We start from the raw sequence: 144,179 nt of genomic DNA on the forward strand, positions 1-144,179 counted from the left end.
AACTCGAGTGGAGACCCGAAGGGTCCTTTACCCGCCACCTGGCGGAGAAACAAAAGAAAGTAATAAAAAAGGCCTGGGTTCTAATTCTTCGAACCCAACTAAAATTACCAGCGAAAGTAAATCAATCATGTATTAATCTATCATCATGTATTAATTTAAAAAAAAATCTTAGTGATGTATGGATCCAAAAAAAAATAGAGCCGGCCAAACAATAAGCTTTGTTGAATGAAGAGAGACTTTTGTGAATGTCTGGCTTTGAGTGAGAGTGCTTGTGTACTTTTTTTTTGACTGCGGAATGAATTTTTCATGTGTCTGAAAGCATGTTTGGAAAAGTGGTGGAACTGTCTGTTTGTTTTAACTCCACCCACTCTTTCAGTTTTTTTAACCCTTTGTAGTGTTGTCCTGTATGTAGAAAGTTTTAAGTTAAAAACGCAGGTGTGGATTTATTCGGATGATAAGTTACGGAGCTAGGGAATGCCCAAAGGATATAGGTTTGTTGAGCAAAAGATTTTTAAAAAATGGTCCCGGTGGTTTTAAAAAAAATTTATTTGACACGCTCACTTACTTGTCGAAAGAAAACCCGCAATCATCGATTACATTGGGTTGAAAGACATAAATTTATTCTGGGAATTAGATAAAGAATACCTTTAAAAAAAAAGGCCTGCGTGGCTCTCTCGAGGTTGTGGGCTGGGGGAAGTACGCTCCCATTTTCCTTTGTGTAAAACCTTGACGCGAAAGCTTCTAGCTCAGTAAAAAGAGTTTTAAATAAAAGATTGGCATTACAAAATTTGAATTAAGAGAAAGCACAGCAAAATACTGAGATAGATTCAAACTAAAAAAAATATTAAATTAAATCTGATGTTAAAATGGCAAGCTTTAGCAGTCTAGAAAAAAGGACATTGTAACGGCCTTGAAACTGGAACATTTGAAATAACAAAAAGCAGCTCTCAAAGCTTATGTGCTAGACTCCGTTCTAGTTATGGAAAAGATGAAAAAAAAATAAAGACGCAGCCTTGAAAGAAAACAAATTGAACGAATTTGAAAGAAAAAGTGTCTTCGATTGACTGATGATTTTAAATTAACAAATTTACCGAGACACGAGCCCTCTGCGCAAAATACAAAACCTAATTTGAAGAAAGGAGATCTAAAAAAAAGACGTAACGTACTAAATAGGTGCTGAAAGAAAAAAAAGAGTGTTTGTGATGGAAAAAGACATAACTTACTAAATACTAGTTGATATTGACTGTGAAAAAAAAATATTGGTTTAATTGAAAATTTTTTTGGAAGAGGTAAAAGACACTTTCCATTGATAATGATTTTAAATTATGAGAAAATTTCACTGCAGTTTGAAAAGATTTCCAAAATAGACATTGTTTATTAGGCAAAGTCCCGAACAGTCTAAACAAGCAGGAGGGTTTTGAAAATAGCGAGGAGAAAAGATCTAAGCTATGCGAACTCAGCACAGAAAGAAAAAAACTGGGAATTAGAGAATCTTACCGAATTTTTAAATTCTTATGGAAAATGGAACTGGCACGGAAGTTTAGATTTTGTGCAGAGAGAGAAATAAAACACACGATTTGCCCAGTGAACTGGACAGTAAAAAAACCCCGAAATGTTGGAATGTATACAGCTTGTGTGAAAATTGGATTTCAGTAAACAAAATAGCTATTAAAATGTGTGGTCCCGTTTTAAATCAATAAAAAAAAAATCTTTGGCAAGTACTTGAATTTGAAGTTAAGAAAAAATTGGAGTTCAATCTAAAAATTTTCGGATGATTACGCGAAGTCACGTAATGACATCAGGCCTTCTTACAAACCTGTAAAGGAGTTAACCCTTTCCATCGACAGCTGTTTTATTTTGTGCATTATTAATTTGGATTTCTTAATAGAATAAAGAAGACTCACCTGACAGATAAAGGAAATGGTAGGATAGTCAGGATAGAAAAATAAAATAGAACTGGCCTATGTAATAATACTTGCCTGATACAATAAAGAAATAGATACTCAAACAAAACAAATCCAAGAGTTAAAAGCTAAGATAAATAAGCTGGAAGAGATTTTTAAAAATGGGACCAGACGGATAGTGCAGTGCGCAGCCATAGTACCATCACCTATGGCAACAGAGCCAATGTACCCCACGGTGGGGGGTCCACAAACCCAACCTAACCCTTACCTCCAATTTCACAGAGTGACCTCGACATGCATGGATAAAAGATGAGTAGACCAGAACCTAACACCTGGTGACGACCAGGATCGGTTTAAAATTTGCAGATAAAACACCCACCGAGATGGAGCTCTGCAGCATGATACTAGGGATCTCGACACTCATACAAGCATCAGATAACCCGGATGGACTACGGGGGATACAGCAAATGCAGGAAAGACACACTCACCCGAACTATGGGATCTTGTTTAATTTAACTGATGGAATATTATCCCAGCAGCCAAGGACTGGAGCAAGGACAGAACTTATTTTAACACATAATGTTAAGCATGGAATTGTGCCTGTTCTGATCAATATTTCAGGCATACGAATGCCAGAATGTGGTACTGAACAGGCAAGGAAGATGTAATGTGTATTAAGTAAGGTTGTAATGCAGCAGGCTGCCAATGCCATGGGTGCCAGTAGATTCCGAAAACAAGAGCAGGTGCATAGGCATAAGAGGGGAATAATCAATCACGCTGCTACCGGCTTTAATACCGGGACCTCCATAGTAAACTCACTGGATATACAAGGGCTGAATGAAAAGGTGGAACAACTTAAAGAGGTGATGAAGGAACTGTTAGAGCAGGCAGAGCAGAATCAGAAAGACCAAGCCGACTTAGGAAGGGAAGGCATGGAGATACAGTTAGATGGAATTTCAATAATCGAGACACATGCCAAAACAATTAATCGACAGCGAAAAGGAAGATGCTGGAAAGCTTCGACAAGGGCAACTCTGTCACGCTTATGGTTTGTGGATGGTGGGACAGGTACGACACAACCTCGATCAGATCCAAAGTGGGAGAGGTACCAGACTGGATAGACAGCTCACATCTGGCTCAACTAGCCAAGCTGAAGGGGACACTGGATAACTGCACTCTGAAGGGACTAACCAAAGTATACCCAGCGATCCCGAACTGCCAGATGGGCACAGCCCTGGGGTTAGTCTTGATGATCCCTATAGTCACATGAGACTCAGGTCTATTTCCCCTTTATCAACTGGAGAATATTGGGGTTGTACGGGACAATGTCTCCCTCCGTTACTACTTAACCGCAGACTCCGCTATGGATGTGTTTTGGAAATAGTACCTGCTACCACACATTTTGCTCGGGCCGGGTACGGCGTCAAAGGGAGATACTGTGTCTCCACCACGGAACACTCATATCAGTATAACGGCTTGCAATGCCAGATCCCGCAACCAAACTTCTGCTTTACAGCCTTACGACCCGTTACTATAGGGCAAGCCCGCATTATCCAAGTTAGACGGCGAGGTACCGAAATTATTGACGCCACCGATCAGCTCCACGATCACCTGCAGGACTATGACGAGCCAGAACAGGCCCCTATTCCCCATGTGGCAGAAGTACTAAGGGAACTAAGACTCAGAGTCGGACAGTCTGTTAAACTCTACCACCAATTACGGACAAAGATTGAGATACTGGAGAAAGACACCGATACAGAGCTGCAGGACGAGAGTTGGTGGAGAAGGGTTTGGAACTGGGGAATGAATGTAAACATCCACCCTTGGATTCAAATTATATCACATATACTGGTCGGAATACAGCTAGTCCTAGCATTAGATGGGGAGTCATGGCTTGCCGGTCCTGCAGATATTATGCACAACAACGGAGCTCAGTGTCATGTATTCAACCAGCATTGTAACCCATGTATAATCTTGAGAATGTGTGCAGAAGGATTGTGAATGTGGCAGAGGGATGGAGCTCGGGAATCATGGGAAAATAGCTAAAGAAATGTCAAGATGCAGACAGTTGCAGAATCAACAGAAAAAAAAGGGGTTACTGAGAGTTGAGGTTAAACACGGGTCACGGGAAAGAAAAGGCAATCACGGATAGGAGAGGGTAACGTAATGCTTTTTACTGATAAGAGGGAAATAGATTTTACTGATAAGGTAGAAGAATTTAATGAGGCTATAAACAAGCTGACCTCGGGGCCAGCTCTAATTAGGAGACCTCCTCGCCTGCGATTGGACATACTCGGGGGGGAGGAAGAAAGGGAATGGATAGACCAAGTGCTAATCAAATGTGTTATGTTTTGAAAATGTATAACTACTGTGCTTTTCGCGCTGTAAAGGGGCTTGTCCAGAGGAAGGTAAACAGGCTCTGATTGAGAGTGTTCCTTTGTCTTGACAAGTCCCGGCCGGAGAATCTTCAATAAAGGTCTTTTACAGAAAAGGCAAGAAGGTGTTCGCGTCAGTGTATTCGCTGAAACAGATTGAGGGAAAAAGAATCTGTATTAACATTTGGTGTCAGAAGTGGGATCTCAACGGATGACTGCTGAAAGCTTGCGAATTAAGAGCCGAACTAGCCTCGGACGAGACGGGAGGAAAATGGCCACAGGAGTGAGTACTTTTTAAATACCACTTCGGTTCCCTCCAGTCCCAAAAGTCTGAAGAAAGTTTTGCCACTCGCCGGTTCTCAGGTAGCGTCCGAACGAGATCCAGGTCAATCTGGCGAATACCTTTTAACTTAGACTATCGCGGGGCGATGCGAATAGGAACACTGCGGGACGATGCGGAGGGAATGGGAAATAGACTATCGCGGGGCGACGCGAATAGGAACACCGCGGGGCGACGCGGAGGGAAAGGGAAATTGTGTAAAACCAAATTGTGTAAAACTAAATTGTGGGGCGACGCGAGGAATTGTGTAAAACTAAATTGCGGGGCAACGCGAGGAATTGTGTAAAACTAAATCACGGGGCGACGCGAGGAATTGTGTAAAACTAAATCGCGGGGCGACGCGAGGAATTGTGTAAGGATAAAAGGAATTGTGTAAGGATAAAATATTTCTTTACCACGGGGCGACGCGGGAATGGGCAATCATGGATCAAAAAATAGAGCCGGTCAAAGAAAAAAAATTAATTAATAAGCTTTGTTGAATGAAGAGGGACTTTTGTGAATGTTTGTCGTTGAGTGAGAGTCCTTGTGTGATTTTTTGACTGCAGAATGAATTTTTATGTTTTCATGTTTTTAAAAGCCTGTTTGGAAGAGTGGTGCAGCTGTCTGTTAATTTTTAGCTCCACCCACTTCTCCAAACAGAGTGAAAGTTTTTTCAACCCTTTGTAGTGTTGTCCTGTATGTGGGAAGTTTTAAGACATTTTAAGTTAGAAACGCAAGTGTGAATTTATTCGGATGATAAGTTACGGAGCTAGGAAATGCACAAAGGTTTGATTACATTGGGTTAAAAGACATAAATTTAGTCTCGGAATGAGATAAAGAATGCCTTTTAAAAAAGTTTGTAGCTCAAAAAAAAGAGTTTTAAATAAAGATTGAAATTACAAAATTTGAATTTTAACGATCTTGAAACATTTATTTTGAGATAACGAAAAGCAGCCCTCAAAGCCTACGTGCCAGACTCCGTTCTAGTTATGGAGAAAAGAAAAAAGATAAAGACGCAACTTTGAAAGAAAATAAATTGAACAATTTGAAAGGAAAAGTGTCTTCGATTGTCTGATGATTTTAAATTAACAAATTTACAGAGACACGAGCCCTCCGTCTAAAATACAAAACCTAATCTGAAGAAAGGTGATCTGGAAAAAAGACGTAACGCACTAATTTGGTGCTGTAAAAAAAAAGGGGGTGTTTGCGATGGAAAAAGACATAACTTATTAAATACTAGTTGATATCGGCTGTGAAAAAGATATTGGTTTAATTGGAAAAAAAAAGAATTTGAAGTAGTAAAAGACACTCTCCATTGATAATGATTTTAAATTACGAGAAAGTTTCACTGCAGTTTGAAAGATTTCCAAAATGGACATTGTTTATCAAGAAAAGTCCCGAACAGTCTAAACAAGCAGGAGGGTTTTGAAAATAATGAGGAGAAAAGATCTAAGCTATGTGAACTTAGCACAGAAAGAACTGGGAATTAGAGAATCTTACTGAATTTTAAAATTGTTATAGAAAATGGAACTGGCACGGATGTTTCGATTTTGTGCTGAGAGAGAAATAAAACACAAGATTTGCCCAGTGAACGGGACTGTAAAATAAAACGAAATGTTAGAATGTACACAGCATGTGTGAAAATTGGATTTCAGTAAACAAAATAGCTATTAAAAATGTGTGGTCTCATTTTAAATCAATCAAAAAAAAAATCTTTGGCAATTAGAAGTTAAGAAAACATTGGAGTTTACTCTAAAATGCCATCTTTTCTGATGAGAATACTTTCATTATGACGGCTTTACTAATGATTTCTGCTGTTTTAACGGATTCCTAATTTCTAAGCAAGTTTTGAAGGCACAAAGACTTAAAAAAAAAAGAATTTTTCGGATGATTACGTGAAGTCACGTAATGACATCAGGCTTTCTTACAAACCTGTAAAGGAGTTAACCCTTTCCATTGACAGCTGTTTTATACTGGACATTATTAATTTGGATTTCTTAATACAATAAAAAAGACTCACCTAACAGAGGAAATGGTGCGATAGTCAGAATAAAAATTAAAACAGAACTAGCCTATGTAATAATACTCGCCTGATACAAATAAAAGAAAGATACTCAAACAAAACAAATTCAAGAGTTAAAAGCTGAGATAAATAAGCTGGAAGAGATTTTTTTTTAAAACGGGGCCAGACAGATAGTGCAGTGTGCAGCCATAGCACCATCACCTATGGCAATAGAGCCAATGTACCCCACGGTGGGTAAGTGTAGTCTACAAACCCAACCTAACCTTACCTCCGATTTCACAGAGTGACCGCGACATGCATGGATAAAAGATGAGTAGACCAGAACCTAACACCTGGTGACGACCAGGCTATCTGTTTAAAATTTGCAGATAAAACACTCACCGAGATGGGACCGCAGCGGCTACTTCGACTCTGGAAACTCAGGATACTGGGAACCTTGAGGCCCACGCAAGCACTGGATAATACAGATGGACTACGAGAGATATAGCACACGCAGGAAAGACACTACTACATGAACTAGCTTTGTTTAATTTGACTGCCGAAATATGCAACCCAGCAGCCAAGGACTGGAGCAAGGACAGAACTTATTTTAACGCATGGCTATGTATAGTGTATTAAGTAAGGTTGTAATGCAGCAGGCTGCCGATGCCATGGGCGCCAGCAGATTCCGAGGACAGGAGCAAGTTCATAGGACCAAAAGGGGAAGGGCGCAGAAATCCAACTGGATGGAATTTCAGTTCTAGAAGCTCATGCCTGGGCAGACGAAGCTGCAAACAAGCAGTCAAATCCACCCGCAAGAAACAGAAGGGTGGGAAGAGAACGGAGCAAAAAGGGGGTGGGACCCCAGGATATTTAGGAAAACTGGCCAGTGGGATAAAATTAAGACCAAGGGAGGTCTCTGGAATATAAGGTGCACGCCTGTCTTTGCCCAGGGAGACCTCAACCAGGGGATACCAGTTGGAGAACATGCCCGGCCTCCCCGTATGTGGGTACAGATCAGTGCTGTTGGGACATTCGAGTCCAGAATAGATCCACCACCGTTGCTCCAACAATCACTCTGGGAACTACAACTCTTTATAGTACCACCACACATTCTCCTCCCACATGCCCGTCCATAAAGACTGGAGCTAAAGGGGGGGCTAGTAATAAAAGAATCTAAAGAAAGGATATAATTTGGGGTGCGTCAGCGACTACTTATCCTAAACCGAATGGATATCATTTTTCCTAGCTTCTGTGGGAATGAAACTATAAGTCTATACCAGAACCTGACACAATGGATCCTTGAAAGCCCAGAACCCACTACCCTGAGATTTAATGTCAGAAATGGAACATGGCAAGGTCGAACAAAAAGGGGAATACTGGAAACACTAGGCACGGGTTATGCGGCAGGGGTTACGACGATGAATTCCATAGGCCTGTAGGCAATATACGACCGGGTTAACAACTTAATGGCGTAGTCTTGAGTGGTTTACTGGGGAGGGACTTGGATAACCAAGCCCTACATGCGCGGTGGGGAGATGGTGCGGAAGGGGAACTGTTACAAGTGGTCCATACATTGCCGAAATGCCAAGACAATAAAATTGATCCACGCAATGGGGAAAGATATAAGTAAACGATTACAGGCTGAGATAGTTTGCTCCGGGTATGGGGCCTGGATATTAAGTGAGGTACAACATAATTTGGAGCAACTTCAGAATGGAGACATACCAGATTGGATTCCGAACAGCATACTTAACAATTGGACTCTAGATAAAAAAATGAATAACACATGCGAGGTACGAAGGAATAGTCATGCATGGGTGCCAAAATTCAGATGTATTACTGGGCGGGTGAATATGATCGGATTTATGTTGTCCATACCACAGTATGATGTAACAAAGGGAGACCCCTTATATCAGATCGATAATATTGGTGAAGTGAGAAACCAAACTCGGTTACGTTACCATCAGCCTGCCAGACGGGTGGTTAAAATTAACAATAGTACCAAAGGCATTGATATAACTGACTGCTATAAAATTAACCAAGTGGTTTTATGTCGAGGTACGCCACGAATGACGAATGATGATTGCAGATTCCACCAAACAAACGGATGCATGCTGAGTATCACTCCTCTCAAACACGATTCCGAAACAATCGCTGCTCCACAAGGGAATGGAGAATGGTGCGTGAGCACAGGAGCAGCCAACCCGACGATTAAGACCAGGGGAGGAGTCATCCCCTGTGTCATCACCAACCCTAACTTGTGTTTCAGGCCCATGGGAAAAATAGATGTAAATGGATACCACATATATCCCGAGACAACGGAAATCATCCACGGAACAATCATGGATACCCACCGAGAAGAGGCGGTATGGGAACCGCAAGGCAAACAGATACCGGAACTAAATGAGGAACAATTACGTTTGGTGCAAGGAATCCAGAATCAAGGACGACAGTATGTCCGGCTGATGGAAGAAATAGACAACTTACAGAGAGACACTAATGCAATGCTGGCTGATCAGCCCTGGTACTCAAAGCTGTGGGACATTGGACTTAATATTCAAATTCACCCATGGATAAGAATAATATCACATGTACTTATAGTAATACAGGGTCTGGTTCTGATGGTCATGATGGGATTAACATGTGCACGAATTAAACAGGCCAAACGATAAGTCAGGGCACACACTATGATTAAGGCCATAAGGGATGAAAATTTAAGCAGTCCTACAGGAAGGACTTACCTTATATAGCTCTGTGGGAAGGTTTCAGGAGGTCCCGAAGCTTGGGAGATGGCCACCCAGGTGAACGAACCTATCTGGAACTTGCCTACAGGGAGATAGTTATTGGGAAATATGGCCAGCTTGGCGTATAGCCAAGGGCCAAAAGGGGGGAATTGTAAGAGAAATTTGGCATTCGGGGTACCAGCGGGACAAGGGTTAAAGTGCTGGTTCCTGCACTGGCACATAAGGAGGTAAAAGGCCTCTCTTCGGCCTTGTACCAAGGCTCCAGAAGTTATCAATTTAATAATATTTCGACAGGATACGATGTGAGAACCTAAACAGACATTGATAAGACCTTGCAAAGAGGCTCGAGGCGGACTCACAGACAACAAGGAGGATCAGGAAAGAGAGTGCGAACGGCTGAATGCGATACTCCTCGAATAGTCACCAGGATTATCATGGAATGATAAAAGGGGGGAATGAGAATGTGTGCAGAAGGATTGTGAATGTGGCAGAGGGATGGAGCTCGGGAATCATGGGAAAATAGCTAAAGAAATGTCAAGATGCAGACAGTTGCAGAATCAACAGAAAAAAAAGGGGTTACTGAGAGTTGAGGTTAAACACGGGTCACGGGAAAGAAAAGGCAATCACGGATAGGAGAGGGTAACGTAATGCTTTTTACTGATAAGGGGAAAATAGGTTTTACTGATAAGGAAGAAGAATTTAATGAGGCTATAAACAAGCTGACCTTGGGGCCAGCTCTAATTAGGAGACCTCCTCGCCTGCGATTGGACATACTCGGGGGGGGGAGGAAGAAAGGGAATGGATAGACCAAGTGCTAATCAAATGTGTTATGTTTTGAAAATGTATAACTACTGTGCTTTTCGTGCTGTAAAGGGGCTTGTCCAGAGGAAGGTAAACAGGCTCTGATTGAGAGTGTTCCTTTGTCTTGACAAGTCCCGGCCGAAGAATCTTCAATAAAGGTCTTTTACAGAAAAGGCAAGAAGGTGTTCGCGTCAGTGTATTCGCTGAAACAGATTGAGGGAAAAAGAATCCGTATTAACAATCTGACCTAAGTTGTACACTGTGAGAACAATGACCACTAGGTGGTGAACTTGTGGGAGACACTCCTAACCTGGACCTTCAGATATAAAAGGGGAAGCTCCACCCACTTCCATCACTTGAGTGCTAAGGAATAAAGGACAGGTCACAGACTGACCTTCTCTCAAGCATGGGCTTCGTGTGCATTTATACTGTATAGTAAGGACGTATTACTCAGATAAGCAAGGAAGTTCGTGTGACAGGCGAAAGGGGCAATTTGAACTATATTCATTTGATCTGAAACAACTGGGACTCCCGAAATCGTGTGACTGGCCAGCGCGTTGAAGCAGGGAGTACCGGGTGGTACACAAACATAATATAATATAAATTAGTGTCGGTTTCAGGGGGCTAGGACTAGCCCCTTTATCAAAAGGGGGGAGCGTTAGAGAGAGGGATGTTCCCTTGGGCAGCGGCACCTGTAGCATAGATGTTAGAACGAAATATGTAATTGTAGTATTAAATGTGTGTGTGTAAAATGTATAAAGATGGCTACTTGTGGTTTAGCAAAGCCCCAAGGGATTTCAGTCAGCAGAAAAAGACTGCATTCTTAGTTATTGATAACGGCTGTGTTCTCACGCAGAAATACACTTCAACTCTGCAGATGTTCGTAATCGGGCTACTCGGCCCCAGACGAGACGTTCTGGTCCATGTTAGAACAATATGACTCTGTAACAGGACTAAGAAAAGGAGACTACCCAAAGACAGCACCCAAGGACAGTAAGATAAGGGAGGCCTGGACCATGTCACAAGATCATCATGAGTAACTCTTAGCAACACATCTCTTAGCAACACATGAGGCAATCACGCAGTCACCTAATGTTTAGAGACCACTTCTATTGGTCTATTTGAATCTATATGTAATCTATAATTAATATGATTGGATAGTGTCAGCCGAAATGGGCTGATGTAACTGTAGTAAACTGTTGTAAAACATATAAAAATCCATGAAACCTTTGTTCGGTGGAGAGAGGTGCCTGGACCCACCAGTTGCTTTATCTCCCCGCCGGCCTAATAAACCGTTTTGATGTATGGACCGACCCTGAGTGACGAGTGATTCTTGGAGGGTACAATTGCGCTAACATGGGCCATGATCGCACCCATGGCTTGCCCGACGTCCTTGTCAGCAACAATGGACCTTGTTTCACCAGCTCGGAATTCAACGAGTTTATGACCCGCAATGGCTCAAGCATGTCAGGTCTGCTCCGTTTAAGCCTGCGTCTAACGGTCAAACGGAACGGGCAGTCCAAACAATCAAGCAGAGCATGAAACGTGTGACTGACAGCTCCCTGCAGACCTGCTTATCTCGCATTCTGCTCAGTTACTGGACGTGACCCCACTCACTCACCGTGGTTCCTCCGGCAGAATTGTTAATGAAGAGCGTCTTCAAAACCAGGCTCTCCCTAGTCCACACGGATCTCAATGATCACATGGAAACCCGGCGACACCGGCAGAACATGTATCACGATCGCGCGGCTGTTTCATGTGACATTGATATTAACGACCCTGTGTTTGTACTGAATTCCGGTCATGGCCAAATGTGCAGAAAGCATTTAGATCAGACCAAATTGTGATTTACTGACAACCAGGAACGACTTGAAGAGAACATCACCATCGACGATCCACCAACACACACCCAACCAGCAATCGACCTCGCTGTCAATCACGAGGATGAACCCACCGTTCCTGACAGTCCGGTAAGACCAGCCGTGGTGCAGTACAGCAATGCTCCGACCAACTCACACACACCAGGGTTTGAACTTAGACGATCAACCAGGGAGCAAAGGGCTCCGGATCGCCTCAACTTGTAAATAACTTGTACCGAAGACTTTGGCGGGAGGGTGTGATTTTATGTATGTAACTATGTAATACTTGCCACCAGAGGGCACGACTGTTGCAGTCCTAATGGCCACCTGCACACATGTGCAGGGCCAGTATAAAAGATTGACTGCCATGTTGTTTAGGCACTCGAGTTGTAATAAGGAAGACTAAGGTCACACTAAGTTTAACTCACAGTACTCAGCCTCGTGGAGTTCTTCTATACATAACAGTCAGAGAGATAAATACTGTTCTCTGCAGCCATGACCAAGAGTTGTGTTGCCTGCCCAGTGCTAGGGCTAAAGACATCTCCTCGCAACTGGAGACGAACTTGGAGTGGGAAGGGGATGATCCAGTTGTTGTGGTCCACAAAGGAACCACAGGTAGAACGAGGAATGAGATTCTGCTGAGAGAGTTTGAGGAGTTGGGGTTCAAATTAAAAAGCAGACCCTCAAAGGTAATAATCTCTGGATTGTTACCTGAGCCACGTGCCAATTGGTATAGGGATAAGCAGATTAGAAAGTTAAATGCGTGGCTCAAACAGTGGTGTGGGATGCAGGAGTTTTGCTTCATGGGGCACTGGCACCATTACTAGGCAAAGAGCGAGCTGTTCCGTTGAGACGGGCTTCACTTGAACCGGACTGGAACCAGTGTCCTGCTGAATCAAATAACTGGGGCAGTAGATATGGCTTTAAACTAATGAAGGGGGGTGGGAGGATTCAGGAAAGAGTCAATTTAAAAGCAGCATGAGAAATGTCAGTGCTCTAGAGGAGAGCAGAGTGTTGGGTAAAAATAAGCAGAGTGGGTCAGGAAGGGACAGAGAGAGTAACAAACGTAATAGGGCATTACTGACTAAGGTGACATCAGAGAAAAATAGAAAAAAGTTAAAGGCAGTATATCTGAGTGTGTGAAGCATTCACAACAAAATAGATGAATTAATAGTGCAGATAGAAATTAATAGGTCTGATCTAATAGCCATTACGGAGACATGGTTGCAAAGTGACCAGGGTTCAGAACTAAATGTTCCAGGATATTTAACTTTTAGAAGAGATAGGCAAAATGGAAAAGGAGGAGGGGTAGCCCTGATAATAAAGGATGGGATAAAGACAGTAGAGAGAAAGGATCTTAGCTTTGAAAATCAAGAAGTAGAATCAGTTTGGGTAGAGCTAAGAAACAGCAAGGGGCAGAAAACATTGGTGGGGGTTGTTTATAGGCCCCCAAACAGTAATGGTAATGTAGGGCACAGTATAAGTCAGGAAATTAGAGGTGCATGTAACAAAGCTAATACAATAATCATGAGGGACTTTAACTTACATATATATAGACTGGGCAAACCAAATTTTCAGTAATAGTGTGGAGAACGAATTCATGGAATGTATACAAGATGGTTTTCTAGACCAGCATGTTGAGGAACCAACTAGCGAACAGGCTATTTTAGATCTAGTATTGTGCAATGAGAAAAGGTTAATTAATAAACTTGTAGTAAAGGGGCCCTTAGGGAAGAGTGACCATAATATGATAGAATTTTACATTAAGTTTGAAAGTGATTTAGTTAAATCCAAAACTAGGGTCTTAAATCTAAACAAAGGAAACTAGATAGGTGTGAGGGGAGAGTTGGCTAAGGTAGATTGGGAAACTATGTTAAAAGGATGACGGTAGACAAGCAATGGCTAGCATTTAAAGAATTAATACATAATTTACAACAAACATACATTCCTTTAAGGCTCAAAACCCCACAGGAAAAGTCATCCAACTGTGGCTAACAAGGTAACATTAGATCAAAGGAAGAGGCTTATAATGTTGCCATAAAGAGCAGTAAGCATGAGGATTGGGAGGATTTTAGAATTCAGCAAAAGAGGACCAAGAAATTGATAAAGAAAGGGAAAATAGAATGAGAGTAAACTACCAGGAGACATAAAAACAGACTGTAAAAGCTTCTATAGGTATGTAAAAAGGAAAAGACAGGCTGAGACAGGAGAAATTATAATGGGGAATAAGGAAATGGCAGAGAAATTAAACAAATACTTTGGGGCCGAAATTGGAGAACTTACTACCCACTGCCGCTGACATTATTCTGGTTGAACCACCCAGTGCCACTTTCGTCGTGGCCTGGAGTGGGCGGGAAGGGAGAGCCGCCGGGAAGCGCCTGCCGATGTCAGTGGATGGCTGATGCATGCGAGTACACTCCCGCCTGTCGAGATGCCAGATTGGTGCGGGCGGGAGTCGGCTGGAGTCGGCAGCAGGACGGCGGTGGACTGCTGCATGAGGGCAGCTCTGTCCTCAACGGTAAGTGTCAAGATGCTGTAAAAAAGGTTAGTGAAGTTTATTTAAATTATTTCTTTACAGGTACTTACCTGGATGGGGTCCCCTGAAGGTCGTCAGATGTTTTTTTTGTTTTTGATGCTTTTTATTTTTAGTTCTTCGACCCTCCGTGGGCCCAACTCCATCCCCGGCGGCACTTGGGCGGCAAGCACCTTTGCCAGCGAAAATGAGAGCTCCTGCTGGCTGCCGCCCAGATTGGCGACATACGTCGCAGATTTGCCACCCGCCGACCTTCGAGGAACCTGGGTGATGAAAATCCCGCCCAAAGAACCGTCAGGGACCTCGGCAGCAATCGGCGGTCCTTTGAGCGGAACTTGGGCGGGCGGAGGCCTTCACCAAGTTTGGTCCCTTTGTGTCTGTCTTCACGGAAGAGGACATAAAAAACCTCCCGGAAATAGTGGAGTACCATGGGTCTAGCAAGAATGAAGAACTGAAAGAAATTAGATTTAGTAAAAAAATAGTACTGGAGAAATTAATGATAATGAAAGCCGATAAATCCCCTGGATCTGATGACCTGCATCCTAGGGTTTTGAAAGAGGTGGCTATAGAGATAGTGGATGCATTGGTTGTCATTTTCAAAAATTCCATAGATTCTAGAATGGTTTCCGCAAATTGGAAGATAGCTAATGTAACCCCACTATTTAAGAAAGGAAGGAGAGAAAAAGCGGGGTACTACAGACGAGCTAGCCTGACATAAGTAGTAAGGAAAATGCTAGAATCTACTTTAAGGACGTGGTAACATTTCACTTGAAAAATAATAATAGGATTGGATGTCCTCCAAGGATCCATCCTTGGTCCCATCCTATTTCTCATCTACATGTTGCTCCTTGGCAACATAATCTGACAACACAGCATCAGTTTCCACATGTATGCTGGTGACACCCAGCTCTACCTCAATACCACTTTTCTCCATTGTGTAGGCATGCCTGTTCACGGTGTGATGTCTGTAACACTGTCATGCAACATTGAATGTACTCTTGTACTGTACACACCTTACCAGTACACTAGAGGGTACTGTTGCTGGAGACCCAGGGGTTGCCTGCACATGGCAGGTAACCCAGTATAAAACAGCTTGTTGTTTAGAGCACTCAGGAGCTGCTAATAAAGGACTGCAGGTCTGCACAGTTAAAGCACCATACCCTGCCTCGTGGAGTCATTACTAAAGGTGCCTACATACTCCACAACTGGCGACGGGAATACGGGATCACGAACTACATGCTCAACATGTCTAACCTCAGCAACTTTCAGCAATTTACAGAGGGGGAAGATTGGGATGCTTTTGTGGAAAGATTGGAACACTTCTTTATAGCCAACGACCTGGACGGGGACACACCGGCCACACTACTGAACAAACGCAGGGCCATCCTGCTTAGGAGTTGTGGGCCCACCATCTACGGTCTTACTAGCCCTGGAGAAGACAACCACCAAGAGCTATGAGAAACTTGTAACAATCATACAGGAACAACTAAAACTGAAAGAAAGCATCCTCACAGCCAAGCACTGGTTCTACACTTACCGGCGACCTGAGAGCCAAAAATTGCCAAGTATGCTGCACACTTAAGAAGACTAGCTGCACCGTGTGAGTTTGGTGACCACTTTAATGAAGCACTAAGGGACATATTTGTCATCGGAATCGGCCACGAAGGCCTCCTACACAAATTGCTCTCGGCTGACATCACGGTCATCCTGCAGAAAGCAATTCAAGTGAGCCAGGCCTACATGGTTTCGGTCAGCGACTCCAGGCGAATACTGACCCAGGACTCTAAACTGGCGAGACACTTCTAAAGGCAGAAATGCTGCCCCAAGTCCCGCAACCCTGAGTCCGCCACATGGGGCAAACCGGATGGCCCCGTGCTGGCGCTGTGGAGGAAACCACAGGGCCCACCAGTGCCGCTACAAACACTATGCATGCAAAGGCTGTAAAGAAAAGGGGCACCTTCAGAGAATGTGCAGAAAAGGCTGTACTCACTGTGTCTCTGATGAGTTGGCTAATCACCGGGGCTCCGACACAGATGAAGGTGAAGCTGCTCTAACCCTGGGAGAAGAGTATGGAATCTTTACCTGCTCCAACGGAGGTTCTCTGTGGATGATGGAAGTGGACATCGACAAGGACCCAGTCTCCATGGAGATCGACACAGGGGCGAGCCAGTCGGTGATGAGCCAAAAGACCTTTGAAAAAAATTTGGCGGAATCCTGCCACTCGACCAAAACTGTCTCCTGTCCAGGCAAAGCTGCTCACCTATACCAAAGGTAAAATCCAAATCGTTGGCAGTGTAGACGTCCAGGTCTCCCAGGGCGGCGTGTTGCACAAACTCCCCCTATGGATTGTAGTCGGCGACGGCCCCACGCAGCTGGGCAGGAATTGGACGAACCAGGTCATCAGACGAAGCGGTACTGTGGAAGAAAAGAGCACCACAGCCTGCCTGCAGCAAGACCAGAAAATGGCTGCAGCACCACAAGAACATGGAAGAAAAGAGCACCACAAAATGGCTGCAGCACACCAAGCAGCAGACCTGCATTCAAAATGTGAGTCAACATGGAGGAGCATCATGTGACTTCGAGCGGCCAATCAGATTTGAAAGCTTCCTTAAAGGAGACTGGTAACCAAAAAAATTTAAAGGGGAAGTTCCAACTATTTGAGTACACTGACTTTAAAGCTAAAGATGCAATTAAAGGATGAAAGTATGAAAATGTATGCAATGTAACCATGGATTGTGATGCTGGTTTAACTAATGTGACTAATGAGATGAATGCCGGTGTCAGTAAGGTTAAGAACAAGTTTATTATGCTTAACAATAATGATAGAGATTGTGAAATGCCTAATGTAACCATGTCTGTTGAAACCAGGACACCCAAAAGTGATGCAAGTGCTAGAATGTATAATGCAGGCTCGACTATGTGTGATCAGAGCCAAGGTGTCATGTATACCGGTAGGACACTGCCAAAGGACATTGGGTCCTACAGGGACCATGCTAATGCCAATGGAATCCCCCTGTGGGAGACCCCCAGATCCAGCAGGCTACCTGACCATGTAGCCTGGACCTTTGGAATGAATGTGATGCCCCTTGCAGGACACACACACAGGCAGTGGGAGCAAATCCACTACAGGGACAGTTGTCAATGGACAGCCCAGCCACCACCAATGGCAACCTGCACCAGACCAGCCCTACAGCCCCTGGCCACCAGGACCAACACCAGAAGCATGAGGCCAATACCCTCCAGCTTCCCTGGCAAACTCTGCGATAACCTGACCCTCATCCCCATTGGTGGACAAGGAGCCCACCCAGTCTTGTGGCCCTGCCCACCACCCCACAACTACCCACATCATAGTGTATACACACCACACACTGCTGCCGTGGCTACCTCCCAGAGGGATCCCACAACAGTGACACCCACTTGGTCTGTGTGTGAGGGAGGGGAAATGTACGAGGCCAACCTCAAGCACAGGGGTCACACCTGGCAACCACACAACACTCACCACAACCTCCCATAGCCCACAACTGGTCACCTTCCCTGGTCATGACAACTAAGATATGAAAAATGCTCAGGGGGGAGTATTGTTGTGTAGGCAAGACTGTTCACGGTATGATGTCTGTAACACTGTCATGCAACATTGAATGTACCCTTGTACTGTACACGCATTACCGGTACACTAGAGGGTGCTGTTGCTGGAGACTTAGGGGTTGCCTGCACATGGCAGGTAACCCAGTATAAAAAGGAACACACAGCTTGTTGTTTAGAGCACTCAGGAGCTGCTAATAAAGGACTGCAGGTCTGCACAGTTAAAGCACCATACCCTGCCTCGTGGAGTCATTATTAAAGGTGCCTACATACACCACACTCTTGACCACTCCACGGTCTCTAAATTGTCAGACTGCATGTCCGACATCCAGTTCTGGATAAGCAGAAATTTTCTCCAACTGAATATTGGGAAGACCGAAGCCATTGTTTTTGGTCCCCGCCACAAACTCTGTTCCTAGCCACTGACTCCATCCCTCTCCCAAACTTCTGTCTGAGGCTGAACCAGACTGTTCGCAACTTTGGTGTCATATTTGACCACATATCCACAGCATAACTAAGACCGCCTATTTCCACCTCCATAATCTTGCCTGTCTCTGCCCTTGCCTCAGCTCATCCGCTGCTGAAGCCCTCATCCATTCCTTTGTTACCTCTAGACTTGACAATTCCAATGCACTCCTGGCTGACCTCCCACATTCTACCCTACGTAAACTAGAGGTGATCCAAAACTCGGCTGCCCGTGTCCTAACTCGCACCAAGTCCCGCTCACCCATCACCCGTGTGCTTGCTGACCTACATTGGCTCCCGGTTAAGCAATGCCTCGATTTCAAAATTCTCATGCTTATTTTCAAATCTCTCCGTGGCCTCGCCCCTCCCTATCTCTGTAATATCTTCCATCCCCACAACCCCCTGAGATGTATGCACACCTCTAATTCTGCCCTCTTGAGCATCCCTGATTGTAATCGCTCAACCATTGGTGGCCGTGCCTTCTGTTGCTTAGGCACCAAGCTCTGGAACTCCCTGCCTAAACCTCCCTACCTCTCTACTGCTCTTTCCTCCTTCAAGATGCTCCTTAAAACGTACCTTTTTGACCAAGCTTTTGGTTACCTGCCCTGATTTCTACTTATGTGGCTTAGTGTCCAATTGTTATATCTCAGAATACTCCTGTGAAATGCCTTGGGAAGCTTCACTACGTTAAAGGCGCTATATAAATACAAGTTGTTGTTGTTGTTGGACAGAGTCAACATGGAGTTATGAAAGGGAAATTATGTTTGACAAATCTGTTAGAGTTTTTTGAGGTTGTAACTAGCAGAATAGATAAGCGGGGACCAGTGGATGTGGTGTATTTGGATTTTCAGAGCGCATTCGATAAGGTGCCACACACGAGGTTTTTGAACAAAATTAGGGCTCATGGGATTGAGGGCAATATACTAGCATGAATTGAGGATTGGTTAACAGACAGAAAACAGAGGGCAGGAATAAACGGGTCATTTTCGGGTTGGTAGGATGTATCTACTGGGGTGCCGCAAGGATCGGTGTTTGGGCCCTAGCTAGTCACAATCTATGTCCATGATTTGAATGAGGGGACCAAATGTAATATATCCAAGTTTGCTAATGATACAAAGCTAGGTGGGAATGTAAGTTGTGAGGATGATGCAAAGAGACTTCAAGGAGATATAGACAGGCTAAGTGAGTGGGCAAGAACATGACAAATGGAATATAATGTGGAGAAATGTGAAGTTATCCACTTTGGTAGGAAAAATAGAAAAGCAGAGTATTTTTTAAATGGTGAGAGATTGGGAAATGTTGGTGTTCAGAGGGACCTGGGTGTCCTCATACATGAATCACTGAAAGTTAACATGCAGGTACAGCAAGCAATTAAGAAAGCAAATTGTTATGCTCATAATAAAGTGATGCAACTGAGTACTGTAGACAATGAGTAAGTGTGACCTTAGCTCCTTTATTTAAACAGAGTGTTGGTACAGCATGGGAGGCCTGCTTATATACAGTGCTCCCAAGGGATGCTGGGATCCCTTGGGACTCCAACAGGCAGGCCCTCTGGTGGTATGATAGAGGTTGCCTAGGGTTACATACATAACACAAATGGTATGTTGGCCTTTATTACAAGAGGATTTGAGTATAAGAGTAAAGATGTCTTACTGCAATTATATAGGGTCCTGGTGACACTTGGAGTATTGTTTACAGTTTTGGTCTCCTTACCTAAAGAAGGATATACTTGCCACTATGGGAGTGCAACAAAGGTTCACCAGACTGATTCCTGTGATGGGGGGATTGTCCTATGAGGAGGGATTGAGTTGACTTGGCCTATATTCTCTAGAGTTTAGAAGAATGAGAGGTGATCTCATTGAAACATACAAAATTCTTACAGGGCTTGACAGGATAGATGCAGTGAGTCTAGAACCAGGGGTCACAGTCTCAGAATAAGGGGTCAGCCATTTAGGACTGAGATGAGGAGAAACATCTTCACTGAGAGGGTGATGAATCTTTGGAATTCTCTATCCCAGAGTGCTGTGGAGGTTCAGTCTTTGAGTATATTTAAGACAGAGGTCGATAGATTTTTGGATATTAAGGGAATCAAGGGATATGGGGATAGTGCAGGAAAGTGGAGTTGAGGTAGAAGATCAGCCATGATCTCATTGAATGGCGGAGCTGGCTCGAGGGGCCAAATGGCCTACTCCTGCTCCTTATTTTTATGTTCTTATATTCTTGTCAGTCTTTAGTGCCATTATCTTTTCTAATAATATTTTCCAGCTTACATTAACTGTAGTGAATCCCAGTCCTTGATTCATTATTAATTTCCTTGTAATGTCAGATCTATTTTCCTCTTACTCTACTGTATTACATAGGCCCCGATATTGGTGGTCTTACCACCCACTGCCGCCAACTGCTGCCAAGTATTGCTGCTGGTCTCCCCTCCGTGCCAGTTTCCACTCGGGCTACAGCGGGCGGGAGGGGAATACCGCTGGGAATCGCCCGCTGACGGTTGCTGGCGGCCAAGTAGCGCAAGTGTCCTCCTGCCCACCGAGCTGCCATATTGGTGTGGGTGGGAGTCGGCACCAGCAGGGGGTAGGACAGCTGCGTGGAGGCAGGTCTAACTCTGACAGTAAGTACGAAGACCCAAAAAAAAAGTTTAGTGAACTTCTTTAAAAAAGTTTTTACAGCATCTTACCTGGATGGGGTCCCCTCAAGGTGTTCCGGTGTTTTTTTTGTTAATGGTTTTTATTTTCAGCTCCTCCATCCTCCCTGGGCCCGACTCCATCCTTGGCGACACTTGGGCGGCAAGCTCATTTGTCGCTGAGGTTGAGAGCTCCCGCTCGCTGCCGCGCAGATTGACGGCATAAGCCGTTATTTTGCCGCCGGTCGGTACTGACATCTCTTTTAGAAGAATCTTCCTGGCAAAGTACCACCTGGTCTCGTGGTGGCCATCGGTGGTCCTTTGGGCAGCACTTGGGCGGGCCTTGGCTTTGACTAAGTTCGAGCTCATAGAATCTACAGCACAGAAACAGCCCATTTGGCCCAACTGATCAGTACCAGTGTTTATTCTCAACACCAGCCTCCTCCCCCTAATTATCTCATTCTACCCTGCCCCATATCCCTCTAATCCTCTCTCCATCATGTATGCATCAAGCTTCCCCCTAATTGTTTCAATGCTATCTGCTTAACCATTCCATGTGGCAGTGAGTTTCAGATTCTCACCACTCTCTGTAAATAAATTCTTCCTAAGTTTTTTATTTGATCTGTTAGTGGCTGTCTTATATTTATGCTCCCTTATTCTAGAGTGACCCACAAATGGAAACAGCTTCTCCACATCCACCTAATCAAACCGCTTCATAACTTTAAAGGCTTCTATCATCTTAGTCTTCTCTTTTTCAAAGAATAACGCCCCAGTCTGCTCAATCTTTCTTGATGCTTGCATCCTTGCAATTCTGGTAACAGCCTTGTAAATCGTTTCTGCATTTTCTCCACTGCTTCAATATCCTCTATATAGTATGGAGACCAGAACTGCCCTCAGTACTCTAAGTGTTGTCTAACCAAGGTTCTATATAAATGTAATATTACTTCCCTACTTTTGTATTCTATTGCCCTCAGAATTAACCTTTATTTTGTTTGCACTCTTTATGGCCTTATTAATGTGTGTAGCCAAAGTCACTAAAATTTTAAATGCAGAGTGTTGCTATACATAAGAACATAAGAAAGAGGAGCAGGAGTAGGCCATTCGGCTCCTCGAGCCTGCTCCGCCATTCAATAAGATCGTGGCTGATCTTCTCCCTCAACTCCACTTTCCTACATATCCTTGGATTCCCTTAATATCAAAAAATCTATCGATCTGTCTTGAATACTAATTTATATACAGTGTAGTGCAGCTGTGGCTTCACATACTAAACTAGCAGAGCTCTAGCAATCTGAGCAGTGCTGCTATTGCTGCACTGCTTCCACCCCATAGAGGCCTCACACAGTGCACACGCATACAAATGGAATTCAGAAACATTCGCTCTGAACGTGTTTGTTTGATTTCCTCTAGGTGGAGCTGACACAGTATAATAATATAAGTGTACTTTTAGGACTTTGTTACACAAAATCTTTGATTATTCAGCACATGATTAGTAATAAAGATATAGGCCCCGATATTGGTGACCTTACCGCCCACTGCTGCTGCCGACTCTTGCTGCTGTTTTCCTCTTTTTGCCATTTTCCACTTGGGCTGGAGTGGGCGGGAGGAGAGTACTGCCGGGAACCGCCCGCTAACGTCCTCTGCCGGCCAAGTAGCGTAAATGGCCTCCCGCCCGCTGAACTGCCAGATTGGTGCGGGCGGAAGTCGGCGCCAGCAGGGGGAAGGATCACTGCGTGGAAGCTGTTCTCACCCCGACGGTAGGTACGAAGAACGGAAAAAAAGGTTCGTGAAAATATTTTTAACATTTTTTTACAGCGACTTACCTGGATGGGGTCCCCTGAAGGTGTTCCAGTGTATTTTTTTTGTTTGCTATGACTGTTATTTGCAGGTCTGCCACCCTCCCTGGGCCCGACTCCATCCTCAGCGGCACTTGGGCGACAAGACACTTTGCCGCCAAGATTGAGAGCTCCCGCCTGCTGCTGCCCAGATTGATGGCGTAAGCCGTTGTTTGGCCGCCGAGCGGTACCGCCACCTCTTTTAGCGGAATCTTCCAGGCAAAATACCGCCCGGTCTCTCGTCGGCCATCGGCAGTCCTTTGGGCGGCACTTGGGCGAGTCTTGGCTTCAACCGAGTTCGGGCCCATATTCTACAGAATTTTCTTAACTTCTGTAACATTTGACTTACCAAAACTGCCTTAAGTATTGAATAGGCAACATATATGTCAATCAGAAACTGAAACTTTCTTCTCTCAAATTGTTTATGAAGACCATAAAGGTCCCAATATGCTGATGTTATAGGCTCCTCGAACACAAGCTGAGCTTCTATGTGGCAGTGCACTGCTCCAGAATAATGTGCCACTACACTACATGTCGTATTCTTATGAGTCTACTAGCTAAACTTTGAGACTTATTTCCAAAGACACCTTCCCTCAGATATTTTTATCCGTCATGGCATGGAAAACTAGGTGAGTGGGATGACATGGAATTTCAGTATAAAGATCTTTTTTTAAGATGAAAACGTTACATGTGTAAATAGATGTTTCAAAAATAATCCTTGTACGGGCAAGAAGGGGCCTGCAGGAGCATTCACTGTCCTCAAAAGGGTGCTTGTGGGGATATAACAGCTGAATTTAACAAGATGTGTCATGTAGAATTAGATTTTGGTAGAGTTGTGGTAGGATGAGCAAAATTCACTGCTCTAAGTAAACTAGGTTCATCTGTTTTACTACTGTTACATATCATTTACTTGCTAAACAACAGATTGGCCCTGAAATTGCAGGGTGTGTACAATGTGTGCACCCGCTCAAAGAGGCCTCACAAGTTCCGGGTTTAGGCGTGCGAAGTGCATGCGCCTAAACTCGGTGCTTGCGATCTGACAGATCGCACGCATCCCCGGCAGAAGGACCTTCGCAAGCCGAGATTTGGGTTATTTGTCAAACTCTTGCCCAGCGAATGTCCTTCAAACTCTTATGCCTAGTAAATGCAGGCGTAAGGCCTGTTTTTACCAGCCTAAGAGTTTTAATAGATAGAAAAAATAAATGTTATTACTTATTTTTATATTAAAACCCTGTCTATGAAGGTAAGTTTATTTTTAACACTATTAAAACATTTCTTAATTCAAAAAAATATTTTTTTCTCTGAAACATTTAATTTAATACAATTTCTATTAATTTTTTAAAAATTAAGTGTTTTTTTAAATTTATGTTTGTGTTTTATTTGATTTTAGGGGTATTCTCATTGATAGTAACAGGAACTCGGAGCTCCCATTACTATGAATGAGAATAAGACATTATGATTGGTGATCCAGGCCCATGTGAACCCAGGATGCTCATACGCTCCAGGAATACGTGGGCCTCTGCGCTGGGCTGCACATCTAGGCCTCGGAACGCAATATTTCATATATTTTCTAAATCATTTATGCTGCTTTGATTGATAATAAAGACAGGGTTATGCATACATTATTTTTATTATAGTACCTCAGCTATCCCCGGTGTAACACACATAAACACTTAAATGTTGCCTTGTGAAAAATCTTACACCTGTAGACAAAATAACAAGTAAATTATCATCTGTATAACCATTACCTTTGAGGTAATTCTTTCATGATTTGTTAACCAATCCTCTATCCATGTTAATACATTACCTCCAATCCCATGAGGTTTTATCTTGTGTAATAACCTTTTATGTGTAACCTTTTGGAAATCCAAATATACTACATCTACTGGTTCTCCTTTATCTACTCTGTTAGTTACATCCTCAAAAAACTCTGATACATATGTCAATCTCCTTCAGAATCTTGTATGTTTCAATGAGATCATATCTCATTCTTCTAAACTCCAGAGAGTATAGGCCCAATCTACATAATCTCTCATCATAAGACAGCCCTCTCATCCCAGGACTCAATCTAGTAAACCTTCGTTGTCCCGCCTCCAAGGCAAATATATCCTTCCTTAGATAAGGAGACCAAAACTGTGCATAGTACTCCAGGTGTGGTCTCACCAAGGCCCTAAACAATTGTAGTAAGACTCCTTACTCTTATACTCCAACCCCCTTGCAATAAAGGCAACATGCCATTTGCCTTCCTTATTGCTTGCTGTACCTGCATGCTAGCTTTCCGTGTTTCTTGCACAAGGACACCCAAATCTCTCTGAACAACATTTAAAAGTTTCTCACCATTTAAAACATGTTCTGCTTTTCTATTCTTCCTACCAAAGTGAATACCCTCACATTTCACTACATTGTATGTCATCTGCCACCTTACTGCCCACTCACTTAGTCTATCTATATCCCTTTGCAGATGCTTTGTGTTCTTCTCACAGCTTACTGTCCCACCTACCTTTGTATCTTTAGCAAACTTGGATACATTGCACTCGGTCCTTTCATCTAGATCATTAATATAGATTGTAAATAGCTGAGGCCCTAGCACTGATCCTTGCGGCACCCCACTAGTTACAGCCTGCCAACCTGAAGAAGACCCATTTATCCCTTCTCTCTGTTTTCTGTCCGTTAACCAATCCTCTATCCATGCTAATATATTACCTCCAATCCCTTGAGCCCTTATCTTGTGTAATAACCTTTAATGTGGCACCTTTTGGAAATCCAAATATACTACATCCACTGGTTCCCCTTTATCTACCCTGTTAGTTACATCCTCCAAAAACTCTAATACATTTGTCAAACGCCATTTCCTTTTCATAAAATCATGTTGACTCTGCCTGATCATGTTATGATTTTCTAAGTGCCCTGATACCACTTCCTTAACAATGGATCCCATCTTTTCCCGATGACTGATGTCAGGCTAACTAGTCTGTAGTTCTCTGTTTTCTCTCTCCCTCCTTTTTTGAATATCTGTATTACATTTGCTACATTCCAATCCACTGGAACCCTTCTAGAATCTAGGGAATTTTGAAAGATCAAAATCAAAGCATCCACTATCTCTGCAGCCACCTCTTTTAGAACCCGAGGATGTAGGCCATCAGGTCCAGGGGATTTGTTGGCTTTTATTCCCATTAGTTTCTCTAGTACTTTTTCTCTACTTATTTAAGTCTAGGGGAATCAAGGAATATGGAGATCAGGCGCGAAAGTGGAGTTGAAATCGATGAATAGCCATAATCTTATTGAATGGCGGTGCAGGCTCGAGGGGCCATATGGCCTACTCCTGCTCTTATTTCTTATGAATTCATATCGAATCAGGTACAGAAAGAGAAATAAACAGAGGGAAAGAAAAATTGTAATAAACAAAATAAAAGAGACAGAAAGGAAAAGAAAATAATTTTAAATGCATTTTCTTAATTTTAATCTCTAACAACAATATCAATGAGACTCCACAGTTTGATGCAGGAAGAATGTTCCCAATGTTGGGGAAGTCCAGAACCAAGGGTCACAGTCTAAGGATAAGGGGTAAGCCATTTAGGACCAAGATGAGGAGAAACTTCTTCACCCAGAGAGTGGTGAACCTGTGGAATTCTCTACCACAGAAAGTTGTTGAGGCTAATTCACTAAATATATTCAAAAAGGAGTTAGATGAAGTCCTTACTACGAGGGAGATCAAGGGGTATGGCGAGAAAGCAGGAATGGGGTACTGAAGTTGCATGTTCAGCCATGAACTCATTGAATGGCGGTGCAGGCTAGAAGGGCCGAATGGCCTACTCCTGCACCTATTTTCTATGTTTCTATGTTTTCATTGTTCCCTTTCTGGGCCGGAGAGGTTGATTGGCATTGCAGGAACTTGCGTAAATGCAATAATGTCATGAAACTTTCGGGGAGGTTGAGGTTAAGCTGCTATTTTTGCTAGCCTATCGGCAGAGCGGCACAAATCGTCCAACCACTTGTGGCAATTCGAAATGAACAGAAGTTGCTGGACGATTTACGCATTAAAAATCGCAAGCACCATTAAGCAAATTCTGGTCATTAAATGTCACACATGGGGCAACTGCAAGTACTCAGGGTGAATCTGAAACGGGATCAGGCAATGTCCATGGGTTTGCTTCATGCCTTTTGTACTGGTGGGCACCGCACGATACATGTCGATTTATTGATGATAGGAATACTATTATATTCTAACTTGAAGCACACGTTTTTAGTTTATTAGAACCAGTTGTTTTAGTGGTGCTCCTGAGTGGGCATTTGTTGTGGGATTGGTTGTTTTCCTGGCTTTTGGAGCACCAGCCACCTCACTGGTTCAAACAAAATAGGCATGGTGCAACTACCGTCTTTCAGACCGACCCACATTCCAATCTAAAGTCACTTGTATAAGGGAAGGGGTGGAGGGTGAACAGAGACAGAATGGGAGGGGCTGGCGCATATCGCACCTGCCAATCAAACTACCGGTAAAACCATAGCAACCGGATTTACAGGCTGTCAATCAGAGGGCAGCGCTTCCTGCCGCGGCGGCTGCGATTGTGGTCCGTTCCCGTAATTTGCAGATCTGGAATCTCACCCTCCCCGTGTGCCACCGTCTGTTCTTTGTGCCTGCCGTTTAATGTATTGTTTGATGCAGGTTAGTGAATGAGTGAAGCTGCAGGAATGTTATTTTTGTAACATTTTAGCCGTAGTTAGATTCGGCTAGGAACGAGTTAGCGAACCTAAAATGGCGGCCGTTAACGTTTGGCTAAGATTCAACTTTGTGCAGCAGTCCCGTCAAAGAGTGCACGGCTTCCTTAATTCGCAGAGGTTCGCACTGCCGCTTGTTTAGGAAAGTCTTTTGATCCAGCATTTTCTGCCGGTAAATTGGAACGCTGGTCGGTGCTGCCGAAGCCTGCTCGCGTAGGCCCAGAGTCACGTAGTTTCTTCAGGAACCATTGGTGACGTCACAAGTGTCAAGGGGCGGGAATCGACTTCAGACTCTTAAAGCGGCAGCAGCCGGTGCTGGAGGGCAGCCCCAGGCTTCATGGACTGTTTCTTTGGTACCATGGAAGCGCACATAAAGTTTCCCAGATCTATTTGTTTTACAGACTGAATAAAGCTAGCTACTCCCCACCATTGGTGACCAAGTCTTCAGCCATCTGGGCCTGAAATTCTCTCACTTATCCTCCTTTAAGGCAGTCCTTTTATAAAAACTACCTCTTTGACCAAGGTTTTGGTCACTTGTCCTAATGTCTCTATCTTTGGGTCTGTCAATATGTTAATTATGCTCCTGTGAAGTGCCTTAGTTTTACTATGTTAAATGCAAGTTGTTTTCTCTTTACAGGTGCTGATTTGCTGTGTATTTCCAGCACTTGTTTTTTCAGATTTTCAGCATTTGTAATTTTTTCACAAAATAAATCAGTGCATTATGTACAGTTTGTTCTAGAGGATTGTAAGAATAATCTAATTTTATCTTAATTCTGTATACATGCAAATTAGCTACAGCCCCAGAAAAGCTGATGACACAAAAACAGATAATCACACTGTTTTATAATTTACCCATCACTTGTATTAAAAGAACAAATACAAATTTGGAGAGCCTGAATGGGGTTAGAATGGTGAAAGGCCATTATTAATTTTCTAGGGAGGTCATGAGGCATGGATTTTTTTTAAAAACCTTTTTATTTTGTGCATTTCAAAATTGAATATAGATATTGCAATTTATATCTGAAAGCAATGGGTATTTGTTTTTTTTGTAAAAACTACTCTATTTACCATTTCTTTATTTCAGTCACAGCAAATAATTATCATAGACTCAGAAGTTTACAGCACGGAAGGAGGCCGTTTCGGCCCGTGCTGGCCAACAAGAGGCTATCCAGCCTAATCCCACTTTCCAGCTCTAGGTCTGTAATCCTGCAGGTTATGGCACTTCAGGTGCGCATCCAGATACTTTTTAAATGTGGTGAGGGTTTCTGCCTCTACCACCCTTTCAGGCAGTGAGTTCCAGACACCCAAAGCCCTCTGTGTGAAGAAATTTCCCCTCAAATCCCCTCTAAACCTTCTACCAATTACTTTAAATTTATGCCCCCTGGTTGTTGTTGCTTCTGCTAAGGGAAATATGCCCTTCCTATCCACTATATCTAGGCCCCTCATAATTTTATACACCTCAATGAGATCTCCCCATAGCCTCCTCTGTTCCAATGAAAACAAATCCAGCCTATCTAATCTGTCCTCGAAGCTTAGATTCTCCACTCCTGGCAACATCCTTTTAAATTTCCTCTGTATCCTCTCCAGTGCAATCATGTCCTCCCAGTAATGCGGTGACCAGAACTGCACGCAGTACTCCAGCTGTGGCCCAACCAGTGTTTTATACAGTTCAAGCATAACTCCCCCTGCTCTTGTATTCTATGCCTCGGCTAATAAAGGCAAGCATTCTGTATGGCTTCTTAACCGCCTTATCTACCTGGCCTACTTTCAGGGATCTGTAGACATGTAGCCCAAGATCCCTTTGTTCCTCTACACGTCTCTGTATCCTACCATTTAATGTGTATTCCCTTTCTTTGTTAGCCCTCCCAAAATGCATTACCTCACACTAATCTGGATTAAATTCCATTTGCCACTGTTCTGCCCACCTGACCAGTTGATTGATATCTTCCTGCAGCTTTCTTCTTCATTATCAACCACACAGCTAATTTTAGTATCGTCTGCAAACTTCTTAATCATACCCCCTATTCAAGTCTAGATCATTGATGTATATCACAAAAAGCAAGGGACCTAGTACTGAGCTCTGTGGAACCCCACTGGAAATTATTAGTGAGATTTATTATAAAAGTGCAAATAGAAGATTCAAACCTGATGTCTGGACCATTCCACTCAAGCTGAAGGCAGCAAATTTGGAATTGTGCATACTTAATGCTATTCCCCCTTGTCTCCACCCTCACCCCATAGTAAGTGTTGATTAACATCTAAGGATGTGGAGGGTAATGCACCTGGAAAATGTTCAAATTTCCCATTTTGGATTTCAATGAACAACCAGATCATTATATATTCAAAAGATATTCCACCTCCTCCCAATGCCATCCTACACACACCCAGTGGTGAGATCCACCCTTCCTCTGATCACTCTAATTCATGCTAATACTTTTCTCTTTTCCACTCCATCAGTCAATCTTGGAACTCTGATTCCTCTCTCACCCAGCACTGCTTCTGGATTATTGTATTCTCTTTCTTCTCCCTCCGCGCCCCCCCAGGGACTCCTACCTGATTGCGGTTCACCAAAGCGATTGAACATGGCTGTTCCCTCCCACAGTATTCTGCCACGTTAGATGACTTTTTAGAATCAAGAGCTGCACTTGGGGGAGGGGCCTGGGTCGTATTGTTTTTCGCCTGTGGACCAGTCCCAAAACCGTTAACTTTCTGCACAATGTACTGCATGTGTAATTCTGAGAGTAATTGGATAAGATGTTCCCATATTTCGGTTAACGCTTTTAGGATTTGTGCAGTTGGTAGCCAAGATGAGTCACAACCCACTGATTTTCCTTGGTTAAGGGGGAAGAAATCTTTGTTTTTCCTTGGTACTTGACCAAGATTTGTTTTAATTTGTGAGGAAGCTGGGTTCGTGCATTTCCAATGTATGCTATCCTGCTTTACCATTGGGAATGCTGCTCTTGAATTACTTCAACTTATTTTTATTTAAAAAAAAAAATTGTTACATGCAGTGAACCAAAGGCAACCTGGCTAGATGACTCTTCTCAATATATCCTTACAACAGTTTGTGTCTATACATAGAAATTACAACATTTCTATTGGCATTTACCCTCCATACAAGCAGATAGTTGTAATCACATTTTCCTTGTTCCCATATCCCTCTTTAACCGCTTTTCTTTCTTCCACCTATCCAATCTAATCTTGAATGTTAACATAGTTTCTGCCTCAACCACTAACCCTGGAAGTGAATTCAACAGCCTCACAACTCTTGTAAAAAGAAAGATTTGCATTTACAGGCAATGATGTGTAGTCACTGTTGTAATGTAGGAAACACGGCAGCCAATTTGCACTAAGCAAGCTCCCACAAATAGCAAAGTGATAATGACCCAGATATTCTGTTTTAGTGATGTTGATTGAGGGATAATCATCATAGGCAGTCCCTCGAAATCGAGGAAGACTTGCTTCTACTCTAAAAGTGAGTTCTCAGGTGACTGTAAAGTCCAATATGGGAATTACAATCTCTGTCACAGGTGGGACAGACAGTCGTTGAAGAAAAGGGTGGGTGGGGAGTTTGGTTCATTGAGGGATAGACACCATGGCTAACTCCCCTGCTCTTTTTCGAAAGAATGTCATGGGATCTTTTACATCCACCTGATCGAGCAAATGGGGCCCTGGTTTAATGTCCCATGTGGATCACAGCACCTCCAACAGTGCAGCACTCCCTCAGTACTGCACTGGGCATAGATTTTTTTTTTGTGCTGGAGTCTCTGGAGTGGGACTTGAACCCATAACCTCTTGATTCAGGTGAGAGTTCTACCAACTGAGCCATGGCTGACACTTGTGTGGAAAAGGTTCTGCTCCCCTCTCTCCTAAATCTTGTATCTAGCTCTTTGTTGCAAACTGTCAACCACTGGAAATGGTCTGTTTCTATTCTTCCTGTTCCATCCTTTCATAATTTTAAAGATTTGTATTATTATATTGCCTTGTAATCTGTGTTCTAATGAAAACAGACACAACTTTTCAAGTCTCTTTGTATTTCCTCATAACAGGCAGTATCCGAGTGAAACTGTGTTGTACCCTCTGTTTCCTATATTGTTCAGCCCCACTATACAGTACTGAGTTCTTAATTAGGTTTTATATAGGCTCAATCATTACAGTTTAGCTTTTATATTCTGTACCTCAGAGATTCTTTTACAGCTTTATCAACCTGAGGTGCTGCCTTTTAATGTTCTGCGAACCTGTACCACCAAGTCCCGCTGCTCTTCCACTACCCTGAGCCTAATTCCATTCAGAGTATTAATACTGCTATTTTTTTCCCAAAATGCAAAACCTTACACTTACAGACATTAAATTGCATCTGTCACTTATTAGCTTATTCTTCAACTTATCTATATCCCTTTGTAGTTTCCTTTGACATTCTAAAGAATTAACTATGACCTTGGAACTGAACCATCAGGGACATCATTACCCACTTCCAACCACTTTGGAAAAACTGCCCTTAATTTCTACATTCTGTTTTCTCCTGTCTAACCAATTTTTAATGCAGTTTGCTATTCTATTTCCCTCTGTCCCCCCCCCCCCCCGGTAATTCCATACTCCTTAATCTTCTGGTTATCTCCCATGTGGTACCTTGTCAAAGACTTTCCTAAACTCCATGTACACGACATCCATTACATTTCCCTCGTCTGCCATGTCAGATCCTCAAAGAGCTTTAAATCCGTTTTAGCTACTTCTAACTATTTTTCTTTAGTTATGTTGTAATTCCATGTTTAATTGGAGACTCCTGCCGCACATGTTAAGCTAACTGGCCTGTAATTATCATTGGCTCTGTCTCGCTTTTTTAAAAAATGCATAAATTGGCTATCCTCCATCACACACCCACATTCAATAGAGCCCTAAAATACAATTTCTAGTGCCTCTAAAATTTCCTCCCTCATCTTTTTCAGGATCAGTTTAACTAATTTATCTAAAAAAAAATTCCTCTTATCCATCATATTGCTCACTCTCAATCAATTCAGGATTCATTTCTTCTCTTTGTAAAAACTGATACAAAGTACTTATTAAACAGCTGCTCTTTTTGATCATCCTCTACAAGTTGACTCTTCAGGGGTTCTACCTTACTTAACAATTCTCTTTTTACTGTATCAATGTATTAATATTTCATTTTAAGTAGTCTGGAAGTCGTAATTAAATAGATGGGTTAAAATTAATTGGTGGAGTAAGGGTATTTATGCTCCAAACAAATTCTACATTAAAAGTATTTAAATGGAGCACAAATATTGATTTATATTTAAAGCCTTTGAGATGATTTGGCATTAATGATAAAAAATGCAATATAGCTGAGAATGAATACAACAGCAAAATCTAGACTATTGTATTGAACAAAATACACGGTAGTGTAGTTAGATTTTCTATAAGTTGTAGTTGGTTCCAAAATATTTTACATATTAATTTTGCAGAATGAGTCTTTAATTGTGATTACTTTGTTTTGTAGGTCAACATGTTGGCAAAAGGTACAAAGCGTAAATTTCCTGAAGAACAAGTTGTGGATGCCTGCCTTGATCCTATTGGTAGCAATCTTAGTTTGCCATATAACTTGCAACGTCAGTCACTTCTAAACATCTCATTGTTCAAACTTCAGCTCTGCAAGATGCTGGTGGAACCAAACCTTTGTCGCTCAGTGCTTATAGCCAACACTGTGCGACAGATCCAGGAGGAAATGATACAAGACTGCAGCTGGCAGGGACCAACGGCTTTCACAGGAAGCGATCTGTACATAGGTCATACTTCCTCAGATAGTCTAATTGCCACAGATTTCTTATGTACTCCAACAAAAGAGTTACATGTAGAAAGTTCCACTGCCTCCACCAGTAATACCAGCACTCTTACTAAAAGCAAGGTAAACTGCTCATCTTGTGAGAATATTACTTGTTCTTCAGCTGCTACTTCTGTTAAAGACACCAGTACTGTAAAAGATCTGGTCCAAGCACATTTTGAAAATGATCTGAATATGTTGGAATCTGAGGAGCAGCAAGTGGATCTGAAGGAGTGTCCAAAGCCCTTGGATCAAGTATTCGGGAGTTTTGAGATTGCAAATTACTCCAGTTCTCTCACAGATATGACAATAGATGATCTGTTTGCTGATATTGACACTTCTTGGCATGAGCTTGACTCAGTGATGTCTGGGTTGATGACTAGTCCAAAAACGACACCAGTCATATTTGAATTACTAAATGGTTTACCATCACACACATCATCACCCATAAATTCTACCCAAAACTGCAAAACAGACTTAAATGAGCTCGATCACATCATGGAGATTATTGTTGGGTCCTAAACTTAAGAGTCTTCTCCATTCTCTTGAAGATATTTGTATACTACATATCCACCTGGTTTTATTTTCAGTTATATCTCTCTTGTAAAGTTTTCTGTCCAGTTTTCCTTTTAAAATATTGTCATCATCGATGTTCAGATAATGCCTTTTGCACGCAACGCTTTCATTGCGTCCATTCCTCTACTTCTGGACAAAACTGTTCAAACTAAAATGGTACATATTTTCATACATTTAAATATATATTTTAATACAGATTAGATTTTTTACAGTTTCAAAAGTATCCTGTTTGGAATTTTTACTTCAACAGGTAAAGTAGCTTTGAAATAATATTTTGTTATGTATCTAAACAATGTGATTCAAAGAGGATTTATAAAATGTCTTCCTTAGCTGTGCCAAGTAAAGATCAACTCTTTTTGTCTAAATGGACCTCTTGCATTTTCAGAATTGCCACATAAATGGAACCCTTTTATCTCTCCATGGCAATTCAGGAAAATATCACAAAAAGGGAATTGTCACTATAAAAATGTAGGGAAAATATACTTGCATTATTGTCTTACAAGCACAAAGTTCTTGATTATAATCTTTTAAGTTCATTGGATAAAAAGTTTATACGTGCTATAATGGTATTGAATTGTTTCCTTGCTAGATTCTCTGTGGACTTGACATGAAAATGTTCCACTTTGTTCTGTGTAATCGCAACAGTACTGTGAATCTGGGCACAGAAGACAACGCTGGCTAAGGATTGAAAATTGTGAAAATTTAAAGGTTTATTCCCAATTTTTAAAAAAAAATTCAGCGCTTATGATTTACGCTTTGTGGTGCATATTTTATTTCAAATTAAGCCACTTTTTACGTTTATAAAAGCCATAATTTCTGATGGTTGGATAGTTAGCACAAGCTGAATTCTAATTGGGACAGTTGATCTAAGTTATTACAAGCGTTATTTATTTATTTAAGTGAATATCATACATTTGTGAAATTTTGGGTTGCAGCCCACAACTGATTTATAATTATGAATCCTGATTTGGATGGCATATGTCTAGTCCAGTTTGTAAACGTCTTAAGAGCTATTTTAAGAGGTCAGAATTCTTTTACAGCAGTATTATATATAATTGCTCTCTTTAGTTAAAAGCATTAGAAAACATTGCAGTATATTAATAGCAGTAACAATAGAGTTGTAAGTCCCAGAAAAAACTTTTGAGGTTAGGTTATGTTAAACGTGTTAAAACTAATCTATTTTGTATTATTCATTAATAAAGCACATTTTATTAGTCTTTTTTTAAGCAATAACATAAAGCCTGAAATATTAACATGTACTTTAGACATTTGTAATTGTATGCTAATTTTTTTTACTGAGAAATTGTATATCTGTTAAATAAAAATATACACATGCATTTTGTATAATTATTGACTGTTGCTAATTATATTAGCATGAAGAATTACATAATACAAATGTAAGATTATTTTAAAAGTTTTTTCCTCTTCCTTACCCATGTGAACAAAACTATTTGTCTATTTTTTTTAATTAAAAAAACATTGTGGTCATTTTAAATTCTCATTTAAAAAAAAAACTTAGCCCCAGGTTTATACTGTAAAATTAGCACATTGTTTTGCTGAGACCAAACTTATTGTTGTACAAGTGTATCTATGGAGCATAAATGGTATCTTATGTATGCTGCCTGTAATGTAGATATTGAAGCCATTGAATAAGGACTTCAAAGCTGGTTTGGAATTATCTTCACACTGCATCCGTTGCACGTGGAGAAGTGAGGAATTTTAATATGTATATTGGGGAGAGGAGGTGGAAAAAGTTCAGTGTTGGGTTGATGTAAGAGAATAGTTAAGAATGGCCTTGTGATCTTTACAAAATTGAAGGTAACTCTCCACAAACAAAGCTGGTTTTAAATAATGGAACTTTTAGAATAAATGTATGCTTTAACCTGGAATTTCTGAAGGTGCAAATTCTGTGCTATAATAACATGCCAACTGCTTAGTTTCACCAATTATTTATTATAACACTTTCAAAATTCCTAGATAAGCTTTCTTTTCAGTTTTTTAAAAAACTTGTTAGAAAGATGATTAAGAAAAACAAAGTATATATTTGTTGTAATACACTTAACATTTCTGAAATCTGCTTTTGATCTTTTGCATAAAAAATTTGCAGACACAGTTTGCACATAATATTGGAAAGAAAGGCAAATATGCTGATCGCCTGAGTCAAGGCAATACTTGCTTTTCCTGAAGTTCCACTGTCACTTCCACTGATCTGAGGGAGAGCAGACTGTAGGAGATGACTGACACCTTGAAAGCCCTGTTCCATGTGGTTCACCAGCTTATCCATCTGTTTACACCAGTCTCTCCAAACTGGAGCAGAAACTGGAGCCCAGAGTCTGATGGCAGCCGTCTGATCTTCCGTCAAAGCTGCAAAGGCTGATGGCGTGACTTTTGCTATGAGGGCTCAGCTGCAGTATCCCTGGAGATGGCCATACAGTCCAGGGTAAATTACAGAGTGGAAATGCCATGAGAGAGAATTCAGCATATGCTAGAATTGCACACCTCTGTACTTTCAGACAAGGTGCTCAGTGGTTGGCAGACTGGTTAATACCTCATATAATCGCTGGTGTGCCTCAACTACTTTTCTTTTTATGGTCAAACCTGGGAGGTCCGCATCTCTGTCCCAATCAGCAGAGTTAGAAGACCTGTGAGGAGCCATCTCCTGGACTGCGCTTGCCACCAGTACCTGCTCCTACTGTGTGTTTCACGGGGTGCTGTGTCCTCTAGCTCGCTATCTATCCCATCAGGGGTCCCAATTTCTGTGCTGGTGCTTGAGAGGGTTGTAACGCTTGATTGTAAGGAATGTCCTCCTTTGGAGGTGTCTTCTTTTAGGAGCTAGTTGCGACTGCTTTTGCTGCTGAGAAGGACCAAGAGCAAAGAAGAAAGAGACATGAGATAGTATAGCAAGGAGACCGGATATTTGCATATGAAAGGCTTGGCCATGCTCGTAGAAGTCTTGATGTTGGCTGAAGGTGCAATTGCTGGAGGTTCATGAAGTAGTACAAGTGATAACTAGTCACCTTGCTCATCTCTAGTGCTCTGGATGCTACACTTATTTCCAGTGCCCCTGCCTCTGGGTTAGGGTCAAGATGTTGGCTGGACCTTCACCAGTCTTGGTTCTCTTGTGTCTGCAGAAGGAGGAGGAGGAAAGAGTTATGAGTGGCTACTGAGAAGTCAAATGCATGTGTGGGGCTTCTGCATGTATAGATCAGCTAAGGGAAAAGCAAAATGTTAGGCGAATGGGGATATCTTGAGTGAAGTGAATGTAACTAGAGAAAGAGAGAAAAGAGGTGCAGGTTCAATAATTGACAACATGAGATGAACATGCCATAACTGGAAGCAGCGAAGGCAGCAAGTTGGAGGCATGTGTTAATAGTGTGCCCTTGTGATTGGGGGTGAGGGAAGTGATGCAGGGATGATGATGGGTCTGAATGCTGAAGGAAGGAGAGCAACTGTGAGCAGATGCAATGCGAGAGATGGGGAAAGAAGGAGCTGTACTTGTGTTTACTAATCTAGTGAGGTAATTGAATCTCTTGTGGCACTGGATCCAGGTTCTTGGGCTGATGCTCCTGCCACTCACTTCCTCTGCCACCCCCAACCAGGCTTTCTTTGTGATGTTGCTGGGATTCCTATTGTGTGGGAACTTCTCCCCCACCCCACCCTGACTGCCTGTAACACTTTCAGGAAGGTGTCTGAAAACTTGGGGGGGCAACCTTCTCCCCCTCCCTCACCCCTCAACTTCAAGCCAAGTCCAAAATGCAGTACAGTAGCAAACAGAATGAACCAGTATCCTAATTGATTGAATGCCACCTCTCTTGAGCTGCATTCGCCCTTTAAATAGCTGAGGACTGCTGCCAGAAATTGCTTGGTCAAGGTGGGCAGCCACCCTGCTGCCGATAGGATCAGCAACCCACCCTGACAATCTTATTATAATGAAGCCTGGTTGTTCAAATTGTCTGGGCCTCACTTTGTTCCAAATTTCCAGTTGCTTGGCCCCCCAGCACCAAATCAACCACTCTGAGTTAGTATTTTTCATCTCTTATGGAAATAGAGCTATTGGCAAAGGATGCACTTTACAGAAATGTTTGAGGTCATAAGAATCACTTCAGAAATTGTAACTTTTCATACAAATCAAATTCAGTTAATAGTCGATCAAACTTTAATTTTAAAAATGTCCAATTTTTGTATGCCAAATCTGAACTTATCTGCCACTGCTGGCAAGAGTGGGAATTAAGAGAGATAACGGTGATAGATTGGAAAAATATTTCCTTGGGATCTTAAAGGTGCCTGCAGTGATGTAGGTGAATCTGAATACAGTGTTTTTTTTTCAGAACATTGTGGAGTTTTACTTGGGAGCTGGTGTACTTGGTCACCGTTTTTGTCCCTTATGACATGGAAGCTTAGCCAGCATCCCATGCAGCAGCATGGCGGTCAGGATCTTCCTGGAGCTGACGGTCGAACGTTTGTTGTAATGGGTCAGGCGGGAAGCTTTACCTGCATTGCACTCAAATATTGTTCATAAAGGAATTTATGACACAGACTTGGAGGAGATGCCAGATTTGGGGTGAACCTGCTTCATTACTTTGTAGATGTAAATCGAGTAACACTCCTTACTCGACCTTCTCCGCTTCTTGCCACCCTTTGCTGCAAGTTTACTCATGGTTTTCTTGGGTGGTTTTGTTCTCCGGTGTCATTTTTTTAGACACAGACAAAAAAGATGCTGAGCCAATATTAGGCGATATTAGCTGGGGTGACCACAAGCTTTAACAAACTGGTGGGTTTTAATGAGGATCTTGAAAGGAGGTGGAGCGGTTTTGGGGAGGAAATTCCAGAGCACGTTGTCTACCCGCCTGAAGAATAGCAATGGTGGATGAAGGCACATTTGGAAAGCACAGAATATGTGTTGCAAAGATCTGATGTTGCACCAAATTTGGTCTCCCCAAAACTCCAGCTGTGTCATTCATCCCTCAGAACTGATGGTGGTTGGGGGAGGTGGGGGAAAACATTTGATTGAAGTAGCTGTGATTCTGTGGGTGTGGAATAAAGATGATCATTAAGCACTAGCAGAAAAAGTATTTGGTATTTGTTTACCAAAAGGATTTGAGACTTTGCTCTTCCTCGGATTTCAGACCTCCAGGCATCCATTTAAGGAGGAGCTCCAACTATCATCTCGCTTGTCATAGTCTACTAAATGTACCCATAACGTGGTTCGGGTCTGATCTGAGATGTATTTGTGGGGGCTCTGATTTTGATGGTACATAAGTGAATGTTAGAAATTCAGAACTGCCGTTGATACCTTCTGAGGTTCTGCAGCATCAGTCACTCCAGTAAGGGGTTTGGAGTGTCTTACTTTTATGGGAGTTGATTCACATTGCTTTTTATCTACTTGTATGATGGCGTAACCCAGAAGTGTAACATTGTAACCTGCACCAGTTATCTGTGTTTCTTGCATATGCATTCCATCAATCTCTTCAAAGGCAAACAAAGTAAACACTAAGTGAGATGTAGATTGGTTCAAATCGTCAAGATGCTTTATTTCCCAGTAAAGTGAATGTACAGAGATCAGATTCACTTAGTTTAATCAACACTGTCTGGGTAATAACATAAATATGCTATGCTATCCCTCTTCAGTGGGTTGACTTTTTTGGACTAACTACTCTGCATTCTAACTTGTTGATCCCATCTCTTCTGGGGCCTTTTTTGCCTAAGCTGTAGTTTCTGTTGCACAAGCTAGTCTGCTTTTCGGGAGTCTGACATTCTGCTTTATTCCTGATTGTTTTAAGCTGTTTTGATAACACAAATGTCTGTCTCCCAAAAAAGCATGACAGTTTGAATTGGAATGTAAATACTGTAATTTGGAACATATCGCAAAGATAAATGTCAGAATTAAAATACTAATTAACCCCCATCCCCCATATTTAGCATGTACCTTATTTGGTATTTGAGTCAGCAGTAAATGAATCACCTATCCCTCCAGCCAGTCACCTACCCACTGTTGCCTACAGTACACTCACCACCGTAGCACTGAAATGTCACTCACTTATTTATATCCCAAATCACTCAGCAACTTCATCCATCTTGTACACTGCTGGTAGCTACTTAGACTAGTTTAAAGGGCAGAACTATGTTTAAAAATAGCTATAGAAATCAAATGTAAATGTTGAAAAACAGCAGAGGAATTTTCAGAATATAAGCTCCACCTATAAAAATCCACATTTGTAGACAGTAATAGAAAAGTATTTTTTTAAGGAAACTAGAGGAAAGAGTGTGACAAAACTGAAGCATTTTTGCATGTGATTATTGACTTTTGTTTTTATTACCACCAACCGCACAAGAGGTTAAAAATCTAGGTTCATTCAGAAAATGGCCCTTTTGAAAACACATTGACCTGGATTTTGCGGTCATTGGTGAACAAATGACACTCGCTGTTCATTATGCTGACAGCTGTCCGCAGACTTTTTGTGGGCTTTTGAGCAGCAACTTACGGTCATCAACAATCAGATACAGCGCGGCGACTTCTACGGGGGATCTGGGACCTGTGATAACAGGACAAGCAACAGCATATCTCTTCAACCAATCAGATTGAAGAATCCTTACTGAGGCACGCAGAGTCTTAACCAGAAAGTGTAAGTTAGAATATTTAATTCTTTGTAAAATCATGTACAGGAAGCAAAATAAAGAGTAGGAAAGAAAGATGGGATTAAGAGAAACATGAGACAGAAAATGGAGTTTTAAAAAAAAATTTAATTTAAAATAAAATCTCCATACTTAAATTTTCAGTGCAAGAGAGGTTGTTAGGTAGTAATTAAGACTTATCACACCATTAAAAATTCACTTACACGGACAAGCCCTAACTTTTTCTGGTGTGTTTAAAAAGACTTGGAATTATCTTGCACCTTTCACGACCGCCAGATGTCTCAAAGCGCATTACAGCCAATTAAATACTTTTGGAGTGTCATCACTGTTGTAATGTAGGAAACACAGCAGCCAATTTGCGCCCAAGCAAGCTCCCACAAACAGCAACTTGATAATGAATAGATAATCTGTTTTTGTTATGTTGATTGAGGGCTAAATATTGGCCAGAACACCAGGGATAGATAAATCCCCTAGTGCCATGGGATCTTTTACGTCCACCTGAGAGAGCAGACAGGGCCTCGGTTTAACGTCTCATCCGAAAAATGGCACCTTCGATAGTGCGCTGCACTGGAGTGTCAGACCAGATTTTTTTGTGCTCCAGTCCCTGAAGTGGGACTTGAACCAACAACCTTCTGATTCAGAGGTGAGTGTGCTACCCACTGAACCACAGCTGACACTCATGGGTAAGTACCACAACTTCATATGTTTGAATGCCGAATCTCTCGTGAGATACTGGTATAGCGAAGCTGGTGAAGCAGTAGGGCAAATTGGACAGCAGCTTCCTGCGTTCCACATTTAACTGCACATGGGTGGACTGCTGTCCTGTTTATTCCTTAATAATGGTAAGCACTGATAGCTTCACCGTTATTCCTAATGCAAAATCTGGGCCATAGTTCAAAACCCAGATGGTCATCTGAAGCATATTGATGGGTTTACCAGTCATTCTATAAATGGCTCCTCCTGGATAATATAGGTTATATGTTAATTGTTTAAATGGCCAAGCTTTTTACGAAAAAGCTTCGGAACCACAGAGCATTCCAGGCTTGTTCCACTGTGAAATATTAGCCAATCTATGCAATTAAGTGTTTTGGTTGTTAATGGTTTTTGTTTTGAAATGCATTCAGAACATGTTGAAACAGGCAAGTGAAGTTATCTGGCTCAGATAATTCAAACCAACTTGGGTGGTATTCTGATTGACAGTGTGTCTGAGACATGTGGGAATGAGCAGGGTTATAGATTGGCTATAATCTTTGATGTCAACAATTTCAAGAAGCTTTTCATGTGGGTATATCTTTAGATGTGAGTGCTCAGATCACCATCGGAGGCACTGGGTTCCATAGTAGAGACCTATCATAAAAGTGAGCATTTTCAGGGATCTAGTTTTGTTGAATGACAGCTCAGGAGAAACATCTTTTGCTATTTTGATACATTAAGAAGGTTAGCAAAGTTTGTAAATTACTGCAATGATTACTGTTCGTTTACCTCTTCTATGTGAAATAAATTGTCAGTTGGTTTATAGTCTGAGCCTTGGTCTGATGCAATGTGTATTCAATTCACTTACCAATCCACTTACCTGAGGTGAAGTCCCAGGACACTGAGTAAATTATACTGTCAAGGGTTCTCTGCTCAATCTCTGGGTCTCACTATCATTTATCTACATTATGAAGATGGTTTGTTCATTGTTGATGATGACAGGCTATGATTCATCTCCAGTTGAATACATAGAAACATAGAAAATAGGTGCAGGAGTAGGCCATTTGGCCCTTCGAGCCTGCACCACCATTCAAAAAGATCATGGCTGATCATCGCCTCAGTACCCCTTCTCTGCTTTCTCTCCATACCCCTTGATTCCTTTAGCCGTAAGGGCCATATCTAACTCCCTCTTGAATATATCCAACGAACTGGCATCAACAACTCTCTGTGGCAGAGAATTCCACAGGTTAACAACTCTGAATGAAGAAGTTTCTCCTCATCTCGGTCCTAAATGGCTTACCTCTTATCCTTAGACTGTGTCACCTGGTTCTGGACTTCCCCAACATCGGGAACATTCTTCCTGCATCTAATCTGTCCAGTCCCGTCAGGACTTTATATGTTTCTATGAGATCCCCTCTCATTCTTCTAAACTCCAGTGAATACAGGCCCAGTCGATCCAGTCTCTCCTCATGTTAGTCCTGCCATCCCGAGAATCAGTCTGGTGAACCTTCGCTGCACTCCCTCAATAGCAAGAATGTCCTTCCTCAGATTAGGAGACCAAAACTGAACACATGGATTTGTGAAAGGGAAATCATGCTTGACAAATCTGGAATTTTTTGAGGATGTTTCCAGTAGAGTGGACAAGGGAGAACCAGTTGATGTGGTATATTTGGACTTTCAGAAGGCTTTCGACAAGGTCCCACACAAGAGATTAATGTGCAAAGTTAAAGCACATGTGATTGGCGGTAGTGTGCTGACATGGATTGAGAACTGGTTGTCAGACAGGAAGCAAAGAGTAGGAGTAAATGGGGACTTTTCAGAATGGCAGGCAGTGACTAGTGGGGTACCGCAAGGTTCTATGCTGGGGCCCCAGCTGTTAACACTACGTTAATGATTTAGACGAGGGGATTAGATGTAGTATTTCCAAATTTGCGGATGACACTAAGTTGGGTGGCAGTGTGAGCTGCGAGGAGGATGCTATGAGGCTGCAGAGCGACTTGGATAGGTTAGGTGAGTGGGCAAATGCATGGCAGATGAAGTATAATGTGGATAAATGTGAGGTTATCCACTTTGGTAAAAACAGAGAGACAGACTATTATCTGAATGGTGACAGATTAGGAAAAGGGGAGGTGCAAAGAGACCTGGGTGTCATGGTACATCAGTCATTGAAGGTTGGCATGCAGGTACAGCAGGCGGTTAAGAAAGCAAATGGCATGTTGGCCTTCATAGCGAGGGGATTTGAGTCCAGGGGCAGGGAGGTGTTGCTACAATTGTACAGGGCCTTGGTGAGGCCACACCTGGAGTATTGTGTACAGTTTTGGTCTCCTCACCTGAGGAAGGACATTCTTGCTATTGAGGGAGTGCAGCGAAGGTTCACCAGACTGATTCCCGGGATGGCGGGACTGACCTATCAAAAAAGACTGGATCAACTGGGCTTGTATTCACGAGTTCAGAAGAATGAGAGGGGATCTCATAGAAACATTTAAAATTCTGACGGGGTTAGACAGGTTAGATGCAGGAAGAATGTTCCCAATGTTGGGGAAGTCCAGAACCAGGGGACACAGTCTAAGGATAAGGGGGAAGCCATTTAGGACCGAGATGAGGAGGAATTTCTTCACCCAGAGAGTGGTGAACCTGTGGAATTCTCTACCACAGAAAGTTGTTGAGGCCAATTCACTAAATATATTCAAAAAGGAGTTAGATGAAGTCCTTACTACTAGGGGAATCAAGGGGTATGGTGAGAAAGCAGGAATGGGGTACTGAAGTTGCATGTTCAGCCATGAACTCATTGAATGGCGGTGCAGGCTAGAAGGGCCGAATGGCCTATTCCTGCACCTATTTTCTATGTTTCTATGTTTCTACACTATTCCAGGTGAGGCCTCACCGAGGCCCTTTACAACTGCAGTAAGACCTCTCTGCTCCTATACTCAAATCCTCTAGCTATGAAGGCCAACATGCCATTTGTCTTCTTCACCGCCTGCTGTACCTGCATGCCAACTTTCAACGACTGATGTACCATGACATTCAGGTCTCGTTGCACCTCCCCTTTTCCTAATCTGCCGCCATTCAGATAATCTGCCTTTGTGTTTTTGCCACCAAAGTGGATAACCTCACATTTATCCACATTATACTGCATCTTCCTTGCATTTTCCCATTCATATAACCTGTCCAAGTCACCCTGCAGTCTCTTAGCATCCTCCTCGCAGCTCACACCTCCACCCAGCTTAGTGTCATCTGCAATCTTGGAGATATTACACTTCCTTCATCTAAATCATTGATGTATATATAAATAGCAGGGGTCCCAGCACTGAGCCCTGCGGCACCCCACAAGTCACTGCCTGCAATTCTGAAAAGGACCCGTTTATCCCGACTCTCTGCTTCCTGTCTGCCAACCAGTTCTTTCTCCACGTCAATACATTACCCTCAATACCACGTGCTTTAATTTTGCACACCAATCTCTTGTGTGGGACCTTGTCAAAAGCCTTTTGAAAGTCCAAATACACCACATCTATTGGTTCTCCCCTGTCCACTCCACTAGTTATATCCTCACAAAATTCTAGAAGATTTGTCGAGCATGATTTCTCTACCATAAATCCATGCTGACTTGGACCGATCCTGTCACTGCTTTCCAAATGCGCTGTTTCATCTTTAATTGATTCCAACATTTTCCCCAACACTGATGTCAGACTAACCAGTCTATAATTCCCCGTTTTCTCTCTCCCTCCTTTCTTTAAAAAGTGGTGTTACACTAGCTACCCTCCAGTCCATAGGAACTTATCCAGAGTCGATAGACTGCTGGAAAATGATCACCAACGCATCCACTATTTCTAGGGCCACTTCCTTAAGTACTCCTGGGATGCAGACTATCGGGCCCTTGGGAATTATTGGCCTTCAATCCTATCAATTTCCCTAACACAATTTCCTGACTAATAAGGATTTCCTTCAGTTCCTCCTTCTCCCTCGACCCTCTGTCCCCTAGTATTTCCGGAAGGTTATTTGTGTCTTCCTTCGTGAAGACAGAACCAAAGTATTTGTTCAATTGGTCTGCCATTTCTTTGTTCTCCATTATAAATTCACCTGATTCTGACTGCAAAGGACCTACGTTTATCTGCACTAATCTTTTTCTCTTCACATATCTATAGAAGCTTTTGCAGTCAGTCTTTATGTTCCCAGCAAGCTTCCTCTCATACTCTATTTTCCCCCTCCTAATTAAACCCTTTGTCCTCCTCTGTTGAATTCTAAATTTCTCCCAGTCCTCAGGTTTGCTGCTTTTCTGCCCAACTTATATGCCTCTTCCTTGGATTTAACACTATCCTTAATTTCCCTTGTTAGCCACCTTCCCCGTTTTACTTTTACTCCAGACAGGGATGTACAATTGTTGAAGTTCATCCATGTGATCCTTAAATGTTTGCCATTACTTATCCACCGTCAGCCCTTCAAGTAGTATTCGCCAGTCTATCCTAGCTATTTCACGTCTCATACCATCGAAGTTACCTTTCCTTAAGTTCAGGACCCTAGTCTCTGAATTAACTGTGTCACTCTCCATCTTAATAAAGAATTCTACCATATTATGGTCACTCTTACCCAAGGGGCCTCGCACAACAAGATTGCTAATTAGTCCTTTCTCATTACACATCACCCAGTCTAGGATGGCCAGCCCTCTAGTTGGTTCCTCGACATATTGGTCTAGAAAACCATCACTAATACACTCCAGGAAATCCTCCTCCACCGTATTGCTACCAGTTTGGTGAGCCCAATTTATATGTAGATTAAAGTCGCCCATGATAACTGCCATACCTTTATTGCATACATCCCTAATTTCTTCTTTGATGCTGTCCGCAACCTCACTGCTACTGTTTGGTGGTCTGTACACAACTGCCACTAGCGTTTTCTGCCCTTTGGTGTTTCACAGCTCCACCCATACAGATTCCACATCATCCAAGTTGTGAGTTCTCGTCTGACTGTAAAGACCAATTTTTGCAATGGATGTTTTGTCACACACACGACATCAGATTGAGAGCTGATCTTTCCTTTATTTCCTTTGTGCTCTCCTTTCTTCAGTTAGCTGGATACGACTTGCTTATTGGACTTATTTATCTACACATTGGAGAGGTAAAGATGCACTCTGGTTTATAGAGGATTTGAGATTTGTTTACAGGTATGATCGGTGATGCTAAACCCAAGGAAAACATCAGGAGTAATACCTAAAAATGTAATGAATATTTTGTCCAATCCTATTCACAAAGAGATGCAAATAAGTTCCACATATATAGTATCTTTAAAGTTACAAAATGTCCCAAGGCATTTACAAGCGGATTAGAGACACTGAACAAGAAGTGACAGAAGAGTTGGGGGTGGCAATAAAAAGCGAAGGCAAAGAATTCACTTTTGAAGATGGGGGAGAGGTAGCAAGATGGAGAGATTTACAAAGTGAATTTTGGCATGCAAGTGCATTTTGGCTGAAAACTATGTCAAACGTGGTGGTACGGGGGAGGGGGTTGCACAATAGACCATAATCAGATGAGCAGAGCATCCTGGAACAACATGGCAGCGGATGGTAGAATGTTCGAGGTCACTGAGGGATGATAAAGCCAATGACTTTCAAAACAATGTGAATGGGTAGCCAATGGAGGTTGATGAGGACAGGTGAACAGGATTTAGTGTGGGTAGGATGAGTGTCATGAAGTAAAAATTTATATAATGTAGAGTTTGATGTAGAATCGGAAAATGATGCAGAAATCAAGCCTTAACAAGCATTTACATTTATATAGTTTGTTGCAAAGGGGATGGAGTATAAAAGCAGGGAAGTCTTGCTACAGCTGTATAAGGTATTGGTGAGGCCACACCTGGAATACTGCGTGCAGTTTTGGTTTCCATATTTACGAAAGGATATACTTGCTTTGGAGGTAGTTCAGATAAGGTTCACTTGGTTGATTCTGGAAATGAGGGGGTTGAATTATGAGGAAAGGTTGAGTAGGTTAGGCCTCTACTCATTGGAATTCAGAAGAATGAGAGGTGATCTTATTGAAACGTATAAGATTATGAGGAGGCTTGACAAGGTGGATGCAGAGGATGTGTCCACTGATGGGGGAGACTAGGAAACGGAGTTTGTGGCTGGAGCTGAAGACAATTGCTTTAGCTTTCCCAATGTTTAATTGGAGAAAATTGTGGCTCATCTCAGACTGGATGTTGGACTTGCAGTCTGACAACACAGAGGCAACGAAGGATCGAGATAGGTGATGGTGCAGTAGTGCTGAGGTAGTCAGTGTTCACGTGGAACCTGACATGATGTCTTCAGATGGTGTCTTCAGATGGTGTCACCGAGGGGCAGCATGTCGATTCAAACATGGAGTTGTGAGTACGATGGGCACAGATTTGGCAGAGAGGAGCAGGGCCCAATAGTGCTTGACGTGGTCCGGCAAATGGTGCAAACAGTTGTGCACTCTATACATTCAAGTCTTCACCCCTCCAATCAGGTTTCCGACTCTACCACAACCCTGAAACAATTCTAACAAAAGTCACAACCGACATTTTCTTTGACGTGTAAGCATCCTCTCTGCTCCCTCTGACACAGTTGATTGCACTATCCTTCTTCAATACTTCTCCAACACTGTTCAGCTCTGTGGGACTACCTTAGCTTGCTTTCACTCTTATCTATACAATTGTAACCAGAGTAATTCCAGTAATAGCTTTTGTTCCCACCTCCACACTCACTTTAGGAGTACCCCAAGGATGTATCCTTGGCTACCTGCTTTACATGTTCACCCTGCTGACACCATCCACAGACACTCAGCTCAACCTCTTGAACCATGCCTCTGCTATCGGAGTACTTATCTGACATCCAGTCTTGGATGAACTGTAATTTCCTCTAGCTAAACATTGGGAAGACTAAAACCATCATCTTCCACCCTTAGCAAAATCTCCATACCCTCACCATCAACTTCATGCCTCTCCCCAGTCACTATCTCAGGCTGTACTCGAGTATTCACAATCTTGGTGTCCTGCATGATCCTGAACCGAGCTTCCCAATTTGTCACACATCCAGAACATTGACTGCTTCTGTCCTTACCTCAGCTCATCTGCCACTGAAATCTTTATTCATGCCTTTGCCACCTCCAAAATCAACTATTCCAATGCTCTCCTGGCCTGTCTCCCATCTTCCCCTCTCTGTGAACTGCAACGTCTGAAACTCTGCTGCCTGATTCCTATCCTTCCACTTGACGATCACTCCCATCCTCACTGACCTACATTGGCTCCTGGTCCCTCAATACCTCAAATTATACATTCTCAAATTCCTATCTTTGTAACCTCCTCCAACCCCAGAAGCATGGTCTCCACCCTTAAGCTTTCCGTTCCTTTGGCCCCACTCTCTGGAGTGCCTTCCCTCAAACCCCTCCTCTTTTAAGGCCATCCTTGATGGTTTTGGTCCTAAGTTTTCACTTTTGGGCTCAGCGTCCATTTTCTCTCACTCTTCTATGAAGCACCTTGAGTCGTTTATGTTAAAAGTGCTATATAACTGCAAATTGTTGATCAGAAACGAATACAACTACATCGTGTCCCAAAGAGCAGTCCTTCAGCTTGTGGTAACTTAACGATAAAAAATAATTTAAACCTAGTTGTGGGCTAACTACACTTGTAAAACTTAAAAGTTTTTTTTTTTTACATGCTCCCTTTTCTTACCTCGTCTGTAACCAACTTTTATTTTCCTATAGTTTGACAAGAATAATTCTTCCTGTCTATAAAATCGTCCTCCAAAGAAGAGGTTGCCAAGACCTGGTTACAATGGTTACTCTCTTAATAGTGCCGGTTATGTAATATAGAGAGAGCATAAAAACGCGGGCCTTTACCGACTGCATAATAAATGTTTGTAAATAAATTAGCTGTATTGACGAATTCCAGCAAAGCGCACGTCAACTTAGCTATAGTGATATATTCAAAAGCAGTAACTAATTTGCAAGGAACACTGACATTTTTGGAAATGTTCACGTAGCAACGATGGCTGGTCTGTCAAAGATTAGCCAGTGATTGCTCAATAGAAATACGGTACCTCAGCCGACGCCAGGCAGCTATAGTAAAAGCTCCTTCCAGTGCACTTTACCTTCGTCACTACTGAGTGCTGGGGATTTAACTATTTCAGGTCTTGTATGTATTTGACCACTTTTATAACTGGACCTAGGCCACCACAACTGCATCATTGACACTACATGAAACTAAATGAGATACTATATGTACATATAACCCCGTGCCTCTTCAAACAGACATATAACTGACCAACACTGCCCAGCTCCAGCTCTCTTTCACGGGTTAATAGACATCCCACGCTTCCGCTCGCTGGGCGGGCACCCGCTGGCTTGCGACAGACGCTACATCATTTTGATTGGTCTAAATGGGAGGCGGGCGAAGCACTGATACAAGTTACAGACCAATCACAAATCGCCCCTTGTTGCCCGGACGACGTCTCCTCCAATGAAGGAGCGCGCACCTGACGAGCTGTCAATCACCGAATATTTTTCCCGTAGTTTCGACGCTCTTGAGCCCTGGAGCCACTTTTGAGCCAGCGATCAGACTGAAAGCCGAAAGCTTCTCGGAGCGCAGCTTGTGCGGAAATGTAGCGGAGGGTTTGCAAGCCAACCTGCAATGTAGATCTAAAATGTACCAGTATGAATGTCTCCGAGAGACGACTTTCCCATGAAAATCAAGAAAATCTCTCAAGAATCTATTTTCCTGCTCAGTCCTCCGCTGGTCGAGAGAAGGAAGTTGCAAAAGTCTCCTCTGTATTAAGGTGGGTGCTGGAACTATAGACAGGCATTGGGTTTATTTTCTGCTGTGTATTCATTTTACAGGGTTAGAGAAGAGCAAAATCCGAAGCTTCTCATAAACACCATATTTATAACATTACACAAGTCATAAAATCATCGTGACAGTCTCTCGTGCCTCCAGTACCCTAATGGCTGATGTGAAGACTTTATTCAGACAGCTAATTTGTCCAACCTTTTATACTATGGGTGTTTAAAAAGTGTCCGAGGTGTTTTAAATATGTATGATCTGTGGGGAAAGGAACTGTTGTAAACCTTTACTTAACTGGAGTTCGCCATCGGTACTGCGAAGCGTGAAAAACACTCCATTTACAATTTCTAGTGACGAATATTTCATTACACACTCCTATTCTATTCTTTTTCAAATTACGAAGCTTCTGTAGTTAAATTCTGGCATCTTCTAACATTGTGTTCCTTTTCCAGCTCACCCTACTCCGCAGTGGTTTGGGAGAACTGGTTGTTCCGCTTGATTTGATATACAGTTTTGCCACTCTGACAGTTTGGCGGATGAATGAGTTCATGTTTACTATCCCAGAAAAGATAGCCACTTTCCCCTCAATTCAGAAAGCAAAAAGGGGCAGAATATGGACCGGGAAGAGGCGAGATTATATCTGGTATTTTCCTGGCTGTTTAGGAAAATTAATTGAAAAGGTTAATAACTAATATCTTTACAACTGTAAGATACAGAAATAGAAAACAGTGGACATATAATCCAGGAAGGTTCCTGCTTGATCCTGGCCTGTCTTGAATAAGTTGATCTCAACCAGAGTAATGATGAAACTCTTTTTAAAAAAAAAAAATCACTTGATGTCTATGGTCATGCTTTGGGATGCAGACTTTGTCACGGGGAATGAGGGGAATACAAGTTGTTGTTGCTGAAGGAAACCTTGGTATAAAATATATTAAAATGCAACTGTCGAGCTCAGATGGGGACCTGTAAGCATAAATTAGTTTTCAGATGGAGTGTCTGGACCTGTGTCCTGGAGACAATGAAAGATCGTTTGAAGTTCCAGTGATTGTTCCCATGATCTTCACCGCGCGACAACTACAACAGAAATGCAGGGAACAGCACCAACCCTTGTACATGGCCGCCTTTGACCTCACAAAGGCCTTTGACACGGTCAACCGTGAGGGATTATGGAGCGTCCTCCTCCATTTCGGCTGCCCCCAAAAGTTTGTCACCATCCTCCGCCTGCTCCACGATGTCATACAAGCTGTGATCCTGACCAATGGATCCACCACAGACCCAATCCACGTCCGGACCGGGGTCAAACAGGGCTGTGTTATCGCGCCAGTGCTCTTCTCGATCTTATTGTAGAACCAATGGGAACCTATTCAACATTTGTCGTCTCCAGGCTAGATCCAAGGTCGTCTCATCCTCTGTCATCGAATTACAGTACGCGGACAATGCTTGCATCTGCTCACATTCAGAGGCCGAACTCAAAACCATAATCAACATCTTTACTGAGGCGTATGAAAGCATGCGCCTTACACTAAACATCCTTAAGACAAAGGTCCTCTACCAACCTGACCTCGCATCACAGCACTGCCCCCCCCAGTCATCAAAATACACGGCCCAGCCTTGGACAACATGGACCATTTTCCATACCTCGGGAGCCTACTATTAGCAAGGGCAGACATCGACGACGAGGTCCAACACCGCCTCCAGTGTGCCAGTGCAGCCTTCTGTCACCTGAGGAGGAGAGTGTTTGAAGACCAGGACCTCAAATCTGGCAGCAAACTTATGATCTACAGGGCAGTAGTGATACCCGCCCTCCTATATGGCTGAGACGTGGACCATATACAGTAGACACCTCAAAGCGCTGCAGAAGTACCACCAGTGCTGCCTCCGCAAGATCCTACAAATCCACTGGGAGGATAGACGCACCAACATCCGTGTTCTCGATCAGGCCAACATCCCCAAAATCGAAGCACTGACCACACTCGACCAGCTCCATTGGGCGGGCCACATCATCCGCATGCCTGACATGAGACTCCAGAAGCAAGCGCTTTACTCAGCAAGCGAGCCCCAGGTGGGCAGAAGAAACATTTCAAGGATGCCCTCCAAGCCTCCTTGATAAAGTGCAACATCCTCACCGGCACCTGGGAATCCCTGGCCCAAGACCGCCCTAAGTAGAGGAAGAGCATCCGGGAGGGCGCTGAGCACCTCAAGTCTCATCACCGAGAGCATGCAGAAACAAAACGCAGATAGTGGAATGAGCGTGTGGCAAACCAGGCTCCCCACCCACCCTTCCCTTCAACCATTGTCTGTCCCACCTGTGACCAAGACTGTAATTCCCATATTACACTGTACAGTCACCTGAGAACTCACTTTTAGAGTGGAAGCAAGTCTTCCTCGATTTCGAGGGATTATGGTGGTGGTGATGATGATTGTTCCCACTCATTGATGTTGGGATGACTCTTTTATTGGAATTTAATAATTAGGCTGGTGGATTCCTCTTCGCGGGACGAGGCGGGGGAAGACTGACTCACTGAGTCGGGCTTTTAAAAAAAAAAGGGCCATTGGGACAACAATAGGTTGTAAGGAGGATTGAACAGAGGAGGGGGAAGTTAGGAAATTAGCTTTAATTAAAGGAAGAGATCCCACTGAACAGCGTGTTTTTTTTATTATGCAGCGATAAGTTGTATTAATGGCAATAAGTGAAAGCGATTCTAACAGTTCTGTATCTTCACCTGACTGTGGAATAACGCAACCTAATATATATAATATAAAAACAGAAAATATTGGAAATACTCAGCAGGTCAGGCAGCATCTGTGGAGAGAGAAACAGAGTTAACATTTGTCAGAACCTAAGCAACCTAATGATTGGTATCAATCTTGGCTCACTTAATGGAAACTTGGCCCACCAGCAGGGAGGTTGAAAAAACCCTTAAGTGTCTGGTCCAGATCAAAAGGGGATTCTATTGTTATATTCCCAGATTATACTATCGTACAAGTGGATATAGGGTAGTGTGAGTCAACTTCCATAAAATATGTCAGACTTATTAAAGAACAACAGATGCCACTGAACCTGAGGCGGTATCTACAGCAGACCTGAAGTTTTACAGTGTTCTTGGATTAGGAAGGGTAAAAATGAACTTAGGTGATCAGCAGCAGGAACCCAACTGTGACTTCTGCTAGAAAGTGTGTATATGTGTCAATGTACATGAAAACATAAGAAATAGGAGCAGGAGTAGGCCATACGGCCCCTCGAGCCTGCTCTGCCATTTAATACGATCATGGCTGATCCGATCATGGACTCGGGTCCACTTCCCTGCCCGCTCCCCATTGGTTAAGAAACTGTCTATCTCTGTCTTAAATTTATTCAATGACCCAGCTTTCACAGCTCTTGAGGCAGGAAATTCCACAGATTTACAGCCCTCTAATAGAAGAAACCCCTCCTCATCTCAGTTTTAAATGGGCGACCCCTTATTCTAAGGTCATGCTTTCTAGTTCTAGTCTTCCCCATCAGTGTAAACATCCTCTCTGCATCCACCTTGTCAAGCCCCCTCATAATCTTATACATTTTGATAAGATCACCTCTCATTCTTCTGAATTCCAATGAGTAGAGGCCCAACCTACTCAACCATTCCTCATGAGTCATCTCCGGAATCAACCTAGTGAACCTTCTCTGAACTGCCTCCAAAGCAAGTCCTTTCTTAAATATGGAAACCAAAACTGCACACAGTATTCTTGGTGTGACCTCAACAATACACTGTATAACTGTAGCAAGACTTCCCTGCTATTATACTCCATCCCCTTTTGCAATAAAGGCCAAGATTCCATTGGCATTCCTGATCACTTGCTGTATCTGCATACTAACCTTTTGTGTTTCTTGCACCAGGTCCTGCTGTACTGCAACACTTTGCAATTTTTCTCCATTTAAATAATAATTTGCTCTTCAATTTTTTTTTCTGCCAAAGTGCATGACCTCACACTTTCCAACATTATACTCCATCTGCCAAATTTTTGCCCACTCACTTAGCCTGTCTATGTTCTTTTGCAGGTTTTTTTGGGTCCTCTCACACATTGCTTTTCCTCCCATCTTTGTATCGTCAGCTAACTTGGCTACGCTACACTCAGTCCCTTCTTTCAAGTCGTTAATATAGATTGTAAATAGTTGGGGTCCCAGCACTGATCCCTGCGGCACCCCACTAGTTACTGATTGCCAACCCAAGAATGAGCCATTTATCTCGACTCTCTGTTTTCTGTTAGTTAGCCAATCCTCTATCCATGCTAATATATTACCCCCAACCCCGTGAACTTTTATCTTGTGCAGTAACCTTTTATGTGGCACCTTGTCAAATGCCTTCTGGAAGTCCAAATACACCACATCCACTGGTTCCCTTTTATCCACCCCGTTTGTAACATCCTCAAAGAATTCCAGCAAATTTTTCAAACATGATTTCCCCTTCATAAATCCATGCTGACTCTGCCTAACTGAATTTTGCTTTTCCAAATGTCCTGCTACTGCTTCCTTAATAATGGGCTCCAACATCTTCCCAACCACAGATGTTAGGCTAACTGGTCTATAGTTTCCTGCTTTTTGTCTGCCTCTTTTTTTAAATAGGGGTGTTACATTTGCAGTTTTCTAATCTGCTGGGACCTCCCCAGAATGCAAGGAATTTTGGTAAATTACAACCAATGCATCCACAATCCCTGCCGCTACTTCTCTTAAGACCCTAGGATGCAAGCCATCAGATCCAGGGGATTTATCCACCTTTAGTCCCATTATCTTACGCAGTGCAACCTCCTTCGTGATTGTGATTGTAATTGTGTTAAGTTCCTCCTCCCCCCCCCCCCCCCCTCCCCTATAGCCCCTTGACTATCCACTGTTGGGATATATTTTGTGTCCTCTACCGTAAATAGTGAGGATAAAATGGACCTGGCCAATTATTTTTCCTGTGGTTGAATAGCCTTTTGATGCTTGATGTCTAGGCTCTGGCATAATCAATAACCTCTTGGGAAAGATGTTAAAGGACTGCTGCTGCCCATCCAGCATCAGTCAGTGGGAGAGAATTGGGTGGGTGGGTGGGGGGGGGGGGTGGTGAATGATTTCTGACTGAACAGTTTCAGATGGTGGCAATCTGACTCTATACAGTCTGCACTAAGACTGCCAAAATAAAATTTGCGCACATTTTAGACATACAGTATGGCTTCCACTTGATATGAGCTGGCCTCATGAAGTGGCATCATACTTCATGATTTATGCTGCCATTTTTGTGTTGGTGTGCACCTAAAACTGTTGCACATTGATACGAAAGTGGCAGTCTAACCGCAGCCTTTAATAAAATGTGCATGTTTTAGAAATCAAGAATTTACCTGCTGATGGGGGGATTTAGTGTGGCAGGCATTGTCTTGATGATGACTGCTAAAATTACTTGTATAAGAAAACATGTTACATTATTGTTAAATGAAATGTTTTCCTTACAATGGATGTTGCGTCAAGGACAATGTGATAAATCAGGAGTTCTACAACCTTTTCATTGGGCTTTTTGCTTGATGCAGTTGTATTTTGTGACCAAGTGCCACATTGCTGCTTTTCTTTTCTATTCAAACTTCTTGAGAAGACAGCCTTAAAATGACAAACCCACTGACAAAATACACTAAAGCGACATTGTGGAGGTGGACCCCTCATGAAAAGTGTAAAAAAAATCCCTTATGAAACTCACTACTGATAATTTCCTAAAGCTACATATCTGCATAAAACTTTTTTTTAAGAATACTGTTGTTTAAGACTACTGGTGCCATTACCAACTTTAATGTTGAGATATTTTAAATGCAACCCTAGGCTTTAGGCCTATACTCTTCCACTACCTTTCCACAAGAGTCATTTAAATGGCATGTACAGGTAATGCCATTTATGTGCATCAATTCAAGATTGGTTCTCCATTAAAGCTTTTGGCTTCAACATTAATTTAGTGTTACAATTTATCATTAGATTCATGAATAGAATATCAATGGGTGCTAATATGATATTCCATTTAAACATCTCAACTGGACACAACCACTTTTGTGAATTAGTTGCTTGTCAGTTTATCTTATTTAAATCTGTTAACACACTGCGATCTGTTTGGTATTATCTTTGTGTGCAAACATAAAAACATATGTAAAATGTGCTGTAGCACTTAGGATTCTGGATGGATGAACTAAGATGGGCCGTACTCTTCAAGTGTTTTGTGATCAAGTAGCATATAAACAAAGCTAGATAACAACAACGACTGACTTTAATGTGGTAAAACGTTCCAAGACGCTTCAAACATGTGTAATCAGAGAGAAATTGACACCGAGCCAAAGAAGGAGACATTAGGACAGGTGACAGGTTTTAAGGAGTGTCTTAAGGGAGGATTGCGAGTCGGAGAGGTTTAAGGAGGGAACTCCAGAGCCCAGACAGCTGAAGGTACGACCACCAATGGTATAGCACTATAATTTAGCTATGTAATAACAATGACTAAACTTCTAAATTATTGCGTGTAACATGAAGCACTTTAAGATGATCTGGGACATTTTCTTTTTTTTTTCCACATTAGTTGATCTGGTCCTTCTCTTGGGAAATGGATCAGAACAACAACTTGCATTGCATATAGTGCCTTTAATGTAGTAAAACACCCCAAGGTGCTTCACAGGAGCATTAGCAAACAAAATTTGACACCGAGCCACATGAGGAGATATTGGACTGATGACCAGAAACTTGTTCAAAGAGTTAGTTTTTAAAGAGCAACTTAAAGGAGGAGAGAGATAGAGAGGTTTAGGGAGGGAATTCTAGAGCTTAAGGCCTAGACAGCTGGAGGCACGGCTGCCAGTGGTGGAGTGATTAAAATTGGGGATGTGCAAGAGGCCAGAATTGGAGGAGCGCAGAGATCTTGGAGGGGTTGGAGGAAGTTACAGAGATACGGAGGGGCAAGGCTATGGAGGAGTTTGAAAACCAGGATGAGAATTTTAAAATTGATGTGTTGCTGGAGCGTGAGCCAATGTAGGTTAGTGAGTACAATGGTGATGGGTGAACGGGACTTGGTGCGAGTTAGGATATGGGCAGCAAAAAATATATACTTTAATATACACTCTATTATATATAAAATTAAGGTCTATGGAAGAAGAACACTTCAGAATGTTTACACTCTGGTATTATGAAGAGTGTCCATGATCTATATGTCTGTTATACTGATCACAAATTTTGAATGTTCTATGTAAGGAAACTGACAGTTTGTATTACTCCTATATATTGCTTCTAATGCATAAGTTGATGGAGGTTTCTCTTTATATAATTGTGTATTGTTTGTTTCGATCATAAAGTATTCAAGAAAGGAAGGAGAGAGAAAACAGAACTACAGGCCAGTTAGCGGAAAATGCTGGAATCCATCATTAAGGAAGTCGTAACAGGGCACTTAGAAAATCATAATATGATTTGCCAGAGTTCGTGTGCTTTTGTGAAAGGGAAATCGTGTTTAACAAATTTATTAGCGTTTTTTGAGGGTGTAACTAGCCGGCTCCTGTGAAATTGTGCGGGAGTCAGCGGAGGCGCATAACCGGCAGAAATTATTTGCAGACATCAAACAGGCAACGTGACATTCAGATAAAGTGTGAACATGATAAATGAGAGTATAAATGTGGAATTAAACTTGAGAAAATACAAACATCCCATCAGTTCCCACGTAACTAATTGTTTATAGTGAAAAATTGTGCTAGTTTTCAGATATTTAGTAATGGAATGTACCGCAGATAAATGCAAATTGTACATCCAAAGTGTTGAAGTACTTTTATGTGCTGTCAGTCATTTTTGAAAGCACTTGCATGAGTTCAGCTAATGCTCTGTGTATTGTAACCTGTTGATAACGTGTATAGTCAGTTTCAAATCGTTACCTGAAATGGTGAAATAAAAATGATCAGAAAATGGTTCTACGATGTACTTCAATATATATTCGTGTTCTTAAACTAATAAATATGGCCTCAGAACTTTAGAGAATGTTACAGTACAAGAATGTGCTATTTAACCCATCAAGTTTTCTACATATGAGCTAGGTAGTCAAATTCCACTCTCTTGCTCAATCTCTATATCCTTTAATGGTCCTCTTTTTGTAAAAGCAACTATTTAATCCTCTTAAAGAATGGACTCTACTTCAACAACAGTGTATGGTGTAGAATTCCATGTTCTTGCCACTCTGTGTAAATACATTGGGGTGGGAAATTCAGGGCCTTCGCACCTCCCGTTAATGGGGTGCAAACAACTCTTCACCCGGCACGGCGCCGTTAACTATTCACCCGGCGTGGCGGCGCTAACTAGCACCCCGCTCTGCTGGCGATGACGATGACATCACCGTGCGCAGCCACCGTTTTCTCCCTGGAGCAAAAATTCGGGATCTCCCCCTAAAGCTGCCCCCGATGCCAGCGACAGTTTCAGGGGTTGCGCCATTCGTGGAGTGAAAGTTAAAGGGAAGGCAGCGCTTTGGGGGAAAAAAAATCTGCCAACTTACCGGCCTGCTGCATGTTGGATCGCGAGGTCCATGCTACAATTTTGCAGCCCGGCACTCCGTTTGAGTGCCAGTCTGATGCCACGGCACCCCGCTCCCCAGTGGGCCAGGTAGGGACCCACAGAGTCTGCAGCTTGGCCCTCCCCTTTAATGAAGGGAGAACCCCATCTACGTAGCAGCACTATGTGTCCCACTGCGTAGCGCTGCTCCCTTCACTGATTCCTTTCACCCGCTCACGCCCCACAAAGCATGTGGAGAGAGTTATTTTGCACTCCACTTGCTCTTGGGGGTGGTAACCCGAATTTAGGTCAAGGGGTGGGACTTCCACGCCTGGTGCAGGAAATTCCACCTCATGTTGCTACTGCCCCCAAACAGTGCGCTGTGCAATTTCCCTCCCATTTTTGCTAATTTTTTTTTCCTTTTTGTGATTATCTTAAATTTCTACATTCACATTACCATCTTGCTGACCAGTGGGGGAAAAAAAATCTCACTTGCCGTCTCATAATCTTGAACACCTTTTTCAAGTCAATACCTAACCTTTTCATGCCCTTACTGAACTAATCTCGTCTGAGAACCAACTCCCGTTAACTTGACCCCATTACCACTAATAGAAAGAAAAAATGACTTGCATTTATATAGAGTCTTTCACGCCTTTAGGACTTCCCAAAATGCTTTGTACACAATGAAATACTTTTGAAGTATAGTCACTGTTGTAATGTAGGAAACGTGGCAGCCAATTTGCACACAGCTAGATCCCACAAAAAGCAATGTGATAATGACCAGATAATCTGTTTTAGTGGTGTTGGTTAAGGGATAAATATTAGCCAGAACACAGGGGAGAACGCCCCTGCTCTTCTTCGAATAGTGCCGTGAGATCTTTTACATCCACCTGAGAGGGCAGATGGTGCCTTGGTTTAACTTCTCATCCGAAAGACATCACAGCACTCCCTCCATACTGCACTGAAGTGTTAGCTGAATTATGTGCTCGAGTCTCTTGAGTTGGGCATGAACCCAAACTGAGCAAAGGCTTGCACCTAATCCTCTGACCACCCCATTTCCCTTCCTAGCCTCATGTTAGCTGACATTGTAAATGTTTCCTTCTCCTCGGGGACTATCCCTCTCCCTTTCAAAACCGGCGTCACCATCCTCTCCTTTATATTAAAAAAAATCCTTAACTCCTCTGTCTTTGCAAACTACTTCTCCATCTCCAACCTTCCTATCCTCTCAATGCCTGAAATTACTTGTTCTCTCCCAAATCATTTCTTATCTTTCTAGCAACTCCCTGTTTGGATCTCTGCACTCAGGTTTCTGCTCCTGCCATGGAGCCAAAACTGTTTGAACCAGTGTCACATATGACATCCTCTATGACTGCGACTGGAGTATATTACTCCTTCTCGATTTCACTCTTACCCTATCCAGTCATAGCCAGAGCATCTCCAGGAATGGCTTATTTTCCCATCCCTGCTATCTTGCCACTGGAATCCCCCAAGGATCTATCCCTTCTTCCTCCTATATGGGGCAGCATTATCTACAGACGTAGGGTCAGGTTCCACATGTACGCCGATGACACACGGCTCTATCTTGCCACTCTGTCTCTTAACCCTTCGCTATCTGTGTTGTCAAACCGGTTGTCCGACATCCAGTCTTGGAAGAGCTGCAATTTCCTCCATAGGTAAGACCAATGCCATCGACTTCAGCCCCTGTTGTACCCTTGCTACAGTTCCATCCCCCACCTTGCCTAATCTGTCAGGCTGAAGTACACTGTTCACAACTTCGGCATCCTACTCAACTTTGAGCTGAGCTTTTGATCCTATAGTCTGTCCATCATAGAGACTGCCTACTTCCACCTCCACAACATAGCTTGTCTCAGCCTATTTGTTGTTGAAACTCTCATCCATGTCTTTGTTGCATCCAGACTCCACTATTCCAGTGCTCTCCTGGCTTCACTCCCAACCTCCATACTCTGTAAACTACAGCTCCTCTGTGTCCTATCCCACACCAGGTCCCCCTCTTAATACCCTGCAATCCATTGATGGCTGTGCCTTTATCCGTTAAGGTCCTATGCTCTGGATTTCCCTCCCTAAATCTCTCTGCCTGTCCTCCTCTTTGACCAAACTTTTGGTGAGCTCTCCTAATAACTTCTTTCCATGTGAAGCACCATGGGATGTTTTTCCGTGTTAACGGAATTGTATACATGCAAGTTGTTGTGGTGAAAGAAGCCATAACTTCTTAAGTCTCTCTTCAGAATTGTAACCCCTTGACTCTTGTTTTACAAAGACATAACTGCTGAATATTATTCCTACAGCTTCGACATTGTCAATAAGTTGCTTATGTCATTGAAAGATTAAATATTTGCAAGCAAGATCTTAAAGTTACCCAATGGAAGTTTTTATTCTCCTTAAATACTTCAGAGTTTACAATGGAAGCTATTTTAATTTCTGCCAAAATGAAGGGATTCCCTCCCTCTCATGGATCAATTAGTTGAAGTACAATACCATAAAAGTCCCCACCCAAATTCCCAATCTGACGTGAATTGGCAACCTAATAGTTAAAAGTCCAGCAAAGGTGCAAGCTAACCTGGCCAGATCCAAAGGATTCTGTACAGTGCTTTATTCTTAATGGATTTTGTAGAGCCTGGAAGAAGATGCAGCCTGATCTGACCCAAATCTCTGACCTGATGTGCATGTTGAAAATAACTGAAGTGTGTATAAAGCGAGGCCCAAGGTAGCAATCCTGCAGTTGAAATATGTGATCCAACCCAAAGAACCAACTCCTGTCTGTCCGTTTTGCACTTAATTGCAATCACGAATAATAGGACAGCAGATAGCTGGTTGTATCTAGTGTATTTTAGCTGCAGTTGGATAAGAATAAGAGCTGGTAGAGGGAGCAAGGAAATTGAATGTCATGCCTTTGTAGCAGAATATGTGTTACTCCTTACACGTGTCAACAGTGGCTCAGTGGGTAGCACACTCTCCTCTGAGTCAGAAGGTTGTGGGTTCAAGTCCTACATTACAACAGTGACAACTCTCAAAGTACTTCAGTGGCTGTAAAGTGCTTTGAGATGTGTGGTGTTATATAAAACCAAGTCTTTCTTTTGAGCGCACAAATCTAGGCTGACACTCCAGTGCAGTGCTGAGGGAGTGCTGCACTGTCGGCGGTGCCATCTTTTGGATGAGACGTTAAACCGAGGCCCCATCTGCTCTCTCAGGTGGACGTAAAAGATCCCATGGCACTATTTTGAAGAAGAACAGGTGAGTTATCCCTGGTGTCCTGGCCAATATTTATCCCTTAATCAACATAACGACCAGATAATCTGTTTTTGTTATCACATTGCTGTTTATGGGAGCTTGCTGTGTGCAAATTGGCTGCTGCATTTCCCACATTACAACAATGACTATACTTCATTGGCTGTAAAGCTCTTTGAGACGACCGATGGTTGTGAAAGGTGCTATATAAATGTGAGTCTTTCTTTCTCCAGTTTATCCACATAACTGAAGTCCCTCATCCCTGGAATCATTGTTGTAAATCTTTTCTGCACCCTCTTTAAGGCCTTCCTATCCTTTCTTAAGAGCGGTGCCCAGAATTTGACACAATACTCTAGCTGAGGCCGAACCAGTGTTTTATAAAGGTTCAACATAACTTCCTTACTTTTGTACTCTATGCCTCTATTTATAAAGCTCAGGATCCTGTATGCTTTTTTAACCACTTTCTTAACCTGCTCTGCCTGCTATCTGTCACATATATCCCCAGGTCTCTCTCTGTTCCTGCACCCCCTTTAGCATTGTACCCTTTAGTTTATATTGCCTCTCCTAAAGCGCTTTGAGATATCCGGTGGTCGTGAAAGGCGCTGTATAAATGCAAATATATATTTTTTCTTTTATTATATGATGTTTGGCTCGCTAGGATGTTTTTCTGATCGTTTAATATAAACACTTCAGATTCCCTTTGGTTAAACCTCTTTGATGTTATCACAAGAATTTTTATGTTATTCATAAAGCAATTCAATGGAATTAATGAACTGGATTTTATATTAAGTGATTGTGGAACATGTAACCTTTGATTAAAATTTCTGTACAGTATGTGTTACATTAGTCTGATGGCTTAGGCTCTCTTGTAATCTCAGTGCACAATCATGAATTCCTCAGTTATTTTTTTCAAAGTCGCAAGTCCCTTTGTGTTTACTACATTTATCATTAGACCTGAAATTGGCAGCGGTCTGAGCATTCAGCAGCCCCATTTTCTTCTTGTGAAACTGCCCATTTGTTGTGCAAGTGGCTTCCTGACTGAGGGAAGGGTGAGTGTATTATGTCTGTAATGTACCTATAAATGACTCCACGAGGCAATGTGTTGTACTCAAACTGTAGTGACCTTGGTCCTTTACTCGTAACTCCAGAGTGAGGCAGCCGCATGGTGGCTCCCCTTTTTATACAGCCCCTGCTAGTAGGGCAGGAAACCCCAGTCTCCACCATTTGCACCCTCTAGTGGTACCAGCATGTATATATACGGTGTAAACCTTATTGACAGTACATCAGATAAACAAGTCTCCATCTTATGCAACTATACAGTGATTACACAGAGAGTATATCTATAGTCTGCATATATAACAGAGTGTCTATAGTGGTGAAAAAAGCATGGCTGCTGTTATCCTCCTGTCCTTCCTCCTCTTAGTAGCTTTGGTTGTACTTACCTTGAATCTAGCTCCTTCGCTCGCCATACTAAATGATAATTGGACAAAAGTGAATTTTTAAAAGTCTGTATGTTTAACATCAAATATTGTGCATTGTGTGGCATGTCCCTACACGTGCTCTGAACAATTTTTAAATTTGTGTAGCAGTATTTTAGAATGGTGGAAGGAGGAACCGCATCTCAGGGTGCTGATTTTCATATTTAGAGTAAAGCTTGGGTAAAATTTAAAAATGAATGAAAGCAGGTTAAATACCAGACAGAAGTTTAGCATTACGTACATTTGAGTTTGGTTTTGTCAATCAATATTCCAAGATATGAAAAAAAGAAAAATTTGGATTTATATAGCATCTTTCACAACCTCAGGATGCCCCAAAGTGCCAATGAAGTACTTTTTGAAGTGTAGTCACTTGTAATGTAGGAAACATGCCAGCCCACAAACAGCAATGTGATAATGACCCAGATAATCTGTTTTAGTGATGTTGAGATAAATATTATCCAGGACACCAGGGCTAACTCCCCTGCTCTTCTTCGAAATAGTGCCATGGGATCCTTTACATCCACCTGAGAGAGCAGATGGAGCCTTGGTTTAACATCTCATTTGAAAGACGGCACCTCCGACAGTGCAGCACTCCCTCAGTACTGCACTAGAGTGTCAGCCTTGATTTTTGTGCTCCAGTCTCTGGAGTGGGATTTGAACCCACAACCATCTGACACACAGGCAAGAGTGCTACCCACTGGGCTGACAGCCCAGCATATGGTTTGTTATTGGAGCTTGCACACCGATTTAAAAAAAAAAATACTCCGTTGTATGAGTAGTCTCTTGATTGGAACTTTCAATTCTGATGATGTTATACATTTAGGAAGTTTGGAGTGCTGAGTTCTGGCGTTCGTTGTCACGCTCAGTGCTCCTGGCCTCCCTGCAGCACTAGCTATTCCCATGGTAATGGATGGATTATATTTCCATTATAATAATGTAAATCACCCCACTGACTTTTGTTGCTTTCAATTGTGTGTTTTTTTATATTTAGTACAGAGGAAATGTGTTCTTGGGATTTGAATGACACTGATAAGACAGCATTGACAACCGATCCCTAGTCAACCACATAGTGTGGGACTAGAGTCACATGTAGGCTGGACCAGCATTGCAGCTTCCCTTCCCTGAAGGACATTAGTGAACCAGGTGGGTTTTTATGACAATCCAGCAATTCAGTATCACAACTTACCATGGGTAGGATTTGAATTCATAGCCTCTGTTACTTATACAGTACCATAACTACTAGGCTACCATACATGTAGGACTAATTACTAAAATTTTGCTCTACATTCTCTATGAATATTTAATGAAAAATGGTGGCTGCTACAGTGACTACTCGTACATAACTATGTTTTAAAATAGCTTTTTTTATCTGCAAACAAATAAAAAAAAATGTGGGGCTAATAATGGATTAAAAACTTTAGGATAGAGTCATTATCTAGTTTTATCTGAGTATTTCTTTACTACAATAAATTGCAACGATTACAGATCCTGCAATACAGATAGTGATAGCTTTTGAATGTTCCTTCAGTCTTCACATTTATACAAAAAAATGTTTGACAAAAACTTCCATTTATGTAGAAAAACATCCCAAGGTGCATCGCGTAATCAGACAAAATGGGGGCAAACAAAGGCGATATTGGGAGGATGAAACTTGGTCAAAGAGGTGGCTTTTAAGGACGATCTTTAGGTTAAAAAATGGGAGGTGGAGAGACTGCAGTGTTTAGGGAAGGGATTTCCAGAACGTGAGGCTTAGGTGGCTGAAGGCACAGCTACTAATACTGGAGTAAAGGGAGGGAAGAATGCCCAAAAGGTCAGAGTTGGAGGACTGTAGAGTTTAGGGGAGAAGTTGTAGGGCACAAGGAGATTAGAGGTAGGGAAAGGCACGGCTATAAGGATGAGAATTAAAAATTTTAGTTTGTTAGAGGATTGGGAGCCAATGTAGTCAGCAAGGACAGGAGTGATGGGCGATCGGGACGTTGCAGGATAGGTATGGGCATTAGAGTTTTGGATGAGTTGAAGTTTAGAGGGTGGGAGGCCGACCTGGAGAGTATTGGAATAGTTGAGTCTGGAAGTGACGAAGATATGGATGAGACTTTCAGCAGCAGATAGACTGAGGCAGGGACAGAGATGGGTGATGTTTATGGAGGTGGAAGTAGTCGGTGATTATGATGGAGAGGATATGGAGTTGAAAGCTCAGTTCATGGTCAGATAAGATGTCAAGATTGTTAACTCTGGTTCAGCCCGAGGCAGTGGCCAGGAGAGGGTTGGAATCAGTGGCAAGTGTATGGAATTTGTGGCATGTATCGAAGACGATGATTGGAAAAAATTGCAGCACATCCATGATTGGATGTCAGAAATACAATCTGACAGCACAGAGCCTAAGATAGTAGTGTAATTATTAGGTATCTTTATTCCTAATTGCCAATGTTTATCAATAGATACATATTTAATAAAAGGTGTATTTCCAGTGGAATAGCTAAAATTTTTACGTGCTCTATTCACACCTGAAGAACTGAAATTCTAGTATTGCAACTGTAGCTAACTCACTCACTCATTTCTGATCTCCATTAACAAAGTTTTTCTTAAGTCTGCTTACCAGTTTACTTATACTGTATGACTTTTGTAGCTGCCATTTCACTTATTGTGATGTGAGCTGCAATGATATGTTAAGTTTTTTTGAAAATTAGGGGTAGCAACAGTGTAATGTTTTGAAACAAGATTGGAAATGTACAGACTAAGTATATTCCATTCAAAAAGCAGGAAAGTAGTTTTAGGTATGCCATGGATAAATAAAGAGAGGAGGTTAGAAACCAATTACAATTGAAGAAAGGGCTTATGGGAACTATGAGAATAATGAAAAAGCTAAATGAGAATATGAGAAAATAGGAGGTTAAGAGTAGAATAAGAAAAGCTAAGAGGGAGTATGAGGAAAAAGCGCAAAAAAGCATCAAAAGGAACAGTATTTTACATGTTTGTCAGTGGGAAGAGACTTGCTAAGAGAGGTGGATCCCTGAGAGGAGAGTATTGTCACTATGTAGATGATCAGAAATTGGTGCAGTTATTTAATAAGTACCTCACATCAGTCTTTAGTAAAGAGAAGCATATCAGAGAGGAGGTGAATACTGAAGTAGTTGAGAATGAGATGAGCAATATTATGATGTATAAAGGAATTTTTCTAAAGTTAGTTAAGCTAAGGGAAGTCAGCACCAGGGCTTGACAAGAGACATCCTAGAATCCTGCTGGAGATGAGGGAAGAAATTTCAGGAGCCCTAGAAATTATATTTCAAAGATTATTTAAAAATATAGGGGGCAAAATTGCCCTGCGCCCCGATTGGGGGCGATGTGTATTTGGACTTTCAAAAGGCTTTTGACAAGGTCCCACACAAGAGATTAGTGTGCAAAATTAAGGCACATGGGATTAGGGGTAATGTATTGATGTGGTTAGAGAACTGGAAGTAAAGAGTGAGAATAAACAGGTCCTTTTCAGAATGGCAGGCAGTGACTCGTGGGGTGCCGCAGGGTTCAGTGCTGGGACCCCAGCTATTTACAATATATTAATGATTTAGACAAAGGAATTGAATGTAATATCTCCAAGTTTGCAGATGACACTAAGCTGGGTGGCAGAGTGAGCTGTGAGGAGGATGCTAAGAGGCTGCAGGGTGACTTGGACAGGTTAGGTGAGTGGGCAAATACATGGCAGATGAAGTATAATGTGGATAAATGTGAGGTTATCCACTTTGGTGGCAAAAACAGGAAGGCAGGTTATTATCTGAATGGTGACAGATTAGTAAAAGGGGAGGTGCAACAAGACCTGGGTGTCATGGTACATCAGTCATTCAAAGTTGGCATGCAGGTACAGCAGGCAGTTAAGAAGGCAAATGGCATGTTGGCCTTCATAGCGAGAGGATTTGAGTATAGGAGCAGAGAAGTCTTGCTGCAGTTGCACAGGGCCTTGGTGAGACCACACCTTGAGTATTGTGCACAGTTTTGGTCTCCTAATCCGAGGAAGGACATTCTTGCTATTGAGGAAGTGGAGCGAAGGTTCACCAGACTGATTCCCGGGATGGCAGGACTGATATGTGAAGAAAGACTGGATCGACTAGGCTTATATTCACTGGAATTTAGAAGAATGAGAGGGGATCTCATAGAAGCATGTAAAATTCTGACAGGATTGGACAGGTTAGATGCAGGAAGAATGTTCCCGATGTTGGGGAAGTCCAGAACCAGGGGTCACAGTCTAAGGATAAGGGGTAAGCTATTTAGGACCGAGATGAGGAGAAACTTTTTCATGCAGAGAATTGTGAACCTATGGAATTCACTACCACAGAAAGTTGTTGAATCCAGTTCATTGGATATATTTAAAGGGAGTTAGATGTGACCCATATGGCTAAAGGGATCGGGGTATGGAGAGAAGGCAGGAGTGGGGTACTGAAGTTGCATGATCATATTGATCAAATAGATGTTAACAAATATGATGTGATTGGGATTACGGAGATGTGGCTCCAGGATGAGCAGGGCTGGGAACTCAACATCCAGGGGTATTCAACATTCAGGAAGGATAGAATAAAAGCAAAAGGAGGTGGGGTAGCATTGCTGGTTAAGGAGGAGATTAAGGCAATAGTTAGGAAGGACATTAGCTTGGATGATGTGGAATCTATATGGGTAGAGCTGCAGAACACCAAAGGGCAAAAAACGTTAGTGGGAGTTGTGTACAGACCTCCAAACAGTAGTAGTGATGTTGGGGAGGGCATCAAACAGGAAATTAGGGGTGCGTGCAATAAAGGTGCAGCAGTTATAATGGGTGACTTTAATATGCACATAGATTGGGCTAACCAAACTGGAAGCAATACGGTGGAGGAGGATTTTCTGGAGTGCATAAGGGATGGTTTTTTAGACCAATATGTCGAGGAACCAACTAGGGGGGAGGCCATCTTAGATTGGGTGTTATGTAATGAGAGAGGATTAATTAGCAATCTCGTTGTGCGAGGCCCCTTGGGGAAGAGTGACCATAATATGGTGGAATTCTGCATTGGGATGGAGAATGAAACAGTTAATTCAGAGACCATGGTCCAGAACTTAAAGAAGGCTAACTTTGAAGGTATGAGGCATGAATTGGCTGGGATGGATTGGCGAATGATACTTAAGGGGTTGACTGTGGATGGGCAATGGCAGACATTTAGAGACCGCATGGATGAACTACAACAATTGTACATTCCTGTCTGGCATAGAAATAAAAAAAGGGAAGGTGGCTCAACCGTGGCTATCAAGGGAAATCAGGGATAGTATTAAAGCCAAGGAAGTGGCATACAAATTGGCCAGAAATAGCAGCGAACCTGGGGACTGGGAGAAATTTAGAACTCAGCAGAGGAGGACAAAGGGTTTGATTAGGGCAGGGAAAATGGAGTATGAGAAGAAGCTTGCAGGGAACATTAAGACGGATTGCAAAAGTTTCTATCGATATGTAAAGAGAAAAAGGTTAGTAAAGACAAACGTAGGTCCCCTGCAGTCAGAATCAGGGGAAGTCATAACGGGGAACAAAGAAATGGCGGACCAATTGAACAAGTACTTTGGTTCGGTATTCACGAAGGAGGACACGAACAACCTTCCGGTTATAAAAGGGGTCGGGGTGTCTAGTAAGGAGGAGGAACTGAGGGAAATCCTTATTAGCCGGGAAATTGTGTTGGGGAAATTGATGGGATTGAAGGCCGATAAATCCCCAGGGCCTGATGGACTGCATCCCAGAGTACTTAAGGAGGTGGCCTTGGAAATAGTGGATGCATTAACAGTCATTTTCCAACATTCCATTGACTCTGGATCAGTTCCTATTGAGTGGAGGGTAGCCAATGTAACCCCACTTTTTAAAAAAGGAGGGAGAGAGAAAGCACGGAATTATAGACCGGTCAGCCTGACATCGGTAGTGGGTAAAATGATGGAATCAATTATTAAGGATGTCATAGCAGTGCATTTGGAAAGAGGTGACATGATAGGTCCAAGTCAGCATGGATTTGTGAAAGGGAAATCATGCTTGACAAATCTTCTGGAATTTTTTGAGGATGTTTCCAGTAGAGTGGATAAGGGAGAACCAGTTGATGTGGTATATTTGGACTTTCAGAAGGCGTTCGACAAGGTCCCACACAAGAGATTGATGTGCAAAGTTAGAGCACATGGGATTGGAGGTAGTGTACTGACATGGATTGAGAACTGGTTGTCAGACAGGAAGCAAAGAGTAGGAGTAAATGGGTACTTTTCAGAATGGAAGGCAGTGACTAGTGGGGTACCGCAAGGTTCTGTGCTGGGGCCCCAGCTGTTTACACTGTACATTAATGGTTTAGATGAGGGGATTAAATGTAGTATCTCCAAATTTGCGGATGACACTAAGTTGGGTGGCAGTGTGAGCTGCGAGGAGGATGCTGTGAGGCTGCAGAGCGACTTGGATAGGTTAGGTGAGTGGGCAAATGCATGGCAGATGAAGTATAATGTGGATAAATGTGAGGTTATCCACTTTGGTGGTAAAAACAGAGAGACAGACTATTATCTGAATGGTGACAGATTAGGAAAAGGGGAGGTGCAAAGAGACCTGGGTGTCATGGTACATCAGTCATTGAAGGTTGGCATGCAGGTGCAGCAGGCGGTTAAGAAAGCAAATGGCATGTTGGCCTTCATAGCAAGGGGATTTGAGTACAGGGGCAGGGAGGTGTTGCTACAGTTGTACAGGGCATTGGTGAGGCCACACCTGGAGTATTGTGTACAGTTTTGGTCTCCTAACCTGAGGAAGGACATTCTTGCTATTGAGGGAGTGCAGCGAAGGTTCACCAGACTGATTCCCGGGATGGCGGGACTGACCTATCAAGAAAGACTGGATCAACTGGGCTTGTATTCACTGGAGTTCAGAAGAATGAGAGGGGACCTCATAGAAACATTTAAAATTCTGACGGGGTTAGACAGGTTAGATGCAGGAAGAATGTTCCCAATGTTGGGGAAGTCCAGAACCAGAGGTCACAGTCTAAGGATAAGGGGTAAGCCATTTAGGACCGAGATGCGGAGGAACTTCTTCACCCAGAGAGTGGTGAACCTGTGGAATTCTCTACCACAGAAAGTTGTTGAGGCCAATTCACTAAATATATTCAAAAAGGAGTTAGATGAGGTCCTTACTACTAGGGGGATCAAGGGGTATGGCGAGAAAGCAGGAATGGGGTACTGAAGTTGAATGTTCAGCCATGAACTCATTGAATGGCGGTGCAGGCTAGAAGGGCCGAATGGCCTACTCCTGCACCTATTTTCTATGTTTCTATGAATGATGATGCAGGCTCGAAGGGCCGAATAGCCTGCTCCTGCACCTATTTTCTATGTCTACGTTTCTATAACCAGCAAGGGCCGGGTCTTTCTGCGCCCGCGCAGAAGTTCCGTGCCCGCCGCTGAATTGGGTTTACCGTTCATCAAAGGAAGCAGAATGCAATCTTGTGTACTGCACTTCCTTTGGGAGTGGCTACCAAGGCACTGAGGTTCGTGTAGTCCTTTCCCTTTGCTTAAAGGGCAGAGCCGCTGCGCACTCTGCAAGGCCTTTGGCCTCCATTAGGCCACCAGGGCAATGTGCAACCGGGCCTGCAACCTGACACCCAAAACAGTGTGCTGGGCTGCATATTAGCAGCCCAGAACACTCTAGGGTCGCCATCGTAGAGCATTTAAAGAATTAATACATAATTTACAACAAACATACATTCCTTTTTAAGGCACAAAAACCCCACAGGAAAAGTGATCCAACCGTGGCTAACAAGATAAGTTAAAGATAGTATTAGATGAAAGGAAGAGGCTTATAATTTTGCCAAAAAGAGCAGTAAGCCTGAGAATATGGAGCATTTTAGAAGTCAGCAAAGGAGGACCGAGAAATTGATTAAAGAAAGGGAAAATAGAATATGAGAGTAAACGAACGAGAGACATAAAAACAGACTGTAAAAGCTTCTATAGGTATGTAAAAAGGAAAAGATTAGCAAAGGTAAATGTGGGTTCCCTACAGCTGAGACAGGAGAAATTATAATGGGGAATAGGGAAATGGCACAGAAATTAAACAAATACTTTGTGTCTGTCTTCACGGAAGAAGACACGAAAAACATCCCGGAAATGGTGGAGTACCAATGGTCTAGCGAGAATGAGGAACTGAAAAAAATTAGTATTCGTAAAAAAATAGTACTGGAGAAATTAATGGGACTGAAAGCCGATAAATCCCCCGGACCTGATGGCCTACATCCTAGGGTTTTGAAAGATGTGGCTATAGAGATAACGGATGCATTAGTTGTCATCTTCCAAAATTCCATAGACGCTAGAATGGTTCCCACGGATTGGAAGGTAGCTAATATAACCCCACTATTTATGAAAGGAGGGAGAGAGAAAACGGGGAACTAGAGACCAGTTAGTCTGACATCAGTAATAGGGAAAATGCTAGAATCTGTTATTATAGACGTAGTAACAGGGCACAAAATAATAATAGGATTGGGCAGAGTCAACACGGATTTATGAAAGGGAAAACATGTTTGACAAATCTGTTTGAGTTTTTTGAGGTTGTAACTAGCAGAATAGATATGAGGGAACCAGTGGCTATGGTGTATTTAGATTTTCAGAAGATATGCAATAACATGCCACACAAGAGGTTATTAAACAACATTAGGGCTCATGGGATTGGGGGTAATATACTAGCATGGATTGAAGATTGGTTAACGGGCAGAAATCAGAGAGTAGGAATAAATGGGTCATTTCCGGGTTGGCAGGCTGCAAGGATCGGTGCTTGGGCCCCAGCTATTCACAATCTATATCAATGATTTGGATGAGGGGACCAAATGTAATATATCTAAGTTTGCTGATAATACAAAGCTAGGCGGGAATGTAAGTTATGAGGAGGATGCAAAGAGACTTCAGGGGGATATAGACAAGCTAGGTGAATGGGCAAGAACATGGCAAATGGAATATAATGTGGAAAAATGTGAAGTTATCCACTTTGATAGGAAAAATAGAAAAGCAAAGTATTTTTTAAATGGTGAGAGATTGGGAAATATTTGTGTTCAGATGGACCTGGGTGTCCTTGTACACGAATCACTGAAAGTTAACATGCAGGTATAGCAAGCAATTAAGAAAGCAAATGGTATGTTGGCCTTTATTACAAGAGGATTTGAGTATAAGAGTCAAGACATCGACTGCAATTATATAGTGCCCTGGTGAGACCGCATCTGGAGCATTGTGTACAGTTTTGGTCTCCTTACCGAAGGAAGGATATACTTATCATTGAGCGAGTGCAACGAAAGTTCATTAGACTGATTCCTGGGATGGGGGATTCTCCTATGAGGAGAGATTAAGTAGAGTTTAGAAGAATGAAAGGTGATTCCATTGAAATATACAAAATTCTTACAGGGCTTGACAGGGTAGATGAAGGGAGGATGTTTTCTCTGGCTGGGGAGTCTAGAACCAGGGGTCACAGTCTCAGAATAAGGGCTTGGTCATTTAGGACTGAGATGAGGAGAAACTTCTTCATTCAGAGGGTGGTGAGTCTTTGGAATTCCTTATCTCAGAGTGCTGTGAAGGCTCAGTCTTTGAGTATATTCAAGACAGAGATCGATTGATTTTTGGATATTAAGGGAATCAAGGGATATGGGGATAGTGCAGGAAAGTGGAGTTGAGGTACAAGATCAGCTATGGTCTTATTGAATGATGGAGCAGGTTCGAGGGGCCGAAAGGCCTAGTCCTGCTCCTAATTCTTGTGTTATGTTCTAGAAGTGATAAAGTACCTGCACCCCTTGAAGGCAGTATTAAAATTGTATGAATAAATGACAAATCAGATGAAAAATAAGGGCCGGATTTTCACAAGTTTTGCGACCAGGTTTTCGCCATGATTTGACCCTCCACTGCGAAAACCCGGTCGCAAAGCCCGGGCGGGTTCCTCGAGTACCTGTTTGCGGTGGCGCTTTCAAGTACTGCCGGGGAGAGGTGCGCCGACGTGCAGCGACTCGGATTGCGTTTGCGACGGACTTTCAGCTCTCTCCCGACCCGTACACCGTGCCCAGAATAGCTACAGGTCAAACCTGTCAGTGCAGCCCTGAAAGCAGCTGTAAGTATGAAAACCTGCAAAAAAGGTAAGTTAAAGTTTTTATTAATTTTTTTACATTGAAATACTTAGTTAAGGGTCTTCTGAATGTTTTTTGGAATTTTTTTCACCCTCCTCCCAAGGCGCCTCTCGCAGCGCTCCCGGCCCCGGACTAAAGTTGCCGAAACTTGCGTTTTTGCGCTGCGAATAAGTGTGCATCACCTCCCTTACCGATGCATCCGCATACGTAAAAACCGAAAGGTCGGGCTGAAAACAGTAAGTTTCATGTATAGCTACCGTTTTCGCCTGAAAGCTGAAAGTGCAGTCCTAAAATCTTAATTTCAAGAAAATTGCAGCAATGGGTGAATTCTCTGAGTGTGGTCCTGTGTTACACAAAAACAAATGTATTCATACCACCATAAAGCACTGAACTGTTACGTGTGTATGTATGTGTGTCGCATGCATGTGTGCTTTTTGTCTTTTTTTCACTTCCTTTTCATTCCTCCAACCATGCATCATTTGAGTTCAATAGTAATTAAGTTGCACTGTGAAAATTCACTATCTTGCTCTCTGAATCCTTGCTTGGTGATTGGGAGTTTCACTGTTAAACTGATATAAAAGTTCAAGTATTTTAATCAGGAATGATTTGAAGATGTACTATGAATGTTGAAAGATATTGGGGATGGGGGGAGGGGGAAGCTGCATTAGAACCTTGTAACACTACTTAAATGTATACTTTTGCCACTTGAGTTTCAATGCTATGCTTTAGTCAGCTATTGTTTCAACTACATTGTCCTCTCCAATCTTTGAGAATCATTCTGTGCAAAATGTGTTGTTGTAAATGGTATAACCTGAAGGAAATATTTATATATCTGCCTATTAAAGAGAAAGAAGGGGCACCATAAACAATGTTATAACAGAGGTAGTGGTGGGGATGAGACCGGGTAGATAAAAGGTTTCCAGTGGTCGAGAGGTCTAGAACGAGGGGGCATAGAAATAGGATTAAATGCAAGAGATTCGGGACAGAGAGCAAGACGAACCTTTTTACACAGTGGGTTATGAAACTATGGAATGCGCTACTTGAATTGATGATTGAAACCGAGACTATGTCAGCTTTTAATATTGGGTTAGATAGTTGGTTGGACTAAAGGGAATAAAGGGTCATGGAAATAGAGTAGGCACCTGGGATTAGAACTTCTCCTCCTTCCTCCTCCTCAATCTCCTTCTCCTTCTCCCTTCTCCTCCTCCTCCCTCCTCCTCCTCCTCCTTCCTCCTCCTATAGTCTCTGCCACAGGTGGGGCAGACGGTGTTTGGAGGGAGGGGTGGGTGGGGTGCTTGGGTTGTCGTACGCGCCTTCCGTTGTTTGCACTTGGTTTCCACTTGCTCCCGGCAAGGAGACTCGGTGTTCGACACCTTCCTCATTTTGAGTGGTCTTGGGCCAGGGATTCCCAGGTGTCAGTGGGGAATTTGTACTTTTTAAGGAGGCTTTGAGGGTGTCTTTGAAGCATTTTCTCTGCCCACTTAGGGTTGGCTTGCCGTGTCAGAGCTCTGAGTAGAGCCCTCGTTTTGGGAGTCTAGTATCGGGCATGTGGACAATGTGGCCCGTCCATCGGAGCTGATCGAGCGTGGCCAATGCTTCGATGCTGGGGATGTGGCCTGAGTGAGAACACTGATGTTGGTGCACCTATCCTGCCAATGGATTTTGCAGGATCTTACGGAGGCAGCATTGGTGGTACATCTCCATTGCTTTTGAAGTGCCTGCTGTACATAGTCCATGTCTCTGAAGCATATAGGAGGGCGGGTATCATTACTGCTCTGTAGACCATGAGCTTGGTGCCGGGTTTGAGGTCCTGGTCTTCAAACACCCTCTTCCTCAGGTGACCGAAGGCTGCATTGGCACACTGAAGGCGGTATTGGACTTCATCATCGACGTCGGCCCTTGTTGATAGTAGGTATGGAAAATGGTCCACGTTGTCCAAGGCCTCGTCACGGATCTTGATAATCGGGTGGCAGTACTGTGTGGCGGGGGCAGGTTGGTAGAGAACCTTTGTCTTACAGATGTTTAGTGTAAGACCCATACACTCGTACGCTTCAGTGAAGGTGTTGATGATGGTTTGGAGTTCGACCTCCAAGTGTGCGCAAATGCAGGTGTCGTCTGCATGCTGTAATTCAATGACAGAAGATGGGACGATCTTGGATCTGGATTGGAGACGACTGAGGTTGGAACAGTTTCCCGTTTGTTCTGTGGATTAGCTCCACTCCAGCGGGGAGTTTATTAAGGATGAGATGGAGCATTGCAGCAAGGAAGATCGAGAAGGGCATTGGTGTGGTGACACAGCCTTGCTTGACCCCAGTCCGCACTTGTATTGGGTCTGTGGTGGTGGATCTGTTGGTCAGGATCACGACTTGCATGTCATCGTGAAGCAGGCGGAGGATCGTGATGAATATTTGAGGGCAGCCGAATTTGAAGAGGACACTCCATAATGCCTCCCGGTTGACCATGTCGAAGACCTTTGTGAGGTTATAGAAGGCCATATACAGTGGCTGGTGCTGCTCCCTGCATTTTTCTCGAATTTGGGCGGAATCCACTTTGTGACTCTGGAGGAGCTCTTCAGCCACTGAGAGAAGGCGATTGAAGAGGATTCTTGCGATGACTTTCCCTATGGCAGACAGCAGGGAAACTCCTCTGTAATTACTGCAATCTGATTTGTCGCCTTTCTTGAAGATGGTCACGATTACAGCATCTCTGAGATCCCCTGGCATGCTCTCCTCCTTCCAAATAAGAGAAATTAGTTTATGGATTTGCGCCAATTGTGCTTATCGGCCATGATTTAGTGCTTCAGCGGGTATTCCATCTGCTCCTGAGGCCTTGTTGTTCTTTAGTTGTCGGATGGCCTTTTCAACCTCATGCTGGGCTGGGGTTATGCTGAGGTGGTGGTGGGTAGCATGCTGCGGGATGGAGTCGAGGACACTAGCGTTGAAGACAGAGTCTCGGTTAAGTGCTCCTTCCAGCGGGCACTGACTGCCTCTCTGTTCTTGGCCCTCAGTGGGGTAGGCCCTTGGGTGCTTGGGCTGTAGACTAGGCTAAGAATCCACACACGTTGTGGTTGTCGGCTAGTTGCTGGATCTCCTACACTTTTTCCACCCATCATCTGTTCTTTAGGTTGTGAGTTTTATGTTGGACCTTGGCCTTCAGACATCTGTAGAACTGCTTTCTTGCTCTCGAGTTGTGTTATTGTTTCCAGTTCAAGAATGCCTTGCGCTTGCGGCTTATCAGCTCCTGGATCTTCTGGTCGTTCTTATCGAACCAGTCTTGATGTTTCCTGGCCGAGTGACCAAGCATCTGTTCACAGGTGCTAATTATGGAGGCCTTGCGGGCAGACCAGGCACAGTGGACATTCTGCGCCTCCGGTTCACGAAGTCCTGAATCAGTTGGTTGTGAGGCGCTGGCTGAATAGAGCTTTCTTAACAGGGTCTTTGCGTGCTCCTGCGGCTATGTTTCTGTTGCCGTCGCTGTTTTGGGGCTACATTGATGGAAATGACAGAGCAAATTAGGCGGTGGTCAGTCCACCAGTTGTTGGCTCCTGTCATGGCGCAGGTGATGCAGACGTCCTTGCGGTCTCTCGCTTGGACGATGACGTTGTTAGCAGATGCCAGTACTTGGAGCGAGTGTGTTGCCATGAGGCCTTGTACTTGTACTGTGGAGGATTAACATCAACAAAGACAGGTTGGGCCAAATGGTGTGTTTCTGTATAGTAGTTCTATGTAATATTGTATCCAAGAAAATATTAGTGAAGTGCTGAAAATGACTTTTAACATAGTGCCTCTTGGAATGACCAAAAAAATAAGTTAAAATACTGTTTGTGTTCTACAAAGTGTGTGTTAGTTCGGTCATCAAAATTAGTTTAAACTTTTCTTCCAGCTATAAAAGAATTTGTAACTGGGTGACTAACATAGTGACACAGTATTTGAGTCATAATAGGCAGCTGTTTCACTTACTGATAGAGACAGCAATGTCTTTCAGCTTGTAACTCTCCTTTAATGGTAAAATAGTCCTAATGGGGAGGATGGCTGGTGATTGGCCTGGCAGAGCTAAGGTGCAGCCCACTCAAATGTAGCTTTCTACGTGGCTATAACCATCACCCATCACTCACTTAATTCCTGCTGTTGGCTTGCTGCTTTGTCAGGCTGCAGCCAGTGAGAGGCTGGTTCATGTTCCTGCCCTAAGTATGTAATCCGTGGGCGTCAGACTGCCAAACGCCTACTGCTTGTCACTTCAGCACTGAGTCACGCTCAACAATTTTTCATGCTAGGTGACTGAATTGTACTAACAAAATGTTAGTAAAAGTATTTTAATGTTATGCACAGTAGGAAATCTTTATACGATGTCTAATTTTAACTGAAATTTTTTAGCTGGAGAAAATTTAGCCTTTAAAATATGGCATTCAAAGCCACCTACATTTTTAAATACAGCAGATGTGCTAAAATTAGAGGGTGAAATACTACGTGTAAGTAGTTCATACTCATCCTTCTGCCACAACATTGTGGATCATCATTGTGGATTTTTGGATTAATAAATGATCTCATCGTAAAAGATTCTCTAGGAATGAGTGACCATAATATGGTTGAATTTCAAATTCAGTTGGAGGGTGAGAAAGTTGGTTCTCAAACCAGGGTCCTAAGCTTAAATAAAGGAGACAACAAAGGTATGAGGGCAGAGTTAGCTAAAGTGTCTGGGAAAATAGTCTAAAGTATGAGATGGTTGATGAGCAGTGGCAGACATTTAAGGAGATATTTCATAACAAAAATATATCCCAATGAGAAGAAAGGATTGTAAGAGAAGGGATAACCATCCATGGCTTACTAAGAAAATAAGGGAGGGTATCAAATTGAAAACAAAGGCATACAATGTGGCCAAGACTAGTGGGAGGCCAGAGGATTGGGAAATTTTTAAAAGCCAGCAGAGAACGACTAAAAAATTGATTGAGAGGGAAAATGGATTATGAAAGTAAACTATCATGAAATAGAAAAACAGATAGTAAGAATTTCTACAGGTACATTGAAAGGAAAGTAATGGTTAAAGTAAATGTTGGTCCCCTGGGGGATGAGACTGGGGAATTAATAATGGAGAACAGAGAAATGGCAGGGACGTTGAACAAATATTTTGTATCGGTCTTCACAGTAGAAGACACTAAGAACATCCCAATAGTGGATAATCAAGGGGCTATAGGGAGGGAGGAACTTAATACAATCACTATCACTAATGAAGTAGTACTAGGTAAAATAATGGGACTAAAGGCGGAAAAGTCCCCTGGACATGATGGCTTACATCCTAGGGTCTTAAGAGAAATGGTTGCAGAGATAGTGGATGTATTGTTTGTAATCTACCTAAATTCCCTGGATTCTGGGGCGGTCCCAGCGGATTGGAAAACCGCAAATGTAATTCCCCTATTCAAAAAAAGGAGGCAGACAAAAAGCAGGAAACTATAGACCAGTTAGCCTAACATCTGTCATTGGGAAAATGCTGGAGTCCATTATTAAGGAAGCAGTAGCCAGACATTTGGAAAAGCATGATTCAATCAAGCAGAGTCAGCATGGTTTTATGAAAGAGAAATCATGCTTGACAAATTTGCTGGAGTTCTTTCAGGATGTAATGAGCAGGGTGGATAAGGGGGAAACCAGTGGATATGGTGTATTTGGATTTCCAGAAGGCATTTGATAAAGTGCCACATAAGAGGTTACTGCACAAGATAAAAGCTCACGGGGTTGAGGCTAATATATTAGCATGGATAGAGGATTGGCCAACTAACAGAAAACAGAGAATCGGGATAAATGGGTAATTTTCCCGTTGGCAAACAGTGACTAGTGGGGTGCCGCAGGGATCAGTGCTGGTTCCTCAATTATTTACAATCTATATTAATGACTTGGATGAAGGGACCAAGTGTAATGTAGCCAAGTTTGCTGATGATACAAAGATGGGTGGGAAAGCAAGTTGTGAGGAGGACACACAAAATCTGCAAAGGGATATAGACCGGCTCAGTGAGTGGGCAAAAATTTGGCATAAGAACATAAGAACATAAGAATTAGGAACAGGAGTAGGCCATCTAGCCCCTCGAGCCTGCTCCGCCATTCAACAAGATCATGGCTGATCTGGCCGTGGACTCAGCTCCACTTACCCGCCCGCTCACCATAACCTTTAATTCCCTTATTGGTTAAAAATCTATCTATCTGTGATTTGAATACATTCAATGAGCTAGCCTCAACTGCTTCCCTGGGCAGAGAATTCCACAGATTCACAACCCTCTGGGAGAAGAAATTCCTTCTCAACTCGGTTTTAAATTGGCTCCCCCGTATTTTGAGGCTGTGCCCCCTAGTTCTAGTCTCCCCGACCAGTAGAAACAACCTCTCTGCCTCTATCTTGTCTATCCCTTTCATTATTTTAAATGTTTCTATAAGATCACCCCTCATCCTTCTGAACTCCAACGAGTAAAGACCCAGTCTACTCAATCTATCATCATAAGGTAACCCCCTCATCTTCGGAATCATCCTAGTGAATCGTCTCTGTACCCCCTCCAAAGCCAGTATATCCTTCCTTAAGTAAGGCGACCAAAACTGCACGCAGTACTCCAAGTGCGGCCTCACCAATACCCTATACAGTTGCAGAAGGACCTCCCTGCTTTTGTACCCCATCCCTCTCACAATGAAGGCCAACATTCCATTCGCCTTCCTGATTACCTGCTGCACCTGCAAACTAACTTTTTGGGATTCATGCACAAGGACCCCCAGGTCCCTCTGCACCGCAGCATGTTGTAATTTCTCCCCATTCAAATAGTATTCCCTTTTTCCCAAGGTGGATGATCTCACACTTTCCGACATTGTATTCCATCTGCCAAACCTTAGCCCATTCGCTTAACCTATCTAAATCTCTTTGCAGCCTCTCTGTGTCCTCTACACAACCTGCTTTCCCAGTAATCTTTGTGTCATCTGCAAATTTTGTAACACTACACTCTGTCCCCTCTTCCATGTCATCTATGTATATTGTAAACAGTTGTGGTCCCAGCACCGATCCCTGTGGCACACCACTAACCACCGATTTCCAACCCGAAAAGAACCCATTTATCCCGACTCTCTGCTTTCTGTTGGCCAGCCAATTCTCTATCCATGCTAATACATTTCCTCTGACTTCGCGTACCTCTATCTTCTGCAGTAACCTTTTGTGTGGCACCTTATCGAATGCCTTTTGGAAATCTAAATACACCACATCCATCGGTACACCTCTATCCACCATGCTTGTTATATCCTCAAAGAATTCCAGTAAATTAGTTAAACATGATTTCCCCTTCATGAATCCATGCTGCGTCTGCTTGATTGCACTATTTTTATCTAGATGTCCCGCTACTTCTTCCTTAATGATAGTTTCAAGCATTTTCCCCACTACAGATGTTAAACTAACCGGCCTATAGTTACCTGCCTTTTGTCTGCCCTTTTTTTAAACAGAAGCGTTACATTAGCTGCTTTCCAATCCGCTGGTACCTCCCCAGAGTCCAGAGAATTTTGGTAGATTATAATGAATGCATCTGCTATAACTTCTGCCATCTCTTTTAATACCCTGGAATGCATTTCATCAGGACCAGGGGACTTGTCTACCTTGAGTCCCATTAGCCTGTCCAGCACTACCCCCCCTAGTGATAGTGATTGTCTCCAGGTCCTCCCTTCCCACATTCCTGTGACCAGCAATTTCTGGCATGGTTTCTGTGTCTTCCACTGTGAAGACAGAAGAAAAATAATTGTTTAATGTCTCAGCCATTTCCACATTTCCCACTATTAAATCCCTCTTCTCATCTTCTAAGGGACCAACATTTACTTTAGTCACTCTTTTCCGTTTTATATATCTGTAAAAGCTTTTACTATCTGTTTTTATGTTTTGCGCAAGTTTACCTTCGTAATCTATCTTTCCTTTCTTTATTGCTTTCTTAGTCATTCTTTGCTGTCGTTTAAAATTTTCCCAATCTTCTATTGTCCCACTAACCTTGCCACCTGAAAAGCATTGGTTTTTAATTTGATACTCTCCTTAATTTCCCTGGTTATCCACGGCTGGTTATCCCTTCTCTTACCGCCCTTCTTTTTCACTGGAATATATTTTTGTTGCGCACTATGAAAGAGTTCCTTAAAAGTCCTCCACTGTTCCTCAATTGTGCCACCATTTTGTCTGTGTTTCCAGTCTACTTTAGCCAACTCTGCCCTCATCCCACTGTAGTCCCCTTTGTTTAAGCATAGTATGCTCGTTTGAGACACTATTTCCTCACCCTCAATCTGTATTACAAATTCAACCAAACTGTGATCATTCATTCTGAGAGGATCTTTTACTAGGAGATTGTTTATTATTCCTGTCTCATTACAGAGGACCAGATCTAAGATAGCTTGCTCCCTTGTAGGTTCTGTAACATACTGTTCTAAGAAACAATCCCGTATGCATGCTATGAATTCCTCCTCCAGGCTACCCCGTGCGATTTGATTTGACCAATCGATATGTAGGTTAAAATCCCCCATGATTACTGCCTTTCCTTTTTCACATGCCTCCATTATTCCCTTGATTATTGCCCGCCCCACCGTGAAGTTATTATTTGGGGGCCTATAAACTACGCCCACCAGTGACTTTTTCCCCTTACTATCTCTAATCTCCACCCACAATGATTCAACATTTTGTTCATTAGAGCCAATATCGTCTCTCACAACTGCCCTGATATCATCCTTTATTAACAGAGCTACCCCACCTCCTTTCCCTTCTTGTCTATCTTTCCGAATCGTCAGATACCCCTGTATGTTTAATTCCCAGTCTTGGCCACCCTGCAACCACATTTCTGTAATGGCCACCAAATCATACCCATTTGTAATGATTTGTGCCGTCAACTCATTTACTTTATTTCGAATGGCAGATGGAATATAATGTGGGAAAATGTGAGGTTATCCACTTTGGCAGAAATAAAAGAAAAGCAAATTATCATTTTAAAATTGAGAAAAATTGCAAAGTGCTGCAGTGCAGAGTGAACTGGTTGTCCTTGTGCATGAAACACAAAATGTTAGTATGCAGGTACAGTAAGTAATCAGGAAGGCAAATTGAATGTTGGCCTTTATTGCAAGGGGGATAGAATATAAAAGTAGAGAAGTCCTGCTACAACTGTATTGATGAGGCCACACTTGGGAGTATTGCGTACAGTTTTGGTCTCCGTATTTAAGGAAGGATATACTTGCATTGGAGGCTGTTATGTTCAGAATAACTCCACAAGACTGTTAATTATTGTAAGCTCAAACTGTTGTGACCTTGGTCTCTTTTAATGTAACTCCAGAGTGAGGGAGCAGCATGGTAGACTGCCTTTTATACCTGCTTGCCCAAGGTGTGCAGGTAACCCTTGGGTCTCCCACAAGTGCGTCCCCTTGTGGCAAGTCTTACACATTGGTAAAGTTTACATACATAACATAATTCCCCCCCCCCCCCCCCCAAAAGGTCTTAGATACAAGTTATTTACATGTTAAGGCGATCCGGAGCTCTGCGTTCCCGGGTTGATCGCCTGAGTTGAAGTCCTGGCATGGGTGAGTCGGTCGGATCATTGCTGCACTGCGGTGTGGCTGGTCTGATCGGACTGTCAGGCATGGTGGGTTCATCCTCGTGGTTAACTGCGAGGTCGATTGCTGGTTGTGTGTGTGTGGGTGGATCATTGATGGTAATGTCCTGTTCAAACTGTTCTTGGTTGTCGGTGAATCGCAGTTTGGTCTGATCCAAGTGCTTTCTGCACGTTTGTCCATTCAAAAGTTTGACAACAAACACTCTATTCCCCTCCTTGGCTGACACAGTGCTAGCAACCCATTTGGGACCATGACCACAATAAGAACACGCACAGGGTCATTTACCTCAATGTCACGCGATACAGCCGCGCGATCCTGGTACACGTTACGCCGGTGACGCTGGGTTTCTACATGATCATTGAGATCCGGGTGGATTAAGGAGAGCCTGGTTTTGAGTGATCTCCATTAGCAATTCTGCAGGGGGAACCCCGGTAATTGAATGGGGTTTGTTGTGTTTGCACGCCTGTTTACTATGTGACGTCTGTAACACTGTTGTGCAACACTAAATGCACCCTTACACTGTACACACCTTGCCTGTACACCAGAGGGTGCTGCTGCTGGAGACCTAAGGGATACCTGTATAAACCTGCAGGTAACCCAGTATAAAAAGGAACTCAGTGTGTTATCGTTACTCAGGGGCTGCAAATAAAGGACTATAGGTCCACACAATTTAAGTATCATACCCTGCCTCGTGGAGTCATTACTAAAGGTGCCTACATACACTACAGGGTCGCCTGCGGTAGCTGAACAGAATCCGAGATAACTGGGTCTTCATGGAACCGTCCGTCATGCGTTTCAAGCTCTGCTTGATGGTTTGGACTGCCCGTTCTGCTTGACCATTGGATGCGGGCTTAAACGGCGCAGACCTGACATGCTTGATGCCATTGCGGGTCATGAACTCGTTGAATTCTGAGCTGGTGAAACATGGTCCATTGTCACTAACAAAGACATCGGGCAAACCATGAGTGGCGAACATGGTCCGGAGGCTTTCAATGGTGGCAGTGGACGTACATGACAACATTATTATACATTCAATCCATTTAGAGTAAGCGTCCACTGCTACTAGGAAAATCTTTCCTATAAAGGGGCCAGTGAAATCTACATGGACCCATGACCACGGTTTGGAGGGCCATGACCCCTGAGTGGGGCCTCCCTTGGTGCATTGCTCAACTGTGAGCAAGTGTTACATTGGTGTACGCATGACTCCAATTCCGAGTCAATGCCGGGCCATAGCCTTCATCATGATTCTGCCTGGGTGGGTACTGTGAAGGTCGCGTATAAACGTTTCCCTGCCTTTTTTGGCAAAACTACACGATTCCCCCATAGGAGACAGTCCGAATGGATGGACATTTCATCCTTGCGTCGGTGCAACGGCTTAATTTCGTCTTGCATTTCTCCGGGAACCGCCGACCAGCTCCATTGAGGACCCAGCTTTTTACTAGTGATAGCACAGGGTCCTGGCTAGTCCAGGTCCTGATCTGGCGAGCCGTGACGGGTGACCCCTCGCTCTCAAAAGCATCCATTACAAGAAGCAAGTCTGCGGGTTGCACCATTTCCACCCCGGTGGTGGGCAATGGTAGCCAACTGAGGGCATCCGCACAGTTCTCCGTGCCTGGTCTGTGGGGGATTACATAATCATACACAGATAACGTTAGTGCCCGTCTTTGGATGCGGGACGAAGCATTGGTGTTAATACCTTTGCTTTCTGAGAAATGTGAAATGAGCGGCTTATGGTCGGTTTCGAGTTCGAACCGGAGTCCAAATAGATATTGGTGCATTTTCTTAACCCCAAATACGCATGCTAATGCTTCTTTCTCAACCATACAGTAGGCTCTTTCAGCCTTAGATAAGCTTCTGGACGCATATGCAACCGGTTGCAGTTCGCCTGACACATTGGCTTGCTGTAACACACAACCGATCCTGTACGAAGATGCATCACAAGCTAGTACTAAACGTTTACATGTGTCATACAATACAAGTAGCTTGTTAGAACATAGCAGGTTTCTGGTCTTGTTAAAGACTGTCTCTTGAGATTTATCCCAAACCCAGCCGTCACCCTTGCGTAGCAATAAATGCAATGGTTCCAGCAAAGTGCTCAACCCGGTAGAAAGTTACCAAAATAGTTGAGGAGTCCCAGGAACGAACGCAGCTCTATCACATTCTGTGGTCTAGGTGCATTCTTGATGGCCTCCGTCTTGGAGTCGTCCGCCGCAATCTTTCTCCCCAGAAATTCGACCTCTGGCACCAGGAAAACACACTTGGAGCGTTTCAGCCTGAGTCCCACTCTGTCCAGTCACTTTAGAATCTCTTCCAGGTTGTGCAAGTGTTCAGTGGTGTTGCGGTCAGTGATCAGGATGTCGTTTTGAAACACCACGGTGCGCGGAACCGATTTCAGCAGACTCTCCATGTTCCTTTGGAAGATGGCCGCAGCCAAGCGAATCCCAAAGGGGCATCTGTGGTATATGAAGAGTCCTTTGTGCGTGTCGATGCATGTCAATTTTTTCGAAGATTCAGCCAGCGCCTGTGTCATGTAAGCAGAGGTTAGATCTAGCTTGGTTAACGACGTCCCCCCTGCTAGTGTTGCGAACAGGTTATCCGCTTTGGGTAGTGGGTACTGGTCCTGTAACGAGACTCGGTTGATCGTTACCTTGTAGTCCCCGCAGATTGTGACCGTCCCATCGCTTTTCAACACTGGGATAATTGGACTGGCCCACTCGTTGAACTCCACTGGCGATATGAGCCCTCTCGTTGAAGTCTGTCCAGCTCGATCTCGACTTTCTCTCGCATCATGTATGGGACCGCTCGGGCCTTGTGATGAATGGGTCGTGCATCAGGGACGAGATAGATCTGCACTTTGGCGCCTGTGAAGTTGCCGATGCCTGGCTCGAATAATGACGGGAATTTGTTTAGCACTTGGGCGCACGAGGCGTCAACCACCGAAGACAGTGCTTTGATGTCGTCCCAATTCCATCGGATCTTTCCTAGCCAGCTTCTGCCGAACCGTATTGGCCCATCGCCTGGTACAATCCATAGTGGTAAATCATGCATAGCTCCAATGTACGATACCTTTACTGCCGCACTGCCAATGACTGGTATGAGCTCTTTGGTGTAAGTGCACAGCTAGGTGTGGATCGGGCTTAGTTTTGGCCTTTGTTCCTTGTTGCCCCACAGTTTCTCAAAAGCCTTCTGGCTCATAATTGACTGACTCACCTCAGTGTCCAATTCCATGGAAACTGGAATGCTGTTTAATTAGACTTTTAACATTATCGGAGGGCTTTTGGTGGTGAAGATGTGTACCTCATACGCTTCCTCTTCGGCCTTGGGTTGAGTCCGCGCCGGATCGGTCATCTTCTGCTGACTCTGCCACGTGGTGAGTCGCAGCACGTCTGCACATTCGCTGGAGGTGCCCCTTTGTTCCACAGCCCTTGCACACGTAGTGCTTGAATCGACATTGATGGGCTCGATGATTACCCCCGCAACGCCAACATGGTGTTAATTGATTCACATTTACACCCCATGGCGGACTTGGAGTCATCCTAGGTCTGGCCTCTGCGGGCGTGTAGGCCCTGCCATGTACAGTTCTGCCTGCTGAAGGCATTATTTTATGCGCAGTACTTGCCGGTGAGCTTCGATGCTGCAATGATATCTATTTAGTGTTATCGTTCGTGGACACGAAAGCCTGGGCTATCGTGATGGCCTTGCTCAGATCTAGGGATTTGGCAGACAGCAGTTTGCGAAGAATGACCTCATGGATGATTTTAAGCACGAAAAGTCCCACAACACTTCCCCCAAAAATCCAGCAAATACACATGGTCCTGCAAGGCGTCTTAGGTCGGTGACATAGCTCGCCACGTCCTGGCCCATCGGAGCGATGGTGCGTATAAAAGCGATACCTGGCCATCAAGATGCTCTTCTTCGGCTTGAGGTGTTCCCGAACCAGCGTGCACAACTCTTCATATGTCTTCTCCGTTGGTTTCGTCGGTGCTAGCAGATTTTTGATGAGTCCAGATATCGTGGACTTGCAAACGATGAGGAGAATCGCCCTGCACTTGACTGCGGTTTCTCCCTTATCCAGGTCGTTGGCCACGAAGTACTGGTCAAGATGCTCAATGAAGGCTTTCCAATCATCACCCTCAACAAATCTCTCAAGAATACCAATGGCAGCCATACCGCGTGAAAGTTCGTGATTTGTTACTCGTCGCCAATTGTTATGTTCAGAATAATTCCACAAGACTGTCTATTGTAAGCTCAAACTGTTGTGACCTTGGTCTCTTTAATGTAACTCCAGAGTGAGGAAGCAGCATGGTAGATTGCCTTTTATACCTGCTTGCCCAGGGTGTGCAGGTGACCCTTGGGTCTCCCACAGGTGCTCCCCCTTGTGACAAGTCTTACACATTGGTAATGTTTATATACATAACAGAGGCTGTTCAGCGAAGGTGAACTCAGTTGATTCTGGAGATGAGGGGGTTGACTTATGAAGATAGGTTGCCTGGTTGGGCCTATACTTATTGGAGTTCAGAAGAATAAGAGGTGATCTTATCGAAACATATAAGATAATGAGGGGGCTCGACAAGGTGGATGTAAAGAAGATATTTCCACTCATAGGGGAAACTAAAACTAGGGGACATAGTCTTAGAATTAGGGGCCGCCCATTTAAAACTGAGATGAGGAAAATTTTCTTAGGGTTGTAAATCTATGGAATTCTATGCCCCAGAGAGCTGTGGAGGTTGAGTCATTGAATATATTTAAGGCGGAGATAGACATTTTTTGAGCGATAAAGGAATAAAGGGTTATGGGGAGCGGGCAGGGAAGTGGAGCGGAGTCCATGATCAGATCAGCCATGATCTTTATTGAATGGTGGAGCAGGCTTGAGGGGCCAAAAGGCCTACTCCTGCTCCTAATTTCTTATGTTCTTATCCATGCTGGAGATTTTCACTATGCTGCCTGGTGAGGTGTGGCTATGTGCACTTTCTATTGTTTTGAGAGCTACACCAACAGGACAACCACTTTTTTTTTCTTTAAAAGGGGAGGGATTGTTATTCTTTTGGAATGGGAAATCTTTTGGCTTTTGAAAGGCTTAATGTTTTTGATGTGTACCTTGCAAAGCAACACAAACAAATGTGACTTTCATGCTGTGGAGTTTATGTGGCGTTATAAATAGAGCAAATTAGAAACAATTTTACAAGAGCAATGATGCTTTAAGTCCTTCCTGATGGCTCAGCGAGTTTAGTCAGCAATAATTGATCTACGGAGACTAAGTTCAATCAGAGGTCTCTATTGAATTACTGAGGTAGTGGTGGGATTTTAGCAAGGCTTTTGGTAAGGTCCCATGGGACCCAAGGCAAAGTGGCAAGTTGGATCCAAAATTGGCTCAAAGGCAGGAAGCAAAAGGTAATGGTTGATGGTTGTTTTTGTGACTGGAAGGCTGTTTCCAGTGTGGTTCTGCAGGGCTCAGTACTAGGTCCCTTGCTTTTTGTGGTACAAATGATTTAGACTTGAATGTAGGGGTTATGATTAAGAAATTTGCAGATGATACAAAAATTGGCTGTGTGGTTGATCATGAAGAAGAAAGCTATAGATTGCAGGAAGATATCAATGAACTGGTCAGGTGGGCAAAACAGTGGTAAATGGTATTCAATCCGGAGAAGTGTTGGGTTATGCATTTGGGAAGGGCTAACAAGGCAAGGGAATACACATTAAATGGTAGGACATTGAGAAATGTAGAGGAACAAAGGGACCTTGGAGTGAATATCCACGGATCCCTGAAGGTAACAGGCCAGGTGGTTAAAAAGACATACGGAATACTTGCCTTTATTAGCTGAGGCATAGAATACAAGAGCAGGGAGGTTATGCTTGAACTGTATAAAACACTAGTTAGGCCACAGCTGCGTGCAGTCCTGGTCATCACATTACAGGAAAGATGTGATTGCATTAGAGAGGGTACAGAGGAGATTCACAAGGATTTTAGCTATGAGGAATGACTGGATAGGCTGAGTTTAGTTTCTTTGGAACCTCGGAGGCTGAGGGAGACCTTATTGTGGTGTATAAAATTATGAGGGGCCTGGATAGAGTGGATAGGACGGACCTATTTCCCTTAGCAGAGAGGTCAACAACCAGGGCATAGATTTAAAGTAATTGGCAAGAGGTTTAGAGGGGATTTGAGGGGAAATTTCTTCACCCAGAGGGTGATGGGGGTCTGCCTGAAAGGGTGGTAGAGGCAGAAACCCTCACCACATTTAAAACGTACTTGGATATGCACTTGAAGTGCTGTAACCTACAAGGCTATGGACCAACAGCTGGAAAGTGGGATTAGGCTGGATAGCTCTTTGTTGGCCAGCGCAGACATGATGAGCCAAAATGGCCTCCTTCCGTGCTGTAAATTTCTATGATTCTATGAATGTTAGAATTGACTTCTTTACTCTGGGTTAAGGTGAGAAAAGTTGTCCAGAGTTCCTGCTGCTGATCACAATCATAGGATCCTTTCTGAAGGTATGTGTGTGGGTTTGTGTTTGTGTGTTTGTCTGCACTTGTGCTGAGCGGATGGCTGGCGATGACGGGATCAGACTTGGCTCTGATACTCTCATGATAAAATAGCTGGACACAACTTGCATTTGAGACTCTCTCAATAATGGCCATAAGAGCAAAGGCCATCTGATGTATATGGAATTACAAGATCAGATTTCCTTTTTTATATTCGTTCATGGAATGTGGGAGTCGTTGGCAAGGCCGGCATTTATTGTACATCTCTAATTGCCCTTGAGAAGGTGGTGGTGAACGATCTGCTTGAGCCACTGTAGTCTGTGAGGTGAAGGCACTCGCACAGTGCGGTTAGGGAGAATGTTCCAGGATTTTGACCCAGCGACGATGAAGGAACTGCGATATATTTCCAAGTTAGGATGGCGTGTGACTTGGAGGGGAACTTGGAGATGGAGATGGGTGTATTCCCATGTGCCTGCTGCCCTTGTCCTTCTAGGTGGTAGAGGTTGTGGGTTTGAGAGGTGCTGTTGAAGAAGCGCTTCAAGAGAGGAGGGAAGATGAGAAAATTGGTAAAAAAAAAGATACATGTTGATATTGCATGTATGGATAGATTCTTGGGATGTTCCTGTGTTCCAGCAGTACCTCTAGACAAAATAATTGTTTGGTTCACAGATTGATAATCCTTGGCTTTGTAAATATATAGTTGATAAGAAAATCAACCTGGTGAGCTTTATATTTTTATAATGTAGGACTGAAGAAGTCTGATGCAGTTGTAAACCTATTCGAGAACTTTCTTCTACATGGTTTGATACTGAGCAAACTTCGATGTATTTGCATTTGTATTTGTTAATTGATCCTTTACATGTGACAGAATTGTAACTGGGTACCAAAAGCAGTTAAGCTAATAAGCATGTCAATTGTCAATTAATGGCACACCTGTATCGCCCTTCATCACATTTTGAACATATACACTTTCTGATGAGACATACATTTTATGTGATATAATTAAATCATCTTTCAACATTGATGTATTTTTGAACATCTGCAAAGCTTTTAGCACCATCAATTTAAAGTCTAATTTTACTATTTTATGCATGCCACTGCACATATATACTGTGCATTGTCAGCTGCACGCTAACATGGTCTAGTCAGATCATTAAGTAACTGAAGAATAATTGATGAGGTAGGAAAAGATCTGCAGATTTAACATTATTGGGAGTAAGTACATGGCGTTACACATGGGGAGTTAAGACCAAGTGTAATCAGGTAACGTGGGTTGGAAGGTTGGTAATAATTGGGCCAAGGCACATAGCAGTAATTTATACCTCATTTTAATTTGTTACAGTGACAGTTGTTTCTTTCTAATACATTCAGTCCTTACTTTTATAGAATACTTTGATATTATATATTGTTTATAGTTAAAGAGTAAAACTTGCAGCAATCTGGGAGCAGAGAAGTAGAGTTGGTTGGAGCATAAGAGATTCTCTGCAGTACAGGCTGAGGACGTGGGACGTGCAAAACAGAAGCATTATAGTGTTACTACTGGTGAGAGAGTGCAATTATATTGTGACAAGTTTACATAGGCAGTTTCCATTACAAATGGAAAAAGCTGATGCAAAAGTGTGACAAAAATATGACAATAGGAAGTAAGGTGCCATATAAATGCAAGTTCTTTATTGGAGTTTTCCATAAAACCTGAGAAGTTTTCAATGCATTATGCAATGAAATGTTGCTATCCATTTTGCAATTTTTATGTATCTGATAGATAATGAGCCCCTTAATCTACTGAAATGCTCAGGAATTTGCACATAATTTATTCTGTACTAATTAATTTTCACAAAAACCCTTTTAAGGAGCATTGGTAGTAAATTTATGAGAGACTACCTCTTCTAAGGGTCTTGTGCTCCTCTCCATTGTCTGGTTGGGCCAGAGTTGTACTGCAACTTTAACATTGCTGTAAAGTAGAAAACTATTCACAGTAATGCTAAACTTGTGGTGTAAGTAGGTTCTGAGTTTCAAATAATGATTTTAGTACCATTGAGCATTGTAAAAGTGAATTATCCCACTTGTAATGTCAATCCCGAATCAAAACCATATTGTGACAAAAATGTTGTATTTTTGTTCCTGGTTTATAGGTCTTCTCTATTTTTATGTAAATAAAAAAACTATTTGTTTTTTGAAAAAGGTTCATCTTAAAATGGCTACAACTGTTGCATGCTGGGAAGCTAGCTATGTTTCTCGGGGCCCAGCCCAAAGCATATCATAAAGAAAGCAGTCATAGTCTGTGAGGAAAACAAAAGAAGAAGCAGTAGATTAGTTAAGAAAGCACAACACTCATCCATTGATAGGAAGGGAAGTCATTGCAGCAAACACTAGTTTCAGGGACACTTATTTAGATGTGGAAGAATAAAGATTTTGCACATGGTCTTTTTGTGCAAGGAGCTCCTTTCCTTTATTCAGTAGCTTTAAATGTCGTTGTGGGCAGGGAGCTGACCAGAGTGTTTTTGTTCAAGGGCTGTAGTTACTGTTGCAGAATTTCATACATTAGAGATGATGGTGGGAGGAATGTGGTGGTGTGGTAATATGCTACGGTATTTTAAGAGAAAGTCTGATTAATTAATGTTTGGCGAATAGGCCTAGCAACTCACGGGGCCTGCTGGTGGGGCCACCTTATTCTCTTTCAGTTGTTAAGTTTCTACCCACCCTTCAACTTCTCCAGATTCTTGGCTCGGTCAATAGCCAGGCTGTGAATCATGCAGTGGATGACAATGATTCCAGCTGATATAGAAGGGTGCCTCCAGCCTTCGAAGTGCTGTTTGATCAAACCTATCTGTTGCTCTCTGATCGATCCGGTGGGGGCATGGGTGTTGTCATACTTGTTCTGGGGGGGGGCGGGGGAGGGGGGAGTGTGAGGATGGCGAATGGGTGAAATCCACTCAGCAGTCTTGAGAGTCACACATTGCTGTACAGAATAGGACCCCAAAGGATGATGCCAGGGATCTAAGGCGCTTCAACTGTAACAATGTGAGGCACAGTGCAGATGATTGTTAGATCAGTGAAGGGCCAAGGGCCTAGTCAAGAGCCTAATCAAGAAGACCAAGTCTGATCATGTGATGCAAGGAATATGGCACAATTTGCATGCCCAGTCTCAATGAACAAGTATCTCACTGAGTCTTGTGTGATATGGAGGGATAGCGAGAGAGAGCAAGATAGGGTGGGGGATTGGAGAAGACTAGGATTCCAGCTCTGGATTGTTGTTTAGTGACATCTGCTGAAAAGTTCACCTGTGTGAACTTTTAGTGAAGACTGAGTCGGGCCTATGGTTGAATATCTTGCTGACACGCAATATCTTTTGAGCTGTGGAGACCACTACAGTGGAGTCTGAACCAGTTTTCACTTGGCATTCACACACCTGCACATCCAGCAAGGGTCACTGGATAGCATTGAAGGAAACAGCGCTGCCTTTTTTTTTAACTCTTCCAATTTCAGGGATACTAAGGCCAATTGTGGCATCTCCATTGCCATCCGAGTGCAGATTGTCTAACTCAGCAGAGAGCTGGAATCAAACCCAGACCCCAACTGGATTGTATAATTTCAGTGCTGTCTAAGCGGGTACTGGTATAGTAACTCTTCATATAAGTGGAATCCTTGTTATTAATACAATAGCAGACACATTTTTAGTAAATGTATTGTACTATTTCCTTAGTTAAGAACTTATAGCAAAATATATTATCTTTTATGTATTCTAGTAAGTGTAAACATTGGCCCTGAAATTGCGGACGGAGGCGTACCTCCAGAGTATGCTTCCGACCCGTGAAACATTTCTGAACTTGCCTCCAGGCTCCCAGGCTGAAGAGAGTTTGGGTCTCTGGCCTCTAGGCATATGCCTGCGTAAAGACTCACCGATCCCACTGTTGTAGGCGGTTCGGAAGAGTCCCTGAGATCACCTGGGCCCGGTCCTCCAATGACAATGGAGGATTTTTCATTGCAGTCATTTCCAAACCGAATCCCCTAATGACTTGCAATGGAATCCTCAAATAAGTAAACAATTTACACAATTCTAATAAATATAAATGTTCTGATTTTCAAATTTAGTTATAAGTCCCTTCATTATACCAAATACAATAAAAATGTCATGTTAAAAAAAAAATTTAAACATTTTAATCTGGGCCAATATTTGCATAAACTAATTTTAAGTGTTTGCGCATCATTTTTTATTTTTTATGTTTAATTTAAGATTTATAATAACCCTACGTTGATGAAAGCAGGCCCGACACCTGCTTTAACCAGCCATAAAAGTTTTGTGGGAAATTGTTGGGCTATTTGCTCAATGCGGTGCCAGCGAAACTGATTTTACTTTTGATTCAGTAGATCTATCAAGGCATACCCTAACAGATCGCAAGTTCTGGGTTTTCGTGCGCATGCGGAAGCCCGGAAGTTGCGGGGCCTTTCAGAAGGATTATGACTGCATACACTGAGCATATGCTATCAAAGACACTAATTTCAGGGCCAATATCTATTTTGAAAAATATATAATTAAAATGAATTATTTAAAATTGAATAGTCAGTTTCTTAATATATATTTGACAGTGGTGGTAGTTTTCAACTTTACCACTAAGGAGGTAACTGGAAATCAATGGAACGCTTTACAATGACCGGCGATCCGCTCTACCAAGTTACCACCTCAGGTGGTGAAGTAAAAAATTCCTCCCAGTCCATACTAATTGCATTAAAATGTTTTCAGCAGTGTGAATTTAATCATAATCCCTTTAAAAACAAATTTACTGAAATGGAAAGATGCCATTATCTGTTCAAACAGCTTCCATGTGGCTGACAAAAATATGGACTAGTTTCTAGGTGAGTGCATGTGTCTTTTAAATGTATTTAGAAGGGTAGTTTCATCAGGATGTCTATATACAGCTACAAAGAAATGTGTTAACACCCTTTTGTTTTATCCATTTTTTTTGTGTATTGTTTTAAATATATATTTTTGCATAAGCTGCAGGTGTTGATGATTTAAGTAAGGGTACTGGCTTGGAAGGGTTACTGAGCCTGACTGACTGCAATTATGCATACATCAATTCATTTTCAACTAATATATATAGTTGATGTTGAATCATTCCTGTTTCTGACTATGCATGTTGATTCAGCTCACTTGTTTGGTTCGAATAGCTCCTTCAACGTAGTACCCTAATCAATGTAAAAAGCATTGACTGTTTAATGAAACAAGATGAATTACTGAAACGGACAGCAACAAATAAAAGAGCATTTACCTTAATTCTTTGTAATACTCTGATTTTAAAAATATATATATTTAGGATTTGATCTGGTGAAACTCTGTTTTTAAAGTCCTCATTCTTAATACAAAAATAGAAATCTCCTAAATGGGAGCCAGTTGTGAAATAAGTTTTTAAATGTCCTGTAGCTTTGACTGAGGCGCTTTTATTTCAGTAATGTTTTTACAGTATCCAAGTGGATTGCAGTGTATAATGCTTCAACAAACTGCTGTTAGCGGACATGGTAGAGACACAGTCAGCATTTCTGGAATAGCACAGTTGGGGCCCTGTGTGCTTGTTAGGCAGTTCTCTGACTCTTCACCAAGCTGGAGATGGACATTACTGCAAGCCACAAAGCTCCACCCACTTTTCAAGCCCCACTCCTTTCCACGGCAGCTTAGTGTTCTGCGTCATTGTGCTTGTGCAGTTGCTGTTTGTCAGCTGTCTGAAAAAAGCAAGACAGCTGCATGGCAGTTTGTGCAAGTGAGAATTCTAGCTTGCGTACAAAAACTGATCCAAAAACCAACCGAGGACTAATTCATTTTCATTCGAAATGTTCAAAATGTACTGTCACACTAACTCCAGAGATTTAGAAATAAAAATTGTGGCACTTTGGAACAAGGTAAGCGTTTATTGTGTAGCAGTTACACTAATTATCACAAAAATATCTGCTTCTTTGTTACATTGTTACTTTATTTACAATAACAGTATGGGAAGACCTAAAAAAAAGATAGTAGTGTAAGCAAGGTTAGTGCAAATTCTGTTTTGGCTTTAAAAAGATTCAGTCAGACAGACCTCTTTGTTTACTGTACACCCTATGGATGTGAAGGCATACAGTAATCTGAGTAGGAATTGTTCTGTCTGGCTATTCCAAAAGGATTGATAAATATAAGAAGCAGGGGTAGTGCTTTAGTAGGAAGCAGCATTATTGATTTGAGCACTATGATTTTAGTAAATGTATATAAAGGCAAAAAAGAATAACCTCCAAGTATCCGTGACAAACAAAGATCAAGTAGTTTAAATTATCTACAAGTGTTTGCCCTGAATTCTATGTATCAGGCCAAATTATTTATACAATTATTATCCTGTGAAGTTGGGAGTTACTGAATCTTGCTTTATGATTAATTTGTAAAATGCATAGAAATGCTGTGAAAGCATTCTGAGATTGTGTTCAGAAAGTCCATTACCCACTCTTGTTTAAGTGCGTTGTTGAAGTTCCAACATTTGTAAGACACATAATTAACTGGGTTTTTAACATTGTTCAGCAAAATGATTTTTTTTCAGCAAATTCTCAAATACTTTTGAGACTGTAGTAAGCAATGTAGCCTCAACACTGAAGTGGTGAAAATGGATACAATTAAACAAATTAGAGGGATTTGAAAAACTCTCATCTTGCTGTCTGGGTTCACTTTTTCCAGGTTTCTAATACAGTAGTTGTATGTTACTGTCGTATATTAATGGATCTGCAGTCAAACCTATCAACTTTTTGTGATTTGACTGATGGGATGATTAGCACAGGGGATTTGCAGAGGACCTAAATATGCATTTCCCAAAAAGATGCATCCTTTTAAGACTACTTTATTTATTGGTCTGAAAACTGATTCAATCTTGCAATTCCATGCTTTATACCATTTTTGTTTAATATAGTTGTCTGTTATCACTGGAGATAAGGCAGTGGAACTTAGCTAGAACTTGTGATTAAAACTATAACATGTGTAGGTTGCTGTCATCCTACCGACAAAACATATCAAGATATGTGTCATATCATATTTGCTATACTAAGTATTGGAGAACTTTTAGTCATTAATTTTCAGTTTTAAATCTTCAGATCTGCCAGATGGTATATGAATTAAATTAAAAAAGGTTAGAAGTTTTTTTTTTCTGTTACAGAAGAGATACTTATAAAACTTGCATTAAAAATCTTTAGCAAAACATGAATCCTTCCTAATCTTAAAAAGTAGTGTATGGTTACAGCGTTGTAAGAAGAATCATATGCTGAACAGTATTAAAATATGCTGAAAATGCCTACTTTAGGGTGGGGAAAGGACACACATTTCCTCTGTGACATATCAATCAATGAACAAATTAGTAAAAAGAAAATCAGTCTTAAAACTTAAGGATTTTGTTTCAGTCTTAAAATAGCTAGAAAAATATTAAATTGCCTACATGGTTTCTTATAGTATATCTTAATTTGAAAGCTTATGTTTAAAATGCTATATTAACTGGATGTCAGACTAATGACTGACTATTAATCACTCTCAAATTTTCCTTGAGTGAGTGAGACTAAATCACAAAAAAAAGTATATTATTTATTTATAGTAGAGTTTCTGCTAGGTTACGCTGCAGTGCAATTCGCCCCAAATTGGCCATACCAGCACAAAAGATCGAGGAATTTCAAGTGCAAATTACGTCCAAAGCGAATGGAGTTTCTGGGACCTTTTGCAACAGTTTAAAATCTGATTGAATTAATCACCATGGTGAGTTTCCACAAATTGCACCTGTTTGTGGGCCTTCAGGAGGCTCTTAAAATTAAGCTTTTTTAAAAAAAAGGCAAGGGCACCTTTTTAAAAGCTTCTATTTTTTAAAAATTTGCTAAGAAATTGACTTCTGTACACCAAATATAATGTAATTGGTTCTGTATTAAAGCCATTTTCAGTTATTTAAAATAGTTACTTACAGACAGGTTAAAAATGCTTATTTTTTGTTATAATCCCATTTTTAGCTGTAATAATAAAACTGCACCAGGTTACCACACTTAATATAACCAGGAATATATTTTAATGCTTTAAAAATATTACATTCTAAAATGCTGCACAATTGCACTAGTTCATGGCAGATTTTATATTCGGCGATATGGAAACTTGAGCAAAAAATTCAGTTCAGATTGCTGATTGTGTTCAAGGCAGAAATTCTACCCCATTATATATTCATCATCATCATAGGCAGTCCCTCGAAATCGAGGAAGACTTGCTTCCACTCTAAAAATGAGTTCTTAGGTGACTGAACAGTCCAATATGGGAATTATAGTCTCTGTCACAGATGGGACAGACAGTCGTTGAAGGAAAAGGTAGGTGGGGAGTCTGGTTTGCCGCATGCTCCTTCCGCTGCCTGCGCTTGTTTTCTGCATGCTCTCGGCGACAAGACTCGAGGTGCTTGGCACCCTCCCGGATGCTCTTCCTCCACTTAGGGCGGTCTTTGGCCAGGGACTCTCAGGTGTCGGTGGGGATGTTGCATTTTATCAAGGAAGCTTTGAGGGTGTCCTTGAAACGTTCCCTCTGCCCACCTGGGGCTCACTTGCCGTGTAGGAGTTCCGAGTAGAGCGCTTGCTTTGGGAGCCTTGTGTCAGGCATGCGGACGATGTGGCCCGCCCAACGGAGCTGGTCGACTGGTCAGTGCTTCGATGCTGTGGATGTTGGCCTGATCGAGGTCACTAACGTTGGTGCGTCTGTCCTCCCAGGGGATTTGCAGGATCTTGCGGAGACAACGCTGGTGGTATTTCACCAGCGATTTGAGGTGACCACTGTATATGGTCCACGTCTCTGAGCCATACAAGAGGGTGGGTATCACTACAGCCCTGTAGACCATAAGCATGGTGCCAGATTTGAGGACCTGATCTTCGAACACTCTCTTCCTCAGGCGGCCGAAGGCTGCGCTGGCAAACTGGAGATGGTGTTGTACCTCATCGTCGATGTCTGCCCTTGCTGATAATAGGCTCCCGAGGTATGGAAAGTTGTCCAGGGCCATGCCGTGGATCTTGATGACTGGGGGGGCAGTGCTGTGTGGCGGGGTCAGGTTGGTGGAGGATCTTTGTCTTATGGATGTTTAGTGTAAGGCCTATGCTTTCGTCTGCCTCGATGAAAATGTTGACTATGACTTGGAGTTCAGCCTCTGAATGTGCGCAGATGCAAGCGTCTTCCGCGATACTGCAGCTCGACGTCAGAGGATGGGACGGTCTTGTATCTGGCCAGGAATACACATGACCCTACCTTGTTGAACTAGTGTCAGCTGTGGCTGAGTGGGTAGCACACTCGCCTCTGAGTCAGAAGGTTGTGGGTTGAAGTCCCACGCCCGGGGACTCGAGCACACAAATCTAGGCTGACACTCCAGTGCAGTGCTGAGGGAGTGCTGCACTGTTGGAGTTGCTGTCTTTCGGATGAGACGTTAAACCGAGGCCCCGTCTGCGCGCTCAGACGGACGTAAAAGATCCCATGGCACTATTTTGAAGAAGAGCAGGGGAGTTTTCCTTGGTGTCCTGGCCAATATTTATCCTTCAATTAACATAACAAAAGCAGATAATCTGGTCGTTATCTCATTGCTGTTTGTGAGAGCTTGCTGTGTGCAAATTGGCTGCTGTGCTTCCTACATTACAACAGTGACTACACTCCAAAAGTACTTCATTGGCTGTAAAGCGCTTTGAGACATCCGGTGGTCGTGAAAGGCGCTATATAAATGCAGGTCTTTCTTTAGCATTGCAGCCTTTAGTTTCATTACATTGCTCGCATTTTGCTCCTTTAATTGCTGCCTCAGCTATTTAGTGCTTGTCTTGGTCAGAGCACTTTGTTCTTTAGAGAGCCACCTGAACTGCTGTGGTTTCTTTCCTGATTAAGAATCGTAGATAAAAGATTTAAGTCAAGGCTCCCAATGTAGTTCTTGCATAGAACAAATCTTCATTACAAATGTTTAATGAAATGGGAATGATATATAGTGACTTCACACACTGATCCTCCATTTTATTGAGGGGGTTGGGGGGGAAGAAACTAAATTCACCATTTAAACATTTGGTTGGTAGAAACTCATTTTAAGAGGTTTCTTGTAGTAACCATTATTCTGAAACTATAAGGCTCTTTGGTCCACACAGAAAATTGGAGAAATCCAGAATGTGATCTGCACTAGGATTCAAAAAATAAAGAGTGATTGAAGTTCCTTGCCTCATAGCTTTAGTAGTGCATATGCTGCCACATCATTTCAGAAACTAAACTGCATTGGATTCAGTTTTTCAGGTGCTTTCCGTCATGTATTGTCCCATAAATGTTGTGTACTGGCAGCCTTGGTAATGATAAGATTGCTTGTTTATATTTCATTAATTGGCATTAGTTTTTTTTTGTTTTGGATTATTTATTTATACATTATCCATTGCTGTTTAAATGCAAAAAAACTGCACCACTGTCAGAACCTGTGAATCATAGATAGAATCATAGATGATTACAGCACAGAAGGAGGCCAGTCGGCCCCTCGAGCCCGTGCCGGCTCTCTAAGAGCACTTCAGCTAGTCCCACTCCCTTGCTCTGCCCTGCAGTTTTTTTTCCTTCAGGTACTTATCCAATTCCCTTTTGAAAGCCACGATTGAATCAGCCTCCACCACCCTTTCAGGCAGTGCATTCCAGATCCTAACCACTCACTGCGTAAAAAAGTTATTCCTCATGTCGCCTTTGGTTCTTTTGCCAATCACCTTAAATCTGTGTCTTCTCGTTCTCGACCCTTCTGCCAATGGGAACAGTTTCTCTCTATCTGCTCTGTCCAGAGCCCTCATCATTTTGAACATTTCTATCAAATCTCCTCTCACTCTTCTCTGCTCTAAAGAGAACAACTCCAGCTTCTCCAGTCTATCCACGTAACTGAAGTCCCTCATTCCTGGAATCATTCTCTGAAATCTTTTCTGTACCCTCTCTAAGGCCTTCACATCCTTCCTAAAATGCAGTGCCCAGAATTGGACCCAAACTCCAGTTGAAGCCGAACCAGTGTTTTTATACAGGTTCATCATCATTTCCACATTTTTGTACTCTATACCTCTGTTCATGAAGCCCAGGATCCTGTAAGCTTTTTTAACTGCTTTCTCAAACTGCCCTACCACCTTCAACGATTTGTGCACACATACCCTCAGGTCTCTCTGTTCATGCCCCCATTTAGGATTGTTCCCTTTAGTTTATATTGCCTCTCATTCGTTCCACCAAAATGTATCACTTCGCACTTTTCTGCGTTAAATTTCATCTGCCACGTGTCCGCCCATTCCACCAGCCTGTCTTATGTCCTCTTGAAGTCTATCATTACCCTCCTCACTGTTCAATATACTTCTAAGTTTTGTGTCATCTGTAAATTTTGAAATTGTGCCATGTACACCCACATCCAAGTCATTAATAGATATCAAGCAAAGCAGGTCCTAGAACCGACCCCTGGGGAACACCACTGTATATATCTTCCTCCAGTCCGAAAAACAACTGTTCATCGATATTCTCTGTTTACTGTCACTTAGCCAATTTCATATCCATGCTGCCATTGTCCCTTTTATTCCATGGGCTTCAATTTTGCTGGCAAGCCTATTATGTGGCACTTTGTCGAATGCCTTTTGGAAATCCATATCAACCACATTGCCCTCATCAACCCTCTCTCTTACCTCATCAGCAAACTCAATCAAGTTGGTTAAACATGATTTACCTTTAACAAATCCGTGCTGACTTTCCATAATTAATCCACACTTGTCCAAGTGACTGTTAATTTTGTCTCTGATTATTGTTTCTAAAAGCTTCCCCACTACCAAGGTTAAGCTGCCTGGCCTGTCGTTGCAGGATTTATCTATAAAGACTTTTTTGAACAGGAGTGTTACATTTGCAATTCTCCAGTCCTCTGGCACTACCCCCATTTCTAAGGAGGATTGGAATATTATGGCCAATACCTCCGTGATTTCTTCCTTCACTTCCCTCAGTATCCTAGGATGCATCCCATCTGGTCCTGGTGATTTATCTACTTGAAGTACAGCCAGCCTTTCTAGTACCTCCTCTTTATCACTTTTTATCCCACCCAGTATCTCCTGTACCTCCTCCTTCACTATGTCTATGGCAGCATCTTCTTTCTTGGTGAAGACTGATACAAAGTACTCATTTAGCACCTCAGCCATACCCTCTGCCTCCATGCGTAGGTCTACTAGATTATTCCAGTTTAACAGATTGGGTAGGACCAAGGGACATGTATTTAAACTACGCAAGAGTAGGAATCAATGTTTCCTTTAAGCTGTGTGGCTGTGCAGCACTCTGAAGGTCCTGCACAGCCGGTGAGCTGGCTTTTAAATAGAAAAACCGCATATGTGCAGAATTTTGAATGGCTTGCACAGCCCATTAAAGAGGCCATGTGGGCCAAAGAAAAATTAGAGGGAACATTGGTAGGAATAGACTGGATGTTAGGCGGTGGTTCTTTTCCTAGAGAGTGGTGAATCTCTTGGAATAATTTCTGGCTGGTGTGGTGGCTGCTGACTCTCTGCATGCCTTCAAGAGGGAGCTGGATCAGTTCTTGACTGGGGCAGAGATCGCATCATGTAGAAGGTAAGTAGCTTTACAGATAACAAATGGTCCAAGTGATCTCTTGGATTGGTTTCAATTGACTGAGGGGGTTAGAGAGGAATTTTACAGAGTATTTTCTTCCCTTATTGGCCCTGGGGTTTTCTGTAATTTTGCCTCTCTCAGGAGATTACCTGTGGAGGGATAGGAATTGTCCTGTCATGATGATGCAGCCATCATTAGTGTGGAGCAGGCTTTTTGGACAAGTTGGCCTTTTCCCGCCTGTCAATTTCATATGGTCATAACCTTTGCTGGCACTAAATTGAATGAGCCACTGGCAAACTCAAATGCAGCTCATACATTCATATATTGCCTGCAATTATGAATTCATTTCAAATAAGTGGGTGCCAAATGATCGTTTCTCGTTCATAAAATAGTCACTGCGCTATGGTGAACTCTTGTAATGTGCTAATGGCAAAAGGTTTAAAAGAATAAATTGTAGTCAGGTAAAATTGTACAAGTCGAAACTGGTTCCTAGTATAGTTTGATGATAACTAAAGAATACTGCATGTGTCAGCAGGAATGTACCTGGATGTTACATTCAGCTAGACTGCTGGCTCTCTTTGGATTAAAATATTTCCTACAGCCACTAAAGAGGCTCAATGAAGGGTCTACAAAGGAGTACGGGGAATCAATTAAAGCACGTTCGAAAATAGTTCAACTTTCTTGATATTGAGAAAGACTAGAGCAGAGGTTTTCAAACTGGAGTCCCTGGCTTTTAAAGAATTTGCAAAGTCTTCAAATTTCTGTTGTGTGGTCACGTTTCTGTATATTCTGACTTAATGGCATATTATTTTTGGCATTGTTTACTAATGAGAGCACTGATATCCTTTTGAGAAGCTGACAGTCTTTCGAAAGTTAGGACAGGGGGACCCTAGGAATGATTTTCCTATGGAGAAAAGTTTGAAAATCATTGGACTAGAGGGAGCTGAAACTTGCATAGGAAAATGCTAAATAGGCTGAATCCAAAAAAAGGCAGTCAATTTTGAGTTTACGCTCCCTGTGCAGAGCTTTACATAATGAGGGCACACATCCATTAATTTCAATGAACAGAAGATTGTGTGAGCTGCAAATGTGCACTGACCATTTCCCCTGACTGTCTAATATCAGCTTCAGTTGTGTGAAGCTCATTGCTGGGAACAATAACTTGCAAAATTGCTCTTTGGGCCTGGGTAACACAGGAAGTTTTTTCTTGTTGTGCAAGTAGTGCACGGACGCTCTAACCAGTAAGGGATATGAAGTATACACTAGAAGTAATCCTGGTTAGATTTTGAATTCCATTGCAATAAAGATCCTTGTTTCTTTGTCTACAAGGAGAAAGCTGGAAAGCACCTTTGCAAACATTTCATTCACAATTTAAATTCTCTCCTGTCCGCCAGGGATTGACAAGTAATTGATTCACCATAGGTAGTTCCTAGCTTAGCTATTTAGCACCCGGGAACAACTAAGGTCCAGGATTTGTAAATTTTGGGATGCTATTTGAACTCTTAATTTTCACCATACAAGTAACCTTAGATTTGCTATTAATACATAATCTGTGTTTCAATACAGAAGCTTAATGTTTGATTATTTAAACTACAACGACCATCATTTCTTGTTGCACTTTGAATTAAAAAGGTGATTGAAGAAATTATATATTTAGCAGCTTATTTATTAGCTTTTATTAAGTCATACTTTGCTATGAAAACCATAACTATTGTCTAATATTCAAAATGTTCAGTTGTAATGGTGCAGTTCATGTGATTCATCTTAAAATATTCTATCTATATGTTTCATTGTTGCCGCCCCCCCCACCCCTTTCTATTTATGGTAAGATGCAAAGAAGCACAATGGACATTTTTTTTTGTGGGATTTGGGAGAACTTCAGGCAGTTCTCAGATGGTGAAATACTGGAAGATATTTGTATTCAGCAAAATCTGATGTATTTTGTTGCATTTTCTAATAGTTGGCCATTTTACCTGGAAGTTATGTCATTTAAAAAAAAAAATGGGAATTTTGCGGGGGGCCAGTGGGCGCTATTGGTGGCAGGTTGAGTGGGAAAATGTTTTTTTATTGACAACAGGTCAGGACCCCGCTGTCACCCCGCCAACTTGCGCCTTTCCCAAATGTCAGGTCTGTCATCGCTAAGCAGACCCGACACCAAGTGGCGGGCGAGGCAATTCAGGTCATTATAACCTAATTAACAGAGGATTAAGAACTATTTTAAGCTTACCTTCAGAGTTTACCAGATCACCCATGGGGTCCATGTTGCTCAGAGATCATGTCAGGTAAGCAGGGTGGGAGTTAAATAGCCATGGAATCATCTCTTTACTTGACAGCTGCAAATGTGCTATAAAAGCTCCCATCTCACAGCTCTTCACTTTCCAAGCTCAGAAGCTGTTGCTAATTGCATTTGGAAGACAGATTGAACTTTATGCAGGATGTAAGTATTTGGAGCAAACTCTCGATCCAGTGTCACCTCATTGGAACAACCTCTCTCACCATTGACAGATTGCTTCTGTCACCTCAATTTCACTTGCCACCTATCACATCAGAATCGGTACGGTTTATACAGTTTCACCTTGGTCCTCTGAATCCCACCATGATCAGCCCCAAGACCAGCAGCACCAGACACATCAGCAGTACCAACACCAACCTCCTCCGCAATCAACAGATGTTGCACAGGACAAAGGGCATCAGCACCTGACCACATTGCTGCTCGGGATGCCAGGGATGGCCTCACCATGGCCAGATTTACTTCACATGATGCTGTACACTCTGGCTGCCACATGATGCGCCAGGTTGGCACCACCCCACACCAACACCATAAAGCATCCCTACAATTCCTTTCACACTCCTCAGCATTGTGGGGAGTTACTGTTATGTCTCACCATTCACTGCAACTCACTAAGCCATTTCCAAAGATTTACACAAATCTGTCCAAGAATGAAAGTGTTGAAAATAAAGATTTCAATGTTTGACAGTGCATTAATAGAAACGTCACATGAACATTAACTAAAACATCCAATTGCCTACCCTTGCGTATTATTAGTTGGTATGATTGCACTAGGATGAGAGTGAGTGTGAGGGGTGGCTAGTGAGATGGGGAAGTGAAAATGTAGATAGAGAGGGATGAATGGAGGTGCAAGATAAGTTGGTATAAGTAAGTGTAAAGTCCTAACCCTGCAGTACAGGCTTACACGAGGCACATGCTGAAGTCAAGATCACTCTGGACCTGCACCTTTATTTCACAGCTCTTGAGTGCCACACTTGCCTGAGAACTGCCTTTATGTACCTGTGTGGAACAGGTATGCAGTGTCTCCTGCAAGTGCACCCCTGGTGGTAAAGTATGCTTGTGGTTACAGGTCATATCTAGTTCCAGTCATGTATAGCATGATAAGATACAGTTGTATACAGTAGTGTGTGATACATGACATCGCCCTCCCCCAAGGTCTTATTGTCTTTATAGATTCAATCTCTCAGGTGGTCTACGCTCTCGCGAGGAGCGTCTTAGTTGTGGTTCAGTTGTTTGCCTTGGTGTCTGTTTTTCTTTCGGTGTGATTGCTGGTATCTCACCTGGGCTGTCTGTTGAGACTGCCCTTTGCTCAGGTTGTTCCCTCTGTCTGTCCACCAGGTGTGGTGTGAGTTCCACATTGTAGTCTGCCTCTGGTTCTGCAGTATTGTTGGTGAATCTACTTTTTACTTGGTCTACATGCCTCCAGCAGGTTTGGCCATTGTCCATTTGTACAACCAGTAGCCTGTTTCCTTCCTTGCCTGTTACTGTCCCTGCAAGCCATTTGGGACCCCTGCCATAGTTAAGCACAAACACTTTGTCCCCTATCTCATTCCACCTCCCCCTCGAATTTCGGGCTTCTGGCGCTTTGCCTCAACAATTTCATGTATGTCTGGGAGGATTAACGAGAACCTAGTCTTTAAGGTCCGTTTCATCAATAGTTGCGCGGGGGGAACCCCAGTCAACGAATGCGGACGAGATCTGTATGCCAGCAGCAGTCGCGACAGGCGGCTCTGCAGTGTGGGACCTTGGATTTTTAGCATGCCTTGTTTAACGATTTGCAATGCTTGCTCCACTTGGCCATTGGAGGCCAGCTTGAACGGTGCCGTCTTAACGTGATTTATGCCGTGGTCAACTATGAAATCTTGAAATTCTGCGCTGGTGAAGCACGGACCATTATCACTGACCAATATGTCAGGAATTCCGTGCGTTGAAAACATGGTTCCAAGGCTCTCCACAGTGGTGGAGGTGGTGCTCGAGTTTAAAATGGTGCACTCGATCCACTTTGAAAATGCATTGACGACTACGAGGAACATTTTGCCCATGAATGGGCCCGCATAGTCTACATGCACCCGCGACCACGGTTTGCTGGACCAGGGGCTTAGGGGGGCCTCCCTGGGGGCATTACTGAGTTGGGCACAAATGCTGCACCGCCGGACGCAGAGCTCCAAGTCCGCGTCAATGCCAGGCCACCAGACGTGGGATCTGGCTATGGCCTTCATAAGGACAATCCCTGGGTGCTCGCGGTGGAGCTCCCGGATAAATGCCGCTCTGCCTCGCAAGGGCATAACTACGTGGTTGCCCCACATCAGGCAGTCTGCCTGTAGTGATAGTTCATGCATGCGCCTATGGAAAGGTTGGATCTCCTCGGGGCAGGCATCGCGAGCCTCTGCCCAGTCACCAGTTAAAACACATCTTTTGACTAAGGATAACGTGGGGTTGCTGGTCGTCCAGGCTATGATTTGGCGAGCCGTCATGGGCGAACCTGTGGATCCAAAGGCATTGATTGCCATGACCATCTCACAGTCCTATTCGTCGGACCCTTCCGTGGTTGTCAGGGGTAGCCTGCTAAGCGCGTCGGCACAGTTGTCTGTGCCTGGTCTGTGCCTTATTGTGTAGTCGTAAGGCAGATGCTGTATGATGTGGATAAATGTGAGCTTATCCATTTTGGGGGCAAAAACACGAAGGCAGACTGTTATCTGGATGGCGGCAGATTAGAAAAAGGGGAGGTGCAACGAGACCTGGGTGTCATGGTTCATCAGTCACTGAAAGTGGGCATGCAGGTACAGCAGGTGGTGAAGAAGGCAGATGGTATGTTGGCCTTCACAGCTAGGGGATTTGAGTATAGGAGCAGGGAGGTCTTACTGCAGCTGTATAGGGCATTGGTGGGCCTCATTGTGTTCAGTTTTGGTATCCTGATCTGAGAAAGGACGTTCTTGCTATTGAGGGAGTGCAGCGAAGGTTCGTCAGACTGATTCTAGGGATGGCTAGACTCTCATGTGAGGAGAGACTGGATCAACTGGGCCTTTGTTCACTGGAGTTTAGAAGGATGAGAGGGGATCTCATAGAAACGTATGGGATTCTGATGGGACTGGACAGATTAGATGCGGGAAGAATGTTCCCGATGTTGGGGAAATCCAGAACCAGGGGACATAGTCTTAGGATAGGGGTAGGCCATTTGGGACTGAGATGAGGAGAAACTTCTTCACTCAGAGAGTTGTTAACCTATGGAATTCCTTGCCGCAGAGCGTTGTTGATGCCAGTTCATTGGATATATTCAAGAGGGAGTTAGATATGGCCCTTACGGCTAAGGGGATCAAGGGGTATGGAGAGAAAGCAGGAAAGGGGTACTGAGGGAATGATCAGCCATGATCTTATTGAATGGCGGTGTAGGCTTGAAGGGCCGAATGGCCTACTCCTGCACCTATTTTCTATGTTTGTATGTTTCTAAGACGCTAGCATGAGTGCCCACCGCTGAATGCGCGCCGAGGCGTTGTCATTTATTGCCTTGCACTCGGATAGCAGGGACGTGAGGGGTTTGTGGTCGGTTTCTAACGCGAACTTGGCCCTGAAAAGATATTGGTGCATCTTTTTGACACCGTACACGCACGCGAGCGCCTCCTTCTCAACCATACCGTACCCGCGCTCCGCCCACGAAAGTGACCTGGAAGCATAAGCAATGGGTTGTAATTTACCCTCATCATTGACATGCTGTAAATCTGACCCGACCCCGTACGCTGATGCATCACATGTAAGAACTAGCTTTTTACCTGGGTCAAAAAAGGCTAAAACACGGTTGGAACATAGAAGGTTGCGTGCCTTATTGAAGGCGCGTTCTTGGGCGTCCCCCCAAAACCAATCACACCCCTTTCTGAGTAGCACGTGGAGAGGCTCCAGCAGCGTGTTCAAGTTTTGCATAGAGTTCCCAAAGTAATTGAGTAGCCCGAGAAAGGCGTGCAGTTCCGAGACATTCCGGGGCCTGGGTGCCAGACGAATTGCTTCGGTTTTGAATTCTGTTGGGCGGATTCCATCAGCGGCAATCCTTCGACCCAAAAATTCAACCTCTGGTGCGAGAAACAGACACTTGGATTTCTTAACTCTTAGGCCTACCCGATCCAGTCGACTTAGTACTTCCTCCAAATTGCGGAGCTGGGAGTCGGTGTCCCTGCCCGTGATGAGTATGTCATCTTGAAACACAACCATCCCCAGGATGGACTTGAGCAGACTCTCCATGTTGCGCTGGAATATAGCAGCTGCCGACCTGATGCCGAATGGGCATCGATTGTACATAAAAAGGCCTCGACATGTGTTGATGGTGGTGAGTAGCTTAGACTCTTCGCTCAGTTCTTGCGTCATATACGCAGATGTGAGATCTAGTTTCGAGAAAAGTTTTTCTCCAGCCAATGTGGCAAATAAATCCTCCACTCTGGGCAGCGGGTATTGGTCCTGTAGGGAGACTCTGTTTATGGTAGACTTAGATCCGTACGAATCTGTGGAGATTACATCAGGCTTCATGACTGGGATGATGGGACTTGCCCAGTCCCTAAATTCCACGGGTGAGATAATGCCTTCCCGCAGAAGCCGGTCCAGTTCGTGTTCAATCTTTTCCCTCATCACAAGGCACAGCTCTAGCCTTCTGATGGACTGGTCTGGCATCCTGTCTGATGTCGATTTTAACTTTGGCCCCTTTGAAGGTGCCCACACCTGGCTGAAAGAGATGTTCAAAACGATTTAGAACTGTTGAGCAGGAGGTCCGTTCCTCTGACGACATGGCGTGAACATCATTCCATTTCCAATTTAGTTTTGCCAGCCGGCTTCTCCCCAACAGTGCTGGGAGATCTCCGGGGACAATCCACAGGGGAAGTTGGTTCACCGTCCCTTTGTGTGTGACAGAGAGCATGGCGCTGCCAAGGACTGGGATGATTTCTTTAGTATAGGTCCTTAGTTTGGTGTCGATCCTTGTGAGTTTTGGTCTGTTGCTTTTGTGCGGCCACAGCTGTTCAAATTGTTGGACGCTCATGAGAGATTGACTAGCTCCCGTGTCCAGTTCCATGTTGACGGGTATCCCGTTGAGTAGGACCCTCATCATTATTGGATGCGTCTTGTTGTAAGAACAGTGGACATTGATCGTGTTGACCCGCTGTACCCTGGCGTCCCGGGCACTGTCCCCACCGTCTTCTGGTCCGCTTTCCGACTGTTCCGATTCGTATACCAGCTGAGCTGCTGTTTTTCTGCACATGCGAGCCAGATGCCCTGTACAGTTGCAGTTTCTGCAAACAGCATGCTGAAATCGCCTTCCCCCACATCTCCAGCACAGACCGCTTCCATTGTTTCCGAAGGATGAGCTGCATCTGGCTGATCTCTCTTGAGCTTCTCTCAGTCTTTAGTTGATTGCTCGCATTGTGGGTTTATGAGGCGTGAACGGCCGTTCATGTGGCCCTTGATGGCTTCTGGCGCCACTGCTTGCTGTTGAAGGCCTGCTCTCCTGCCTTTTTCTGTGTGTGGGGGTAGCGGCTCGTTTCACGCTGTGAACCCCTTGTTCCGATGTTTCGTTAGTTGTCGTACCCGCAGTATAGATTAACCTCTCTTCTTCACCTGCCAAGAATGTCTGTGCGACCAGTGCTGCTGCCTCTAGAGTCAAGTTCTTGGTCTCTATACGCTTTCGGAATATACCTGTGTGGCCTTTTCCTTCAATAAAAAAGTCTCTCAGTATTTCTCCTTAGTTCATCGGAGAACTTACATAAACTAGCCAGCCTCCGAAGTTCCGCCACAAAGTCGGCTATGCTCTGGCCCACGCAGCGTCTGTAGTTGTAGAACCTGTGTCTGGCCATGTGTAGGCTGCTCGCTGGCTTCAGATGGTCTCTTACCAGTGTGCTCAACTCCTCAAACGACGTGCTTGCTGGTTTCTCGGGTGCCAGCAGATCCTTCATTAAGGCGTATGTTTTCGAGCCACAGCTGGTTAAGAGATGGGCTCTTCTCTTGTCTGCCTTATGGTCGCCCAACCAGTCTTTGGTTACAAAGCTTTGCTGGAGCCTTTCTATAAAGTCCTCCCAATTGTCTCCAGCATTGTATTTCTCCTCTGAGCCATTGGTAGCCATTCTGTGGATTCTGTGATCCCGTAACTCGTCGCCACTGTAAAGTCCTGACCCTGCAGTACAGACTTGCACGAGGCACATGCTGAAGTCAAGGTCACTCTGGACCTGCACCTTTATTTCACAGCTCTCGAGTGCCACACTTGCCTGAGACCTGCCTTTATATACCTGTGTAGAACAGGTATGCAGTGTCTCCTGCAAGTGCACCCCTGGTGGTAAAGTATACTTGTGGTTACAGGTCATATCTAGTTACAGTCATGTATAGCATGGTAAGATACAGTTATATACAGTAGTGTGAGATACATGACAGTAAGAATGTGTAGGAGTAAGGTAGGGAAGGCAGATGGATGGGGATGTGATAAGCGACAGAGCAGGATAAGGTTGAGTGTGGCTTTGCAGTAATGTTTTGTGATTTACTGAGATAATTGAAAGTTTTTGTGATCTACTGAGATCATTTGTCCATTGCAGCCTAGTCCTCCTGATGACATCTCTGCTTGTGTCCTCCTGTGCAATGTGCAACTAGGCTGCATTGGTCTCCTGGGGATGTCTCTTCCACCCCTTGGAAGGGAAGAGAACTATCCCTGCATGCTGTGACTCCCTCCATAAGCATATGGAGAGAGTCATGGGAGAGCCTGGGTACAGCTCTGCACATCTGTGCAGTGCTCATCAGTGTTTGCAACACCTCAAAGCTGTAGAACAAATGTCAAAATTAATTTCCGCATGGTTCCTTTAAGGAAACCGGCTGATGACGTGACATCAAATGACGTCATCAGACCTGCTTCGTTCAGTTGGCTGGGAAATGCGCTAGGTGGGCTTAACAAGCCCAATCAGGGAAAAATTATTTTGGACAGCAGGCTGGAGCCAGCAGCAATGCCAGGACCTGCCACTGATGTCACCTGCCACCGACCCACTGAGGTTGGTAAAAATCCAGACCAACATTTCTGCAATACTCTCCGTTTAGTTTGTAACTAAATTGAAACCCGCTTATACAATGGGGGTAATTGTAGCCTAATTGCCAAGTGGGAAACCCACGGGATTTGGTGGAATGCTGGTTTTACACCCCGTCCAATATTACTTTCCATTGACCAAAACCAGCGTTGCACCTGATCTCACCAGTTTCCCAACAGATGGGTTAGGTTAAAATTGCCCCAAATGCTTTTAAACATCTACTGTGTTAATTAAAATACTCATTTTCTGTTCATTGTTGAGTATCATTTTTTCAGGTTTGAACCAACAACAGAATAAACATTTACTTAAAGGTCATCTTTAACTAAAATATAATGACAGAACAGAAGGGGAAAAGTCATAGGACGAGTGATTACAGGCCAGTCAGCCTAACTTCAGTGGTGGGAAAATTATTGGAAAAAATCCTGAGGGACAGGATAAATCTTCTTTTGGAAAGTCATGGTTTAATCAAGGACAGTCAGCATGGATTTGTTAAGGGAAGGTCATGTCTGACTAACTTGATTGATATTTTTCAAGGAGGTAACCAGGAGGGTCGATGAGTGCAGTGTGTATAATGTAGTGTATATGGATTTTAGCAAAGCTTTAGATAAGGTCCAATTTGGCAGACATCACGAAAGTAAAAACGCATGGGATCCAGGGCAAAGTGGCAAGTTGGATCCAAAATTGGCTCAGAGGCAGGAAGCAAAGGGTAATGGTACATGGGTGTTTTTGTGGCTGGAAGGCTGTATCCGGTAGAGTTCCACAGGCTCAATGCTGGGTCCCTTGCTTTTTGTGGTATATATCAATGACTTGGACTTGAATGTTGGGGGTATGATTCATCATCATCATAGGCAGTCCCTGAGAATCGAGGAAGACTTGCTTCCACTCTTAAAATGAATCCTTAGGTGGCTGAACAGTCCAATACGAGAACCACAGTCCCTGTCACAGGTGGGACAGAGAGTCGTTGAGGGAAAGGGTGGGTGGGACAGGATTGCCTCACGCTCATTCCACTGCCTGCGCTTGATTTCTGCATGTTCTCGATGCCATTGTCTCTCATGATGTCTGATTGTTTGGCTGCATTGTTTGAATTAATCCTTTCATGCCCAACTCTTTCTGCGGGCTGTAATGCAGTTCTCAGTTTTTATATTTAAGAGTCCACTTTTTATCGTTGGAGGGGGGGGACGGATCCTATATTTTGTATACAAATTGCTGAATGCTAACATGCAGGTACAGTAAGCAATTAGGGAAATGAGCCAAAGTTGGGCAGAGGAAACGTTACAAAGACACTCTCAAAGCCTCCCGGATAAAGTGCAACATCCCCACTGACACCTGGGAGTCCCTGGCCAAAGACCGCCCTAAGTGGAGGAAGTGCATCTGGGAGGGTGCTGAGCACCTCGAGTCTCTTTGCTGAGAGCATGCAGGGGGTATGATTTAAGATGTTTACAGATGACACTAAAATAGGCTGTGTGATTGATAATGACGAAGAAAGCTGCAGATTGCAGGAAGATATCAATGTACTGGTCAGGTGGGCAGAACAGTGCAAATGAAATTCAATCCAGATAAGTGTGAGGTAATGCATTTGTGGAGGTCTAACAAGGCAAGGGAATACACATTAAATGGTACGACACTGAAAAGTGTAGAAGAACAAAGGAACTTTGGAGTGCAGGTCCACAGATCCCTAAAGGTAGCAGGCCAGGTAGTTAAGGTGGTTCAGAAGGCATATGGAATATGTTATGTCTTTAATACTCTTATAAATGATTCCACGAGGTCTAGTATTGTACTTGAGCTGTTGTGACCTTAGTCCCATTTATTGTAACTCCAGAGTGAGGCACAAGCATGGTGGGCAGCCTTTTATACTGGGCCCTGCACACCGATGCAGGTGACCCTCAGGTCTCCCACCGCAGTGCCCTCTGGTGGCACACTTTGTGACTATACATTTAGTATACATGGTCTACATACATGACATCACTCCCCGCCCCTCACCCCCCCAAGTCTTTAATGCACATTGACTCGTACATTGACGGTGACCTGGGCTTTGCTCTTCCTGGTTGACCATTGGAGGGTCACTTCTAGCTTGGGTGGGTTGGTAGTGAGATTTATTGCCAGTGGAGGTCCCAGTGGTTTCTGATTGTGAGTCCATGACTACTCCATTCTCCCCCTCCTTCCCCCCCCCCCCCCACCCCCACCCCCCAACATACACTCGCACACAGATCATGCTAATGGCCCATTATATGCAAGTTGCATTCAAGTTGATCACATGGGTTTTACATTTACATCTTGGTACATTTGTTGGGTGGATTACAGTTGCGTTTCTTTTTGTGTGGTACATTTACATGATCAGTACAGGTATATCTGTACAGGTACACAAGGACAGTCTAGTTCCAGCACGGCCGGATGAGATCCGGATCGTCAGGTGGCAGTGCAGCGTTCCATGCTAGTGGGTCTGTGGGCGAGGTGAGCTCATTTTTGCTCGAGTTGCCAGAGCTCAGGGTTCTTGCCATTACTCCTAGTGTCGGGCAGGCCCAAAGACAGCTGATGTGTCTGTGACCTCCCTGTCCTTTTCATTTGCACACTGTTGCTGTTGCTCCCTGGGAAGTGGTCTGAGCGAGTGAGCGTTTCATCTAAGCAACGGTGGGGCTGCCTCGTCTTGTCTAGCAGTTTGCAGGGGACTGCTGACTAGCTTTCCTTGAGGGCACCATTGTGAGCACTCTCTCTAGTTTGGGATCCTGGCTGGTCCAGGTCCCGTTCGGAGGAGCCGTTGCGGGTGACCCTTCGCTCTTGGGCATTGCGGTGGTGGCGAGTGGGTTTGTGGGCTGTGCCTTTTCCACCCGGGTAGTGGGTGACGGTAGCTGACTGCGAGCATAGGCGCAGTTTACTGTTTCTGGTCCGTGATGGTTCATGCTATTGGGTGCCTGCAATGTTAAACCGATCTGAGTTAGGGTATCGCTACCGGTGCCTCTGCTCTCCGGGGATCATTTACTCTGCGGCTTGTCTACTTCTGTCAGCTGTGGGGACATTTTATGATTCATCGTTCTAGTCCCGGGGATGCAGTCTACAGCATTGGGTAGCCCGCTGAACCTGTATACGACCGTTAGGTGTTCGCCCGCTACATTGGCTGATTACAATTTGCACCTGACATCGCTCAACAGCATTTTGCTTGTTACAGCTGGACCTTTACATTGGTTACCAATTTCAAGCAGTTCATTCAAAAATGGCGGGTTGCTGGCCTCCTTTTAAAATGGCCTTACTACTTCTCCCAATCGTCTTCCTTGCGTGGAACCACGTGTCGTTGCTCCATTAGCGCTGCACTTTCCCTGTCCATGATGTCGACTGCCGCGATCTTCTTTCCCAGGGATTCTGCCACTGAAACTGGGAAGGCTCCCTCGAATCTAAACTACCTCCCCAGGAGTCCTGCCACTGAAACCAGGAAGGTGCATTCGGGTTGTTTCGGCCGGATCATCGCCACGCAGTCGTGATGAGTGGTCTATGTCTCGGGGGGCTGCGCGGATCTGCGTTCTGGTGCCTGGACCAACCGAAGGTGGGGGCTTGCTCTGCCTCTGAGCACGGGGGACGTCGATCGCTGGTGGGATGAAGTCTTCCCCGTTCCAATGAATCTTCCCCATCCATCATCTTCCAAGTTGCGTTGGCCCAAGACCTGAAACAATCCGCAATGGTAAATTGTGCACCGCGCCCTCATGGGATACACTTTCATCTGCACTACCAACAACTGAGATCAGTTCCTTGGTGTAGGTGCGCAGCTTTGCCTGAACCAGGACCAGCTTGGGTCATTCAGCTTGATCGTTCCATAGCCTCTCAAAGGCTTCCTGGCTCATTATTGACTGACTCGCCCCCGTGTCCACTTCCATGAAGACTGGAACGAATTTATCTCGACTTCCATTATCGCTGGAGGACAATCTGTGGTGCAGGTATATACTCCATACACTTCGCCCTGGGACTGAGCTGCCTCTCTAGCCATCTCCTCGTAATCCACGCTGGATTCACAGCCATCTGCTGACTCCTCTTCCACGTGGTGACTCACAGCTCTTTTGCACATTCGCTGGAGGTGGCCCTTTGTGCTGCAACCTTTGCACACATAGTCTCTGAACCGACACTGATGAGCCCTGTGATTGCCTCCGCAACGCCAGCATGGTGCTACTTGACTTACGTTTGCACCCCTCGGCGGACTCTGAATTAAAGAACTCGGGGCCTGTATGCTCTGCCCTGGACAAATTCACGTTCAACAGTTCTGCCTGTGAAAGGCGCCATTCTATTTACAGTACTTGCTGGGTTTGAGTCCTGAGAGTGAGTCATCATCTGCTTGGAGCTGCAGTTTGAGGTCATGAACGCCTGGCTGATGCTGATGGCCTTCTGCAGAGTGAAGGTGGTTTCGGCAGACAGTAGCCTGTGAAGAAGGGCCTCATGACCGTTGCCAATTACGAAGACGTCCCGCAACGCATCGGCAAGGGATGTGCCAAATTCACACGGTCCTGCCAGCCTCCTGAGGTCGGCAGCATACTTCGCGATTTCCTGGCCCTTGGGGCGGCAGTGTGTATAAAATCGATGCCTGGCCGTGAGGATGCTCTCCTTCGGTTTGAGTTGGTCCTGAATTAGCACTTTCAGCTCCTCGTATGACTTGGTCGTTGCTTTCTCTGGTACAAGCAGGTCCCTGACGAGGCCGTAGACCGCAGGCCTACAACTGGTCAACAGGATAGCTCTGCGCTTATCTGCCAGTGTGGCCGGATCATCGCCTACCAGGTCATTTGCTATGAAATATTGGTCGAGCCGCTCCGTAAAGGTTTCCTAATCTTTACCCTCTGAGAACTTTTCTAATGCACCAACGTTAGTCATTTTTGTGTGAAAATTTGTAACCTCGTCGCCAGTTGTTATGTCTTTAATACTCTTATAAATGACTCCACGAGGTCTAGTATTGTACTTGAGCTGTTGCGACCTTAGTCCCATTTATTGTAACTGCTGAGTGAGGCACAAGCATGGTGGGCAGCATTTTATACTGGGCCCTACACACCTATGCAGGTGACCCTCATGTCTCCCACGGCAGTGCCCTCTGGTGGCACACCTTATGTAACTATACATTTAGTATACATGGTCTACATACATGACAGAATACTTGCCTTTATTAGTTGAGGCATGGAATAAAAGAGCAATGAGGTTATGCTTGAACTGTTTAAAACACTGGTTAGGCCGCAGCTGGAGTACTGTGTGCAGTTCTGATCACCACAGCACTGGAAAGGGTGCAGAGGAGATTTACAAGAATGTTGCCTGGACTGGAGAATTTTGGCTATGAGGAAAGATTGGAGATGCTGGGTCTGTTTTCTTTGCAACAGAGGAGGCTGAGGGGAAACCTGATTGAGGTGTATAAAATTATGAGGGGCCTGAATAGAGTGGATAGGAAGGACCTATTTCCTTTGGCAGAGGGGTCAACAACCAGGGGACATAGATTTAAAGTAATTGGGGGGAGATTGGGAGGAGATACGAGGGGAAATTTCTTCACCCAGAGGGTGGTGGGGGGTTGGAACTCTCTGCCTGAAAGGGTGATAGAGGCAGAAACCCTCATCACATTTAAAAAATACTTGGATGTGCACTTGAAGTATGAATACTGACCAAGAGCTGGAAAGTGGGATTAGAGTGGATAGCTCTTGGTCGGCCGGCACAGACATGATGGGCCAGAATGGCCAACTTCTGTGCTGTAAATTTCTATGTTTCTATGTAACAGATATTCAATTTTCCCTCTTTTCTCTTCTCTCAGATTCATGTTGGCGAAAGGACTGAAGCGCAAGCTTAGCGATTACGAAGAAAACATGGCTGGTGTTCCTGGTGCCTTTGATTCTAATCCAGGGCTGCCCTACACTTTGCAGAGACAGTTAGTACTTAATATGTGCCTCTTCAAATTGCAGAGCTGTAGAATGCTGGTGGAACCAAACTTGCATCGTTCTGTTCTCATAGCGAATACTGTCCGGCAGATCCAGGAGGAAATGAGGCAAGAGAGCAGTCACGAAGGATCTAACCTATGCAGTGGAACGAGTCCAATTCCAGACACATACATGGCATCTCAAGCAGGTATTGAATTAACTGGAATGCCATCATGTGTTCTAAATAACTCTCTAGATTTAAATGGTTCTTCAGATTTTTCAGAAAGTCAGATTGAGAATTCTTTAGTGGTGGTTTCAGATGATGACATGTCATCTGCCATTTCATCAATCCTTAAAGACTTGGATTTCATGGAGGATATCAGTCCATCTCCTTGTCCAGCACCTACAGGTGAGGATGTTATAAATACGGACATATCTTTTGAAGACCGACCGCATGAAATTAGGCTTGCAGAAACTGTGTTTGGCTCTTTTGAAATCACAAATTCAACGAGTTACCTAACGGACCTTGCTTTTGATGACATATTTGAAGACATTGACACATCCATGTATGACTCAGATCTGTGCTTGCTTCCATCGACATCTGCTAGATCACCACCAGCTATTGCAGATGATGTTCCAAAACCCTTTCAGTTATGTAACTCTGCATCAGTGAATGCCATTCAGATCTGCAGAGTAGATTTGAGTGACCTGGACCACATTATGGAGATTCTTGTAGGATCCTAACTTATCACTGGGTGCTTCAGAATTTTTGGTGCTTGTCTTCCTCATTATTCAAAACAACTTTACCGGTACCAGTAGTGATGGGAATAGCCACTGTAATAGCAAGCTGCAATTCAATCTTTACATTCTCGGAAGAGTTTAAACAGTATAATTTTCAACTGTTGCAAACGTTTCAAAACGTTGTGTACAAAAGACTGCAGCAAACACCAAGACCATTTGCATGTGGATCATGGCAGGTGAACTGTTTGCTCGTAATGACAAATTCTGGCTTGCGATCCAGAAATATGACCATAACCACTTGGGTTATTTTTATGGGATAAGATTGTTTTTATGAAATTAATGTACTGCTGCAACACACTGAACATTAACTTAATCAACTGAACCTTTAATAGGGACTAAACAGTGTTTTGTGTTTCTGTACATCTTTTGATAGTTACAGTTTTTCAGTATCTATATCTGAAGTGTGGGAGGAACTAATTTTCCGAAGGACATTTTGATGAGCAGGTTTATTCTATCCACTGAAGCACAGTGTGTTTTATTTCCTTGCAGAATGTTTTTATATGGTATTCTTGTACCAACAAAGACACCTTTATCAAAAGGTTACAAGAATGTTTTATATGACATTTAAACTATTTATTTTTTTAGAATTTTATACTCTAAATCTCTGTGTTTGTTTGTCTTGTTTGGTCTTTAGTTCCAGTCTGACAGGCTTTGCTGTTGGATTTGGCTTACACTACCTCTCCCAAGATCTAACAATAAAGCTTTGTTTTTTTAAATATTTGCTGTATATAAGCAGATGCAGCTTCTGGTTTGTAAATGTTCATGGGGAGGGGAATTTAATTTATCCAGAGCAGTGTAACTTTTCTTCTTAAATGTGAAGCCGTTGAGATAGACTTACATATTTATGATCTAGATTAGTTTTATTCCAATTCCATTTTAACTCTCATCAATTATCTGAAAATATTATAACCCAACATTATGACTTGCTTGATTTTGGGGTTTTATTTTGGACTGAGCATTTATGTTAGACAAAATTATGCACATTCAAGAACTATGTACTCTAGCAACTGTGCCAGAGGATTTCTTGTTTAGTTATATAGTACTGTAACTGTAGATATTCTGACATCTGACCTGTAAACAAATGTATTGCCTCTTTATTTCTGTATATTACCTATAATGAGATTAACTACCCAAAGCCATTCTGTTGATGAAAGACTACCACTAGGGAATGCATATGATGTTAGGAATGAGGAAATTCATCTGAAAACTGAACCAGATAATCATTTGGTTTAGGAGCCCTAAAAGAGATGACCAGTGTAATTATTTGGGTGAACCAGTTTTTGCAATTTGCACACTGAGCTGGACACATCAATACAGTATGAGGCCAACAACTATCACAATATAATAGAAAGATGAGGAGAACAATTTTGCTAATCTTAATTTATCTTTCTTGCTTAAGTTGATGTTTCCTTATGTTTTGAAATATCAATTATGAACAGATAACTTAATGATTGGGTTCATTGCTGAATTCTGGAACAAATATAACTGGGAGAAGGATGGTGTTTAAAAACAAAGTTGAATTACACTGAGATTTCCAGAAAATGTTGTCTCTTTCCTCCATTATATTGATATATGTTAATACAGGCAATATGGAGGAGCATCCCTGTTAATATAAAGACATGTAAAGTGACCATATTTTTGCAACAGTCTATCTTCCTCCTACCCGCACTACCACAGATTTGAGCACATAATCTAGGCTGACAGTTCATTGCAGTACTAAGGGAGAGCTGCATTGTTGGAGTTGCCACCTTTCAGGTAATATGTTAAACCTAGGCCTTCTCAGGGACATTGAAGATCCCATGGCACTATTTGAATAACAATAGAGAGTTATTTTGGCATTCTGGCCAACATTCCCGTACCATCAAAAATATATTATTTGGTAATTCAGCAATTGTGGGGCCTTACTATGCAAAAATTGGCTGCCACATTTGCCTATATAACAACAGTGGCTGCACTTCAAAAAGTAATTAATTAATTGTAAAGCGCTTTGGGATGTCATGCTACATAAATACAAGACTGTTTATTCTTACTTTCTCTATCTGTCCCCCTGCTCCATTCATTATCTAGTTAAGTTTGCTCTATCAGGTGAATGTAAAATATCCTCTGGTACTCTTCAAAGAAGTAGTATTTATAATATTATTATATATTACTGCCCAGTCTTTCAGTTCTATCCTTTAGGATTTGGCCAGCTTGGTCAGTGGCGAGCCGCTCTTGGTGATGGACATTGAAGTCCCCTACCCAGAGTACATTCTGTGCGTTTGCTACCCTCAGTGCTCCTCCATATTTAACACTATGGTTGTTCAATATGGAGTGGTTTTAAAAATATATCCACGGAATGCAGACAGGGCAACATTTATTGCCCATCCCTAATTGCCCTTGAGAAGGTGGTGGTGAGCCGCTGCCTTGAACTGCTGCAGTCCTGTGTGGTGAAGGTACTCCCACAGTGCTGTTAGGGAAGGAGTTCCAGGAGTTTGACCCAACGACGATGAAGGTATGGTGACATACTTCCAAGTCAGGATGGTGTGTGACTTGGAGGGGAACTTGCAGGTGATGGTGATCCCATGCGCCTGCTACCCTTGTCCTTCTAAGTGGTAGAGGTCGCGGGTTTGAGAGGTGCTGCCGAAGAAACCTTGGCAAGTTGCTGCAGTGCAACTTGTAGATGGTACGTATTGCAGCCACGGTGCGCCGGTGATGGAAGGAGTGAATGTTTAAGGTGGTGTGATGGGCTTTGTCCTGGCTGGAGTTGAGCTTCTTGAGTGTTCTTGGAGCTGAACTCATCCAGTCAAATGGAGAGTGTTCCATCACTCCCGAGTCCTGATTCATCAGATGAGGGAGGGCTGTAGGCGCCTGACTGGAATAAAATGATCCCATGGAGAAACTCGTGTGTAAATTCATCAGAAACAAAATATAGCTATGTATTGACTGGAAATGAACCAATCTGAACACAATTCTCTATTTAACACCTGTACTCTCATTCAGAAGAGCAGATTCTTTATGAAGGATAACAGTCTGACACACACTTCATGAAGGTGGCTACAATTGTACAGAGCCTTGCTGAGACCACACTGGGCACAGTTTTGGTCTCCGTATCTAAGGAAGGATATTCTTGCCTTTGAGGTGGTGCAACAAAGGTTCACTAGATTGATTCCTGGGATGAGGGGGCTGTCATGATCAGAGATTGTGTAGAATGGGCCTATACTCTCTGGAGTTTAGAAGAATGAGACATAATCTCATTGCAACATATAAGATTCTGAGGGGGATTGACAGAAGAAATGCTGAGAAGTTGTTTCCCCTGGCTGGAGTGTCTAGAACTAGGGGGCACAGTCTCAGAATAAGGGGTCGGCTATTTAGGACAGAGATGAGGAGGAATTTCTTCACTCAAAGTAGTGAATGTTTTGAATTATCTATCCCTGAGGGGTTTGGATGCTGAGTCTCTGACTAAATTCAAGGCAGAGATCAATAGATTTTTGGAGTCTAGGGGAATTAAAGGATATGGAGATCCGGCGGGAAAGTGGAGTTGAGGTCGATGATCAACCATGATCTTATTGAATGGCAGAGCAGGCTCGACAGTTCGAATGGCCTACTCCTGCTCCTATTTTTTAATGTTCTTATGTTTATTTATAAGAGTAGAAGAGTTCTCCTGGTGTCTTGGCTAGCATTTATCCCTCAGCCAATATTGCTGGAAAACAGTTTAATTGGTCTTTTATCTCATTGCTGTTTGTGGACAAATTGGCTGCCACTTTTCCGTGCATTAAAATAATAACTACACTTCAAAAGTGCTTTGGGACACCTTGAGATTGTGAGAAAGGTATGCTATAAATGCAAGTTATTTCTTAGTTGCAGAGCTATCAGGATTTAGCTCTGCTTCTCCCATACCCAAGGAGAGCAACCAAGGGAGTGCTATTGAGAGGTGATGCTATCTTGGCCTCAACGGTGTCAGTGAAAGCATAATGTTAATAATAATGGAATAATAGCATTTACTGAACTTTTTCACTTGAATTCTGGATAGTCCTCTCAATTTCTGTCTGAAGGGCGAAAACAACAGTGAATCTTGGAGAAAGGAGTGGATGAACAAAGGCAAGATGGGATTTACCCATTCATTACCTAGTTGGGTATTACAGATGCTTTAACAGAGACGTTCTAAATTAATTCTTTGACATGTTGCTATTAACTTTTAAGTTGAAATACATTATATGATGGACAGTCTATATGATATTTAGATATGAGGAGATATTTAGCATTCTGAGCAAGGATGTTTAGTGTAAAGTCAATTGGCACTTTATACGCGCATATCAGACTCTGGTGTGAATCCACCCTTTATAATGGGTGCGGTTTAAATCAGCATCTGTAATTGGGATAGGTGTGATACATTGAGTGTAAAAGTGTGACATTTTTGGTTTAGATGGTTCCAATCTGCACCAGTATAACCAGAACATAATAGAAATCCATAACCATTTAATGTGGCCTGATTGTTCTTTCCCGCCATCTCCCTCCACCCCTCCTTCATTAAACAGTACATTTGACCACCATAAGCACTTTTTCCATATTTTATATTCAGCTCACTTGGATGCATGTTTGCTCCTCCCTATCTAGTAATAAAATCATGATTGATCTCTTAAGAAAGGTATGGAGCACGTGTAGGAATTCTACCAATTCCTTCATTCAGGGAAGGTAACCTACTAGTATTAACTCTACCCGGTCTGGCCTACATGAGACTCCAGTCCCATACGACATGGTTGATCTTTATATAATGGGGGTGGGATAGCCTAGTGCTTATGAAACTGGACTAGAAACCTAGAGATTGAGTTTACATCCATGAAATTGAACACACACACTGAGAATTTGTAGGCTAGCACCAGAAAATGACCAATTCCTGCCAAATGCATTGATGGTCTATGTAAAATTCGATACTAGAAATTGCCATTTCTAGAAAAATCATATATAAATAAATAGGTAAGTTTGGGTGTGCAATGAGAGAGAACTCTTATTTTTAATTTTCGTGTAACATGTTAATTTAAAATGTACTTTTTTCAGTGTGAATATACTAATTTAATTTGGTTACAAGTATCTAGGAGAAAAGAATACATTTTATGATATCAAGCTGAGATAGCTATACATTTTATACCAGATGGTATTAAACGTCATTTGGTTTTCATAGAATTGTGTATGTTTTCTTTAGTTAGTTATCCTGCAGTTGCTTTGAACACTCTGGAAATGTATTTTTATCTAAGCTGATACCACACAGTATTTTTGTGCCCTTTTTAATATATAACAAAATGGAGTCCTGGTCCTTCCAGAAATTTCTGCATAAAGCAGTCGGCTTGAATAAACAGCTAAACCTTAAACCTGGCTTGAAAGGGCTGATAGCCACCAGACAGCTAGGAGGCAAGTCTTGCTGAGACAAGTACCCCCCCCCCATGGTGCTCTCCTATTGTCTATACGACACCAGTTCCACGCCACCCCACCCTTTTCGAAGTACTCAAACCACCAGCCATTATCTCTTGTCGAGACCTCATCCATTTGATGCAAAAAGATAACTGACCAAGAAACTGGACAATCCTGACACAATGCAAGGCAGGTAATAGCTCATTACCACACTCTCATCGAATAATGGCCGGCTGGCCAACTAATAACCCTGACAAAAGGAAATATCTGGAAACCATGTCAGGACAAGGATGTAGTAATTAACTCTTTATCTGTATTCACTGACTGCGAGACAGAGCCAATACACAGGGAGAGGCCATAACTTGGGTTTTACTGTATAAATATCTCGTGAAACTGTACCATTTCGGAGGTGTTCACTTAGCCATTGACTGAGTGTGACCTTTCCCTTGCTAGCAAGTAAATTAAAGAAACTTCTGCTGGAGCTGAAGGTGTCTGAGTCATTTATCGGAGGTCGAGATTTCGATAACACTTTTAGGTTAGACATTTAAATTGAAGATTCTATTGAAAGTTATGTACATGGTTAGATATGATTGCTGCAGTAAACCTGGAGGCAGCATAGTTTGAATTGGAAAGTTTATCATGATTATATGTTGTAACCCAGAGTCATTTATAAGATGTTTTTCAAAATTATGTTTACCTAGTTGTGGGTTTAACATTCTAAATCCTGAAATAATTAAAATCTATGGGGGAAGGGAAATGGGGAAGGAAAGCAGCAACTTCTTAGTAATTGACCAAGAAATTGATTATTTAGAACAGGCAACTTGATCAAAATGTTTTAATCTTCTAAAACATGAAAAGTCTTTCAAAAATAAGGAAATTATTATAACTATAAAACTTTGGAAAAACAAAATTATTTGTAGCAATTGAGGTGAGGCTCAAATGTCTAAACTGTAACTTTATGCATTTCATGTAATGCATAATTATAAAAATAACCACATCAGTGTTGAAAGGAAGTCTGTGGGAGTTATGACTGTGCATCCTCAGGAAATTACAACTTTCAATTTCCTGAGGTACTTAAAACAATCCTCAACTGACCATTTAGGATTCTATCTGAGTCCAATTGTGAGTACATACTTTCACCTTAAATTTCTTGATTCCTAACCAATTGAACTCATTTTGTTTATGCTGAAATATTTCCGGTAGTGTACTGCAAATTAAATGTATTGGTGGATTGGATTAAAAGCACCCATCAAGTTATCACCTATACGAAGGGGATACATTTGCCGTTTGTAGTTTCACTGTTAAAGATATTACATTTCATAATGAAGTCTGAAAAGCTTGAATTTCAAAGGACAAGGCCAATTCCATTAATATAGTGCAATTTACACACAAATTCCAGCATGTTTGCATTAATGGTGTTCTATTTTCGTTGATTACCACTTGTTCCAGCACAGTTGAAATTAAGCATGTTGTAAATCATGATAATACGGTACCTTAGCAATGATTTGCTAGAACATGCTTGGTGTGACTGTAGTTAGTATTGCATGATCTGTTCTATTTTAAATGAGTCATTTTGAATGTGAACTATAGAAATTTCAAAGTCATTTCTATCTTCATTTTCTCCTCTTGCAATACTGTTGTAACAGGTCAGTTTTTTGAAAAATTTGCATTTTTTTCACTTTTTTTGAAAATAAAGTTTAGATAAATCACTTGCATTTGTAATTGAAAATGTGTACAAGAAATGTGTAAGCTCTATCAACTAATATTTGACACAATCGATTTCTACATTACAAACATTTTGTCGAAAAAGATGTTGACATTTATCAGTTAAAGAAAGGCAGCAAATGACTGTTTTAGTATGATTTTAGTTCACTTCAGTTACATTTCCTTGTGCTCAACACAAACATCCATAAACAAGCCCACACTCGCTATGAAACAAAATGTGACGTTATGTGCAAAATAATCTGGGATCGCCGGCTGCAAGGTGAACAATCAACTGTGCACTGAAAATAATGCAAGTTAGCACCGTATGATCTTGATCTCTGACCGACACACAACATGCACCACCCCCCCCGCCTCCCTTTCCCATGGTTGTAAATCAGTATTCATTAGTACAATTAGCGCACAACTGGAGAGAGCTAATATTTGCAGCTTATTGTTCAGGATGAATTGTTTGCAAAGCCTTGTGGTCCAGGACATGTGGAATCCTGCCTGAAAGACGTGTTCCCTGTGCACCCAATGCCTCTGACATCTTTGCTTTTGCTGTGGTATCATGCACTGTGCAATAAGGTCCATAGATGTTTGCCCCTCAGGCTTGTTTGACTATTAATGATAGATGCTAGCTACAACACTGGCATCTACCTGACAAAGTGGAAAATTGACCAGGACAAATCCAATCCAATTAAAGCCCCATCAGTCTACTCTCAATCATCAGCAAAGTGATGGAAGAGGTTGTTGAAGGTGCTATCAAGCGGAACTTAACTGCTTACTGATGCTCAATTTGGGTTCTGGCAGGACCACTCTGCTCCAGACCTCATTGCAGCCTTGGACTAAATATGGACAAAAGAGCCAAATTCCAGAGGTGAGGTGAGAGTGACTGACCTTGACAGCACAAGAATAAGAACATAAGATAGCATTTCACCGATTGAGGCATCAAGAAGCCCTAGTAAAATTGAAGTCAATGGGCATCAGTGGGAAAACCCTCCATTGGCTGGAGTTATTTCTAGCACAAAGGAAGATGATTGTGGTTGTTGGAATACTGCGTGCAGTTTTGGTTTCCATATTTATGAAAGAATATACTTGCTTTGGAGGCAGTTCAGAGAAGATTCATTAGGTTGATTCTGGAGATGAGGGGGTTGACCTGTGAGGAAAGGTTGAGTAGGTTGGGCCTCTACTCATTGGAATTCAGAAGACTGAGAGGTGATCTTAGCGAAATGTATAAGATTGAGGGGGCTTGACGAAGTGGATGCAGAGAGAATGTTTCCACTGATGGGGGAGACTAAAACTAGGGGGCATAATCTTAGAATAAGGGGCCGCCCATTTAAAACTGAGATGAGGAGAAATTTCTTTTCTCAGAGGGTTGTAAATCTGTGGCATTCGTTGCCTCAGAGAGCTGTGGAAGCTGGGACATTGAATAAATTTAAGACCGAGATAGACAGTTTCTTAACCGATAAGGGAATAAGGGGTTACGGGAAGCAGGCGGGGAAGTGGACCTGAGTCCATGATTGGATCAGCCAAGATCGTATAAAATGGCAGAGCAGGCTTGAGGGGCCGTATGGCCTACTCCTGCTCCTATTATGTTCCCATTCTTATGTTCTTATGGAGGCCAATCATCTCAGCCCCAGAACAGCACTGCAGGTGGTCTTCAGGGCAGTGACCTAGGCCCAACCATCTTCAACTGCTTCATCAATGATCTTACCTCCATCATAAGGTTAGAAGTGGTAATGTTCGCTGATGATTGTACAGTGTTAGATCCATTCACAACTCTTCAGATAACGAAGCAGTCCATGCCTGCATGCAACAAGATCTGTAGAACATTCAGCCTTGGGCTGATCAGGGTGACAAGTAAGATTTACCCCACACAAGTGCCAAACAATGACCATCTGAAACAAGAGAGAGTCTAACCAACTCCCTGCATTATTACCTCTGGTGTCCCCCAGAGATCTATCCTTGGCCCCCTCCTATTTCTCATCTATATGCTGCCCTTTTGCACATGTACACTGACGACGCCCAGCTCTACCTCACCACCACTTCTTTTGACCCCTCCATGGTTTCTAAATTGTCAGACTGCTTGTCCGACATCCAGTACTGGATGAGCAGAAATTTTCTCCAATTAAATATTGGAAAGACCAAAGCTATTGTCTTTGGTCCCCGCCACAAACTGTGGTCCCTAGCCACTGACTCCATCCCTCTCCCTAGCATCTGTCTGAGGCTGAACCAGACTGTTCGCAACCTAGGGTCATGGTTGACCCTGAAATTAGCTTCCGGCCACACATCCACGGCATAACAAAAACCGCCTATTTCCACCTCTGTAACATTGCCCGCCTCAGCTCATCTGCTGTTGAAATGCTAATCCATGCCTTTGTTACCTGCGGGTAGCAGATGGAACCCGTTATGTAAAGGAGTGGTTCCCTGAGGGGGAGAAGTTATTACCCTACAGCATGAAATTTGAGACAATGGAAGGAGAGCAGTACTTCCGGGTACTGCATGATAACTAGCTGAAGGTTTGCTATTACTGTCTTGCACACGACCACCTTGTAAGAAGCTGTCCAGACCTGTACTGTTATAACTATGGCGAGTCTGAACATATCACTCGGAATTGCAAGGCAGAGAGCTGTGGGCTTGACACAAAGGCCCCACCCGCTGTGAGTGTGAGGCAGAAAGGAGCCCCTTGAGCGACGAGGAGCTGGGAGCAGGAGGTGTGAGTGGAGTGGTCAGAAGAGCGGAGCAGGTGGAGGTCACAGCCGCCGAATGGAATGAGAAAAGAACACAAGAAGAGGCAGAAAATTGCAGAGTAGAAAACAGGATGGAGATGGTGGAAAACACACTAAGTATCGTGGAAAAGGACAAAGTCAGCGGAGGACATCACGGGTCAAGGACCGAATATGGCTCACCTCTCCCTAAAAAATCAGGTGTCCGTGGGGGGAGCAGAGGCGGGTGCGGGGTAAGTGTAAGTACTCCAAAGAAAGACGGGGAGTCGTACATCTTGGGGAGCAGGAGGGGCCAAGACAAGTAGAGGGTGCAAGAGGCAGGAGCCTTAAAGGGGCAGCAGGACGGGAGTGGGGAGACAAAGACGTTAAAAGGGAGCAAGATGGGTGGAGATGCGCCATTGTCCCAGAGAGAGAAGAAACTGGGAGTAAGGGTCAGTGGTGGAGATGAGGCTGAAGGGAGTGGCACTGTTGGAGAAACCATGTTAGCAGGAAGACTCTAAGGGAGATTCTGTATCTGATGCGGAACAGGGACGAGAGATTACAGAAGAGCTCCAGAGTGAGGAGTCAGGAGAATGGAGACATGGAAGTGAAGGGGTGGAGTGGCATCATGTGGAAAGGGAAAGGTTAGTGAGGGGCAGAAGGAGGGAGAAGGGGCAGCTCCGTGGCCAAAATCTAATGTAAGGAAAAGGCTGAAACTGCAGAGAAAGTTCAAACGAGGTGAAAAAGATCCGGAGGCTGCAGAAGAAAGCAACAGCTGCCCGAAAAGTTAGGAAGGAGCATGAGAGGAGGGAAAGGCCAGAGATTAAATGATGGGAGGGATTATCAGGCATACTTTTATTCGGAACAATGATTACATTAGTCTCAATCAATATGAATGGACTGATTGGGGAGAAGAAATTGCAGCAGTTGTTGCAGTGTTTTAAAGGCATTGACCTGTTGTGTCTGCAAGAAACCTTTTGGGATGAAGATATCCTAGAAAGAGTTTGGAAGGTTTAGAAGGGAGAAGTGTTTGCAAGTTGCGCAAATAATAACCGTAAAGGAGTGGCTGTTTTATTGAGTTCGTCCATGAAAGAGGACACTGAGGGGAGAATTTTACTGCTAAAGGTAAAACAGAGGAATTAAATTGTGATCTCTTTAATACCTATGTGCCGAATGACCATTGCAAGTGGTGTGAGTTTTCTCGGTGGTGTGGGGTGTTTTGTGTGCCCCGTGTCTCTATGACTCTCCCTTGAGTCGCCCCATGCTTTAAAACTCCCTGGTTCAGGTTGTTTCCCTTTGGATGGCAGGAGCTTTTGCCAATAGTTCCTGCCTAGCCCATCAATTAGCGGGTAATCCCACAGAGAGAGAGAGAGAGAGAGACCAAGGTCAGATAGGTCTTCTATGCCCGATGCGCAGTGTCCCCAGCGGGATTACTGTGTAACCCGACCGTGAGTGGATGCACAGCTACGCGGGGAACCCCATTCCAGATGGTAGAGAAAAGTAAGCCCTGAATTCCCAAAGTTCAGCATATTTATACCCCATATAATACAACTGGCTGGGCGATTCCTGGTTACCATGGTCGTAGAGATGCTAGTTGGTCTTCCTGGTGACGTCTCTGTCCTGGATTGGTCACCCTGATGAAAACAATTGTAAGCCATTTCTGAGATGAGCAGTTCTCGAAATGCTAACTGCTTGTTGAGATCTTGACTGCTCATTCATGGAAAGAGTCCAGAGGTGTTACTTTTGGCCTGCAAACCTCATTGTCCATCCAGACATCCCGGCTCCATGGACAAAGGTGTTTTTCCACAAATCACACAAAGTTCGAAATGAAAAGGTCTCTGCCTTTCATGACTTCAGCATTGAGACTGGTCCCATGGCAACCCAAAAGACAGACAGCTCCTGCTCTACTTCACAGAAACCAAAAATCAGTCCTTTTAAAATCCAAAAGTCCAAACTCCATTTTGAAACGCAGCTCATGTGCGTCTCCATTTTAAACGGGTACAGATCCATTTTAAAAGTCCAAAAATCCTTCCGGCTCATACACACACTGATATTGGCACCGGCCAAATCCTACAGTGGTTATTCACAGAAGTGTCAGAGGAGGAAAACCCTTGTATAGTGGGGGATTTTTAAGGTGGTGGAGATTTTGGTAGTTCTGAGGGGGCATATGGGATGCAAGAAGGCTAGGGATGAAGTGGATCCCATAATCCCTTGGGAGCAGGTTGGAGAGACACTCTGGAGACCTACAATAAAAGACTAAGGTCACACTTTGAGCTCACAGTGTTCAGTCTGATTCTTTCTCCATACACAACAACTGGTGACGAGATACAGATAGCGAACCCAAAGATGCAGAGAACAGTGGACATCCTGGAGAAATTCTCGGAGGGAGATGATTGGGAAACTTTTGTGGAGCGACTCGACCAATACTTCATGGCCAACGAGCTAGATGGGGAAGAGAGCGCTGCCAAACATAGAGCGATCCTCCTCACCGTCTGTGGAGCACCAACATACAGCCTCATGAAGAATCTGCTCACTCCAGCGAAACCCACAGAGAAATTATATGACAATTTATGCACATTGGTTCAAGAGCATTTGAACCCGAAGGAAAACGTTCAGATGACGAGGTACCGGTTCTACACCTACAAAAGGTCTGAAGGCCAGGAAGTGGCGAGTTATGTCGCCGAGCTAAGACGCCTTGCGAATTTGAAGGACATTTGGAGCACATGCTCAGAGACTTTTTCGTGTTTGGCATTGGCCACGAAACCATACTTCGCAAGTTTTTGACTGTAGAGACCCCAACCTTGAGTAAGGCCATAGCGATAGCCCAGGTGTTCATTGCCACCAGTGACAATACTAAGCAAATCTCTCAGCACACAAGTGCTGGTACAAGTACTGTGAACAAAGTGATGTTGTTTTTGAATCATAACATACAGGGCAGGTCACACATACCTGCAGCTAGAAGTCCGCAGATGTTGGAGTCCACCATCAAGGGTGATGAATGCAAGGCCATTAACACCTTGTTGGTGCTGCGGGGGTGATCATTGTTTCCATTCATGCCGATTCAAGGGATACGTTTGCAAGGGCTGTGGAACAATGGGACACCTCCAACGAGTGTGGAGGCGAGCTGCAAAGCCATTTAAACCTGCAAACCACCATGTTACAGAGGAGGACAGATCCATGGAGGATCACAACAAACCAGAGCCTCAGATCGAGGAGGCAGAGGTACATGGGGTGCACACATTCACCACGAATTGTCCCCTGATAATGCTGAATGTTAAACTAAATGGACTCCGGATATCAATGGAGCTGGACACGGGCGCGAGCCAGTCCATCATGGGCAAAAAGACTTTCGAAAGCTTGTGGTGCAACAAGGCCTCAAGGCCAGTCTTAACTCTATTTCGCACGAAACTAAGATCTTACACGAAAGAACTGATTCCTGTAATCGGCAGTGCTACTGTAAAGGTCTCCTACAATGGAGCGGTGCACAAGCTACCATTCTGGGTGGTACCGGGCGATGGTCCCACGCTGCTCGGCGTGAGCTGGCTGGGAAAGATACGCTGGAACTGGGACGACATCTGAGCACTATTGCTGACGATACTTTGTGTGCCCAGGTCTTAAACAAATTTCCTTCGCTGTTCGAACCAGGCATTGGGAAATTCCAAGGAGCAAAAATGCAGATCCACCTAATTCCGGGGGCGCGACCCATCCATCACCAGGCGAGAGCACTACCGTACATGATGAGAGAAAGGGTAGGGATTGAGCTAGACTGGCTGCAAAGAGAGGGCATAATTTCCCCGATCAAGTTCAACGAGTGGGCCAGTCCGATCGTCCCAGTCCTCAAGGGAGACGGCACCGTCAGAATCTGTGGCGATCACATAGAAACATAGAAAATAGGTGCAGGAGTAGGCCATTCGACCCTTTGAGCCTGCACCACCAGTCAATAAGATCATAGCTGATCATTCACCTCGGTACCCCTTTCCTGCTTTCTCTCCATACCCCTTGATCAATTTAACCGTAAACTCCCTCTTGAATATATCCAATGAACTGGCATCAACAACTCTCTGCGGTAGAGAATTCCACAGGTTAACAACTCTGAGTGAAGAAGTTTCTCCTCATCTCAGTCCTAAATAGCTTACCCCTTATCCTTTGACTGTGTCGATTAAATTGGGAACCACAGATTATGAAAATTAAAAAGATTTTGGAAAAGTGGGAAAGAAGGTGGTTGAAAGTGCAAGGAAGAGCGACAGTGGTGTCAGTTCTCAAATTATCTAAACGATGATACTTATTGACGGAGGATATTCGTGAGTGGGCAGAAAAGTCCATCCGAAAGACTTGTGTGAGGTTTTTATGGGAAGGGAAACCAGCGTTGGTTACTTAAAATACCATCATTGGACAGCGAAATCAGGGAGGACTCAATTTCCCAGATATTGATTTGAAGAAAAAAGCCTTTAGAATTAAATGGGTGAAGAGATTTATTCAGAAGTCAAGTATAAGTTCTTGGAAGAGTTGTTTCCAGCATTTTTTTAAAATTAAGTGGGATGGGAGGACAGGGAATGTTTTATATGGAATACAATAATATGTTTTTGAAATCGATTACACCTCTCCCTCGGTTTTATAAGGGGGTTGGAGAGACTTGGACCCAATTTTTGAAGTGTACAGTTTAAGCCCAAAGGTGCGGAGGAATTTTTAGAACAGTCCTTATTTTTGAACAAGTGGGTCAACATTGAAGGAAAGGTATTATTTAATCAAGCTTTTATAAAAGCTTGTACTATATATATGAAAGATGTATTATGAGGTATTTCCAGGTTGGTTGCCGGAAGCGGTAGTGAGGGACATGGTTTGGGAGGAGGATCAGGAGGTTGAGGAAAAAGCAATTATGATCATGTATGAGAAGATTTTGAGGGCACTGTCACAGGATTGGATGGAAGAAGTAAATGTGCAAATCTCCAAAGGAGGTAAAATGCGTGCTGCTTTTCCAAGCTTTCTGCAACTACAGAGGAATCGCCCTGCTGTCGGCCACTGGGAAAGTCATCGCAAGAATCCTCCTCAACCGTCTTCGCCCTGTGGCTGAAAAGCTCCTCCCAGAGTCACAATGCAGATTCCGTCCATTAAGGGGTACAATGGACATGATCTTTACGGCACGACAACTACAAGAGAAATGCAAGGAACAGCACCAACTCTTGTACGTGGCCTTCTTTGACCTCACAAAGGCTTTTGACACTGTTAACTGTGAGGGACTATGGAGCATCCTCCTCCATTTCGGCTGCCCCCAAAAGTTTGTCACCATCCTCCACCTGCTCCATGATGATGTACAAGCTGTGATCCTGACCAATGGATCCACCACAGACCCAATCCACGTCTGGACCGGGGTCAAGCAGGGCTGCGTCATCGCACCAACGCTCTTCTCGATCTTCCTTGCTGCAATGCTCTATCCCACTATCAACAAGCTCCCCGCTGGAGTGGAACGAAACTATTGAACCATTGGGAACATGTTCAACCTATGTCACCTCCAGGCTAGATCCAAGGTCATCCCATCCTCTGTCATCGAACGACAGTACACGGACGACACTTGCGTCTGCGCACACTGAGGCCGAACTCCAAGTCATGGTCCACACCTTCACTGAGGTGTACGAAAACATAGGCCTTACGCTAAACATCCGTGAGACAAAGGTCCTCACCAACCTGACCCTGCCACACAGTACTGCTCCCCGGTCATCAAAATCCACAGCTCGGCCTTGGACAACGTGGACCACTTTCCATACCTTGGGAGTTTACTATCAGCAAGGGCAGACATCGATGACGAGGTCCAACACCGCCTTCAGTGTGCCAGCGCAGCCTTCGGTCGCCTGAGGAAGAGAATGTTTGAAGACCAGGACCTCAAATCTGGCACCAAGCTTATGGTCTGCAGGGCAGTAGTGATACCTGCCCTCCTATATGGCTCAGAGATGTGGACTATATACAACAGACACCTCAAAGCGCTGGAGAAGTACCACCAGAGCTGCCTCCGCTAGATCCTACAAATCCACTGGGAGGACAGACGCACCAATATCAGTGTTCTCGCTCAGGCCAACATCCCCAGCATCGAAGCACTGACCACACTCGACCAGTTCCGTTGGGCGGACCACATTGTCCGTATGCCAGACACGAGTCTCCATAAGGAAGCGGTCTACTCTGAACTCCTACATGACAAGCGAACCCCAGGTGGGCAGAGGAAACGCTTCAAGGACACCCTCAAAGCCACCTTGATAAAGTGTAACATCCCCACTGGCACCTGGGAATCCCTGGCCCAAGACCACCCAAGGTGGAGGAAGAGCCTCCGGGAGGCTGCTGAGCACCTCTGGTCTTATCACCGAGTGCATGCAGAAATCAAGCGCAGACAGCGGAAGGAGCGTGCGACAAACCAGGCTCCCTATCCACCCTTTTCTTCAACCACTGTCTGTCCCACCTGTGACAGAGACTGTAATTCCCGTATTGGACTGTTCAGTCACCTGAGAACTCACTTTTAGAGTGGAAGCAGGTCTTCTTCGATTTTGAGGGACTGCCTATGATGGTGATGATGATGATGCTGGAGAAAGGGGAGGAGTTGCTCCAATTTGACCGTTGTAATACTCGAGATTTCTATGGGATGTTTGGAGAATGGAGATTCAAACACCTGCTGGTCAGGAGTTTTGGCAGAGTATATACTCAAAACTGGACTTCAACAGGATTTGGAAGGGAGTGTGGGCGAATTTTAAATGTCCAGAGTAGATTGAACTGGATTTCAAATTGGCTTATAACCGAATTTTTACCATGATAATCTTATGTAAGATTGGGTGCGTAGAGGTGGTAACTTGCCCAGTATGTGGGACGCGGGATGAGACTCTGTCCCATTTACTGGTGTTATGTCCGCAGTTAAAGGATTTTAAGTACAGGTAGAACTTCCCTTATCCAGAACCCTCGGGACCAGGCCTGTTCTGGATAAGGCATTTTTCCGGACGAGGGTGGGTTACGCTAAATTGGATAGTACAGGTACTGAACAAGGGGATATCGGTGCTGGCTGGCTTGGGGCTGGGAGTGCATCAGAGAGATCACTGGGGGGGCGAGGGATCATGGGATCAGGTCAGCGATTGTGGGAGTTGGCAGCGAGGAAGGACTTAAATTTGTTCATGTCGGTGTTTTGCACATGCGCCACCCGGTGGTCGGGAATGGTTCCGGACGAGGGGTGGCCCCGGATAAGGGAATTCTGGATAAGGGAAGTTCAACCTGTACTATGTTCGCCAGTTGTGTGGGGTTTTCTTGATGGATGAGGACCGAAGAGCAAGAATGGGAATCCTGTGGGACTCAATTTTGAGATGGGGTTTGCAGGAGAGCCTGCCCGAGTCTAGCGGAGCGGCAATTAATTTCATATTCAATTTGGCTAGATTTGTGATTGCACAAAGAAGGCATGCTCTTTTTTTTAAGGGGAGAAGAATGAACTTAAATATAAGCTAAAAGATCATTATATGATTCTCAAGATGTTTTATTCAGAAAATAATTTAAAGATAGCATTTTATGATCAGTTTGTAAAGTCCAATAGATTAATATATGTTACAGCAGACAAATTAAACTTCAGGTTTTAATAATAAGTGTTGGAGAAACGGCTGTGCAGGGTGGAGGAATGGATTTATATGATACAATGGAATGATCACGATGTTGCAAATGTTTTTAATGTTCAATAAACATATATATTTTTAAAGTGGGTGGCACTCTTGCCTCTGAATCAGAAGGTTGTGGTTTAAGTCCCACTCCAGGAACTTGAGCACAAAGATCTAGGCTCCAGTGCAGTGCTTTCGGATGAGACATTAAACCGCGGCCCCGTTTGCTCTCCCAGACGGAGGTAAAAGATCCCATGGCACTATTTCGAAGAAGAGCAGGGGAATTATCCCCAATGTCCTGCCCAATATTTATCCCTCAATCAACATAACCAAAAAACAGATTATCTGGTCATTATCACATTGCTGTTTGTAGGAGCTTGCTTGTGGGCAAATTGGCTGTCCCACATTACAGCCACATTACAACAGCCAAAAGTACTTCATTGGCTATAAAGTGCTTTTGAGATGTCCGGTGGTTGTGAAAGGTGCTATATAAATCCAAGTCTTTCTTTCTGTCTTTTAGAGTACAAAAATCTATCTATCTCAGCCTTGAATATACTCAATGACTCAACATCTGCAGCCTTTTTGGGGTAGAGAATTCCAAAGAGTCACAACACCTTTGAGTGAAGCAATTCCTCTTCATCTCAGTCTTAAATGGCTGGTTCCTTATTCTGAGACTATGCCTCTAATTCTAGACTCTCCAGCCAGGGAAAACAACCTCTCCCTCAGAATCTTATGTTTCAATGAGATCTCGTCTCAACTTGTAAACTCCAGAGTTCAACCTGTTCAATCTGTTCAACCTCACCTCATAGAACAATCCTCTCATCCCAGGGATCAATCTAGTGAACCTTTGTTACACCGCCTCTAAGGCATGTATGTCCTTTCTCAGATAAGGAGACCAAAACTGTGCACAGTACTCCTGATGTGGTCTCGCCAAAGCCCTGTACAATTGTAGCAATACTTCCTTACTCTTGTACTTCATCCCCCTTGCAGTAAAGACCTGCATGCTAACTTTCTGTGTTTCCTGAATGAGGATACCTAAATCTCTCTGAACACCAACATTTAATAGTTTCTCACCATTTAAAAAATATTGTTTTTTTTATTCTTTCTACCAAAGTGAATAACCTCACATTTCCCCACATTATACTCCATCTGCCATCTTATTGCGCACTCACTTAACCTGTCGATATCCGTGTCCTCCTCACAGTTTACTTTTCTACTGAGCTTTGTATCATCAACAAACTTTAACTCATTGCACTGGATCCCTTCATTTAAATGATTAATATAGATTGTAAATAGCTGAGGCCCCAGCACTGATCCTTGTGCACCCCACTAGTTACAGCCTGCCAACTGGAAAATTACCCGTTTATCCCTACTCTCTGTTTTCTGTCCATTAACCAATCCTCTATCCATGCTAATATATTACCCCCAACCCCATGAGCCCTTGTGTAGCAACCTTTTATGTGGCACCTTATCAAATGCCTTTTGGAAATCCAAATATATTACATCCACTGGTTCCCCTTTATCTACTTGCTAGTTACATCCTCAAAAAACTTTAATAAATTTGTTAAACATGATTCCCCTTTCACAAAACCATGTTAATTCTGCCTAATCGGATTATGATTTTCTAATTTCCTTACTAATGGATTCCAGCATTTTCCTGACGACAGATGTCAAACTAATTGGTCTGTAGTTCCCTGTTTTCTCTCCTCATCCTTTCTTGAATAGCAGGATTACATTTTCTATCTTCCAATCCGCTGGGACCATTCTCGAATCTAGGAAATTTTGGAAGATCACAACCAATGCATCCACGATCTCTGCAGCAGCCTCTTTTAGAACCCTGGGATTTAGGCCATCAGGTTCAAGGGATTTGTCAGCTTTTTGTTCAATTAGTTTCTCAAGTACTTTTTCCCTACTGATATTGATTACTTTAAGTTCCTCATTCTTATTAACCCCTTGGTTCCCCACTATTTTGGTATGCTTGTGTCTTCTACTGTGAAGACAGACAGAAGGCATGGCTCGGGCGACTGGCCCCTACAGGGGTGGGAATTAAAGGCAAGGTGACCGAGTGAAATTTAAAAAAAACTTAGGGGCGAAATCCTCACCCCGCCCGAAATGGGGCGCATGTACCCCATTTCTACTATTTTTACCACCGCAGTGGTTGAGGTGGCCTCTTGAGCGATTTTCCTCTCTTTGGCTTTTTTTTCAGGTGGACCGGAAGTCGATCATAATGGGGGCGGAAGTGGAATGGTGAGTACACCAGGGGGGCGGAAGTTGTAGGAAGTGTAGTGACCGCCGCTGTCAGTAGCCGTCATCACGGCGCCGTATCACCACACGGCTCTCCCCTTCACTTAAAGGGAAGAGACTGCACGATTTGTAAAGTTTGGTCCACTGGGCCACAAGGGAGGGTTTCAGCTGGGCCAGCGGCCTGGCACCCAAGAGAGCGTGCTAGGTTGCCCATTGGTGGACCGGCTGAACCGGGGGGCATAATTGTTGGCCTGACTTGGCAGGTGGCCGACAAAAAAAAACATGGCGGCAGCGGCAGTGCGTCCTACCCTTTAATGGGAGCCGCACCGCCATTGCAGAAAGCCACAGCTTCACTGCACCGTCGGGAAAAAGCAAGTTTTGGCACTGCCCGGCGGATGGAAGATTTTCACGGCGGAATTTTGTGGTCGGGGGGGTGGGGGGTGGGGAGAACATCAGCGGTGTGCACTGTGATAACGCACTTAGCTCAGATCGGCGGTAGTGGGGGGAGTGGGATACTGCAGGAGCGGAATTTTGATAATGGTGGCCATTACACGAAAAGTTGGCGGCCGTTGCACTCTGCAGCGTGGCCGCCGATTTCTGGCACTGCTGATCTATTTTTTTCACGGGTCCTAGCTGCAATCGCTGTGGTTGAGTGCTGGGCTGATCGCATGGCACCCCTGCTCCATGGTGGTCCAGGTAGGTCCCTCTCTACTTTGCAGAGCTGGCAGTGTGGGTCCTTCCCTTTAAGTGAGGGAAGGGCCCCTCCGATGTGGCAGCACTGCACGGCCCAGTGTGCAGCAATGCTGAGACGTCCACCCAGTTAGCGCCCCACGAAGGAAGTGGAGCGCTTGATTTAGCACTCCACTTTCTTCCAGGGATGGTAACCCACATTTTTGGAAAGGGCGAGAAGTCAGCACCTGTCGCTAAGTCTCGGCCTCCCAACTGTTACCGCCCCCAAATGGGGCAATACTGAATTTCTACCCCAAATTATTAGTTTTTAAGAGCTGTCCAATTGAGTCCCATACCCCAGCTTTTTCCCCATAACTCCATAACAGCGAAATGAAATTCATTGGCCTAGAAATTGAACTGCGACACTAGGTGTCACTGCGGCCTCAGTTTTAACGGCCACTGAAAATGGTCGTGCCGGTATGAGAGAAAAATTCACGCTGCGGACTAAAGATTATTAGCCCAGCGTTAAAATCACTGTGTAACGCCCTCCTGGTGGCATTAATGCAGGCATTGGTAGCAAAGTTGGCATCCAGAAGCATCGTTCCATCTTCCAATAGTCTCTGGAAGTGAGGCAATGAGTTTGTTGGCATTGTGGGACATTAAAGGGCAATGCATTAAAAGGACAATGCCTTCTGAACTGATACAAATAAAAATGAAGTAAAAAAGAATGCAGTTTGGTGCCCTTCCTGCCTTAAAAAAATTGAACATTAAAAAGAAGTTCCAAATGGGAGTCTTCAGCTCTGAAAGCTGAATACCTCCTGCACCTCAAAAATGGGAAAAATCCTTCAGCACTAACACACATGGCTCAGCAACCCATGATCTTGCACCCGGCACAGCTTTGTGCAGGGGGTCAACAGAGGATGTTTCCCCTGGCTGGGGTGTCTAGACCCAGGGGTCACAGTCTCCGAATAAGGGGTTGGCCATTTAGAACTGAGATGAGGAAAATTTCTTCACTTGGAGGGTGGTGAATCTTTGGAATTCTCTACCCCAGAGGGCTATGGATGCTCAGTCGTTGAGTATATTCAAGACAGATAGCGATTAGATTTTTGAATAATATCAGAATCAAGGGGTATGGGCATAGTGCAGGATAGTGGAGTTGAGATACATCAGCCAGGATCTTATTGAATGGTGGCTCGAGGGGCCAAATGGCCTACTCCTGCTCCTAATTCTTATGTTCTTATGTAACACTGTGTGACATCAGTAGGATAGGCACACACATGACAGTTACTAAGAGAACACAGAAGGGTGATGAGTTGAGTTCTTGATGTCATATTGGATGGATTGATGTATAAAGTTGGTTTGGAAAGTTTGCTTTGTGTTGGCTTTGATTTCAGCATTGTGGCCAAGAGGAAGTTGTGATGGTCAGTAACAGAGGGAAGGTAAGATGTAGGACAAATGTTGAAAGGGGAATTGTGGTTGTGATCACCGCAGGCAGATGTTTCCATCCTGGATGTCCCAGCCAGAAAGGGGCCGTCTGCGTTAAATCCTTCCTTTGACTTCCTCCTCTTCTGCTTTCTCCTCTTCTGCATCTTCCGCTTCCCTTTGCGAGCGGATGCAGTAAATATGAAATAAAAGAACAAAATGCTGGAAATACTCAGCAGGTCAGGTAGCATCTTGACCTGAGATGAGAACTCTGTTTCTCTCTCCACGATGTTGCGTGACCTGCTGAGTATTTTCAGCATTTTCTGTCTTCTCGGAGGCCTTCCTTTGCCATCCGAGGCCTTGCAAGCGTCCAGCAGCACTCCCTTCACACTTAAAAACCTTTTAACATGTATTGCAACAACCCACTACTTCAATAAAATCAAAACTAAATTCAGTCCAAAAGCTTAAATGTAAACTTAACCTGAAAGATGTGTGTGTCCCTTTAAGAGATGCTGACAGTGCTTCTGTCAGTCTGCTTTGCATGCTTGGTTTACATGGCGAGCTTCGGACCCCAGGCTGACCTCAGCGCAAAAGTCCAAGTTTGGTGTGGTGACTTCAAGCTCTAATTTAAATTTTCAGGGCCATCGCTTTTAGTGGCAGCAGTGTCGGACCTCGGAATATGGCGGACGTTGCAGGACCCGCCACCAGTTGGCGTACTAGCGGTGGCCGCTGTCTTTTCGCTACATTTTGCCGGTAACAGGATTCGTAAAGCTCCCAAATTGTTAGCCGCATAAATCTCGTAATTTGCAGGCTAGCGTCATAAAATGAACCATTATTGTTCTCACTGGTTGTACGGTAATTTTGCAAATGAATATATAGAATGTCATTAAAAACTCACTGGTTCACTGATGTTGTTTTGGGAAGGAAGCATAGCAACCTTCCGCTATTTTTGAACAACATCCAGGCTGGAATGCATTATCTAACAGCTATGTCTTATCCACAGGATAACAATAACCCAGTCAAATACCCCACTATCACCATCCTCCCATCAATAGTGCCAATAAGCAACATCTATGCACTAAAGGCTTGCTCAGTTTCAGACCTTACCAGAGCCTTGATCCTGATGTGGGTGCAAGAGCTGAATGCCCCTGACATCAAAGTAACAGTGAACCGAGTAAGGAGCCCTAGTAAAACTGAGGTCAGTGGGGGCGGAGTGGGGCAATGGGAGAACTTTCCTGTGAATTAAGTCACACCTAAGACAAAAGGTCATAGTTGTTGAAGGTCAGCCCTAGAATATTACAGGAGTTCCTTAGCGGAGTGTCCGTGGCCCAACCATCTTTAGCTGCTTCATCAAAGACCTTCTCGCTATCATGGTCCAGGAGTGGGGCTGCTTGTTAGCAATTCCACAATGTTTAGCTCCATACACAACTCCTTTGTAATGCAATTGCCCATTCAGCCTGCAGCAGGACTTTGTCAATATCCAGACTTAGACAGACAAGTGTCAGGTAACATTCATGCCACATAAATGCCAGGTAATAAGGGAGGTCCAACTACTCTCAAAACTTCAAAGGCACCCGCATTTCCAAGCCTCCACCATTAGCATCATGGGGGCCACCACTGGCCAGAAGCTTAACTGGATAAGCAATATCAACACCAAGGCTACAAACGCAGAGCAAAGGATGAGTTCTCTGTGATGACTGGCTCACCTCCTGACCCAAAATGTTCTCCTCTATCTGTAAGGCTTGACAGGAGTGTGAAGGGATAATTACCACTTGCCTGGATAGGTGCAGCTGCAAAAATACTCAAGGAGCTTAACACCATCCAAGACAGAGCAGTTTCCTTGATCAATGCCCATTGGACTGGACTGACTATCTACTCCCTCCATCACCTGCACACTATGGCTGCAGTACGTAAACGGCCCTTCTCAAAGTCACAAATGACATCCTATGAAACTGTGCCCATGGTAAACTAGCCCTCCTTATCCTTCTCGACCTGTCTGCAATCTTTGACATGGTTGACCACACAATTCTCCTCTAATGCCTCTCCTTCATTGTCTAGCTGAGTAGGACTGCCCTTGCCTGGTTACATTCCTATCTATCCAATTGTAGCCAGAGAATCACCTGCAATGGCTTCTCTTCCTGCTCCCACACCATTACCTCTGGAGTCCCCTAGGGATCTATCCTTGGCCCCCTTCTATTTCTCATCTACATGCTGGCCCTCGGCAGCATCATCCGAAAACACAACATCAGGTTCCATAGGTGCGCAGAAGACACCCAGCACTACCTCACCACCGCCTCTTTCAAACCCTCCACTCTCTGATTTGTCACACTGCTTGTCCGAGCTCCAGTAATGGATGAGCAGGAATTTACTCCAACGAAATATTGGGAAGACTGAAGCCATTGTCCTTGGTCCTCGCCACAAATTCCATTCCCTAGCCACCGAATAAATCCCTCTCTCTGGCAACTGTCAGAGTCTGAACCGGACCGTTCACAACCTTGGTGCTGTGTTTGATTCTGATTTGAGCTTTCGATCACATATCCGCTCCATCACCAATACTGCCTACTTCCACCTCCGTAACATCGTTTGACTCTGCTTCGCCACAGCTCAGTTGTTTTGTGAAACCCTCATCCATATCTTTGTTACCTCTAAACTTAACTATTCTAATGCTCTCTGGGCTTCTATCTTATGCTCTCTGGGCTTCTATCTTACATTCTCGAGAACAGTGAGCACATCCAAAACTGCTGCCCTTACCCTAATACACACCAAGTCCCATTCACCCATCACCCCTGCGCACATTGACCTACATTGGCTCCCAGGCCAGCACTGCCTCGATCTTAAAGTTTTCAAATCTCTCCAAGGCCTCGCCCGTCCCTATCTCTGTAACCTCCTCCAGCCCTACAACCCACCATACACCTCCAGTTCTGGCCTCTTGCGCATCCCCAATTTTAATTACTCCACCCTTGGCAGCTGTACCTTCAGCTTCCTAGGCCCTAAGCTCTGGAATTCCCTCCCTAAACTTCTCTGCAACTCTCCTCCTTTAAGACGCTCCTTAAAAACCTACCTCGCCATCTGTCCTAATAACTACATACAATTGCAGAGGACAAACAAATCTTAAATTGCTGCTGTTGTCCTACTTGTTGGTAAAAGCTCGCAGGGGAGGGAGGATGGCTCACTGTCAAATTTTGTTTGATAAGGCTTCTGTGAAGCACCTTGGAATGCTTTACTATGTTAATGATGCTATATAAATGCAAGTTTTTTGTTGCATGAACTACAGGTTCCACTGCAGCAACTTACCATGGTTACTTAGATTTGCCCTCCCTCCCCGTGAGCTTTTATCAACAAGAAGGAGAACAGCAGCAATTTCCAGGGAACAACATCGCCTCTAAGTTCCTCTCCAAGTCATACACCATCCTGATCTGGATATACATCATCATTCTTTCGTTATCGCTGGGGTAGATATCCGAGAATTACCTATCGAAAGCCATCACCACGAGAACTGCAGAGGTTCAAGAAGGTGGTCCACCATCACCTTCTCATTGTAACTTACAATGGGCAATAAATGCAGCCATGCCAACATGGCCTACATTCTGACAAAAAATAAATAATAAAAAAGAAAGACCCCAGCAACCTTCAGGGATCGGTGTACATGCACTCCAAGGTCACTTTGTTCCTCTGCACTTCTAAGTATCTTACCATTTATTGTGTATTCCCTTAACTTATTAGCCCTCCCCAAATGCATTACCTCACACTTCTCCGGATTGAATTCCATTTGTCACTGTTCTGCCCACCTGACCAGTCCATTAATATCTTCCCAGTCTGCAGCTTTCTTCCTCACTATCAATCACACAGCCGATTTTTGTATCATCTGCAAACTTATCATTGAAGTCTAAATTATTGATGTATACCACAAAAAGCAAGGGACCGAGTGCTGAGTCCTGTGGAACCCCACTGGAAACAGCTTTCCAGTCACAAAAACATCTGTTTGCTTCCTGCCATTGAGCCAATTTTGGATCCTACTTATCATTTTCCCTTAGATGCCATGGGCTTTTACGTTTCTGACTGGTCTGCTATGAGGGACCTTGTCAAAAGCCTTGCTAAAATCCATATAGACTACATCAAGTGCACTACCCTCACCGGCCATCATTATTACCTCCTCAAAAATCAAATGTCAGAAATGGGATTCTAATCCACAGCTCC

General features: G+C 43.4%; 2 protein-coding genes across 3 annotated transcripts; both read left to right on the plus strand.

Annotated features, from left to right (window-relative positions):
* Window positions 1-27,554: 27,554 nt before the first annotated feature.
* Window positions 27,555-34,731, plus strand: cdca4 (cell division cycle associated 4). Its single transcript, XM_070877507.1, has 2 exons — window positions 27,555-27,711; window positions 33,259-34,731. The coding sequence occupies exons 1-2, from the start codon at window positions 27,694-27,696 to the stop codon at window positions 34,099-34,101; spliced, it is 861 nt and encodes a 286-aa protein (XP_070733608.1). The 5' UTR covers window positions 27,555-27,693; the 3' UTR covers window positions 34,102-34,731.
* A 15,294-nt stretch (window positions 34,732-50,025) lies between these two features.
* On the plus strand, window positions 50,026-118,956 carry LOC139263341 (SERTA domain-containing protein 2-like). 2 transcript variants are annotated; one of them, XM_070879248.1, is made up of 2 exons: window positions 50,026-50,263; window positions 117,337-118,956. In XM_070879248.1, the coding sequence occupies exons 1-2, from the start codon at window positions 50,142-50,144 to the stop codon at window positions 118,181-118,183; spliced, it is 969 nt and encodes a 322-aa protein (XP_070735349.1). In that variant the 5' UTR covers window positions 50,026-50,141; the 3' UTR covers window positions 118,184-118,956. The 2 variants fall into 2 exon arrangements, with proteins under 2 accessions (XP_070735349.1, XP_070735350.1); XM_070879249.1 differs by lacking the exon at window positions 50,026-50,263 and adding an exon at window positions 95,446-95,557.
* The last annotated feature ends 25,223 nt before the right edge of the window (window positions 118,957-144,179 follow it).

The sequence above is a fragment of the Pristiophorus japonicus genome, chromosome 4, assembly GCF_044704955.1.
Source record: "Pristiophorus japonicus isolate sPriJap1 chromosome 4, sPriJap1.hap1, whole genome shotgun sequence".
In the NCBI taxonomy this organism is placed as follows: Eukaryota; Metazoa; Chordata; class Chondrichthyes; family Pristiophoridae; genus Pristiophorus; species Pristiophorus japonicus.

Coding starts and splice junctions, on each gene's coding strand:
- LOC139263341 (XM_070879248.1), top strand. CDS start 50,142: ATGAATGTCTCCGAGAGACGACTTTCCCATGAAAATCAAGAAAATCTC. Junction 50,264..117,336: donor AAAGTCTCCTCTGTATTAAG/GTGGGTGCTGGA, acceptor CTCTTCTCTCAG/ATTCATGTTGGCGAAAGGAC.